The sequence below is a fragment of the Salmo salar genome, chromosome 21, assembly GCF_965601325.2.
Source record: "Salmo salar chromosome 21, fSalSal1, whole genome shotgun sequence".
NCBI classification, from domain to species: Eukaryota; Metazoa; Chordata; class Actinopteri; order Salmoniformes; family Salmonidae; genus Salmo; species Salmo salar.
Genome location: NC_138311.1, coordinates 42,616,220 through 42,760,398, shown reverse-complemented (window position 1 = coordinate 42,760,398; position 144,179 = coordinate 42,616,220). Strand labels below are relative to the sequence as shown.

Sequence of the window (144,179 nt, the reverse complement as noted above, 5' to 3'; positions counted from 1 at the left end):
TTCCCCTTTTCTGCTGAATTTCTTTTGATCTATTCTGTTGCTCTCAGCACAACCCGGCAGTGCTTGCCCTCTGGTAGACATTGGTTATGTTAATGCAATCTCATCCATATCTGACGACTTTGGAAAAGTAATACAATTCCCCTTGAAGTAGCTGTCGTCAATACAGGCAGAAAAATACGGATATTCTTTGGAAAGAGGGTGAGCAAATGGAGAAAAATGTTTTGGGTGATTGAATTGTGTTCCCAGGTGGGTTTTGAGATGCATTGAGCAAGTGGGCATATTAACCTAAAATGAGAATTTGAAATATTCATATTTTTTCTGTGCATTAAACTAGAGCGAAGTCCCATAAATAAGCAACTATGCTGACCTAAGAGTCCTTGAATTTAACTACAACATTTCTTTCAACGTTCACTTTTTATTTTTTTATTGTCGCACCCTAAATTAAATGACAAATCTTAACAGGCATTTTCTACCCTTGAACCACTGCAAGAGTTCTATTACTTGTCCATTGTCTGAGATTTCAACAAAGTTCCTAAGTATTTCCCAATGTTTTACATTTTTTCAGTGGATTGAACAAAATAGGTTTGGTTCCTTTTGAATAAAGACATCAAGATGAGATTTACAGTTTGTGTTGTTCACCCAGTGGAGGCCCAGTTAGTATCCACTTGTTTAATGCTCTCTCTTCTCTCCCTCCACAGCCCAGGTGCCTGATGATGAACAGTTTGTCCCGGATTTTCAGTCGGATAGCTGTGAGTACCTGAGATGTATTATTTAAACCAGGCTGGGATGTAGATGGGTCAAGTTCCCCCAAGCACACAATGTAGCAAGATCTGATCTTGGGACTGCTGCTTGTCTGAAAGACCTAGGCCTTCAGGATTAAACAGAGCTGCACTGAAAGAGCCATTTGCCCATAGAAATGTTATGAACTCAGTTCATTCTTTGTCTTTACTCTGCTCCATTGACTGGGTTCAGAATGTTTAAGGTAACAAACCCTGACGATCACTCTCTCTCATTCTCCTGGTCTCTTTCTCTCTGCTTTATCCAACCATCCTTAGAGGGCTTTTATCCTGCCAGGGCTTGACGCCATTCTTCTTACTCTAAAACATCCTTCTTTACTCTGGAGAGACTTTTCCCTCCTCCTCCCATTTTGGGTTTAATCAGGCGATTGGCGTGGGGCATCACATGAGCCAAGCTCCTAATCTGATTTCACACTTTCATGCACTCAAATCCAGCCTCTGGAGTGGGATGGATTCCAGCGGGTGGGGGTATCCAATAGAGTCCCAGTCCACACAGCCCTTCTCCCTCCCCCTCTCTGACTGTATAGCTTCACCTCCCCCCATTTGTCAGCAGTGCACAGAGCCTTTTATATGGCAGCCAAGGGAAATATTTGAGTTATGTTCAGTGGAGCGTTTTATGATTCTCCCCTTTTACAGTTTGTTTTTGTCTGATGTGGCATCAGACAGGGTGTGGTTGCTGGCATCTGTCTTTGTTGCTGTTTTGGACCACGATCTGCATGGTAGCCTAGCATACTGTAAATGACTGCTGAGGTGCTGCAATATATTATCAAGGTTGCTGCTGTCATGCATGTTTAGACAGTGAGGCCCATGCGGGGGTGTGTAGTAGGGCTTGCTATAGTCTGCTCACAGTGAGGTCTCTGTGCAGTACAGTTCTTGACCTAGCCGTTTGGGTGCATGTGTAAGTGTGCAGGATAGTGTGTGTTTAGCAGCGACCCCATAGCCAAACGGGCCAGGCTCCCTATTCACCAGCCCTGCGTGGCCCCTGCCCTGCCTTCAGTCATCCGGCTGTCACATGGCAGCCAATGTGCTCCACACACACTCCTCCTGTACTGAACCTTGCCCTCCAATCATCTCGACCCCTGTCTAGGAGAGTGGGGACGAAAGACTGCTTATTAGATGTGCCTTCATTTCCCATTCTTCATCCATTTTCTCTCTCATGTGTTCCATCTGAGGCAGTACTGCATGTGGTCCTGCTCTGAGCTTTTATAGGATGCATGAGCAGGGAGCTCTGCTCACATGCCTATTGGTTCCCTGTCACCCTCCCTTCCCTGGCCCATCAGTTAGGGTGATGTATCCAGCTGCTGTTACACCTCTCGCCCGCGGATCCGGTTTCACTGGCCCATTATGTGGTGCGGGAAATGGGAGCTGACTGGAGATCTAATGGTTAGAGAGGAGAATTATTGAATTACGGCCACACTGATTCATGGGTAATGACCAGGGCTCCACCTATTCCATATAGTGCTAACTGTTTGGCCAGAGCCCTATGGGTGCCATTTGGGAGGGAACCTGTGTCTGTAATGGACATCTGACAGGAGAGGATGTTGAGGATAGTATGATACTGATGGGGGAGCGATGGATGGAAGTTTTCTGTTGGGCTGCCAGCCGTGGTTAGGATGCGAAGTGGTTAAGTGGCTCACAGTGCTGATTGATAGTCTGGTCTTCCCCAATGTCCATTCATTGAAAAATAGAGGATATTGAATAACCCCAGCTTCTTGTTTTCTAGGTTGATTTAAGTAGCGCGAACAGTGTTTCTAATGTGTTGCCCCTCTTCTCAGTAATGTTTCATGGCCCCCCACCATCCAAGATTAAACGGGAACTGAGTCCTTCCAAAGAGATTTGTCCTTGTAACCAGGAAAGGAGTCCCATGCCGTATGGAGAGAAGTGCCTTTACAGCGACAGGTATGGACCGTTATATATATATACACACACACACTTTGTTACCTTTCACCACACCAACAAAAGAGCCAAGTATTCTGACCATGCTGACAGGAGCCTTCTGTCTGACCGGCCTGTCTCTCCCTCCACAGTGCCTATGAGAGGAAACCCAGTGGGGCCTATAAGCCATTGACCCCTCCCTCTACACCCGTGTCACCATGCAGCTCTACCAACACCCCAAGGACGCACCCAGTCAGCCAGCAGACTCCTCCCCCTCATCAAATACCCAATCGGAACCAGGCGCAAGGGCCACACCCCCTGCAGCCTGACAACCAAGCAGTTGGCCCAGCCCACAACCAGCAGAGGCCACTCCCCCTCCAGAGCCGCCCCTACGCAGTGCCCTGCCCCCCACCACTCCTCAGTCAGGATGGTAACTACAGCCCTGAGCACAGGTGATTGGTCCTATCCTGCCATGCTGCACTGCAACACCTTTCACCCAGTCACATCAGTCAGACTCCGACTTGGGGTCACTGTAGTCTCGCAATGCCATCCTTTCAAGTCTTGAAGATTCTGTTGAAGGCCAAAACGTCATTCTTTTAAACTTGTCTAATAAAACTGGGTATTTTTATGGTGAGCGAGCGTTGCGCCTTTTCCTGTCCAATGCTCTACACATTTTTAGGTTGCACCTCTACTCATGTTGGTTGAGCACCTTCTACTTATTTCCAAGTCTTGAAGGTGAGAGCCTGAGGCTTACTGGTTTAGGAGTTTATCGTGAGAGAGCCTGAGGCTTACTGGTTTAGGAGTTTATCGTGAGAGAGCCTGAGGCTTACTGGGTTAGGAGTTTATCGTGAGAGAGCCTGAGGCTTACTGGTTTAGGAGTTTATTATGAGAGAGCCTGAGGCTTACTGGGTTAGGAGCTTATCATGAGAGAGCCTGAGGCTTGGCTTACTGGTTTAGGAGTTTATTATGAGAGAGCCTGAGGCTTACTGGGTTAGGAGCTTATCATGAGAGAGCCTGAGGCTTGGCTTACTGGTTTAGGAGTTTATTATGAGAGAGCCTGAGGCTTACTGGTTTAGGAGCTTATCATGAGGGAGCCTGAGGCTTGGCTTACTGGTTTAGGAGTTTATTATGAGAGAGCCTGAGGCTTACTGGGTTAGGAGCTTATCATGAGAGAGCCTGAGGCTTGGCTTACTGGTTTAGGAGTTTATTATGAGAGAGCCTGAGGCTTACTGGGTTAGGAGCTTATCATGAGAGAGCCTGAGGCTTGGCTTACTGGGTTAGGAGTTTATCATGAGAGAGCCTGAGGCTTACTGGGTTAGGAGTTTATTATGAGAGAGCCTGAGGCTTGGCTTACTGGGTTAGGAGTTTATAGAGATTAACATCCAACATTGGTGAACAGGTGAATGACTCCATCCAGGTGTTTACTAACATCCTAACTAATGAGCCTGTCTGTATAGATAACTCCTGACCCTAGGTTGACCTCTCTAAATGTAAACATCCATCTCAATAAAACAGGTGTTCATGTTTCCATTGCACTCTGAGACACACTGTGCAAGTTAACACATTAAGACCAGTGGAGAGGATCAGGCTTTGTGACTAGTGTTGCCTTTTAGGGGGTGGGGAAGGGCCCCTATATTGAGGAGTGAAAGGTGCTGGCAGCGTGGGAACCCCCGTGGGAACAACCCACTGCTCAGTCACCCCCACCCGTGACAGGACTCCTGGTGGGATGTGATAGAATGCATGGCATGTCATCACCAGCCAGTAATATGGAATCTTTGTGTAGCCAGAAGCCGTTAGCCTTGTCTATCTTACTGTCACTGGACGATCTTTTATACCTGCTACTTATTGACACCTGCCCCCAACATCTCATTTACAGCTTGTATTCGCAGGCTTGATTGCACTGAGTACATTTGGCTCCTGAGTGGCATGTGCGTTGCGTTTTGGTCTAAAGCTGGACTCTCAGTAGTTCCTCTAGTTGAAGACTCTAACTCACATTTACTGTAAATGTATACCTCTTATATTAAAAGTTTGTTTCCATTCTCTTTAAATCTGAAATGTTTTTAAGCTACAGTTTTCATAGCCATCAGTAGTATAGTCTAATGAACTTTTAAATTCATCTCTCTGTTCAAACATTTGTTTTATAGCCACAGTTTGTTAATAATAACCTTCCACCCACCCTCTCCCATGTCTTCCTCCACCCCAGGTTCCAGAGGCAAATGTCGGAGCCATGTCTACCCTTTCCTCCCTCTGAGAGCCGGACTCACCCTCAGTTCCTGGCCCAACCGCAGGCCCCCAGTCACAGTGCCCTACCCAGTGACGGGAGGCCCCCCTACCACCGCCAGATGTCTGAACCCCTGGTCCCTGGTCCCGTGCCTCAACACGGCTTCAAGCAGGAGCTGCTGGACCCTCGCTACACAGAGCAGGGTGTCCCCTCCATGGGCCCCCCTCAGGCTACCTTCCACCCCATGGCCATCAAGCAGGAGCCCCAGGACTTCTGCTTCGACTCTGGTGAGTGGCTGGCTACCTTCAGGCTCCTCTGGATCGGTCGGCTGCACTACACAGACTACAGCATTACAGCTGACCCACAGGGTTGTCATAGGGTTTGAGGGGTGTGACTCTTGACATTGGTTCCAAATCTTTACCCTTAAGTGTGCACTCCTTAATGCATTGGATTGGTGTAAACATGAGTCTCCACCATATTTCTTCCACCGTTCCTTTCTTTCCATCAAGTGGAGTGGTCAAGTGCACCCTTAGGACAAAAGGAAAGTGAAACAGGAAACAACCTTGGGGCTCTCTGATGCAGGTCGCTGTCCACATCCAGACAGGCTGCATGTGAGCAGACTGGTTATATGGTGGGGAATGTGTCCGTCCCTGTTGATTTTGCTCGCTGGCACGCGGCTGTTAGTTTTAGTGCAGCAAATCCCAGAAACCATTAACAAACACAACCGTGTAGACCCTCGCCTCACACCGCCTTGCGTCAGCAGTTGTAACGCACACAGACATGACCGTGTCACTTCCAAATACGTCAATCACTCTGCTCTGACAGTCAGGTCAGTAAAAATGGGTCTCTTAGCCTGGCTTGAGCCTCGGCAGGACAGAGGAGATAAGCAAATGGGTCAGTCATTCCCAAGCCCAGGCACAGGGAAACCTACTTCACAAGTATAGGGCTACCTAGAATGGATTTGGGCCACTACGCTGTGTTTACAGAGGGCGTTAGAATGCAAGTATGAACACTACATGGATGCTCATCAACATGGATGCTCATTTCAGATTTACACTGAAATGAATGCAATGGACTTATGCCAATTGACTTATTGCTGCATGTCCTTGTCCCAATAGAAACGCTGTGTACCTAATAAGTAACCCCACGAGAAGTAGAATTCTGTTTTACTTTTCATCTCGATGCCCACGCACCCCAGCTGTTGTCCCTATTCTGCCACCAACACCCACCTTTCCTTCCCTCCTCCGCCCAGGCCAGCTTTGCACTGTCCCTCTCTCATTCTCCCTCTCAGCTTTATGATTGGGGGGCCAGTGATGTAATGCCAAATCCTCTTAGCTTCTTACAACCTATAAATACATACGTCAGCATAAAGGTCCACTGGCCCAGCCTCTGTCTGTCTCTGGATGGATAGATTTATAAGAGCATAGCCAGTAGCCACCATAGTCACATCACACTTTTGGCTCTCCTGGTTGGGACTGCTCACCACAACGGATGCGTCTGAAATTGCACCCTGTTCCCAATACAGTGTACTACTTTTGGTTTCTGGGCAGAATGTGTGCACTATATACTGAATAGGGTGCCATCTAATGCAATTGGATAGAGGATCTATGATGCTTTAACAAGCCCAAACTTGAGAATACTAGTGTAAACGCTTTGTAGATATGGCCCTAAAGTGTGATGAAGATCTTATCCTTAGGAGAGGACAGGAAACAGAGGGGTGGAGTGGGACCTTGGGGGCTTTTCCAACTCAGAAGATTGGGGGGTGGGGCTTGACCCCATGGGGGCCAGCCAGGCATAACTTGATTTGTCATGATTTGATGTGGGATGGCCAGTGGACATCTGCAGCCCAGCTGATTGGTTGCTAGGTCGAAGTCAGTTGTATAATAGAGGAAGTGCTGCAGCAGCAGGTTGATAAGAGGTGAAGAATGTATCGTGTTCATCCTCATGTCACCAACCATGGGAATGGGTTGTTGCACCACACATAGAACAGAGACTGAACGTATCCCAATCACCTGCACTAAATGCATACTGCTTGTATGTACAATCTCTTTTTACTAGCGTGCAAGCAGAGCAGTGTTCTAAATATACTCATGTCAGAGGTTAATGTTGTCTCGTCCTCCCTCTGTTAGAAGTGCCTATCTGTCAGTCTACATTTGGAAGAGCCCGGACCTTCTACCAAAACAACCATGAAAGTAAGTATCCATTTCCTTCTTAGCAGTGGCATGTTTCAAGTTGAATTCCTCTGTAATAAATACATAGGAAACCTCCTCAAAGCTTTCGCAATAAAAATGTTACGAGGGCTTACTGGTAGCTGTTGCCCCTCTAGTAGTGACTTATTGAGCGGTTACAAAGTGCTGCATGGTTGGGGAATAGGACATGTCGCAAGGTAGAAGTCAACATTAGAATGACGTCTCTTGAGATGTTGCATCTATCAATAGGCCTGTTTAGGTTTCCACTGTTTCATCACCGCTCAACAGCACTGCTGTCTGCATAATGTTAGCACATCATTTTCCACTGTTGTGAAGCTGCCTGGCTATATTGCTTTGTGAGCAGTTTAGTCTCCCTGGACACAGTAGCTGGCCTCCACAGCAAAATGTAGTCTGTATTCCCATGCCCTCCCCTGGCTAGCTAATCTCTCTCCCAATCACAGGTTTCTCCTTTGACAGAGAGCCTCACATGTACTATGATGATACCTGCGTGGTTCCTGACAGACTTGAAGGTAAGAAAATACTTTACATTAGGAACAGGCTTGTCCCGTTCTTGGGCCGGCCGGGCGAGAGCTATTGGAGCAGCATGGGGGGGGGGGGCTTTACAAGCATCACAGAGGACTCAGTCTCTGCTCAGCTGCTGGCAGCATTTGAAAGGACAGGATTATTAGTATGCCTGTTGCATCACTGACTAGAGAGAGGAGAACTGTAGAAAGTCTCCTTTGAGCAGCAGAGATGGCAGGCGGGTGCAAAATGAGTAGCCTGCTCCCCTTCACAGTCCACAGCTCATAGGAATGTCTCACCACACTGTAGCTAGCTGTCGGGTGGACTAGCAATTTTAACTCGTTCATTATGACTGAGGCCCCCACACGGCCCATTTCTCCCCTTGAGGCCCCCATGATTAGCCAGATAATTAACATTTTGCACTAAAACCAAAGTTAGACATTGATAGTTGACTATCTTAATATCCTTTTTGTGCTAGTTGGCTGTACCTGCACTAAAACTCCAGTGTTTTTCCTTTTAAAATACAGAGCCAATTTTATTATCTGCTCTTTTATTTCCATGACTGGTCATTTTCTCATGGCTCTCTTGTCCATCTGCAGCACACATATGGTGAGGAATATGGAATGGCAATAAAGTCACATTATTGAATCGTAATACATATTTGTATCGGCACCTAAGTATTGTGGTAATTGATGTCCCTGTAAAAAATATCTTTTTAATTTGCCTGACATGCTAGATGGCCAGGCTTCCCCAGAGTACAGTGCTCACTCTTAACCCCCCCCCCCCCCCCCCCCCCAACCACAGGGAAGGTCAAGCAGGAGCCCTCAGTGTACCGTGATGGCCCGCCCTACCAGCGGCGCGGCTCTCTGCAGCTCTGGCAGTTTCTGGTCACCCTATTGGATGACCCGGCCAACGGTCACTTCATTGCCTGGACAGGCCGGGGCATGGAGTTCAAACTCATTGAGCCAGAAGAGGTCAGTTGGAAATGTTTAAATCATTTTTTTGTTGATGAACTTGACAGATTCTCTTACAATCACCTTTTAGAGGTCAGTTTCTTACCTTGGTCCTAGTAGTAGTTCAGGCCATTAAAAGTCAGTGTACTCATTCAATCCCCTTCTTTAAAAAAAAAAAACTCAATCAGGCATTGACTGATTTTGTATTTTCTGTCTTGTCTCTTCAGGTGGCTCGCCGCTGGGGCATCCAGAAGAACAGGCCAGCCATGAACTATGACAAGCTGAGTCGTTCTCTGCGCTACTACTACGAGAAGGGAATCATGCAGAAGGTAAAGGCAGGTTCACCCTTTCTATCCTTCCCCATTTCTCCTCAGCAACAGCCTGATGCTTCCTTGGCTCATTTGAATACAACCTTGGAGGGTGATGCAGCCATAGAGATCCATATTATATAATGTTAGAACTATTGTGTTCTATTTCATTCTGTGGGTCTAACTAACTTGCTCTTCTCTGATTGGTCCTTTCCAGGTTGCTGGCGAGAGGTACGTGTACAAGTTTGTGTGCGACCCTGAGGCCCTGTTCTCCATGGCCTTCCCTGACAACCAGAGGCCCAACCTGAAGGCTGACCCAGACAGCCTGCCCTGCGTTGGGGTGGATGATGACACCCTGCCCCTCACCCACTACAAGAACACCCCTTACTTGGTGGACTCTGGGGAGCAGTGTGTAGGTCTACCCTACGGGTACTGACTGCCCCACCCCCTCCCCCTGCTGCTCCTAAACCCAACCCAGAGATCAAGCTCCGACTGCTGAGGCTGAGCAAGAAACTGGATCAAACCTGAACCCGAAACCTCCCTCTCTCCGCTAAGTTACTCCTCCAATCCTGCCCACTTACGGATTAACTTAACCCTCCCCCTAAAACGACGGAGGAGAAACCTGCACCAACCACGTTCCTTGGCATCATCTATAGTACCAAGAGAGAGGGGACCGTGGAAGTAAGGCTGTTATGGACTTCAGTGGCTCCGCCATCTCTCAACTCAAGGTGAACTGGCGTCATTGCTATGGAGACGAAGAGGAAGTGATGGACCAGGGTCCGTGTTATTATGGCAGCATGCCGGAGGACTGACCGATAGATCTCTGTGTAGACTGCAAGAATTGTAACAGTTCTGATTTCGGACAATCTGCTTTTTCTAAAATAATTATATTAAAAGTTACTTTTGTCAGAATTATCTATAAATAAAGCACTATTCTGTAGTTGCTTTTTTGGTTCCCAATAATTATGTATTTTTCTGCCACATATTAACAGTAAGATCTGTGTAAGCAAGGGCTTTGATTTGCAAAAATATATGGTAACATTTTAATATTTATAAACAAACCCACAGACCTGTTGGTTTCTGTAGACTTGCTATAGAAATGTATGCTGGGTATTCTACAATTGGTTAAGGAATTAGATCTGTAGTACTCCAGCCTGCTAGGACATTCTATGGTTTCCATGGATGGATTCCTCAGACCAGTGACCTATGTTTTTGTTTTTAATGCTGCCCCAGCTGTGTATTTATCCAGTGTAATGAATGTTTGTGCTGGGCTAGCTGAGGTTACCAGTGAGTAGCCGGTCTAGCTCGGAGTACTGTCGCTGCGTCTGGAATGACCCTATGCACTCCTTTACAAAACCCATGTGGCTCTGGTCAAAAGTAGTGCACTGAATAGGTTGTCATTTAGGATGCAGACTCTGTCTGGTTGTCCATTCTCATTTATACCGACACTCTACAACTTTTTTTTTTCTTCATAAACGACTTATATTTCCTGAAGGTTGTAACTAATCAGCGCTCCACCTCAAACAATAAATCCCCTGCAGGAATCTTTCATTTTCCAAAAGGAACAACTCTGTCAATATTTTTCCCAGAGATATTGAAATTTTTAAACACCTAAGGTTATAGCTTTTTTTCATTTTAGTGGGTGCTTGATGTTTCCTCGGCAGTGAGTGTACTAGATTCTTAAATGCACCAGGATGGCATCTTTCAGGACATTGCATGCGAAGGTGTGGAATTATACACCTTTCCCTGGAGTCCTCGTTCTACCAATTGCAGGTTGTCAACAAGAGACCTCTGCTTCTCTTTGCATGACAGTGTATTGAAACAAACTGTCCACTAACATATGGCTTTACTCTACTTTGGACAAAGAAGACAAATTGTGAAAGTTCTCTGCATTTTGTTTGTTTCTTAAATGGGGGAAAAAAACAAACTTATATAAATATATATTTTTGCTAAGTCTGCATCTGATTTTATTGTATAAGCCTGTATAGTTTTGCCTATAACACATGTATCCCTGTGACGTGATTATTACTGCAGATAGTTTTCGTTTTAGAGGCCATTATTGGTGAGTGAAATGGTAGGATGAAGAGCGAGAAAATAGTATTAGTTATAAAGAAGTAGTGTGGCTTGGGTTCCATTCAGTGTGGTTCACGAGTGGTGCAGCGGTCTAAGGCACTGCATCTCAGTGCAAGGGGTGTCACTACAGTCCCTGGTTTGAATCCAGGCTGTATCACATCTGGCTGTGATTGGAAATTCCCTATGTAGTGAACTACCTTTTGAAAGGAGCCCTATGGGCCCTGGTCAAAAGTAGTGCACTGTGAATAGGGTGCCAATTCATATAGTTAAGAAATGTGAGTATCCACCTCTAGTCTCTACCCTGACCTGACCATGGGTTGTCTGAACTTGTATAGGCTTCACCTTCTCTCTCTCTCTCTCTCTTCACAATGTGTACCGTTACACTGCAAAGTTTATAATGATCTGTACTGGGTACAATAAACTCTTCTTTCTGCTTCACTTCCTGTAGTCTGGTCTGTTTCGTCGTTCCCTGTTCCCGCTCCGCCTCATCCTCACACAGGCTGCGTTACCAAATGGTACCCAAATTCCCTATAGTGCACTACTTTTATCCAGGACCCTGGTCAAAAATAGTGCATGTTATAGGGAATAGGGTGCTAATTACCGACAAGCCGCATGCTTGTTTTTTTTCTCCCGTTTTGATAATTCCTTTGTTAAAGATTACCGTCTACTCTCCTATTGCAAATGGTTTAGCAACACTGACAAAAGAATATGGCAGGACTCCATGGAAATCAGTGGCAATTGTTATATAATGTACAGATGAATCATTGATCATCGTGCTCTCATGAATTGCACCTTTTCTCCAGCTGTATATGTCCTTGTTTATGCTTGATTTGTGTTTTTATGTATGCACAGTGGTGCAACCAAAATTCTCCCACAGAGATTAAGACCTCTAGCAGTAAAATTAATGAAAGCAGTGAGTTTGTTTGGCTCTTTTTTTTTTAGGCTGGCATGACGACATGTCCTAAGGATTCTTGAAAGTTGGATTATTCTTCAAGCAGGCTAGTTTTAACTCTGCGTAGGGGTTGATTATTCCCTGAGCAGGTACAAGGACAAACATTCCCTGAGTCTGTACAAGGACAAACATTCCCTGAGTCTGTACAAGGACAAACATTCCCTGAGCCTACAAGGACAAACATTCCCTGAGCCTACAAGGACAAACATTCCCTGAGCCTACAAGGACAAACATTCCCTGAGCCTGTACAAGGACAAACATTCCCTGAGTCTGTACAAGGACAAACATTCCCTGAGCCTACAAGGACAAACATTCCCTGAGCCTGTACAAGGACAAACATTCCCTGAGTCTACAAGGACAAACATTCCCTGAGTCTACAATGACAAATATTCCCTGAGTCTACAATGACAAATATTCTCTGAGTCTACAAGGACAAACATTCCCTGAGCCTGTACAAGGACAAACATTCCCTGAGTCTGTACAAGGACAAACATTCCCTGAGTCTACAAGGACAAACATTCCCTGAGCCTACAAGGACAAACATTCCCTGAGCCTGTACAAGGACAAACATTCCCTGAGTCTACAAGGACAAACATTCCCTGAGTCTGTACAAGGACAAACATTCCCTGAGTCTGTACAAGGACAAACATTCCCTGAGTCTACAAGGACAAACATTCCCTGAGCCTACAAGGACAAACATTCCCTGAGCCTGTACAAGGACAAACATTCCCTGAGTCTACAAGGACAAACATTCCCTGAGCCTGTACAAGGACAAACATTCCCTGAGCCTGTACAAGGACAAACATTCCCTGAGTCTACAAGGACAAACATTCCCTGAGCCTGTACAAGGACAAACATTCCCTGAGTCTACAAGGACAAACATTCCCTGAGCCTGTACAAGGACAAACATTCCCTGAGCCTGTACAAGGACAAACATTCCCTGAGCCTACAAGGACAAACATTCCCTGAGTCTACAAGGACAAACATTCCCTGAGCCTGTACAAGGACAAACATTCCCTGAGCCTGTACAAGGACAAACATTCCCTGAGCCTGTACAAGGACAAACATTCCCTGAGCCTGTACAAGGACAAACATTCCCTGAGCCTCTACAAGGACAAACATTCCCTGAGCCTGTACAAGTACAAACATTCCCTGAGTCTACAAGGACAAACATTCCCTGAGCCTGTACAAGGACAAACATTCCCTGAGTCTACAAGGACAAACATTCCCTGAGCCTGTACAAGGACAAACATTCCCTGAGCCTGTACAAGGACAAACATTCCCTGAGCCTGTACAAGGACAAACATTCCCTGAGCCTCTACAAGGACAAACATTCCCTGAGCCTGTACAAGTACAAACATTCCCTGAGTCTACAAGGACAAACATTAGTTGCTGTTCAGCTGAATGCATTTTCATGAGTTGGTTTACAATACAGTAGTCTTGAAAATACCATATTTTTACATACAGTACATACAGTTCATGTTATATTTTTATAAAATTATGCAGTAAACAAGTCAACCTGCCAATACGTAACAAGAATGCAACTTGTGTATTAAATATTTCTATGAATTAAAGATTCATGCTTTCCTCAGTCGAGTGTAAAAACTCACTAGGATTACATGGAGCTGTTAAGGACAGAGGAGTGATTTACAAATAGTGGTTCTGTTACTAATACTACCTTTTCAACAGAGACCAACCACAAACTACAGCTGGTCTACTTCAGTAAGGAATACTTCAGAAGGGAGATTACATTTTAAACAAGAGCTACATATCCTTTTGAAGTTTTATTCTGTTGATATGCTCCCTCCACCACCACTGTGCATTCAATGGTGCGGTTGGTGGAATCTTATCCATTTGCCTGTATGTTCACTACCTACTGACTGTTGATGGAGGCCCTCTGAACCGGTCCAGCTCTTTATTCTTCAGTATTCCAGAGCTCTCTAAAAGCTCAAAGTGTGCCAGGGCCAGAGATGGGTAGGCCCTCCATCACTTGTCTGGCTCGCTGCTCTCTTTCTCTCACACACACACTATCTCTTCATCTCTCTCTCTCTCTCGCTGAATCTCCATCGATTGGCAGAGAAAAGAGAGAAGAGTGCTTCTCAATGCTGTTAAAGGCCCCAGTGGGACTCACACAGCCCTGACATCAACTGCATCTGGACAGCTAGTAGGGTTGGCTGGAGAGCCCATTGTGTCAGCATCGCAAATGGCACCCTATTCCCTATTTAGTGCACTGCTTTCAACCAGGGCCCATAGGGTGCCATTTGGGTCGCTGACTGTGAGTCTGCCTACCCTGATGGAATGGAGCATCACTCAGTCATAACTGATGTTATTTAATCAACTCTGCTACACTCTCGGTTCTCATCCTTCTGTTTCAAAATCTAGACACAGATGTTAGGCTATGTATGTCAAGACGTCGAGTTTCAATGATATATTTTCACCTCCGTCTTGAAGGAGAGTACCGACGACCTATATAACATACACTACATACCGTTACACTAGCCTACAACTTTCTTCATAAGTCTATAGTTAAGGAAGAAATGGCAGTTCCGAATACATTTATTATTAATAAGAAGGTTTTGGGTGCACAAAAGTAGACTAGTTCAGCTTACAATTCCATCACTAAAACAATTCCCCAGTTTGAGGTCAAACAATACGAGATAGAAAAATGCATGAAATGTATGTCTCAGATGTATGGGCATGCAAAATACACTCTGAGGTCCTGGACAACAGCACTCTGTGAACTACATTGGAAGAACAGTTGTACTTTTGTATGTAAAATAGATGAATGAGGGGGTAGTTTTTTAAAACTTTCTTGGAAAACCTGCTTGAGAAGGCAGTTGACTATAATCACTGCAGTGGTAAGCCAGGCGTACTCAAAAAATAAGACCACAAATTCAATGGTGAATAAATACAATCTAGTTTATTTTCAGAAATTGATGAGCAAAGTCCTATCAATGTACGTACCTTCCTTCCATGTAAATCTCTCTTTCTAATAATGCAAGTCTTCCCTCCCCCTCACACACCGTCCCCTCACTCTCCCTCTCTCCCCATCATGATATAGCACTGATCCCTACTTGATCCACTTACTGAGGATGCACTGATCAGATTGAGTCTGATCAGATGTCACATCACCGTGGAAACATCCACTCTTAGAAAGCCACTTAACCTTCAGCCCCACTCTCTTCAATCCTCCCTGGAAATCTTAATGCAGGCCAGATAGTAGACCTGGGTTAAAATGGTATTTGAAATAATTTCAAATACTTTATCTGTGCTCGATTGAGCTTGCCTGGCTTAATACACCAACTGAATATCCCTAAAACTCGAAACCCAGCCCATCTGGCACTACAGGTCAGCTAGAGCAAATGCTCAAAGTATTTCAAAGATTTCAAATACTATTTGAACCCAGGTTTGCCAAATAGAACTGGCCCGCTAATCACAATCAGCAGAGTCAGAGTCAAATATCACCCCCTGTTTCTCACACCTCTATACAGTCATATTATGTGGTGAAAAGACGGTCGGAAAAACACTCAGAGAGCAATTTATGACAGTGTGCACAAACTAAATGGACGGTCCATCAACATACATTTGACCATACAGACAGCTAATGACTACATCCAAAGTGACTTATTGATCCCCTCTCTGAAAAACAAGATGTGGGACAGGCAGCTAATGCACATAGAGGTTTTAGTCACAGGGCCAGGACTCACTGCAGTTTGCTGCTTTCAATGCAGTAGGAGCGGTAAGAGACACACCCTAATCTGACTCAGAGTGGTTCCTGGTTTTAGAAGAAGAGGAATGTTTTATTGTAACATTTTAACAATGTAACTTAATTGGGGAGGACGGGCTCGTGGTAATGGCTGGAGAGGAATGGGGTTTGGTATCAAATACATCAAACTCATGGTTTGATGCCATTCCATTGATAAATGATTATGAGCCGTCTTTCCCTCTGAGGGAAGGCTGCTGGGGAGGGACAGGTCATAATAATGGCTGGAACAACGCTAATGGATTGGCATCAAATACATAGAAACCATGTATTTGATACCATTCCACGTGTTCAGCTCCAGCCATAATCACGAACCCGTCCTCCCCAATTAAGGAGCCACCAACCTCCTGTGGATGTCACATTGTAACAGGCGATTCCTCTTTTTGATACTAAAATAGGCTATTTGAAGCCTTGGCGTTTGGGACAACACAAAGTGTTTTCTTTGGGTTATCTGCAGATTTTTTGTATTATTTCATGAAATAAAACGAATAATAAAATGTGGTCTATTAGCTGGATTTAAATACGAGTGAGTAGAATACAGGAACATACGTAGGTAGAGAGAGTGAGATGTTGATCTTCACATGAACCCCTGATTAGACCCAATCCTCATCTCTCTCAAGGAGCTGTCACACTGTACTTAATCCTGTATTGCACAACAGACTTTACCTAGTAGACACACTCACACACACACCAGACTCTTCAACCTCAGGAGGCTGAAGAAATTCATCCTGTCCCTGAGGGCCCTCACAGTGGTCTACAGGAACACCATCGAGAGCATACTGTTGGACTGCATTACAGCCTGGTCCGGCCACTCCACCGCCGCTGACTGCAAGGCTGCTGAATAGCCGCCACTAGGCAGTTACCTGCTCCCCCTCCTGAAAATATGAAATACCTGTCGGTCAAACAAACTAACCTGGCTTTCCTAGAGCTTTCATTTCCAGATGTTGTTCTTATACCGTTTCCATCCATATTTTTGCTGATTAAAATAAAAGCACACTGTACATCAAGGTTCCCCAACTGGCAGCATGGCACCCCCCCAAAAACAGTTCTTAGCAAAAAAAATATATATTAAAACAATTTTTTTTATAAATACAGTTGAAGTCGGAAGTTCACATACACTTCGGTTGGAGTCATTAAAACTCATTTTTCAACCACTCCACAAATTTCTTGTTAACAAACTATAGTTTTGGAAAGTCGGTTAGGACATCTACTTTGTGCATGACACAAGTCATTTTTCCAACAATTGTTTACAGACAGATTATTTCACTTATAATTCACAGTATCACAATTCCAGTGGGTCAGAAGTTTACATACACTAAGTTGACTGTGCCTTTAAACAGCTTGGAAAATTCCAGAAAATTATGTCATGGCTTTAGAAGCTTCTGGTAGGCTAATTGACATAATTTGAGTCAATTGGAGTTGATTGATTTTTTTCACGTATTTCTTTCGTATCTATTATCTTATTTCTTGTTGTTGGGTGGGGGCAATGGTTAAAAAAAATGGTAGAAGACTAGTATTTTGTAGTTGAATTCCTCATTGTACATTATATAAGAATATATCACTATGTTGCCAATAAAGTTCAAGACTGTTATTGTTTCCCTTCAATAAAATGCATTCAAAACTACTTTCTGCACACTTCTGCTACTTTCTTAGGCTATAAAAGTGCTATCTCTTGCTAAAAATGAATGTTTACACCTATGCAGTACCTTCAGCAATAATAATAATAAACCTCTACTTTAGTAAAGAAAACAATTATGACAGGTGTGTAATAAAAACGAGTGGTATCAACTGATTAAATGCAGTCTTTCTGCATTGTGAAGAGGGAAAACCCAGATATTCACAAGGTTTGTGATGAATGACAGGTTGTTTCTTCATGCAAAATAGATTGGGGTTAAAATTCATATAAGCTTCTCTATTTTAGCGGTTTAGTGAAGGTAGGTCATTTTTTACTGTTACGGGTGTCGTAAGGATCCGACCAAAATGCAGCGGGAACGTGTATACTCATCTTTTTAATGTGAAGAAGGAAAAACAAACAAATCACAAAACAAACGACACTAACAGTCCTATCAGGTGCTCAGACACTAAACAGGAGACAACTACCCACAAACCCCCATAGCAAAACATCCCTATACATAGGACCTTCAATTAGAGGCAATGAGGAACATCTGCCTCCAATTGAAGGTCAATCAAAAACCCTAAACATAGAAATATAAAGACCAGAACATAGAAATATATTAACAGAACATAAACCAAAAACCCCGGAACACTCTAAACAAACACCCCTCTATATAAACACATAGCCCAACAAACCCCGAACCACATAAAACAAACACCCCCTGCCACGTCCTGACCAAACTACAATAACCCCTTTACTGGTCAGAACGTGAAATGTACCCTTAAGACAATGGGAGTATACAGAATGTTAAAGACTACACAAGGCTTGAACCACATCAGGAGACCACTTGAGGTCTGGGAAAAATCGAATCATTCTTAATTTTTTTGAGTAGTTACCCTTTGATTCAAGTGTGCAAGCACCTAGCACTTGATTGGCTGCATTTCTGTAGCGTATGCATGAGATGGCATATGCAAAAGAAATAGCCACTGGATTGATGCAAATAATCATGGTTTCATTCTGACAGGTAGGCATAGACTATTTTGTAGTTAGTTAACGTTCAATAGGTTGTTTAACATTTAATAAGCTTTGTAGTTAGTTAACATTTAATAGAGAAGGTTTTTAGGAAAGCCTTTCCATCTACCAGAAGACTGTTAGACCTATCATTAGCGTCGCTATATTTTTCCTGTTCCTTAATGTTCGAAACCTGGACGTTTTACTTCCTGTTATGAGGCATGTCTTACCTTGCTTCAAAGTAGCCTATAGCTGTAACAACTGTCTTCAAAAATGGACCAAGGCGCAGCGGGTATGTGGATACTCATAGTTTTTTAATAAACAAAAGTAAAGCATCCACAGGGAAAAAGCAATCAATGATACTCACGACAGGAACAGTCTTGCAGGCAGAAAAAAAACGCAATGCAAGAACTACCCACAACCCCAAAGAAAAACACTCCTATATAGGACTCCCAATCAAAGGCAACTCAACACACCTGCCTTCAATTGGGAGTCCCAATCACCAACACAACCATTCACACACACACACAAAACCCCTGCCACATCCTGACCAAAACTAACACCATTACGTCCTCTGCTGGTCAGGACGTGACAGTACCCCCCCCCTCAAGGTGCAGACCCCGGAATGCACCTAAAAGAAAAAAACAAACCCCCAAACAACAAAAAATATTCCCCTAAACAATAAGGGAGGGAAGGGAGGGTGGCTGCCGTCAACGACGGCACTGTGCTACACCCTCCCTCCCCAACCCACCTCTCCTGGAGGTGGCTCAGGTGCAGGACGTGGACCTCGCTCCACCTTCGGCGTCGCCCACTTCGGTGGCGCCGATAGCTACGCCGGGCAGACGGGCTACTCGGGCTGACCCTGGCAGACGGACCACTCTGGCTGGGCCGGAGGACAGGCGGGCCACTCGGGCTGGGCCGGAGGACCGGCGGGCCACTCGGGCTGGGCCGGCACGGCGGGCCACTCGGGCAGATCCGGCACGGCGGGCCACTCGGGCAGATCCGGCTCAGGATTCACCAGGCTGGGGAGACATAAAGGAGGCCTGGCTCTGGGCACAGGCCCTGGACTCACCAGTCTGGGAAGACCCGCTGGAGGCCTGGTTTGAGGAGGTGGCACAGGAGAGACCAGGGTGGAGAGACCCACTGGAGAACTGGTCCGTGGAGGAGGCACGGGCTTGACCAGGATAGGGAGACCCACTGGAGGACTGGTCCATGGAGGAGACATGGGCTTGACCAGGATAGGGAGATCCACTGGAGGACTGGTCCGTGGAGAAGGCACGGGCTTGTCCAGGATGGGAAGACATGCAGGAGGCCTGGTTCTGGGCGTAGGCACAGGACGTGCAGGGCTGGGAAAACATGCAGGAGGCCTGTTTCTGGGCGCAGGCACAGTCTTTACCAGACAACCAGCACGCACCTCAGGACGAGTATGAAGAGCTGCCTCAGGTGACATCATTCCCACGACACGCTCATTAGGGCGAATGCCGTACTTTATGCACCACACTAGCAGCTCTCTCATCTCTCTTAATTTCCCCATTAACCCCGTCACAGTCTCTGCCTCGTACCCCTCGCTCACCTCTAATGTCATCCCGACTGGCTCTGGTTCCGACCTCAGCTCCACCGACTGTCCCGGGTGCCCCCCCCCCAAAAAAAATCTTGGGGCTGCCTCTCACGCTCGTTGCACTCTCTCTCCTCGTAATAGCGCCTCTCCGCTTCAATCTCCCACTGCGGGAGGCGATAATCCCCAGCCTGAGTCCATGGTCCCTCTCCGTCCAGGATCTGTTCCCAAGTCCATTGGTCCATCACGCTGTACTCCTGCTGCTCCTTCCTCTTCCGCCGCTTGGTCCTGGTTTGGTGGGTAGTTCTGTAACAACTGGCTTCAAAAATGGACCAAGGCGCAGCGGGTATGTGGATACTCATAGTTTTTTAATAAACAAAAGTAAAGCATCCACAGGGAAAAAGCAATCAATGATACTCACGACAGGAACAGTCTTGCAGGCACACAAAACACAATGCAAGAACAACTACCCACAACCCCAAAGAAAAACACACACTCCTATATAGGACTCCCAATCAAAGGCAACTCAACACACCTGCCTTCAATTGGGAGTCCCAATCACCAACACAACCATTCACACACACAAAACCCCTGCCACATCCTGACCAAAACTAACACCATTACGCCCTCTGCTGGTCAGGACGTGACAATAGCCAAAATCCCACCATAGAAACGTGGAGGCAATTATTTTTATAAGGACTTACTCATGTGTTCTTCTGTTCTATTGGTTTTCTTTCAACTTTTTTTATTGTCTAGCACCTAAAGGCATTATCCTAATCATATTAGCAAACCATAATAGTTGTTGCATCTTTAAATCCCCTCTCTTTTTAACGTATAATTACATCTCTGTCCATGAAACCCGCGTGCACATGTGGTGCACATTTTAGAAAGGTGTTTTCTCGCAAATAGATTTTTGGAATCATGACACATAGACCTACTGCCGTGTGTACATTGCTGTGAGTAAAATGTGAATAAATAAGAGTTTAGCAACATTTTAAGCTAAATGTTCCGATCACTTCCATCAACCCTATTAATTGTTACAGAATATACCCCCACTACACTACTTTGATACATATCAGTGGGGATTAAGAATTGAGTATATGCAATGCCCACAGAAAAATAAATGGGTATAAGGAGTACAGTCGTGGCCAAAAGCTTTGAGAATGACACAAATATTAATTTTCACAAAGTCTGCTGCCTCAGTTTGTATGATGGCAATTTGCATATACTCCAAAATGTTATGAAGAGTGATCAGATGAATTGCAATTAATTGCAAAGTCCCTCTTTGCCATGCAAATGAACTGAATCCCCCCACAAAAATATTTCCACTGCATTTCAGCCCTGCCACAAAAGGACCAGCTGACATCATGTCAGTGATTCTCTCGTTAACACAGGTGTGAGTGTTGACGAGAACAAGGCTGGAGATCACTCTGTCATGCTGATTGAGTTCGAATAACAGACTGGAAGCTTCAAAAGGAGGGTGGTGCTTGGAATTATTGTTCTTCCTCTGTCAAACATGGTCACCTGCAAGGAAACACATGCTGTCATCATTGCTTTGCACAAAAAGGGCTTCACAGGCAAGGATATTGCTGACAGTAAGATTGCACCTAAATCAACCATTTATCGGACCATCAAGAACTTCAAGGAGAGTGGTTCAATTGTTGTGAAGAAGGCTTTAGGGCGCCCAAGAAAGTCCAGCAAGCGCCAGGACCGTCTCCTAAAGTTGATTCAGCTGCGGGATCGGGGCACCACCAGTACAGAGCTTGCTCAGGAATGGTAGCATCTGCACGCACAGTGAGGAGGATGGCCTAGTGTCAAGAAGGGCAGCAAAGAAGCCACTTCTCTCCAGGATAAACATCAGGACAGACTGATATTCTGCAAAAGGTACAGGGATTGGACTGCTGAGGACTGGGGTAAAGTAATTTTCTCTGATAAATCCCCTTTCCGATTGTTTGGGGCATCCGGAAAAAAGCTTGTCCGGAGAAGACAAGGTGAGCGCTACCATCAGTCCTGTGTCATCCCAACAGTAAAGCATCCTGAGACCAGTATCCTTGGTACCAAGAATGGTACCAACACATCCTCCGAGAGCAACTTCTCCCAACCATCCAGGAACAGTTTGGTGATGAACAATGCCTTTTCCAGCATGATGTAGCACCTTGCCATAAGGCAAAAGTGATAACTAAGTGGCTCGGGGAGCAAAACATCGATCTTTTGGGTCCATGGCCAGGAAACTCCCCAGACCTTAATCCCATTGAGAACTTGTGGTCAATCCTCAAGAGGCAGGTGGACAAACAAAAACCCACAAATTCTGACAAACTCCAAGCATTGATTATGCAAGAATGGGCTGCCATCAGTCAGGATTTGGCCCAGAAGTTAATTGACAGCATGTGGGGGCGGATTGCAGAGCTATTGAAAAAGAAGGGTCAACACTGCAAATATTGACTCTTTTCATCAACTTCATGTAATTGTCAATAAAAGCCTTTGACACTTATGAAATGCTTGTAATTATACTTCAGTATTCCATAGTAACATCTGACAAAAATATCTGAAGACACTGAAGCAGCAGACTTTGTGAACATTAATATTTGTGTCATTCTCAAAACTTTTGGCCATGACTGTATACCCCCAACTGTACCACTGCAGTTAGGCCTATGTCACAGATCCCCTATGCATCAGGGATAATCCAGATACATATTGTACCTTATAACCAACGTGGGTTTCAAAATGCAATGAACAACTTGGCTGGTAAGTCAACGGGAATCGCTTCAAAATGTTCAAAACACACTATTCAAAGTAATAAGCACAAGAAGGATGGTTCCTTTTACAACACAAATCTCATAACCAATGGAATGCACGTTCACTTTTTAACTTGAGCTAGGCCATTTTAATACAAAATAAATAATATAATGTCCAACCCATTTATGTAGTCTCCCTCTCATTGCTTTGGTACATGACATGCATTAAGTTCCTTTACCTCAATACAGCCCCTCTGTCTTTGTTGATAGAGGACGGCAGGAAATTCCTTCTCAACAGGTATAGACCATGTCTATCAGTCCCAGCACTTTCTCTGTACTATAATTAGAGAATGATGAACATGAAATAGTCTGTTTGTACGTCCCATTTCTCCACCCTTCTCCAGAAGTGTGCACTTGCAAACTCCCTGTCATGGATTTAACAATGGTGGAAACTCTGTCCAGCCAATACTTACACCATTCCAATCCTTTTAAATCTAAGAAGGGAGTGTTCAAGTGCACATTTTGGGAGAAGTTTGGAGAATCGGGATGCAGCGTAGGCCTAACTCTGTACGTTACAGGTCTGTGTTTGACCTGGTGAAAGTCACCCGTTTCCAGGAGCTGACCCCAAGCTGCTGGGTTGGTACTTATCCCTGCCTGTAGAGGACAGGAAGTTTATACAAAGTACAGCAGGGACCAGGAAATGTATTACAGAGCAACACAAGCACGAAAGCTCCCATTTGTGTCATTATAGTTTGGCAGTCGATTTACAAAACAGTTGTATAGAATCCCTACCCAGTGATACCAAATGACTGTAAAATGTTAAATATATTGACATAGCCTACTTACTATAGACTCAGTAAAAACTGAGCAACTGATTAGTTGTCCTTCCCCTCAACATTCTTCTCCACAGAGGAAGGAGTATTCCATCAGTTTCTGCAGAGGCATCCTGCTCTAAAAGTAGCCAGACAACTGGTTTATGTAAAACATAACGGCTCTGCTTGAGTTATGGCTCTGCTTGACTTTGAACTATTTTGTGTTTTAACCCAGGTTGAATTATCCTTAAGGAAGAATAGCCTACATACCATACTCACATTACTCTGTATATTTTACTCAATTAATCATTTTCTTATACTTTTATAACAGTTTATATTTGATAACATAACATTTGCTTTTTTAGGAGGAGGAGGATTAGTAGGGGGGAGGAGAAGTAATAGTAGGAGGAGGGGGAGGAGTAGGAGGAGTAGTAGTAGGAGGGGAGGGGGAGGAGAAGTAGTAGTGGGAGGGGGAGGAGAAGTAGTAGTAGGAGGGGGAGGAGAAGTAGTAGTAGGAGGGGGAGGAGGAGAAGTAGTAGTAGGAGGGGGAGGAGAAGTAGTAGTAGGAGGGGGAGGAGGAGAAGTAGTAGTAGGAGGGGGAGGAGTAGGAGGAGTAGTAGTAGGAGGGGAAGGGGAGGAGAAGTAGTAGTAGGAGGGGAGGGGGAGGAGAAGTAGTAGTGGGAGGGGGAGGAGAAGTAGTAGTAGGAGGGGGAGGAGAAGTAGTAGTAGGAGGGGGAGGAGTAGGAGGAGTAGTAGTAGGAGGGGAAGGGGAGGAGAAGTAGTAGTAGGAGGGGGAGGAGGAGAAGTAGTAGTAGGAGGGGGAGGAGTAGGAGGAGTAGTAGTAGGAGGGGAAGGGGAGGAGAAGTAGTAGTAGGAGGAGGGGGAGGAGAAGGAGGAGTAGGAGGGGGAGGAGGAGAAGTAGTAGTGGGAGGGGGAGGAGAAGTAGTAGTAGGAGGGGGAGGAGAAGTAGTAGTGGGAGGGGGAGGAGAAGTAGTAGTAGGAGGGGGAGGAGTAGGAGGAGTAGTAGTAGGAGGGGAGGAGGGGGAGGAGAAGTAGTAGTAGGAGGGGAGGGGGAGGAGAAGTAGTAGTAGGAGGGGGAGGAGGAGAAGTAGTAGTAGGAGGGGGAGGAGAAGTAGTAGTAGGAGGGGGAGGAGTAGGAGGAGTAGTAGTAGGAGGGGAAGGGGAGGAGAAGTAGTAGTAGGAGGGGAGGGGGAGGAGAAGTAGTAGTAGGAGGGGGAGGAGGAGAAGTAGTAGTAGGAGGGGGAGGAGGAGAAGTAGTGGGAGGGGGAGGAGAAGTAGTAGTAGGAGGGGAAGGGGAGGAGAAGTAGTAGTAGGAGGGGGAGGAGGAGAAGTAGTAGTAGGAGGGGGAGGAGGAGAAGTAGTAGTAGGAGGGGGAGGAGTAGGAGGAGTAGTAGTAGGAGGGGAGGGGGAGGAGAAGTAGTAGTAGGAGGGGGAGGAGTAGGAGGAGTAGTAGTAGGAGGGGAGGGGGAGGAGAAGTAGTAGTAGGAGGGGGAGGAGGAGTAGTAGTAGGAGGGGGAGGAGAAGTAGTAGTGGGAGGGGGAGGAGTAGGAGGAGTAGGAGGGGGAGGAGTAGGAGGAGTAGTAGTAGGAGGGGAAGGGGAGGAGAAGTAGTAGTGGGAGGGGGAGGAGGAGTAGGAGGAGTAGGAGGGGAAGGGGAGGAGAAGTAGTAGTAGGAGGGGGAGGAGTAGGAGGAGTAGTAGTAGGAGGGGAAGGGGAGGAGAAGTAGTAGTAGGAGGGGGAGGAGAAGTAGTAGTAGGAGGGGAGGGGGAGGAGAAGTAGTAGTAGGAGGGGGAGGAGGAGAAGTAGTAGTGGGAGGGGGAGGAGAAGTAGTAGGAGGGGGAGGAGGAGAAGTAGTAGTGGGAGGGGGAGGAGAAGTAGTAGTAGGAGGGGGAGGAGGAGAAGTAGTAGTAGGAGGGGAGGGGGAGGAGAAGTAGTAGTAGGAGGGGGAGGAGGAGAAGTAGTAGTGGGAGGGGGAGGAGAAGTAGTAGTAGGAGGGGGAGGAGTAGGAGGAGTAGTAGTAGGAGGGGAAGGGGAGGAGAAGTAGTAGTAGGAGGAGGAGGAGGAGAAGTAGTGGGAGGGGGAGGAGGAGTAGGAGGAGTAGGAGGGGAAGGGGAGGAGAAGTAGTAGTAGGAGGGGGAGGAGTAGGAGGAGTAGTAGTAGGAGGGGAAGGGGAGGAGAAGTAGTAGTAGGAGGGGAGGGGGAGGAGAAGTAGTAGTAGGAGGGGAGGAGGGGGAGGAGAAGTAGTAGTAGGAGGGGAGGAGGGGGAGGAGAAGTAGTAGTAGGAGGGGAAGGGGAGGAGAAGTAATAGTAGGAGGGGGAGGAGGAGAAGTAGTAGTGGGAGGGGGAGGAGAAGTAGTAGTGGGAGGGGGAGGAGGAGTAGGAGGAGTAGGAGGGGAAGGGGAGGAGAAGTAGTAGTGGGAGGGGGAGGAGTAGGAGGAGTAGTAGTAGGAGGGGAGGGGGAGGAGAAGTAGTAGTAGGAGGGGAGGAGGGGGAGGAGAAGTAGTAGTAGGAGGGGAGGGGGAGGAGAAGTAGTAGTAGGAGGGGGAGGAGGAGAAGTAGTAGTGGGAGGGGGAGGAGAAGTAGTAGTAGGAGGGGGAGGAGAAGTAGTAGTAGGAGGGGGAGGAGTAGGAGGAGTAGTAGTAGGAGGGGAAGGGGAGGAGAAGTAGTAGTAGGAGGAGGGGGAGGAGAAGGAGGAGTAGGAGGGGGAGGAGGAGAAGTAGTAGTGGGAGGGGGAGGAGAAGTAGTAGTAGGAGGGGGAGGAGAAGTAGTAGTAGGAGGAGGGAGGAGATGTAGTAGGTAGGTGGGGAGGAGTAGTAGTGGAGGGGGAGGAGTAGGAGGAGTAGTAGTAGGAGGGGAAGGGGAGGAGGAGTAGTAGTAGGAGGGGGAGGAGTAGGAGGAGTAGTAGTAGGAGGGGAGGAGGGGGAGGAGGAGAAGTAGTAGTAGGAGGGGAGGGGGAGGAGAAGTAGTAGTAGGAGGGGGAGGAGGAGAAGTAGTAGTGGGAGGGGGAGGAGAAGTAGTAGTAGGAGGGGGAGGAGAAGTAGTAGTGGGAGGGGGAGGAGGAGTAGGAGGAGTAGGAGGGGAAGGGGAGGAGAAGTAGTAGTAGGAGGGGGAGGAGTAGGAGGAGTAGGAGGGGAGGGGGAGGAGTAGGAGGAGTAGTAGTAGGAGGGGAAGGGGAGGAGAAGTAGTAGTAGGAGGAGTGGGGGGGAGGAGTAGGAGGAGTAGTAGTAGCAGTAGTAGTAGTAGTAGTAGTAGTAGACAGTAGTAGAAATAGTAGTAGTAGTAGTAGTAGACAGTAGTAGTAGTAGTAGTAGCGGTAGTAGTAGTAGTAATATACAGTAGTAGTGGTAGGAGGAGAGGAGTGGTAGGAGGAGAAGTGGTAGTAGCAGCAGTAGTAGTAGAAATAGTAATAGTAGTAGTAGACATTAATAGTAGTAGTAGTAGTAGTAGTAGTAGTAGTAGACAGTAGTAGTAGTAGACAGTAGTAGAAGTAGTAGTAGTAGTAGACAGTAGTAGTAGTAGTAGTAGTAGTAATAGATAGTAGTAGTAGTAGAAGTAGTAGTAGTAGTAGTAGACAGTAGTAGACAGTAGTAGAAGTAGTAGTTGTAGTAGCAGTAGTAGTAGTAGTAGTAGTAGTAGTAGTAGTAGTTGTAGCAGTAGTAGTAGTTGTAGTAGCGGTAGTAGTTCTAGTAGTAGGAGTTGGAAGAGGACTTTATTAATCCCACGAAGGGACATTGGTTTCATCACCACAGCTTCAAAGTTGTTTTGCTTCAGCTTCATTGTTTCTTTATTTTGATACAACCATGTTATTTTATTCTTCTTCCTAACAACATGAAAGAGGATCTAAATCTGTTCAACTGTTCAGGGCACGGAGGAGTCCAGTCAGTCCAAGTCTACCACCAGTTGGCAGCAGGAATAATGCTGCAGTTTAGGGCCTGTCAGCCTCAGCAGCCCTCCACTACCCCAGCAGTGGGCTGTCTAGTCAGCCTACAGAACAGCTTCCAGTCAGCCTGTGGTGATACCAGTGGCGGCCATATTGGAGCCACAGAGGATTCTCCAGGCCAACAGGAGGGGCACTGCACCTAGGTCCAGCTGCTGTCTCAGCTGTGGGAGAAAGGAGGGTGGCAGGATGGCAACAGCAGTAGTTTGATGGTGTGTAAGGACCCGTCAGCCCAGGCTGCTTCTCTCTGGATATGGAGCTGGAAATGCAGAGCCTGTCTGCCATCAATGACCAATATGAGTCCATGGTCATCTCCATGTCCATGCACGACCAGATGGCAGACTTCCCCATGTTGGACCAGGAGACTCCTCCAGAGTACTATAGTTTCAACAGCACTAGGATGGACTGCACTGAGTGTAACAACAGGGGTGCAACTTTGGTTTTAGAAGTGGGGAGACATTATTATTATTATTATTATTATAAAAATGTATGTCAGATAAACACTCCAAACAGCCTACCCGATCGCTCGGAGGCGTCCGCATGGTCCTAAAGCACACCATTGCCTCGTTTGTATCACATTCCATTGATAAAACCTGGGGGGGACCCATCCCCAGTGAAAGTTGCGCCACTGTGTAACAACACCACCAACACCAGCATCAACACCAGCCAGTCAGCGGAGCCAGACTGTGGCGACTCACTGTCACTCGTGGTCACCAGGGGAAGCACTGAGCAGCCCAGGGGAGCAGAGGAGGCGGCACCACCTGAAGGCAGTATAGTGTCTTCCTGCACAGGAGACTGCAGCGAGTACTGTGATTGGACTTACGATAACTTCCCCGGGATCCTAGCTAATGAGGAGGAGGCCTCGAGGTACGAGCCAGCGAATAACAATGTTAACTATCACAGTGTTATGGAATAGGATGGGATTGTTCTCATGTATAAAGCAAGTAATGAGGGGACACCTGATTCAAACGAGACACCCCCACTAGGCCAAACCAAGATGGATCAGTCCGGTTGGTTCCGAGAGAGTCTCAGTGCACACCAGACTCTGAAAAAAGAGGTGAAGGTGCTGCAGGTCCTGAAGGTGGATGACAGAGAGATGAGACAGGTCCGGTCGGGTACCCCTGGACCAGCTCAGACCCCTGTCTGTCGACTCCCAGAGGATCACCTCGGGGACCAGCTACATCCACCCAACAGGTGAGCACCCTCTAGTACCCCTCCTTCCTCTCAGTACATTTAGGTTTATACTATGCAGTCAGATAATTGCAGAGTCTTTGGGAAATGCTCTGTCTGGGTAGGTATATTAATGAATTAAAGAAGGAATGGCTGAATAAATAAATCAATAAATGAATCGAGTTGGCTGTTGTTGAAATGTTTTTCTTTCTATCCTCCAGTGCCTCAGATGGAGATCCCAGCAGTTGCAGGTAGGGGATATTCGCGTAGAGGACGTCAGTGTAGGTGGCGAAGAAGAGGGAGAGTTAAACAGACTGGTGTCCCAGTCTCTTTCATCGGTCCTTGGGACAGGATGGAACAGGATGATGGGATGGTTGGCCAGGAGAGTGCTATAGGAGGAAAGGTCCAGTGGTCCACCCGAAGACTGAGGGAAGCAGGTCTGGGAAGGCGGTCATCCTCCTCCCAAAGCAGCCTGTGGACAACCAGGGGGCCAGGTAATGACACCTATTCATTCATCCATCCATGGACATGTTGAATGAATAAACATGCAATGCGTTGCACTATAGTGTTCCACAGTGTTCTCAGAGCAGGTTCAGATCCACCTGGATTGACTAACTCTCACACTCAACAGGTGGAACCAAAGACCACAACTCCAGCGAGGCATGGTACAAGGCAGAGGAGGACCTTGGGCCTGAAGGTGGGGCACTGAAGGAAGGAGGTCTGGCTGTGGTCATGGAGGAGGGTGAAAATGGCAAGTATTGGGTAGTGGAAAAAGCTGCATGACGGACAGAAGATTTTCCATTCACAGATGTTTGAGTTTCAAGTGTTTCAAAGTGCATCGTTTGGGATTGGGTCATAGTTCAGTATTTGACTGAATATAGCTGAATTTGATGTTTCGGTAACACTACCTATTGGTAGGTACATAAGGACTTCATAACACATTCATAACACAAACACAACATGTTCATAAGAAGTGTTTATAAACATGAATTGATATTTTTCTTTAAGAGTCATTAGAGAAAAGGAGAAGGATCAGAGCTCCTTTCTATGCGTCACAGACCTACCCTGTGATGTAACGGAGGTAAGCCTCAGTATGAGACAATGTCTCTTACTCAATTCATCTTTTCTCAATTCCTTGCATCCATTGCATCAACTGTTTTGGAGAAGGTCCAAGGTCCCTCCCCTTTGGCCTTCTTCTCCAATTCTGTTTGAAAGGAAGCAAGGAGATAGGATGTGAGGAATCAAGCAAAGAATGGAATTGGGAAAGTGTGAGTAATGTGGCCACGAGAGAGCAGCAGATCCTAATAAAAGTGAACTGTCTGTCCGATTTTACAGGGAGAAGTAATGCTCTGGTTTGAGAACTATCAGGCATCTGAAGTGAGCAACAACCTCAGGTAAAATAAAACCACAGTGACCCTGTAGACTGAAACTACATAACTGTTGTTACACAAAGATTTCAACATAATTACAACTAGATCAATAGCAGGAAGACTTTTGTATTACAAGGGCTTTATCCCTCCACATGAATGAATGGACTACATGTCAATGTTTTCAAACCCAACAGCAGCAGTCAGGTCCCACAGCCAGCACAAAGACAGGGCTCTCTGGAGACGCCCCAGGCCCCCAAGACTACAAGAGCAACAACACCTAGACTACCACTAGACTGAAGGTTAGGGGGACAGGACTCTTCCTACCAATGGTAGAACGTTTCTCTACAGTTTTGTTATTGTTTTGGTTTGTAATCAGGGATTGTAGATATAAATATTCTTTGTTTTCAATATGTTGCAATGCGTGGATTGCTCCCAATTTGATTTGTCCATAATCCTTGTCTCTCTCCCATGTCTTTGATCTCTGTTCTCATCTGGCGTTTCTCTCTCCAGCCCCTGCAGCTCAGCCTCCAAAAGAGGACCACCATGGGCAGCTTCAATACGCTGATGGCCCGGCTGTCAGAGCGCCACCCCGAGGCGGGGAAGCAGAGGATCATAGATGCCCTGCTGGAGCTGAGGGCCAAGCAGCAGGGGTTCCTCAGCAGCCTGCCCCTCAAGACCATCGTAGACATGACCTCTGACCTGCTGACACGATAAGCACGTCCTTTATTTTTAAACACAGGTTACTATATTTATTGTCAATTTTGATTAATTTGAATGAGGTAAGCAACTCATCCAATATGTTTAGTTTACTATGGTACGCAGGCTATACCACCTGTTTTCAAGTCCATTCCCTAATTTTTCACGCCTCTGACATGCAGCAATGATTAATAATGGTGTAATAGCCTACAGTTTTCTTGACATTTTGTTTTATTTATCATGATAGGCTGTTTTACCAGTATGCCTTACTTTCTCCCCTGCACATCTCTCATCATCGTGTATGTTCTCGCATGTCTCTGTTTGTGGCCAGCTGGTGGCGCAAGCTTCCAGGTTTTTGTTGATCACCGAATACTTGACTAAATATTCGACTGAGCCATTTAGTGAGGTGTGAACCGTTGAGGTATCAATGCATATGTAAAAGGGGTGCTGATTACATGCGCTCCCTGGATAATGAGGATTCACTGTACACACGCTCTATTGTATTACTTAAGAGATCACATCACATGACTGCTGTCTGTGCTCATTAGGCAATTAGGTTATATATTGACTAAGCAGAGACAGTTTTTGTGGAAGACACTATACTGTATAGCTTAATTCTCACTTTATACCATCAATAGACTGGGCCAAGAGCCTAATTCAATATCCTCAATAAGCCTATTTCCTCAAATGGCAGTCACAGCCCTAAATGTAAAATGTATGGTGACCTTACTGCTGTTACAGTAGCATATTGCCTATTCTTTGTTGACTATTGTAGGTCAATATCATGAATTTGTGTGTCAGCTACCAAGGTTTCAATGCAATGTGTTAAAGCAGGGTTGTCAAACTCATTCCATGGAGGGCCAAGAGGCTGCTGGTTTTTGGTTTTTCCTTTCATTTAAGACCTAGACAACCAGGTGAGGGGAGTTCCTTACTAATTAGTGACCTTAATTAATCAATCAAGTACAAGGGATGAGCGAAAACCCAGAGACACTCGGCCCTATGAGTTTGACAGGTGTGTTACATGCTGATCACACCGGCTGCGTTGTGTGCATCAGCCTTGCAAAATAATTTTACACATACATGTTAAAGGCCCTGCATGGTCAACCCGGAGTCTGCATTGGCCGTGCAACATTTACAGTGATACGGCCTCTGCAGAGCATTTATACTTCTTACGTTTCACAGAGCAGCGTGGAAGTTGTCAAGGAAGTGAGTTTGTGTTTATACAGGACCTCCTGCCCTCACCTACCATCAATCAATCATGTCAATGCGGAGCTATATGGAGCCCTCCGCAATGTTACAAAATTTGAGAAGCGCATGGCGATGCGGATTGGAGCTCAATTGGCCTCTGCGTGCCTCCGGAGGCTTCGCTATTGCGTCACACCATCCATATGGAGGCTCCAACCACATTGTCAGATCAAGCATAGATTGGATCTTATACAGTGCATTCTGAAAGTATTCAGACCCCTTGACTTTTTCCACATTGTGTTACTTTACAGCCTTATGCTAAAATGTATTAAATTGTTTTTTTCCCTTGTCAATCTACACACAATACCCCATAATGACAAAGCAAAAACAAGTTTTTAGAATTAAAAATATATATTTTAGAATAAGGCTGTAACGTAACAAAATGTGGAAAAAGTCAAGGGGTCTGAATACTTCTGAATGCACTGTAAACGGAGCCTTCCGCATTGTAACAAATTTGGGTTTTTACACTTACATAAGTATTCAGACCCTTTACTCAGTACTTTATTGAAGCATATTTGGCAGCAATTACAGCCTGGAGTCTTTTGGGTAGGACGCTACAAGCTTGACACACTTGTATTTGGGGAGTTTCTTCCATTCTTCTCTGCAGATCCTCTCAAGCTCTGTCAGGTTGGATGGGGAACATCGCTGCACAGCTATTTTCAGGTCTCTCTAGAGATGTTCGATCAGGTTCAAGTCCTGGCTCTGGCTGGGCCACTCAAGGACATTCAGAGACTTGTCCCGAAGCCACTCCTGTGTTGTCTTGGCTGTGTGCTTAAGGTCGTTGTCCTGTTGGAAGGTGAACCTTTGCCCCAATCTGAGGTCCTGAGTGCTCTGGAGCAGGTTTTCATCAAGGATCTCTCTGTACTTTGCTCCATTAATCTTTTCCTCGATCCTTACTTGTCTCCCAGTCCCTGCCGCTGAAAAATATCCCCACAGCAAGATTCTGCCACCATCATGCATCACTGTAGGGATCATGCCAGGTTTCCTCTAGATATGGCGCTTGGCATTCAGGCCAAAGAGTTCAATCTTGGGTTCGTCAGACCAGAGAATCTTGTTTCTCATGGTCTGAGTCTTTAGGTGCCTTTTGGCAAACTCCAAGCAGGCTGTCAAGTGCCTTTTACTGAGGAGTGGCTTCCTTCCACCATAAAGGCCTGATTGGTGGAGCGGCTGCAGAGATGGTTGTCCTTCTGGAAGATTCTCTCATCTCCACAGAGGAACTCTGGAGCTCTGTTAGAGTGACCATCGGGTTCTTGGTCACCTCCCTGACCAAGGCCCTTCTCCCTCGATTGTTCCGTTTGGCCGGCCAACCAGCTCCTCAAAGAGTCTTGGTGGTTCCAATCTACTTCCATCTAAGAATGATGGAGGCCACTGTGTTCTTGGGGACCTTCAATGCTGCAGAAATGGTTTGGTACCCTTCCCCAGATCTGTGCCTTGACACAATCGTGTCTCGGAGCTCTACGGACAATTCCTTCAACCTCGTGGCTTGGTTTTTGCTCTGACATGCACTGTCAACTGTGGAACCTTATATAGACAGGTGTGTGCCTCTCCAATTCATGCCCAATCAATTGAATTTACCACAGGTGGACGCCAATCATGTTGTAGAAACATCTCATGGATGATTAATGGAAACAGGATGCACCTGAGCTCAATTTTTGTGACAATGCGGAGGGCTCCGTATATAGTGCATTTAGAAGTATTCAGGCCCTTTGACTTTTTCCACATTTTCTTACGTTACAGCCTTATTCTAAAATTATTTAAATTATTAGTCTCATAGCAAAGGGTCTGAATACCTATGTAAATAAGGTATTTCTGTTTAATTGTTTTTATACATTTGCAAAAATTTCTAAAAACCTGTTTTCGCTTTGTCATTATGGGGTATTGTGTGTAGATTGATGAGGGAATTTAAAAAAAAAATGTTTAGAATAAGGCAGTAATGTAACAAAATGTGGAAAAAGTCAAGGGGTCTGAGTACTTTTCAAATGCACTATATACGGAGCCCTCCGCATTGTCACAAAGGACAGGCGCAAGGCAAAGGACAGGCGCAAGGCAAAGGACAGGCGCAAGGCAATGCGGTACGGAGCTGAATTTGACCTCTGCATGCCTCTGGAGGCTATGCAATTGCATTACACCCTCCATACGGAGCGTCCGACCACATTTTCAGATTGAGCATGAATGGGCTTTTATTAAAAAATGTCATCCTAACTGCTCTCGCATGTCAACGAGCGTCTGCATAGCCAGGCACTAAAATAGATCTTGGTTCTATTTGAGACACTTGAAGCACTGTGTTTCCCATCTCCTCATTGTTTTTATGACCATATACCAATGTGGGTGATTGAAAGATGATTGAGATTCACACTCCAGTCCAGTTGGTTGCAGTAATGCAACTTAAAGTTGGTTGCCAACCGCCATATAAAATCCACAGAAGAAGAAGAGGACAACTACAAGAGATTACTAGAAACTAACGAGGTGTGGATTAATTGTAGGAGTAGAGAATTCCCCAAAAATACTTTTTACATTTTAGGTAAAATAACAACCCAATTTGTATATTCAATGAGAAATTAGCAAGCTATCTGGCTAAATGTCCATGAATGTTTCGACCTATCCAAAATAATATAGCTGGTTCAGAGTTCGTTTTGATATTTTAATTAACCTGTGTCCTGAGCGAGTCTGATGGAGATAGACAACAGGGTTAAGATAGTCAAAAGGGTTAACGGATAGCCCCCCCCCCCCCCCCCCCCCCCTTTGGAAATGGGCGGAGACTCAACCCACCAGCGGCAAGTGGGCGGAGACTCCAACTGGCGACGCGTTGAACACAACAGGGGACTGAAGAACAAACTTGTTAGGTAGGGAGAAGTTATTCTAGTGACATGGAATTCTATTCTACATTTAGGCCAAACTTCTACCTACATTTCATTTTATCAAGGGAATTGTTACACACCAAATAAGGGTTTATAACGGATGGAGAAGTATTGGAAAACAAGAACCAAGGATGTCGGCTATGGGTGAACTACGGACAACATGATAGGCTGGCTCTGCATAACTATTTGCAAAAATCACAGCTCTTGACTCTGAACTCAGTATTTAAAAAATATAGTTTTGTTTCTCTTATGTGGAATACTTCTGAGGGACAATGAATTGTAATGTTTGTTTAGAGGGCGCGTAACATTATCGGGTCAATTCGCTTTGCCGGAGTTTAAATGTGACAAAGACTTGTTCACTACTCTGCACCGACGGAGAGGACAACGTGGATCTATCGAAAGGCTCGACTGTACACTTTAGTGCCACAAACGTTCCAGAAAACCTATCGAAACGAGACTTTTGAATAACGGTCCAATACGAGGAAATGATGTGGAACCCGTGGCAGTTGTACCGTACAGCTCTTGGCTGCATGATTCTGGAAATATTTATTCACAATGATGCACAAGGTAAGAACGTTTTTCTTAAATGCTTTGATACACAGTTTTCGCGAAACTTGTCTTGTAATGGCCTATAATGGCAGTATTCAACGGGAAAGTGCTGACTAGTTTTCGTTTTAGAAGGCAATCACACGATAAGTGTATTAACATCTGGCCAGTTGTTACAGTAGCCGCAAATTCCTGCAACAATGTTGCCATTTACACTAGAAGACCACAAAAGGGTAACGTTATTTAGTTATCAGTCTTTCTCTTTGAAATGTTTGAGATTATTGTCATGTTGCATTAATTCAAGACTTAATTGTAATTTGCCATATCCTACCTGCGCGCTTTAGCACGAATCAAACTGAATATAATGTGTCAAATAGTAGGCAATTGCATAACATCGTTTATTAGGCTGTGACTGTATTACATATGTCCTGAGTTTCATTGGCTGGTAATCAAATGTCATGAATGATCAAATAGAATCTCTGGAACAATGTTGGCTACTTTGACTTGTTCTACTTTCAGGTCTGAATGTGTGTATGAGTGGCAGCGCTATGTCTTGTGAAGAATGCCTCATCATCCATCCAAGCTGTGCCTGGTGTGCGCAAGAGGTAGGGCACGTTCCACATTCCTCCAACTTGTTGGGTTTATGATGCACCACGTGGTGACAGTAGTAATCCTCACACTACATTTCTAAATGTGACATACTGAACCCAATAGCTGGCTGAGTGAGGTGAGGACTCTCATATGGTTGTGTAATATTCTATAAACTCAGGAGTGATGATGGCATGTTGTTTCAAAGAGCCAAAACATGTCAGTGTACCAGTGCAGTTCTGGAACCATGGTTGGTCTCTGTTTATAGTGGAGTGTCTCCATACCTCCTGTTATGGAGGACCTAGAACTAAAAGAAGAAGATAAAAGATTCCCCCCTCCTCTATTTTCCCTTACCATACTCAACTGAAGCCAGGGCTGAGTCAGACCCGTGTGTACTAACTCTACACTGGATGACAGGTGCTATTTGTTTTGTTCTTCCGTCAGAAGTTTGGCAGTGTGAGGACCCTGACGTCGCGGTGTGACCTGCGTCAGAACCTGCAGAAGAGGGGCTGTGAAGCCCATCATATGGAGAGTCCCAGTAGCAGCACCACGGTAGTGAAGAGCGAACCCCTCAGCTCCAAAGGCTCCGGGCCTACCCAGTATGATGTCATCCAGATCATGCCCCAGAAGATCTCCCTCAGTCTCCGACCAGGTAATCCTCCAGTCCTAGCCTAGTAGTCCAGTCTGTTTGTTTCATGTATGGCATGAAATCACTTTACATGCAATATAAGGTACGCCTAGTCCACCATCTCAGACCACAATGTGCTGCCAAGGCAATAGAGTTTGAACCTAAGGATTTGGAGAGTCCTGAGCTGTATGTAGAACAAAATATTATATTGAAAACAAAAAAAAAACATTAAAAGACAACCTAGCAGAACAATTTGGGTGCTGATTGATTTATCAGCCTATTAAAGCAATGACACGTTATCCATATCCCCTCCCACAAGGTGACCAGACGTCATTCAAAGTGCAGGTGCGTCAAGTGGAGGACTACCCAGTGGACCTGTACTACCTGATGGACCTGTCTCTGTCCATGAAGGACGACCTGGACACCATCAGGAACCTGGGCACCAAACTGGCCGATGAGATGAGGAAACTCACCAGCAACTTCAGACTGGGCTTTGGATCCTTTGTCGACAAGAACATGTCCCCCTTCTCCTACACGGCCCACAAGTACCAGGACAACCCCTGCAATGGGTGAGGACTCAGAAAGGGCACTACTACTACTGACTTACAGTAGCATGGTTTTGGTGTAGGTTTGAGAATCAAAAATGAGGATTTTGGGTCCATGTTGTGACTTTGTGGTTTTTGCTATGCAAGTGAAGATTTCTATTTTCCTAAGAAACTGTCACCAACAGACACAAAATGGACACTGTCCTCATACTGTAGGGTTAGTGATGCTGAGGCTTGTCGTGGATGATGATGGCAGGCTGAAAGGGACCAGAATAAAACATGAGGTTGAAAAGCAGCCGCCTACACATCACACACACCACATTTTCCCCGGAGGTGAGATAACGCTGCACTAACTTACTGACATCATCACACATCACTTCCCAACTAGGTTATTCCCTGGGTCCTGCGTGTGGACTGTGTGTGTCATAGTCAAAGATCCAGTACTGCTGGAAAATATTAAAGGGGCAGAGGACAGATCATAACATCTGGGCCTCTCGTCCTTAACACAGCCCTGCCCTCTCCCCTTGCAAATACAAGCTATACAAATGACTCAAATTCAGGATCTGTGTTTCCTCCAGGATGAAGGGTGTGTTAGAATGTCCCCGAGGTCTTCCTCTTGGGGAAACTGTTTTATTTACATTACGTACACATCCTCAATGTAGCCAACAGACCTAGGTTGAAACAGTATTTCAAATAGTTTGCCTGAAGGAGAGCCTGTGTGGATGTGCCAGATGGGCAGGGTTGGCACTTTTGGGACCATTTAATTGGTTCCATTTGGGACAGACAAGCTCAATCAAACGCACAAAAACAATGCCAGGTCTGTTACATGCATAGCATCCTCTATGTAGTTAACCATTTTATTTAAAACTTTCTCTCTGCACAGATACAAACTGTTCCCCAGCTGTGTCCCCTCCTTCGGGTTCCGCCACCTCCTCTCCTTGACTGACAAAGTGGATCGCTTCAACGAGGAAGTGCAGAAACAGATGGTGTCTCGCAACAGGGACGCTCCGGAGGGCGGCTTCGATGCCATCCTGCAGGCTGCCGTCTGTAAGGTGAGCTGAGGCCATGGTGCGACTAAAGGGACGTGACTGACTGGCATGTCAACTTATAACCCTGACCCTAACGTTAACCCTGACCTAACCCTAACCAATCAGGACCAGATCTGCTGTAAGTTAAGTCCTTTTAGTTTTTTTCCTGTGAGCTGTCAGTCAGGCAAACATGATGGATTTAGGCCCTGGTAGTGTTCATTAGCACACACAATGGAAAACTAAAATTAGCATTTCTTATTGCACAAGTCTAGGTAGTTCCTTCCTTTTCCCGGCTAGTTTTTTTTCACTGTTGGCCTATTGAACACAAGCCACAAACACTATTGACCAGGGGGTTGAACAGGAATTGTAGTCTGGTGCAGCTGTTTAAATAAGGAGAGAAACAGGCCCAGTCATATCCCAGTGTTGGGCTGTTGTCTGAACAGGAGTTAATGGTTTTTACTGGAAGAGAATTACTCCCTTCCCTCCCAGCTCTACCATGTAATTGGATGTGGCACCTTGGATTGGACAGTTTGGTGGTTGGTCAAAACTTTTTTGATATCTTTGTTTCACTTACTGTGAATGATGAATAATTTGCATTGTTGACCAATTGAATAATATTCAGCTATATGTGCCTCTTTGTTCCCCTGTAAAAAAAAAACCAAGGGGTTCCCTTCAAGGAATGTAAATAGCAAATGGGCATGGTAACATGTCCCACATGCTGAACTACATGCTGAACTACAACTCCATCCAAAACACATTTGAAGTATGGCATAGCTGAATATGACAGGAATGTATCTAGCATGCTACCATGTTATTCAAAAAGACTCAACTGCCAACTCACATCTCTTTCTATTGTATACTGTGGCACATAATGTACTGAGCTGGGCGTCACATGGGTGCCTTTATATGCCTACACACTGGTGAAAGGTCAGGTTTGTTTAGTGTCATGCCATTACTCATCACTGTGTTGAGACTAATGCACTCTCTGCCTCTGTACTCTTTTGTTGGCCTCTGCTTCCCGTTGACAATGGCCTTGTTCTGGATAAAACACTTGTGTTACTCTCCTTGTTTATCTGTGGGTCAGTGGTTGTCAAGCTGGTGGAAAGTGATAGGGTTTTCATTTCCTGGTCTTAATGAAGTGATATTGTTTTATAGGGCCTGGAACTGTTACTCTCTGTATAGCTGAGAGTTTGTGTTGTTGTGCCAAGGTCTTTTACAAACTCTAGAACAGTTACATCTCAAATAAATTCTATAAACAATTTCTCAATAACTATCTAGGATCAGTTGAGGAACACGCCTCTTTTTTGTTATTAAGCCTGCATGTTCACATCTGTTTTGAGCTCATGGACTTATCCCCTGTGCATTTATACATAGCCTACTATGGAGGGGACTACTTTAGACCCCAGTTAGTTGTCTCTAAGACTTTCAGTGATGTGACCATCTCTTTTCCCCTGTGCAGGAAAGGATAGGCTGGAGGAAGGAGGCCTTCCACCTGCTGGTGTTTGCCACAGACGATGTGCCTCACCTGGCCTTGGACGGTAAGCTGGGGGGGCTGGTCCAGCCCCATGATGGGGAGTGCCACATGAATGAGAAGAATGAGTACAGTGGCTCCACCAAGATGGTAAGACAAGAGTCATGGTTACCATAGAGCTATAACATCACTGTCATTATAACATGGTTACTATAGAGCTAGAACATCACTGACATCATTATAACATGGTTACCATAGAGCTATAACATCACTGTCATTATAACATGGTTACTATAGAGCTATAATTTCACTGAAACATTATCATGGTTACTATAGAGCATCACTGACACCATAACATGGTTACTATAGAGCTATAACATCACTGACATCATTATAACATGGTTACTCTAGAGCTATAACATCACTGACATCATTATAACATGGTTACTCTAGAGCTGTAACATCACTGATATCATTATAACATGGTTACTCTAGAGCTGTAACATCACTGATATCATTATAACATGGTTACTCTAGAGCTGTAACATCACTGACATCATTATAACATGGTTACTCTAGAGCTGTAACATCACTGATATCATTATAACATGGTTACTCTAGAGCTGTAACATCACTGACATCATTATAACATGGTTACTCTAGAGCTGTAACATCACTGATATCATTATAACATGGTTACTCTAGAGCTATAGCATCACTGACATCATTATAACATGGTTACTCTAGAGCTGTAACATCACTGATATCATTATAACATGGTTACTCTAGAGCTGTAACATCACTGATATCATTATAACATGGTTACTCTAGAGCTGTAACATCACTGACATCATTATAACATGGTTACTCTAGAGCTGTAACATCACTGATATCATTATACCATGGTTACTATAGAGCTATAGCATCACTGACATCATTATAACATGGTTACTCTAGAGCTAGATCACTGACATCATTATAACATGGTTACTCTATAGCTGTAACGTGACTGACATCATTATAACATGGTTACTCTCGAGCAGGTATTCCCAAACTGGGGTACGCACAATGCCGTCAGGGGTACGCCAAATATTTTGTTTATTCACATTCAAAAAATATATATATATAATTAATAAATATATTATTTTGTCTTTTTTTACCCTTCACAATTTCAAACAGTCCATTTATATTTTCCAACGGGGCTATACATTTGGGTGAGGTTTTTTTATCTTGCCTGAGTAGCCTCGTTTCACTGCCAAAAATACAATTAAACCATCTAGTGTTCAGCGAAATAACAACACAATGTCAAATACAGGTAGCCTAGTCAAATAATTAACATCCAATCACATTAACCGTTACTCTCTCGCGGGAATTCCACTAACGGTCCGTATGGAGCCAAACGTAGCTGCTGCTCATGTTGATATCTGTACTGATGGCGCAAAAGCCATGACAGGGAGACATAGTGGAGTAGTAACGTGCGTGCAAGCAGTTGCTCCCGACGCTACTTGGGTACACTGCAGCATCCACCGAGAGGCTCTTGCTGCCAAGGGAATGCCTGACAGCTTGAAAGATGTTTTGGACACTAGTGAAAATGGTTAACTTTGTTAAAGCAAGGCCCCTGAACTCTCGTGTATTTTCTGCACTATGTAATGATATGGGCAGTGACCATGTAACGCTTTTACAACATACAGAAGTGCGCTGGTTATCAAGGGGCAAAGTATTGACACGTTGTTTTGAATTGAGAGACGAGCTTAAAGTTTTCTTTGCTGACCATCATTTTCACTTGTCTGACCGCTTGCATGATGACAAGTTTCTCACACAACTGGCCTATCTGGGTGATGTTTTTTCTCGCCTGAATGATCTGAATCTAGGATTACAGGGACTCTCCGCAACTATATTCAATATGCGGGACAAAATTGAGGCTATGATTAAGAAGTTGGAGCTCTTCTCTGTCTGCATTAACAAGAACAACACACAGGTCTTTCCATCATTGTATGATTTTTTTGTGTGCAAATGAACTCAATCTAATAGACAATGTCAAATGTGATATATCGAAGCACCTAAGTGAGTTGGGTGCACAATTACGCAGGTACTTTCCCGAAACGGATGACACAAACAACTGGATTCATTATCCCTTTAATGCCCTGCCTCCAGTCCACTTACCAATATCTGAACAAGAGAGCCTCATCGAAATTGCCACAAGCTGTTCTGTGAAAATGTAATTTAATCAGAAGAAAGCTTGGGAACCACTGCTCTAGAGCTATAACATCACTGACATCATTATAACATGGTTACTATAGTGCTATAAAAGCACTGACATCATAACATGGTTACTATAGTGCTAAAACATCACTGACATATTATAACATGGTTACTATAGTGCTATAACATCACTGACATCATTATAACATGGTTACTATAGTGCTATAACATCACTGACATCATTATAACATGGTTACTCTAGTGCTATAACATCACTGACATCATTATAACATGGTTACTATAGTGCTATAACATCACTGACATCATAACATGGTTACTATAGTGCTAGAACATCACTGACATCATCATAACATGGTTACTATAGTGCTATAACATCACTGACATAATAACATGGTTACTCTAGAGCGATATCATCACTGACATCATAACATGGTTACTCTAGAGCTAGAACATCACTGACATCATAACATGGTTACTATAGTGCTATAACATCACTGACATTATAACATGGTTACTCTAGTGCTATAACATCACTGACATCATTATAACATAGTTACTATAGTGCTATAACATCACTGACATTATAACATGGTTACTCTAGAGCTGTAACATCACTGACATAATAACATAGTTACTCTAGAGCTATAACATCACTGACATCATTATAACATGGTTACTATAGTGCTATAACATTACTGACATCATTATAACATGGTTACTATAGTGCTATAACATTACTGACATCATTATAACATGGTTACTCTAGAGCTTTAACATCACTGACATGATTATAACGTGGTTACTCTCAAGCTGTAACATCACTGACCTCATTATAACATGGTTATAATCCACATTGCCGTTGTGATATATTTCTTGGGTTATTCAATAGATATTGAAATTCCCTACTCAAGCGGCACCTCTCAAGAATGGACTTTGGTTTGCTTTGAGGTAAAGATAACTTCTCAGGCGCATTTTCCACCGCTGGTCTGATTCTTTGACGACCAGAGCCGAGCTATGTTTCTAAGAGGAAGAATGCAGTGTATTCTTTGAAGTATACTGGTTTGCTGAGTCTGCCTGGCTCTGCTTCCACTGGAGCTCCTGCTTACTTTATTGGGAACTCACTTCATGTCTTATTGCAGCTGCTTATCTCCTGACAGCCATAGGAAGTGCAAGTTAAAAGCTGTTATTATCTCAGGGAAAGTTCACATAGAAGTTAATTTAGACAACAGTTAGGCTGAGAGCTCAGCAGTGGTCCCATGTGGCTCAGTTGGTCGAGCATGGCACTTGCAATGCCAGGGTTGTGGGTTCGATTCCCACAGGGGACAAGTACGATAATGCATGCACTCACTACTTACTGTAAGTCGCTGTGGATAAGAGCGTCTGCTAAATTACTAAAATGTTAAATGTCTTGAGCGAGGACATAAAGAAATTCTAGAAGCCATGCTAAGCAGATTATTTTTTTCGTTTCGTTTGATTTAAACAAAGATATATTCATGCAGACAGTTTGAGTTTACATAGCTATCGCTATTTGTCCAAAGAGCTAATGCAATGAAAACATAATTAACATCATGTGAATTTCAATCAATCCAACTCAATAATATAAAAATTGGCTAAGTGAATAAAAGTATTCTGGTGGTTTCTCCCGGAATCGCTAAATGTTTCTATAGTTATATGCTCTGTGTCATTGGATGCTCTGGGCATTGTAGTCATATTACATCTGATCACATTAAGTTCAGTGGAGGTACTACAACACAAATCTAAAGAATTCAACATCCTTGGATCCTCAGCAACAGGCTAAGTAGGTTTCTCCTCTCTCATCTGATTGTGGGATGAAAGGAATACGCACTTCCTAGAACAGAGCTCTGTTTTTCAGGGAAACCGTCGAACTGGAGAAGGTGCAGAGGCAAATGTGTCACAGTCCATTTCAAGTGTAAATCTCACTGTTGATTGATTTGGATGTACACAATCATAAAGGCTTACTGAAGCCAAAAATCTCAAATCTGATTGTGAGAAAGTCATTAGTTATTCAATGCTTAAACATTTTCACTCATTCATACCTTGACTATAGCGAACATTTGACTTAAGTGGAAGTTAGCATTCACATTTTAATGCACAACTCTAGGGCAGAGCTGTAAATTCATAGGTCTAAACCACTTCAGTGTTCTTTGACCTTTCTGCTGGTGAGAAAGGAAATGTCAGGGGACTCTAACGTAAACACTACACTGGAATCAGGGGAGCAATCGCTTCTCTTCACTAACTTCCTGACGGGGTGAGATGGAAGCTAAACTAGTGAGAACTTTAAAGAAATGCCTCTAACATAAGATGTTTCTATGTATCCATGTCTCTGTAGGACTACCCCTCTCTGGCTCTACTGGGAGAGAAGCTGGCTGCAAACAACATCTATCTTATCTTCGCTGTGACAAAAAGGCTGTATGTCATTTACAAGGTATATTTTTTTTATTGAATTGTATGTTCAGTATTGAGATTAGCTGTGTGTACAGTTTGGTATGTATAGGGTCCTTTTGTGTAAATTCCTGCAAATATTTGTTTATTTAATAACATCTCTCCAATCTTGTGTTTATGCAGAATTTTACAGCACTCATACCTGGAACCACAGTGGAGATTCTGGATCAGGACTCCAAGAACATCATACAACTCATCGTTAATGCCTACAATGTAAGTAAAGGAGGGTTCTCTTCCATTTGGAGCACAGATTGTGTGTGCTTTAGAAGAAAAGAGAGTCTCAGCTGTCCTCTTTTGAAACGGATGTTGGTTGAAAACATTTTGAAACTAAGGGAAAAAGACAGGTATTCCCTGAACTTGTCATTTTTCCCTTTTGTGCCCTACTGAACATGACCCTGGTCTCTAGAGGAGAAGAGGAAGTGTTGAATGTTCATGTTTTAGCATTAGAGATGGATACCCTCACCCAGCCTTTCAATTTGTTGTGGGGTTGTGGGGGTTTACTTCTGTCACGCTACAGCCCTGTGTCTGTAACTCTGCACTAGTCTAGCACTTTATGGTCACAGAACAAGAAGGAGGTTTATGGCCCAAATCCCGAGACTGAGACCCTCCTGTTACTCCCCAGTCCACCACACAGGAAATAGACTCCAGCATTCCAGTACTTTGAAGGAAGGATTCTGGAAGGGTCTGAAAAGGGTTCTAGAAGTGCTGAAAGGCATCCACATTTTTGTGTATTTTAATCCAAGGAGTCAATTTGAGGGACAGAAGAGAAACTCATTGTGCAGCAGATTTAGTTTTTCATAAGGTTGATAAATATTTGTCCTGGCAACATTGCTGAGATGGTTCTAATTGAGGTCACTGCTATGCTGGAAAAACGGCAACAGACTGGTGTGCTAGGAGATTTGCATCTTGTCCTTGTTTAGAATTGTAATTTCATAGTCCCTTGGTTATATGGAACAAGAAACACCACATTTATAGAAAAAATAAGACCAGAGATTTAAATAGCCACCAGACTAATTGATGGGTCATGCTAAATCTATAATCTCCATTATACCAAAGTTAAGCCGGGCCTCTAATGATCTTGAATTATAATTTGACGTTAATGTTTATGATTGTCATAGCAGACACTCTCATAATCCATTCTCAAAGCATCCATCCATCTCCCGTCTTGTATTATTGTGCTGTGGTCTGTTGACTAAAACCTGACTCTAGGTCACCGTATATCTACTTTGCCACTGTGGTTCCTGTTTGGCCATAGAAGGGATCTTAAAGCCGGTCTGATTTGAGTGGTTAGGCTACATTGCCCCAGCCCCATTTCTCAGCTTACCAAACAAAGTGGCAGTCAGGCTGTTGAAATGACAGATTGTGTCTTTAATGTGCTGCAGGAAGGCAGTTACTGTAAATAATTCACTCTTTTGGACAAGTTGAGAGGAAACAACATTGAAGGGATGAAATAATGTCTTTCTCTGTGTTTTTTGAATATTTTTTTAAACCTAATAATTTTCTTGTTTTAGTCAAGTGTTCCTTAAAAACAATTCCAATCAAGCCGTGTCATTTTTGTCAATCAAGTATTTTACATTTTACATTTTTAGTCATTTAGCAGACGCTCTTATCCAGAGCGACTTACAGTAGTGAATGCATATATTTCATTAAAAAAAAAAAAAAGGTAAAAAATTTTTTTCTTTCTTTTTTTTTCGTACTGGTCCCCCGTGGGAATCGAACCCACAACCCTGGCGTTGCAAACACCATGCTCTACCAACTGAGCCACACGGGACCACTTTCTGTGTTTGAGAGGGAAAACTTGTTTTTGCATAGTTAAGTACACAATAGTTGATTTTAGAACTGGTAATTATGGCAAACAAAGTGTTGAGAATGTCAAATATGGATGACCACCAACGAGCAAAGTGTTGCCTATATTCTGTACATCTATTCACTTGTCAAGATACCACAACATTGGCTTCGTAGCACGGTCTTTATTGAGGGTGGTGCGGTTTCAATGCATAAGCAATTTAGCTATTTCAACACATTTTGTTATCAGAGAAGAAAAAGTTATTCTCAGTTCATTGTGTTCTTTTCCCAATATAGGCCAAAGCAAGTCAGAGCTCAGTCATGGGTATCTGTCTGTCAGTCAGGCATGGTTCAATCAATCATGGGTATCTGTCTGTCAGTCAGGCATGGTTCAATCAATCATGGGTATATGCCAGCCTGGCGTGGTTCTGATAACCCTCCTGTCACAGTTCTGTAGCTGTGATGCGTTGGAGAGAACACATACTCTCGTAAAATACGGACACGGCTGGCATGTAGCAGAAAAGCCACGCTATTGTACACACACTCCGTATCCATGCCAACCGAACCGCTGTGGGGTAGGATCATAAAAGACAGAATAAACCATTATAAACCTTGCTTAACCAAGGCATTTTATTCTCTCTCCAATTCTCCATGTTTCTCTCTTTTCCATCCCAACTGCTAACAGAAACAGATTGGATTACAGGCTCTTACTGGTTTCATTATAAAATGCTGAGTGGTGGTGTTTCTGAGTGGATCCAGTGCCAGGGGTACTGGAAGAATGTATCTAGGGTTGCACATTTTGGGGAATATTCAGAGGCGGAAACTTTCTATGGGAATTAATGGGAATATATGGGAATTAATATTAATACCATTTAAATGTAGATGTTTTTTTGCATTGGATATATTTACCATATCATATGGAGACAGAAACATAAACCTTTTACCTTATCATAAGTAGACATAATTGCAAATGATTAAATCCTTTCAATACAAATAAAAAAAACTATTTAGTTACGAATTGAACTTTAATTAAATGAGTTGACTCTTCACATGGGATAATTTCACTGAACAACAAAAGAAAGGGAATATTGAATGATCCATGTTATCTCCCAAAAACTTTTTCAACATACATCTGTAAAATGATAGTCTAGAAACTAAGGCTTTGGTTGTCTTCCTCTCAGGCTTCCAGTGCTTCTCCTTGGACCTGCTGAATGTCCACCTCTTGAACATCAGACTCTGAGGCCTTATCTTCACTGTCACTTTCCAACCTTGTTGAGGTGGGTCGTTGTCAGGCTCAAAAAGCCTCAAATTTGCCCAAATGGCCACCAATTTTTCAACCCTTGTATTGGTCAGCCTGTTGCGTGCTTTGGTGTGTGTGTTCCCAAACAAGGACGAGTTGCGCTCTGAGGCGGCTGATGTTGGTGGGATTTGGATGATGGAGGCAACAGGGGAAAGAGCCTCAGATCCACAAAGTCCCTTCCACCAGGTGGATGATGAGATATGTTGGCACAACTGCCATATTGCATCTCCATCCCAAAGCCCTTGCTTGGAAGTGTACTTCGCCAGACTGCCAAGAACCTTGACCTCATCCAGGCCAAGGTGGCGAGACACTGTAGTGATGACACCATAGGCCTTGCAGATCTCTGCATCAGACAGAATGCTCTTGCCAGAATACTTTGGGACCAACATGTACGCTGCGTCATGTATGGGCTTCAGGCAGAAGTCTTCACGCTTTTGATGTATTTCAGAACTGCAGTTTCCTCTGCTTGGAGCAGCAGTGAAGTGGGCAGGGCAGTACGGACTTCTTCTCTTACATCGCAAGCAGAGTCTGAACATCAGACAGGATAGCATTTTCTCCATCAATCCGTGCAATAGTTACTGCTATAGGTTTCAGGAGTTTCAGACTGCTTACCACTCTCTCCCAAAATACATCATCCATGAGGATCCTCTTGATGGGGCTGTCCATATCGGCAGACTGTGATATGGCCATTTCTTGGAGACTCCTTCCCCTCCAAGAGACTGTCAAACATGATGACAACACCACCCCAACGGGTGTTACTGGGCAGCTTCAATGTGGTGCTCTTATTCTTCTCACTTTGCTTGGTGAGGTAGAATGTTGCTATTAATTGATGACCCTTCACATACCTAACCATTTCCAATGATCTCTTGTAGAGTGTTACCATTGTTTCCAGTGCCATGATGTCCTTGAGGAGCAGATTCAATGCATGAGCAGCACAGCCAATGGGTGTGGTGTTAGGATAGGACTCCTCTACTTTAGACCAAGCAGCCTTCATGTTTGCAGCATTGTCTGTCACCAGTGCAAATACCTGCTGTGTTCCAAGGTCACTGCAATGTGAGACCGGTGTGTCTGTTGTCCCTTGTGTCTGTGGTCTTGTAGAATACTGGTTGAGGGGTGGAGATGATGTAGTTAATTATTCCTTGCCTACAAACATTCGACTACCCATCAGAGATGTCTGCTTTCTCTATGATTTGCTTGACCTTCACTTGAACTCTGTTGCACTGTGCATCCAGCAAATTAGTAGATAAAGCATGTCTGGTTGGAGGGGTGTATGCTGGGCGAAGAACATTCAGAAATCTCTTCCTATACACATTGCCTGTGAGCATCAGAGGTGAACCAGTTGCATACACAGCTCGAGCAAGACATTCATCAGCATTTCTCTGGCTACGTTCCTCCATTGATTAAAAAAAAACTTCTGATTCCAGGAGGACCATGAGCTGTTAATATCGATAAGGTGTCTGATTCCTAATTTTCACCGCGAATAGAAGTAGAGGGACTTTTGTCAGAGGTTGCTTGTTGTGAGCGCTGAGGGAACTTTATGCACTTGGCCATATGATTCTGCATCTTTATTGCATTCTTCACATATGATTTGGCACAGTATTTGCAAATGTACACAGCTTTTCCTTCTACATTAGCTGCAGTGAAACGTCTCCACATATCAGATAGTGCCCGTGGCGTTTTCCTGTAAAGATTAGAAAAGCATTGGTAAAAAAAAAACAAATACAGTTCCATGTACATGTAACCGATGTGAAATGGCTAGTTAGTTAGCGGTGGTGCGCGCTAATAGCGTTTCAATAGGTGACGTCACTCGCTCTGAGACTTGAAGTAGGGTTTCCCCTTGCGTTGCAAGGGCTGCGGCTTTTGTGGCGCGATGGGTAACGATGCTTCGTTGGTGTCAGTTGTGGATGTGTGCAAGGGTCCCTGGTTCGAGCCCAGGTTGGGGTGAAGAGAGGGACGGAGCCTACACTGTTACATTGATGCTGTTGACCCGGATCATTGGTTGCTGCGGAAAAGGAGGAGGTCAAAAGGGGGGTGAGTGTAACCGATGTGAAATGGCTAGATAGTTAGCGGTGGTGCGCGCTAATAGCGTTTCAATAGGTGACGTCACTCGCTCTGAGACTTGAAGTAGGGTTTCCCCTTGCGTTGCAAGGGCCGCGGCTTTTGTGGTGCGATGGGTAACAATGCTTCGTGGGTGTCAGTTGTTGATGTGTGCAAGGGTCCCTGGTTCGAGCCCAGGTTGGGGCGAAGAGAGGGACGGAACCTACACTGTTACATACAGATAAATAGTTAAGCAGTTAGACAACTCCTTTGTAAGATAAATGTTTTAAAATGAAACATGTATGGAAACAGGTGAATTAACACTCAGTTAGCGGGCTCAAGCAAGCTAAAACCCACATGGTAGCAAAAACTAACGAGTAGAAATTGTTAACAAGTTAGAAATGATTTAAACACACTTTGCTGTAGGCTACTATTTACTAGTTAACAAAAAATAATGTATGTTATAAAAAATATATTCACCCCACCCAGTATTGTAATCAAAACTTACCAGAAAGCATGTAGTCCTTGGCTCCGACAGTGTAGTAGTGGGGACTCAATAGCATCTCATTAGTGTGCAAGATCTTGAGAATCAGCTGTACATGTGATGGAAGAATGCACTGCACATGTGATGGAAGAATGCACTGTGCATGCAGAGGGTTGCAATTCCATTGAATTGGGGATAATTTAACCAAAATATGCCACAAGACTTAGAATTGCCTTCTGTGTATCCCACAAAAAAAAGGTTCACTGTTATAAGCTAACTTTTTTGATGAATTTAAGCAACATTCCCAAAATTCCCGGGCTTAGCTTCCCATGGAACATTTCCTGAAATTCCAGAAATTTACCGGAAAGTTTCCGACCCTTTGCAACCCTAAATGTAACATTCAAATAGTATATAAACCACCAGGGAACCTCTAATATACAGAGAAACTTTAACTCTCATGTGGTCTATTGATTAGTCTTTGATCAGACTTGTGTTTGGATAGTTGACCAGTGGACCATCTGTCTTGTTTTCAAATAAATCAAACATTTACTACTTTGATGTAAAGGTCAAAAATACTTATTCATAAGGGTTGTGTTTTTGTGTTCAAGGCATATGCTTTTGTGAGTTTATTCAAGCCTCTCTCTGTGTCCTCCCTCCAGAACATCCGATCCAAGGTGGAGCTGACCGTGTGGGATCAACCTGAAGACCTCAGTCTGTCCTTCACTGCCACCTGTCAGGACGGACAGCCTCTCCCCGGCCTCAGGAAGTGTGCCGACCTCAAGATTGGAGACACGGTGAGTCTTACATAGGCCTCCCGGCTTTCCTTGGATTTTCGCTATGTGGCCAAGCTGGAAAGTCAAAATTGGCTGTATCTTAAAAATGTATACAGAACAAAAATATAAACGCAACATGTGAAGTGCTGGTCCCATTTTTTATGAGCTGAAATAAAATATCCCAGAAATGTTCCATACGCACAAAAAATGTATTTCTCTAAAATGCTGTGCACAAATTTGTTTACATCCCTGTTGTGAGCATTTCTTCTTTGCCAAGATAATCCATCCACCTGAAAGGTGTGGTATATCAAGAAGCTGATTAAACAGCATGATCATTACACAGGTGCACCTTGTGCTGGGGACAATAAAAGTGTACTTTAAAATGTGCAGTTTTGTCACAACACAATGCCACAGATGTCTCAAATTTTAAGGGAGCATGAAATTGGCATGCTGACTACAGGAATATCCAACAGAGTTGTTGCCAGATAATTTAATGTTAATTTCTCGACCATAAGCCGCCTCCAACTTCGTTTAAGATAATTTGGCAGTACATCCAACCGGCCTCACAACCGCAGACCACGTGTAACCACTTCAGCCCAGGACCTCCACATCCATCTTCTTCACCTGCGGGATTGTCTGAGGAGGGTGGGTGCTGAGAAGTATTTCTGTCTGTAATAATGGCCTTTTGTGGGGAAAAACTCATTCTGATTGGCTGGGCCTGGCTCCCCAGTGCATGGACCTGGCTCCAAAGTGGGTGAGCCTATGTCTTCCCAGGCCCACCCATGGCTGCGCCCCTGCACAGTCATGTGAAATCCATTTCAATTGACTAATTTCCTTCTATGAATTGTAGTTCAGTAAAATATTTGAAATTGTTTTATATTTTTGTTCAGTATACATTACCAGTCAAAAGTTTGGACACACCTACTCATTCAAGGGTTTTTCTTTATTTTTACTATATTCTACATTGTAGAATAGTAGTGAAGACATCAAAACTAGGAAATAACACATATGGAATCATGTAGTAACCAAAAAAGGGTTAAACAAATCCAAATATATTTTATATTCTTCAAAGTAGCCACCCTTTTCCTTGATGACAGCTTTGCACACTCTTGGCATTCTCTTAACCAGCTTCACCTGAAATGCTTTTCCAACCGTCTTCAGTTCCCACATATGCTGAGCACTTGATGGCTGCTTTTCCTTCACTCTGCGGTCCAACTCATCCCAAACCATCTCAATTGGATTGAGGTCGGGTGATTGAGGAGGCCAGGTCATCTGATCCAGCAGTCCATCACTCTCCTTTTTGGTCAAATAGCCCTTACACAGCCTGGAGGTGTGTTGGGTCATTGTCCTGTTGAAAAACAAATGATAGTCCCACTAAGCATAAACCAGATGGAATGGCGTATCGCTGCAGAATGCTGTGGTAGCCATGCTGGTTAAGTGTGCCTTGAATTCTCAATAAATCACAGACAGAGTAACCAGCAAAGCACCATCACACCACCTCCTCCATGCTTCATGGTGGGAACCACACATGCGGAGATCCTCCGTTCACCTAATCTGCGTCTCACAAAGATACGACGGTTGGAATAAAAAATCTCAAATTTGGCCTCATTAGACCAAAGGACAGTTTTCCACCGGTCTAATGTCCATTGCTAGTGTTTCTTGGCCCAAGCAAGTTTCTTCTTATTATTGGTGTCCTTTAGTAGTGGTTTCTTTGCAGCAATTCTACCATGAATGCCTGATTTCACGCAGTGTCCTCTGAACAGTTCATGTTGAGATGTGTCTGTTACTTGAACTCTGTGAAGCATTTATTTGGGCTGCAATTTCTGAGGTTGGTAACTCTAATGAACTTATCCTCTGTTGCAGAGGTAACTCTCTGTCTTCCTTTCCTGTTGTGGTCCTCATGAGAGCCAGTTTCATCATAGGGCTTGATGGTTTTTGCGACTGCACTTGAAGAAACTTTCAAAGTTCTTGAAATGTTCCGTATTGACTGACCTTCATGTCTTAAAGTAATGATGGACTGTCGTTTCTCTTTGCTTATTTGAGCTGTCTATAACTGCACCATCGAGAGCATCCTGACGGGTTGCATCACTGCCTGGTATGGCAACTGTTCGTCATCTGACCGCAAGGCACTACAGAGGGTGGTGAATACGGCCCAGTACATCACCGGGGCCAAGCTTCCTGCCATGGCCCAAAACAGTGACTGGAAATGTTGTTTTATCATTAAAGTAACTACTTCACAAAATAACCTTCATTATCACTGGTGTTGACAATGGAAGGCTGCTGGTTTGTGATCCCATGTATATTATATCTCCTGCCGTTGTGGCCAAGTGTATGGCACTTATCCCCCCACAAAGTAAAATACTGCACTGATGGGCTACTGTATAAAACACATGTGGTCAACCCTCCATCTGGAGAGCTACTGAGTGTACAGGCTTTTTATCCAACCCTTTTTATAAATTTTTGGACAGAAAATTTCTGATTTTTGCAATGTTACGTAGATGGAAAAAAGCTGTCCTTGAAACAGTCTTGATATGTTCTTCAAAAGAGAGATCAGGGTCCAAAGTAACGCCGAGGTCCTTCACAGTTTTATTTGAGACGACTGTACAACCATCCAGATTAATTGTCATATTCAACAGAAGATCTCTTTGTTTCTTGGGACCTAGAACAAGCATCTCTGTTTTGACCGAGTTTAAAAGTAGAAAGGCTGTTAAGACTACACCAACACACTCCTTGTCTATCAGGCTCTGTCTCTCAGGGAGTATGTGTCACGCCCTGACCATAGAGAGCCCTTGGTTCTCTATGGTAAAGTAGGTCAGGGCGTGACTAGGGGGTGTTCTAGGTTTATTATTTCTCTGTTGGTGCTCTTGGTATGGTTCCCAATTAGAGGCAGTTGAGGTTCATTGTCTCTAATTGGGGATCATACTTAAGGGTTCCCTGTTTCCACCTGCTTTGTGGGATTTTGTTTTAAGTTAGTGCATGTAGCACGTCTGATGTCATGGTTCGGTGATTGTTTGTTTCTTTTTGTTTGGAAGTTTCGCTTAAATAAATATGTGGAACTTTAATCACGCTGCGCCTTGGTCCGTCTCTCCACACAGCCGTGACAGTATGTTGTTGAATGCCACAGTGAAGGAGACAAAGTACAGTCTAGAGGCATTTTAATCGCATACTGTAGGACATTTCTCCTTGGTAGCAATGATCTCTCAAATGTGAAGACAACATCTTCAGGGTTAGGAGAATCTAATAGAATTTACCACATATAATTTTGTCTTCAAATTCAAAGAGTACAATCAAATGTCATTGTCAAAGATGAGAATAGTTTTCCCCTGAGTAAAGGAGATTGTCCTGCTGGGCTACCGTTTACAACATCTTCTTAAAATTAGTGTGTTTTGGCAGCCAGCGTATCACAGCTGTATCAACTTTTGCTCATGCACGCAAGCACCCCCCCCCCCCCACTTCATTTCTCTCAACCGCTGAGCTAACAGGCCAACTGTGTTATGCAGTCAACTCTTTCATTGAGACAAACTGTGGTGAATCATCTGCTGCTCCCTCTAGTCCACTTCTCTATTCCAGCCCTCTCTCCCAATCACAGCAGTGATGTCCTGTGATTTGCAGATGGCTCTGAGAGCTATGGCAGCTCTGCTTCTAGCTCCTAAGCAACTTTTCTTAGGAGCCATTTTATTTTTTGTGTGTTATTTCTTACATTATTAGCCCAGATTTTGTTTTGTGTTATTACATACAGCCAGAAAGAACTTTTGGATATCATAGCAGTGGTAACTCACCAGCATTACGACCAGGTGTGCGACTTTCCCGAGTTGGATCCTTTGTTCGTACCCTGCAGGGCAATTGAACTTGTTCCAGAGGCTGCTCCGAAACACCGCCGGCGGGGAAGAGGTATTCGGAGTGGACTTCTAGTCCGACTCGGGAGGCGTGCACACCATCCACCGCTTTCGAGTATATTACTCGCTGGTGTTGAGTCTCTGGATAATAAAGTGGATGAGCTCAGGGCGAGGATCTCTTTCCAGAGAGACATCAGGGATTGTGGCATACTCTGTTAGACGGGAACATGGCTCTCTCGGGATGTACTGTCCCCGTCCATACAGCCATCTGGGTTCTCAGTACATAGCGCAGACAGGAATAAAGAACTCTCCGGGAAGAAGAAAGGAAGGGGTGTATGTTTTATGATTAAGTACTCATGGTGTGATTGTGATAACGTACAGAAACTCAAGTCCTTCTGTTCACCCGCCCTATAATACCTCACAATCAAATGCCGACCGTATTGCCTCCCAAGATAATTCTCTTCGGTTATAGTCACAGCCGTGTATATTCCCCCTCAAGCCGATACCACGACGGCCCTCAAAGAACTACACTGGACTTTATGCAAACTGGTAACCACATATCCTGAGGCTGCATGTATTATAGCTGGGGATTTAAACAAAGCAAATTAGAGGAAAATGCTACCGAAGTTCTACCAACACCTTGACTCAGGCCCTCCCCCACCCTCCCTTCAGCAAATCTGATTATGACTCCATTTTGCTCCTCCCTTCCTATAGGCAGAAACTCAAACAGGAGATACCTGTGCTAAGGTCTATTCAAAGCTGGTCTGACCAATCGGAATCCATGCGTCAATATTGTTTTGATCACACACACTGGGATATGTTCCGGGTAGCCTCTAAGAATAGCATCGACGGATACAGTGACTGAGTTCATCAGGAAATGTGTAGGGGATGTTATACCCACTGTAACTATTAAAACCTACCCTAACCAGAAACCGTGGATAGATGGCGGCATTCGCACAAAACTGAAAGCGCGAACCATTGCATTTAACCATGGCAAGGTGACTGGGAATATGGCCAAATACAAACAGTGTAGTTATTCCCTTCATAAGGCAATCAAACAAGCAAAACGTCAGTACAGAGACACAAAGTGGAGTCACAATTCAACAACACGAGACGTATGTGGCAGGGTCTACAGACAATCACGGACTACAAAGGGAAAACCAGCCACGTTGTGGACAGACGTCTTGCTTCCTGACAAGCTAAACTCCTTCTTCGCCCACTTTGAGGATAACACAGTGGACTGTGGGCTCTCTTTCTCTGTGGCCGACATGAGTGAGACATTTAAGCGTGTTAACCCTTGCAAAGCTGCCGGGCCAGACGGCACCCGTAGCCGGGTCCTCAGAGCATGCGCAGACCAGCTGGCTGGTGTGTTTATGGACATATTCAATCAATCCCTATCCCAGTCGGCTGTCCCCACATGCTTTAAGATAGCCTAGCCATCTGGACAAGAGGAATACGTATGTAAGAATGCTGTTCATTGACTACAGCTCAGCATTCAACACAATAGTAACTCATCATTAAGTTGGAGTTCCTGGGTCTTGACCCCGCCCTGTGCAACTGGGTCCTGGACATCCTGACGGGCCGCCCCCAGGTGGTGAGGGTAGGAAACAACATCTCCACTGCACTGATCCTCAACACTGGGGCCCCACAAGGGTGCGTTCTCAGCCCCCTCCTGTTCACCCATGACTGTGTGGCCATTCACACCTCCAACTCAGTAATCAAGTGTGCAGAGGACACAACAGTGGTAGGCTTGATTACCAACAGCGATGAGACAGCCTACAGGGAGGAAGTGAGGGCCCTCGGAGTGTGGTGTCAGGAAAATAACCTCTCACTCAATGTCAGCAAAACAAAAGAGATCGTGGACTTCAAGAAACAGCAAAGGGAGCACCACCCTATCCACATTGACGTGACAGCAGTGGAGAAGGTGGAACGTTTTTCACACTGTCCTATCCCATCTGGAGAAGAGGAATACCTATGTAAGAATGCTGTTCATTGACTATAGCTCAGCATTCAACACCATATTACCCTCCAAGCTCATCATTAAGCATGGGGCCCTGGGTCTGAACCCCGCCCTATGCAACTGGGTCCTGGACTTCCTGACGGGTCGACCCCCAGGTGGTGAAGGTAGGAAACAACACCTCCACTTCGCTGATCCTCAACACTGGGACCCCACAAGGGTGTGTGCCTAGCCTCCTCTTGTACTCCCTGTTCACCCATGACTGCATGGCCTTGTACATCTCCAACACAACAGTAGTAGGCCTGATTACCAACAATGACGAGACAGCTTACAGGGAATAGGGGAGTGCCCTGGGAAACTGGTGCCAGGAAAATAAATAACCTCTCACTCAACGTCAACAAAACAAAGGAGCTGATCGTGGACTTCAGGAAACAGCAGAGGGAGCATGCCCCTATCCACATCGATGGGACCGCAGTGGAGAAGCTTCCAGTTCCTTGGCGTACACATCACTGACGATCTGAAATGGTCCACCCACACAGACAGTGTGGTGAAGAAGGCGCAACAGTGCCTCTTCAAACTCAGGAGGCTGAAGACATTTGGCTTGGCCCCTAAAACCCTCACAAACATTTAGAGATGCACAATTGAGAGCATCTTGTCGGGCTCTATCACCACCTGGTATGGCAACTGCACTGCCCGCAGCGGCAGGGCTCTCCATAGGGTGGTGTGGTCTGCCAAACGCATCACCGGGGGCAAACTACCTGCCCTCCAGGACTGAAAAACAGTTCTTATCATCAGACCTGTTAAATAGCCATCACTAGCCGGCTTCCACCCGGTTAAGCAATCCTGCACCTCAGAGGCTGATGCCCTATATACAGTTGAAGTCGTAAGTTTCATACACCTTAGCCAAATACATTTAAACTCTGTTTTTCACAATTCCTGACATTTAATCATGGTAAAACATTCCCTGTATTAGGTCAGTTAGGATCACCACTTTATTTTAAGTATGTGAAATGTCAGAATAATAGTAGAGAGAGTGATTTATTTCAGCTTTTATTTCTTTCATCACATTCCCAGTGGGTCAGAAGTTTACATACACTCAATTAGTGTTTGGTAGCATTGCCTTTAAATTGTTTAACTTGGGTCAATTGTTTAACCCCTGTGCGGCCTCGGGACGGACATCCAGCGAAAAATCATATCGCCATTAGCGTAACAAAATGTAAAAAAAAAAAGAAAAATTAACTTTTTTTTTCTCAAATTATATCGTTTTATAGATACACCTCTCCTGAATCGAACCACGTTGTCCGATTTCAAAAAGGCTTTACAGCAAAAGCAAAACATTAGATTATGTTAGAGGAGTATATCGTAAAAGTAGCCACATAGCCTTTTTCCAACCAACCACATGCATCACAAATAACCAAAAAACAGCTAAATGCAGCACTAACCTTTGACAATCTTCATCAGATGACACACCTAGGACATCATGTTACACAATACATGCATTCTTTTGTTCGATAAAGTTGATATTTATATATAAAAACAGCATTTTACGTCGGTGCGTAACGTTGACTAACTATTTTCCCTCAAATGCATCCGATGAAACAGAGCTACAATTTACTAAATTACTATTCGAAAACATTTTTAAAATGTAATATTGTCATTCTAAGATTTATAGATGAATATCTCTTGAAAGCACCTGTAATGCCAGATTTAAAATTAACTTTACTGGGTAATCATACTTTGCGATGAAAGGGGATGCGATACTCTGAAAAATAGGCTAACGTTACAGGTCAGCGCCATCTTGGAACAATCGCATATCACATCTAGTCTTGTATAATATTGTCAATAATCCCTTACCTTTGGTTGTCTTCATCAGAAAGCACTTCCAGGAATCCCAGGTCCACAAGAAATGTATTTTCATTAGAAAAAATTACTCCTTTATGTTCCAAGAGCTTGTTCTTGTTAGCGCGTCTGAAGGCTAATCCAAATGCTCCGTCGGCCACGGGACAGCCATTTCGAGAAAATGCATTTTTTTCCCCATTTAGGTTCGTTCAAACATGTCAAACGTATAACATAAATCTCCAGGGCGTTTTTCAACAAGAGAGCCAATAAGATTCGAGGGGGACGATTGCATTGTGTTTCAAAACGTTTCGAAAGGGGAGGGTAACCAGGGGCGCCGGCGTCATAATGGTGATGGCCCTCTCCGTGTGACCACATTCCACAGCGTCTCATTCATTCAGTTTTAACAGTAGGAGACTCAAACCACTTTGTAAAGACTGGGGACATCTAGTGGAAGCAATAGGAAGTGCTCAATGAACCATAGCTCACGGTGTGATTAATAGGCAACGTGATGAAGTTGAGTCCGCAATTCAGAATTCCACTTCCTGTTTCCATCTGTCTCGGGGTTTTGCCTGCCATATGAGTTCTGTTATACTCACAGACACCATTCAAACAGTTTTAGAAACTTTCGGGTGTTTTCTATCCACAAGTATTAATTATATGCATATCCTAGCTTCTGAGTTTGAGTAGTAGGCCGTTTAAAATGGGCATACATTTTTTTCAAAATGCGCTGTGGCGTCCCCTATCCTAGGCGACCGTCGAGGTTAACTTCCACAAGCTTCCCACAATAAGTTGGGTGAATTTTGGCCCATTCCTCCTGACAGAGCTGGTGTAACTGAGTCAGGTTTGTAGGCCTCCTTGCTCGCACACGCTTTTTCAATTCTGCCCACAAATGTCTATAGGATTGAGGTCAGGGCTTTGTGATGGCCACTCCAATACCTTGACTTTGTTGTTCTTAAGTCATTTTGCCACAACTTTCAAAGTATGCTTGGGGTCATTGTCCATTTGGAAGACCCATTTGCGACCAAGCTTGAACTTCCTGACTGATGTCTTGAGATGTTGCTTCAATATATCCACATCATTTTCCTATCTCATGATGCCATCTATTTTGTGAAGTGCACCAGTCCCTCCTGCAGCAAAGCACCCCCACAGCATGATGCTGCCACCCCCGTGCTTCACGGTTGGGATGGTGTTCTTCGGCTTGCAAGCCTCACCCTTTTTCGTCCAAACATAACGATGGACATTATGGCCAAACAGTTCTATTTTTGTTTCATCAGACCAGAGGACATTTCTCCAAAAGTACGATCTTTGTCCCCATATGCAGTTGCAAACCGTAGTCTGGCTTTTTTATGGTGGTTTTGGAGCAGTGGCTTCTTCCTTGCTGAGTGGCCTTTCAGATTATTTCGATATAGTACTCGTTTTACTGTGGATATAGATACTTTTGTACCAGTTTCCTCCAGCATCTTCACAAGGTCCTTTGCTGTTGTTCTGGGATTGATTTGCACTTTTTGCACCAAAGTACGTTCATCTCTATTAGACAGAACGCGTCTCCTTCCTGAGCGGTATGACGGCTGTGTGGTCCCATGGTGTTTATACTTGCGTACTATTGTTTGTCCAGATGAACGTGGTACCTTCAGGCATTTTGTAAATTGCTCCCAAGGATGAACCAGACTTGTGGAGGTCAAATTTGTTTTTCTGATGTCTTGGCTGATTTCTTTTCATTTTCCCATGATGTCAAGCACAGAGGCACTGAGTTTGAAGGTAGGCCTTGAAATACATCCACAGGTACACCTCCAATTGACTCAAATTATGTCAATTACCCTATCAGAAGCTTCTAAAGCCATGACATAATTTTCTGGAATTTTCCAAGCTGTTTAAAGGCACAGTCAACTTAGTGTATGTAAACTTCGGACCCACTGGAATTGTGATACAGTGAATTATAAGTGAAATAATCTGTCTGTAAACAATTGTTGAAAAAATGTATTGTGTCATGCACAAAGTAGATGTCCTAACCGACTTGCCAAAACTATAGTTTGTTGACAAGAAATTTGTGGAGTGGTTGAAAAACGAGTTTTAATGACTCCAACCTAAGTGTATGTAAACTTCCGACTTCAACTGTACATAGACATGGAATCACTGGCCATTTTAACAATGGAACACTAGCCACTTTAATAATGTTTAAATAATGTTTACATACTGCTTTACTCATCTCATGTGTATATACTGTATTCTATTCTACTGTATTTTAGTCAATGCCATGCCGACATTGCTCAATCTAATATTTATATATTTTCATTCTTTTACTTTTAGGTGTGTGTGTGTGTGTGTGTGTGTGTGTGTGTGTGTGTGTATTGTGAATTGTTTTTAGATATTACTGCACTGTTGGAGCTGGGAACACAAGCATTTCGCTACACCCGTAATAACATCTGCTAAATATGTGTATGTGACCAATAAACTTTGATTTGATTTGGTTCCCCGTCTTTTTACTCCAGCAGCTTTATCTCATGGCTACTAGTTTCCCTAATGAGCCAGAGTTTGAATGAGCTAAGTTACTCGTGACTCACATGTCCCCTAAATCTCATTACCTCGTTAGGAAGAGGACTAGCTGTAGTGGTCGAGGAAGAGAGACGGGCCGACAGGCTTTCCATGTGTTACTCTGTAGTGGACGAGGAAGAGCGACGGTCGGACAGGCTTTCCATGTGTTGCGCTGTAGTGGACGAGGTAGAGAGACTGGCTGACAGGTCTTCCATGTGTTATGCTGCAGTGGACGAGGTAGAGGGACTGCCCAGGAGGAACACCCCACTGTTCTGCAGTCATGTCCGGTTCTTCAGCCATGAATGTTGTGATGCTGGTGCATGTGGAATAAAGTTGTTTTGTCGATTGTCTTTCTTACATGACTCGTGTTTCCTTGGTAGCTTAGAGTACCACCTAGGTTTGGTTTGGAAAGGTGTCGCAGGGTGATGATGTCATGACTGTTTACTCCTCCACAAAGCCACTCCAACACACATTGCTTATTATCATGCAGCAGTTTTGTATTAGTCTTTCCTCCGCCTTCGAAGCGTACAGGATTGTTCAGTCTTTTAGGACACACAGAGGCTCTCTCAGCATGGTCTCTGACCTCTTCATCACTAGGCCTGTTGATGTTCACTTCTTATTGAACGAGAAAGGCTAACCCTGAGATGCGTCTGTAAACTCCTATGGCATCTAATAACGTAGAAGTCAAATTAAAAATGTATTGGTCACATACACATGGTTAGCAGATGTTAATGCGAGTGTAACGAAATGCTTGTGCTTCTAATTCCGACAATGCAGTAAAATCTAACAAGTAATCTAACAATTCCCCAACAACTACCTAATACACACTAATCTAAACTAGTGAATGTGAATATGTACATATAAATATATGGATGAGCGATGGTCTACAGCCAGGTCTCAGGGTTAGAGGAACTGGAGAAAGAAGATATAGCCAAGGAAACACAGGGCTCTGCTCTGTCCCCAAAAGACTCAGATCTGTGCGTTACGTGTGGAGCTAAAGCCAACATCAACACAGCCCTAATGTCCAAGTGTTTGGCTTTGGGGCTGCAATCCAAGAGGCTGTGGGCGTTAGAGTCTTTGCTGGGAGCTGAACCCCTCACATCTTCACATCCCACGACCCCTCAGGCCTCCTGCGGACTGATGTAGTGCTCCTTCCCTTATCTGGAACCACTGGGATGCGGATGAGTGGCTCCCAAAGATGGCGCCGTACTGGATGGCCGCCGTTTTGCAAGCTCCTCTTTCCTCTATTCCTCCATTCTACTAGTCACTCAATAATAAGATGGATGACCTCCGATCGTGGATTTGCTACCAACGGGACTCTCGAAACTGCATTATTCTTTGCTTTTAAAAAACATGGGTGTCGGACAAAATACTCCCCCATGGCTATACAACTCAATGGATTCTCAATTCATCGGGCGGACAGGACAGTGGAGTCGGGGAAATTGGGGGGGGGGGGGGGGGGGGTCCTCTACATATCACCAACTGGTGTGATAACTCCAGCATGGTGGAAGTGTCGACCCACTGTTCACCTGTCTTGGAATACCTGATGGTCAAATGGTAGAGGGAGTTTTCAGTTGTTATCATGACTTGCATACATTCCACCTCAGGACAAGAAAAATAACAAGCTGGCACTTACTGAACTGTTCAAGGCTATAAACAAGCAAGAAACTCTACATCCAGAGGCTGCCTTTCTGGTTGCCGGCGATTTTAATTCCGCATCACTGAGACACGTGATGCCCAACTTCCATCAATACATCTCCAACGCCACTAGGGGTGATAAAGTCCTAGACCACTGTTATTCTACCCATAAGCAAGCATACAAGGCCCTCCCTCGTCCGGCATTCGGCAATTCAGATCATGACTCCTGCTTGCTATTTACAAGCAGAAACTCAAACAGGAAGTACCCGTGACTCCCTCCGTTGAGAAATGATCACCAGAATCTGAGATTATTCTAAAGGACTGCTTTAGAATCCTTTAGATTCTAAAGCTGATTGGAATATGTTTAGAGACTCTGCCGATAACATTGACAAGCTAACCACCTCTGTCACCAGCTTCATTAGAAAGTGTATTGGCGACGTTGTCCCCATGGTGAGGGTTCGCTGCTTCCCCCATCAAAAGCCCTGGATTAATCCAGAGGTTTGCGGTAAACTAAAGGACAGGGCTGCCAGACACAGAGCTATCATAGACAACCCTGAGGCTACGGCCGAGGACAGGAATAAGTACAAGAAGTCCCATTATGACCTCCGCAAAGTCATCAAACGTGAAAAAGGACAATATGGGAATAAGGTGGAATCATACTACACAGCCTCCGACCCCCACCGCATGTGGCAGGGGCTACAGTCCATTATGGATTACAAAGGAAGACGACTGTATTCACGCGTTGACAACAACAACATCGTGCCGGGTGTGAGGGCCGTCACCGATTTAGAGGATTGGGTGATCTCGCTCTCTGTGGCTGACGTGAGGAAGGTCTTTAATCAGGTCAACACTCGCAAGGCCGCGGGGCCCGATGGTATTCCAGGGCGCATTCTCAGAGCTTGTGCATAACTGCTGGCAAGCATATTCATGGTGATTTTCAACCTGTTTATCTTATATCCTGTTGCCTAGTCACCTTACCCTTATAGATATCTACCTCCATCACCCCTGAACATTGTAAATATGGTATTGGAACTGGCCCTGTATATAGTATGATTACCCCTATACATATCTACCTCCATCACTCCAGTATTCCTGAACATTGTAAATATGGTATTGGAACTGACCCTGTATATAATATGCTTACTTACTTACTGTGTTCTTCTTATTTCTTGTTTTTTTCCGGTCTTACATTGTTATTGATTTATTGCATTGTTAGGTTTTGAGTTTGCAAGAAAGGCTTTTCACTGTACTTAAACGTTGAGTGAACCTTCTCAGACAAGTCATTGGACTTCTTCTAGTGCTGCATGTGTTACTCTCATATTGTTGGCCATATTGTGTAGATTAGTTTTCCTCGTTGCTGAATTTTGGTGATTAAAGGAACCATACTTATCCAGAGGTATGTTTGGTTGAACATATTGAAAAGTCAACCACATTTCTTATGAGTTCTATTAGATGTTATTGAAGTCGATCCTTATGTTTTCTTTGGGCTGTATTTCCCCATTTTTTAGTTTTGTCTGTTTGTTTCGTTTTGCCTCTGGCACTTTAGAATACACTCCAAGGTTTCATGGAAGGTGATGATATGAAACTGACATGTATTCTGTTGTTTTGTAGATTTATGGTACTATTTAACTGGGGGGATTCACGCCAGTATCCCATCTAAATGGAGTGAAACCACAAAGATTAACATTCTGCCTCATCTACGACAGGCAGTGTGTGGATGGTTGCTGTGCAGTTCAGCTACACATTCACGGACACACACACACACTGGAGATGTTTGCTGTGCAGTTCAGCTACACACACACACACACACACACACACACACACACACACACACACACACACACACACACACACACTGGAGATGGTTGCTGTGGCTGTTGAGGTACAGAGAGACAAACACTAACCCTACACAGTAACAGTTCATGTTGAGACAGGCCATGCTAAAGGGAGGGTGGTGTTTCTCTGTTGTTCAGACTTCCTTCCTAAGAGCAATCAAATGGGTGGAGGTCCTGTTCTGTGTCATCTGCTCAAATTGGCTGATTAATCAACTGACTCAGCCACATCAACTCTTCTCTGAACTCTATCCGCCCTCTCTTCCCTCTCTTATCTTTTTGTCTTGCTCTTCCCCTTTCCCTCTGAACTTGCTGTCTCTGTCTCGGTGTGTGTCTCTGTCTCGGTGTGTGTCTGAGTTATATAATCCCCATGTATAAAAAACAGCTTGCAGGTCATATGTAATATACAGTCCTGTCCCAGCCAAGCCTAATGAAAGCAGAATAGGTTCTGAGTCATATGGAGGAAGATAGTGTAAATGTAATGGTTCCAGGTCAAGGAGGCCATTTAAAAATCCACTTATGAATAATAGTCACTATGACATTGTTTTTTGTAAAGCCCAACTCCTTGATTGAGAAGTGTTCTCAAATTTTGGCACATTTGTTTTTTCTAGTCCAGTCCATATACTGACCCTGTTGTACTGTTCTTCTTTCTTCCAGGTGTCCTTCAACGTGAGTGTAGACGCCAGAGGCTGCCCCGCCCCAGGTACCCAGCAGAGCTTCACCATCAAGCCTGTGGGCTTCAAGGATCGTCTGGAGGTGTCTGTGGACTACCGCTGTGACTGTGGCTGCACCGACCAGACCCAGGCTAACAGTACCCACTGCAGCTCCATTGGACAGTACACCTGTGGTATCTGCCGCTGTGACCCGGGCTACCTGGGTGCCCGCTGTGAGTGCCAGGAGGGCGAGGCTGGCAGCATGTACCTGAGCGCCTGCAGGCAGGCTGAGGGGATGCAGATCTGTGGTGGGAGAGGGGAGTGCAGCTGTAACCAGTGCTTCTGCTATGAGTCAGAGTTCGGGAAGATCTACGGGACCTTCTGCGAGTGTGATGACTTCTCCTGCGCCCGACACAAGGGCATCCTCTGCTCGGGTATGTGTGCATGTATTACAAAGGAAATTAGTATCCTGACGAACAGTAGTGCTTCATACAGTACTTGATATATGTGCAGAAAGAAACCCTGAACAAACCTTCCAAGAGCCTGTGTGGTTATTCAGGGTGTGTCTAAGTTGGCTTGTGCTTTCATGTTGATGCAAAGTTAATGTTTTACTATCTTATCTTTCTCTGAGCTGTGTTTTCTTGGCTTTAACACGGAGTGCTCTAGAACCCAGGAGAGTTGTGGTGGGTGTGAGCAGGATTCAGGAATACTTTCTAGTACCAGAACCAGAGCTGAAAGATCCATTTTGTGTTCCGTTCTTAACAGAACTATTCTCCTCCAACCACCAACATTCTCCTCATCTTTCTTTCATTTGTTTTGTTCCCCAGAGCATACATTTACTCTTTTGATTTAAAGATGCATGCGCTGATGTCAACCACAAATGATGTCAAATTTTCTCCATCCTGAAGGTCCTGCTTTATGCCCATGCATTAGATGTCTGTTACGCTGGTCAGCAGGCAGGGTTGCTAGCTGGGCGTATAACTGACTGAGTGACACACTAAACAGGCTGTCCTATTAGATTCCCAGGACATCAGGCCCAGTCCAAGCAGCCTCTGTGCATTTTGGGTCGAGACCTGCTGGATGTTGGCCCAGGCCCCCTGGTTCATACCCAAGCTAACAACTGTTCCACCAAATCACAGAGAGAGCTTTGTAACAGAGGCCTTGCTCAGTGCTTTGTGTATTCCCAAATATTGTGGGGGTTATACCCAGTTAAAGTGCCTTGTTTAATTTATTCAGCAGAGGCGAATACACAATGGCCATTTGTTGTTTGTCGGTTGGACCATAAGCCCACTGGGTAGCATGTTAACTGGGATGGGAGGGGGTCATTTAAATGTTAACAGTCCAGTACGCTCTGTGGCCCCCCACACTCTCTCTGTCACACACACACACACACACACACACACACACACACACACACACACACACACACACACACACACACACACACACACACACACTTCTCCGCCTCTCTGTTCATGGTTCCTAATGATTCAGAATGATAGTCCTCTCCCACACTTCTCTGGCATGGTTACTTAATTGCTGAGGAGTATAAACACTAAACAATGTTGTAAAAATATTCTGTGTACCAGCACTGGTCTCCTAAACCCACAGATGGTTATGGGAAGGTTCTGCCTGCTCTGTAGCGAGTCCCATTCCCCTCCTGTTAAATGCTTTAAAACAGCATTGTACACGGTTTAGATTTGTTACGCTGCGCTGATAAAAGCTAATTTGCTAAGCTGTGCTGTGTTGTGTTGAGAAGAGCACGCTGGTTTGGATTGAACTGCAGTAGGATCCAGACTGATTAACTGCTGAAAGGCATTTGGCTTGAGGAAATAAATTGGTGCGGTGTCCTGGATGGGTTCTCTTTTCTAGCTCAAAGCATTTTAATTCTGCCAGCCTTTTCATCATTACAGTGAGGTCTGGAAGTCATCTGGAAGGGAATCTTGTTGTTTTTGAAACAGTACTGCACCACCATATCAGTATAATGGAGCAGTAGGTACCAGCCTTATCGATCTGACAACGCTATTTGGGCAGAACTCACCCGTGTCGGTATTGAACATTAAATAGATATTTGTAGGAACCACTGTTAGTATTAAAAGAAAAAAGTGGCAGGTAGCCTAGTGGTTAGAGCGTTGTGCCGGTAACCGAAAGGTTGCTAGATCGAATCCCCGAGCTGACAAGGTAAAAATCTGTCGTTCTGCCCCTGAACAAGGCAGTTAACCCACTGTTCCTAGGCCATCATTGTAAATAAGAATTTGTTCTTAACTGACTTGCCTAGTTAAACAAAAGGTTGAAATAGTATTGATGAATGAGCGTTCGCAGGTGAGACGGGCTCTTTCTTAAAATCTCTCAAATCAAATTTTATTTGTCACATGTGCCAAATACAACAGATGTAGATCTTAACGTGAAATGCTTATTTACAAGCCCTTAACCTACAATGCAGTTCAAGAAATAGAGTTATATATTTACTAAATAAACAAAAGTTTAAAAAAATCGTAAAATCAAAAAGTAACACAAGAAAATTACATGACAATAACGAGGCTAAATGCAGGGGGTACCGAGTTAATGTGTGGGAGTACAGGTTAGTAGAGGTCATTTGTAAAGTGACTATGCATAGATAATAAACAGCGAGTAGCAGCAGTGTAAAAACAAAACGGGGTGGGGGGGGTGGTTGTCAATGTAAATAGTCCGGGTGGCCATTTGATTAATTGTACAGCAGTCTTATGGCTTGGAGGTAGAAGCTGTTAAGGAGTCTTTTGGTCCTAGACTTGGTGCACCGGTAGCAGAGAGAACAGTCTATGACTTGGGTGACTGGAGTCTTTGACAATTTTTTGGGCCTTCCTCTGACCCTACCTAGTATATAGGTCCTGGATGTCAGGAAGCTTGGCCACAGTGATGCACTGGGCCGTACGCACTACCCTCTGTAGCGCCTTACGGTCAGATGCCGAGCAGCTGCCATACCAGGCGGTGATGCAAGTGATCAGGATGCTCTCGATGGTGCAGCTGTAGGATCTGGGGACCCATGCCAAATCTTCTCAGTCTCCTGAAGGGGAAAAAGTGTTGTCGTGCCCTATTCACAACTGTCTTGGTGTGTTTGGACCATGATAGTTTGTTGGTGACGTGAACACCAAGGAACTTCAAACTCTCGCCACGCTCCACTTCAGCCCCGTCGATGTTAATGGGGGCCTGTTCAGCCCTCCTTTTCCTGTAGTCCACGATCAGCTCATTTTTCTTGCTCACATTGAGGGAGAGGTTGTTGTCCTGGCACCACACTGCCAGGCCTCTGACAACCTCCCTATAGGCTGTCTCATCGTTGTCGGTGATCAGGCCTACAACTGTTGTCGTCAGCAAACTTAATGATGGTGTTGGAGTTGTGCTCGTCCACACAGTCGTGGGTGAACAGGGAGTTCAGGAGGGGCCTAAGCACGCACCCCTGAGGGGCCCCAGTGTTGAGACACAGCGTGGCAGATGTGTTGTTGCCTACCATTCAAGCAATCAATCAAATGTATTTATAAAGCCCTTCTTACATCAGCTGATGTAACAAAGTGCTGTACAGAAACCCAGCCTGAAACCCCAAACAGCAAGCAATGCAGGTGTAGAAGCACGGTGGCTAGGGAAAAACTCCCAAGAAAGGCCGGAACCTAGGAAGAAACCCAGAGAGGAACCAGGCTATGAAGGGTGGCCTCTTCTGGCTGTGCCGGGTGGAGATAACAGAACATGGCCAGGATGTTCAAATGTTCATAGATGACCAGCAGGGTCAAATAATAATAATCACAGTGGTTGTAGAGGGTGCAACAGGTCAGCACCTCAGGAGTAAATGTCAGTTGGCTTTTCATAGCCGATCATTCAGAGTATCTCTACCGCTCCTGCTATCTCTAGAAAGTTGAAAAAGACAAATCTGGAACATGGTAGCACGTCCGGTGAACAGGTCAGGGTTCCACAGCTGCAGGCAGAACAGTTGAAACTGGAGCAGCAGCACAACCAGGTGGGCTGGGGACAGAAAGGAGTCATCAGGCCAGGTAGCCCTGAGGCATGGTCCTAGGGCTGAGAGAAAGAGAGAAGACAGGGCCAAACAGACAGGATATAAAAGACAGGGCCAAACAGACAGGATATAACCCCACTCACTTTACCAAAGCACAACCCCCACACCACTAGATGGTATCTTCAACCACCAACTTACTATCCTGAGACAAGGCTGAGTATAGCCCACAAAGATCTCCCCCACAGCACGAACCCAAGGGGGGGCGCAAACATGGACAGGAAGATCACGTCTGACTCAACCCACTCAAGTGACGTACCCTTCCTAGGGACGGCATGGAAGAGCACCAGTAAGCCAGTGACTCAGCCCCTGCATTAGGGTTTCTCCATTGCCGATGTGAGGCGGACCATTTTTTTACCACCTGGAGGCGGCCAGCACCCAGTTGCAGAGGGAGGTGTTTAGTCACAGTGTCCTTAGCTTAGTGATGAGCTATGGTGTTGAACGCTGAGCTGTAGTCAATGAACAGCATTCTCACATAGGTGTTCCTTTTGTCCAGGTGGGAAAGGGCAGTGTGGAGTGCGATTGAGATTGCATCATCTGTGGATCTGTTGGGGCGGTATGCGAATTGGAGTGGGTCTATGGTTTCCGGCATGATGGTGTTGATGTGAGCCATGACCAGCCTTTCAAAGCACTTCATGGCTACCGACGTGACTGCTACGTGGCGGTAATCATATAAGCAGGTTACCTTTGCTTTCTTGGGCACAAGGACTATGATGGTCTGTTTGAAACATGTAGGTATTACAGACTCGGTCAGGGAGAGGTTGAAAATGTCAGTGAAGACACTTGCCAGTTTGTCCGCGCATGCTCTGATTACACCTTCTGGTAAATCGTCTGGCCCAGCGGCTTTGTGAATGTTGACCTGTTTAACCTCTCTGGGCTAGGCGGGACGAATTCGTCCCACCTACGTAACAGCCACTTGCAGCCTGTGGCGCGATTTTCAAAACCTTAAAAATCCTATTACTTCAATTTCTCAAACATATGACTATTTTACAGCTATTTAAAGACAAGACTCTCGTTAATCTAACCACACTGTCCGATTTCAAAAAGGCTTTACAACGAAAGCAAAACATTAGATTATGTCAGCAGAGTACCAAGCCAGAAATAATCAGACACCCATTTTTCAAGCCAGCATATAATGTCACCAAAACCCAGAAGACAGCTAAATGCAGCACTCACCTTTGATGATCTTCATCAGATGACAACCCTAGGACATTATGTTATACAATACATGCATGTTTTGTTCAATCAAGTTCATATTTATATCAAAAACCAGCTTTTTACATTAGCATGTGACGTTCAGAACTAGCATACCCCCCGCAAACTTCCGGGGAATTTACTAACAGTTTGCTAAATTACTCACGATAAACGTTCACAAAAAGCATAAAAATTATTTTAAGAATTATAGATACATTACTCCTCTATGCACTCGATATGTCCGATTTTAAAATAGCTTTTCGGATGAAGCACATTTTGCAATATTCTAAATACATAGCCCGGCATCACAGGGCTAGTTATTTAGACACCCACGCAGTTCAGCCTTCACCAAAATCACATTTCCTATAAGAAAAATGTTCTTACCTTTCTTGTTCTTCGTCAGAATGCAGTCCCAGGACTTCTTCTTCAATAACAAATGTAGGTTTGGTCCCAAATAATCCATCATTATATCCAAACAGCGACGTTTTGTTCGTGAGTTCTAGACACTATCAGAATGGTAATCCACGGTCACGAGCATAGCGCATGGCGTGACAAAAAATGTCTAAATATTCCATTACCGTACTTCGAAGCATGTCAACCGCTGTTTAAAACCAATTTTTATGCCATTTATCTCGTAGAAAAGCGATAATATTCCGACCGGGAATCTGCAATAAACTAAACAGCCGAATTAAAATACTCCACGGGGGCTAATCGCGCACGCGCCTCACTCCATTGTCACCTAATGGGACACTTGAATAAGATGATAATCTGTTTCAGCCTGAGGCTGCCTCGTCAACCTTCATGATTTTCCCGCGTCCTGAGAGCCTATTGGAGCCCTGGGAATTGTCACGTTACAGCTAAGATCCTTACTTTTCAATAAACAGATGCAAGACGCACGACTCCTTGTCAGACAGGCCACTTCTTGCATGAAACCTTGTCAGGTTTTTGCCTGCCATAGGAGTTCTGTTATACTCAGACACCATTCAAACAGTTTTAGAAACTTTAGGGTGTTTTCTATCCAAACCTGAACAATAATATGCATATTCTAGCTTCTGAGTTGGTGTAGGAGGCAGTTAAAAATGGGCACATATTTTTTCCAAAATTCTCAATACTGCCCCCTAGCCCAAACAGGTTAACCTGTTAGGGCTAGGGGGCAGTATTTACACGGCCGGATAAAAAACGTACCCGATTTAATCTGGTTATTACTACTGCCCAGAAACTAGAATATGCATATAATGTTTGGCTTTGGATAGAAAACACCCTAAAGTTTCTAAAACTGTTTGAATGGTGTCTGTGATTATAACAGAACTCATATGGCAGGCAAAAACCTGAGAAGATTCTGTACAGGAAGTGCCCTCTCTGACCAGTCCTTGGGCTTCTTGACTCTTTTTATTGAAAACGTAGGATCTTTGCTGTAACGGGACACTTCCTACGGCTCCCATAGGCTCTCAGAACCTGGGAAAAAGCTGAATGATGTCGAGGCAGCCCCTGGCTGAAAAACATTAGCGCCTTTGGTAAGTGGTCTATCAGAGGACAATGAGACTGAGGCGTGTGCACGAGGCGACCCCTTGTTTTTATTTTCTCTCTCTATGGCAGCCGTCTTTGTACTAAAACACAGATTCCCGGTCGGAATATTATCGCTTTTTTACGAGAAAAATTGCATAAAAATTGATTTTAAACAGCGGTTGACATGCTTCGAAGTACGGTAATGGAATATTTAGAATTATTTTGTCACGAAACGCGTCGGGCGCGTCACCCTTCTTTACACTTCGGATAGTGTCTTGAACGCACGAACAAAACAGAGGATATTTGAACATAACTATGGATTGTTTTGAACCAAACCAACATTTGTTATTGAAGTAGAAGTCCTGGGAGTGCATTCTGACGAAGAACAGCAAAGGTAATAACATTTTTCTTATAGTAAATCTGACTTTGGTGAGGGCTAAACTTGGTGGGTGTCTAAATAGCCCGGCATCACAGGGCTAGCTATCTACTTAGAATATTGCAAAATGTGCTTTCACCGAAAAGCTATTTTAACCTCTCTGGGCTAGGCGGGACGAATTCGTCCCACCTACGTAACAGCCAGTTGAATCCTGTGGCGCGATTTTCAAAACCTTTGAAATGCTATTACTTCAATTTCTCAAACATATGACTATTTTACAGCTATTTAAAGACAAGACTCTCGTTAATCTAACCACACTGTCCGATTTCAAAAAGGCTTTACAACGAAAGCAAAACATTAGATTATGTCAGCAGAGTACCAAGCCAGAAATAATCAGACACCCATTTTTCAAGCTAGCATATAATGTCACAAAAACCCAGAAGACAGCTAAATGCAGCACTAACCATTGATGATCTTCATCAGATGACACACCTAGGACATTATGTTATACAATACATGCATGTTTTGTTCAATCAAGTTCATATTTATATCAAAAAACAACTTTTTACATTAGCATGTGACGTTCAGAACTAGCATACCCCCCGCAAACTTCCGGAGGAATTTGCTAACAATTTACTAAATTACTCACGATAAACGTTCACAAAAAGCATAACAATTATTTTAAGAATTATAGATACAGAACTCCTCTATGCACTCGATATGTCCGATTTTAAAATAGCTTTTTGGTGAAAGCACATTTTGCAATATTCTAAGTACATAGCCCAGGCATCACGGGCTAGCTATTTAGACACCCGGCAAGTTTAGCACTCACCAATATCAGGTTTACTATTATAAAAGTTTGATTACCTTTTGTTGTCTTCGTCAGAATGCACTCCCAGGACTGCTACTTCAATAACAAATGTTGGTTTGGTCCAAAATAATCCATCGTTATATCCGAATAGCGGCGTTTTGTTCGTGCGTCCCAGACACTATCTGAAATGGTAAATCAGGGTCCCGCGCATGGCGCAATTCGTGACAAAAAAAATCTAAATATTCCATTACCGTACTTCGAAGCATGTCAACCGCTGTTTAAAATCCATTTTTATGCCATTTTTCTCGTAAAAAAGCGATAATATTCTGACCGAGAATGTCCATTTAGCTAAACAGAGGAAAGTAAACAAAGCTTTCGGTCGACGCGGGCACGAGCCTGAGTCTCACAGTACTGTAACCAGCCACTACCCAAACGCGCTACTTTTTTTCAGCCAGAGCCTGCAAAGCCACGATTCAGCTTTTTACCGCCTTCTGAGACCCTATGGCAGCCGTAGGAAGTGTCACGGGACAGCTAAGATCCTCACTCTTCAATAAACAGAGACAAGAAGAACGACACCTTGTCAGACAGGCCACTTCCTGCATGAAACCTTCTCAGTTTTTTGCCTGCCAAATGAGTTCTGTTATACTCACAGACACCATTCAAACAGTTTTAGAAACTTTAGGGTGTTTTCTATCCATATGTAATAAGTATATGCATATTCTAGTTACTGGGTAGGAGTGGTAAACAGATTAAATCGGGTACGTTTTTTTATCCGGCGGTGTAAATACTGCCCCCTAGCCCTAACAGGTTAAAATCGGACATAGCGAGTGCATAGAGGAGTTCTGTATCTATAATTCTTAAAATAATTGTTATGTTTTTTGTGAACGTTTATCATGAGTAATTTAGTAAATTCACCGGAAGTTTGCGGGGGGTATGCTAGTTCTGAACGTCACATGCTAATGTAAAAAGCTGGTTTTTGATATAAATATGAACTTGATTGAACAAAACATGCATGTATTGTATAACATAATGTCCTAGGCGTGTCATCTGATGAAGATCATCAAAGGTTAGTGCTGCATTTAGCTGTGGTTTGGGTTTATGTGACATTATATGCTAGATTGAAAAATGGGTGTCTGATTATTTCTGGCTGGGTACTCTGCTGACATAATCTAATGTTTTGCTTTCGTTGTAAAGCCTTTTTGAAATCGGACAGTGTGGTTAGATTAACGAGAGTCTTGTCTTTAAAATGGTGTAAAATAGTAATATGTTTGAGAAATTGAAGTAATAGCATTTCTAAGGTATTTGAATAACGCGCCACAGGATTCCACTGGCTGGGTTTCGCTTTGTAGTCCGTAATTGTTTTCAAGCCCTGCCACATCCAATGAGCATCAGAGCCGGTGTAGTGGGATTCAATCTTAGTCCTCTATTGACGCTTTGTCTGTTTGATCTTTCATCTGAGGGCATAGCGGGATTTCTTATAAGCGTCCGAATTAGTGTCCCACTCCTTGAAAGCAACAGCTTTAGCCTTTAGCTCGGTGCGGATGTTGCCTGTAATCCATGGCTTATGGTTGGGATATGTACGTACTGTCACAGAGGGCATGATGTCATCGATGCACTTATTGATGAAGCCGGTGACTGAGGTGGTATACTCCTCAGTGGCATTGTATGAATCCCGGGAACATATTCCGGTCTGTGCTAGCAAAACAGTCCTGTAGCGTAGCATCCGCATCATCTGACCATTTCCGTATTGAGCGAGTCACTGGTATGTCCGGCTTTAGTTTTTGCTTGTAAGAGGAATCAGGAGGATAGAATTATGGTCAGATTTGCCAAATGGAGGGCGAGAGAAAGCTTTGTATGTATCTCTGTGTGTGGAGTAAAGGTGGTCTAGTTTTGTTTTTTCCTCTGGTTGCATGTGACATGCTGGTAGAAAATTAGATAAAACGGATTTAAGTTTGCCTGCAATAACGTCCCCGGCCACTAGGAGAGCTACTTCTGGATGAGCATTTTCTTGTTTGCTTATGGCCTTATACAGCTCGGTGAATGCTGTCTTAGTGCCAGCACCGGTTTGTGGTGGTAAATAGATGGCTACGAATAATACAAATGAGAACTCTCTTGGTAGATAGTGTGGTCTTCAGCTTATCATAAGGTACTCTACCTCAAGCGAGCAATACCTCAATACTTCTTTAATATTAGGCATTGTGCACCAGCAGTTATTAACAAATAGACACACACCCCCACCCCTCATCTTATCAGATTTAGCTGCTCTGCCCTGCCGATGCACGAAGAAGCCAGCCAGCTTCATTTAGCCATGTCTCGGTGAAACATAAGATATTACAGTTTTTAATGTCCCGTTGGTAGGATAGTCTTAATCGTAGATCGTCCAGTTTAGAGAGCAGACTTACAGGAGGATGTGGGGTCAGGGTTTAGAGAGCAGACTTACAGGAGGATGTGGGGGTCAGGGTTTAGAGAGCAGACTTACAGGTGGCCAAGCGGATCGTGTTAGCAGCCAGGACTACATTAGGAAGGGGAAGCAGCTCCTCCTCTCTAAGGCCTAGACCATCTTCCCTCTCTTTGACTCTTCCCTCCTACACTCCCTCCGTTTGATGTGACTATTGTGTCACTGGGCCAAAAGGCATGCCAGGACCAGGCCAGAACTGGTTCCTGCTTCCTCAATAAAAAACAGCTGTGGAGTGAGTCAGGAGTGGGCCCAGCTCTGAGGTTGTACCGTAGTAGTTTTTTAAACAGAAATGTTTTACTGCAATTTTAAAAACAAAGATACTTGACTCTGCCAACCTGTACCATCTTCTCTTTGTGTTTCTGGAATGTTGTTATAAACAGTAATTGAGCTTTTACCTACACTACTTCATTATCTATTGTCACTGTAAAGTGACTTTTCATGATCCTGGTTTATGTTTTTGGATATGGCGTTTCCTTCTGCTCCTGGATAGCCTCTTGATCTTGTTTTCCCTGGCCGTCTCCGAGTAGAGTGTGAGTGAGGATGACAGACTGGCGGAGGCCAGGCACGCTCCACACCCAGTGGTTGCTGTTGTCATGTCAGTGCTGCCTGGTGCTGGTGCTCTGATGCAAGGTAGTGCCAAGCCAAACCTCCATAGTGCCTAGCCGCCTACACAGTTGTGCTTTCTGGCCAGTGACTGTCAGCTCTAATCCCCTGAACCAATTACACCCACATCAAACAATCAACTGGTGTATGTAATGTAGTTGGCAATGGTTCAATGCAATATTTCAAGGACTTTGCATGAATGGAAGATTTGAGTTGGTAGGGGTGGTTCAGGTGAGGTGTGTGGAGATATTTATACACAAAGTTCCACCTCTCTGATAGGATAGAGGAAATTTTCACAATATTTATGTACGGAACTAACGGTAAGTTCCTAGAGTGTAAGAGGCTAGGGGTTGGACAAGGTTGACCTTGTGATACAGGGCACACATTGAAAGAATATCTTACGACTGTGCAAGGACAGCCTTGTTCTTTGTGACTTTGTGAGTGGCCTGTAGAACGGGGTCAGGTCAGGGGCATTCATCTGCCTCTAAAGTTAGTTTGACTGACAGGAGCAATGATGGGGCAGGGGTGGTGTCAGTACCCTCTTATGGGGCCACGCTGTGGTGTGTGTGTGTGTGTTGGTTCTGCTGATCTGTGCTCTCCAGACTAACGGTCTATGTATTTCTCTGTATTCACATGCAATCTAACCTTGGTGTCTTCTGAGGCCTGTGCTGAGTCTGTCAGGATAATGAAGTGTAGACAGATGGGTAAGGTATGGATATAATTAGTCTCTGTACTGTATCACTTACAGTAAAGCATGAAATGGCGATAACCAACAGGGAGGGTGTGTGTGTGTGTGTGTGTGTGTGTGTGTGTGTGTGTGTGTGTGTGTGTGTGTGTGTGTGTGTGTGTGTGTGTGTGTGTGTGTGTGTGTGTGTGTGTGTGTGTGTGTGTGTGTGTGTGTGTGTGTGTGAAAATAGACGCCGAGAGAGAGTTAAAAGATGTTCATTGAGGCAATGGTAAACTTTCTTTGCTTCTTTCTGTGCATGCATGGATCAGCTAAGTCTGTGTGTGAAAGCTATCGGCAGTCTTTGACAAGGCCTGTCTCAGTAAACCTAGACGTTGTAGTCTTCTGCTCTGTCACGTCTACAGCAGGTTCTCAGTAACAATCTAACTGCTCAATAGCACCAAATGCCCGGAATAGCTTGGCTTCATTTCCAGACTTTCCAGACCGCAAACCCTTTCTCTCCATAAATCGTCAGCCTCGGATTCTTGTAGAAGCTGGGTAGAAATGGAGGACAAACAGTAAATGGGAACATGTGTTTGTGTGTGTGCACGCGAGTGTGCCCGTGTGTGACCCTGTGTGTGGCACGACCGTGACTGTACCTTATTGAAATGAGAACATCTGGCCAACTTCCAATCCCTCTCTGACATGGTTAGCCTATTTTAAAAAATAGTTATCCTAGCCTGTAACTAGTCCAATGTTTGCATAACATTTAGCACACACAAGCACTTTGGTTTTATTGCTTGACGTGTCAAAATGTTGTAGAGCCATCCGTTATCCTACAGCTTCTCCTATTCTCCTCCTCAGCCAGACACTACCAGAGCTTTGTTCTAAGGAACTATCTGCAAAAACAGGATTCTGAGATCAAATTGTATTTGTCACATGCGCTGAATAGAACAGGTGTAGACCTTACCGTGAAATGCTTACTTACAAGCCCTTAACCAACAATGCCGTTTTAAGAAATTATTTACAAAATAAACTAAAGTAAGTCAAATGCTTTAAAGTTTCGAATCCTCTTTGTTTTGAATAGTGTCAACAATTTGTATGTTGTATTGTTTTGAAGTTAACAACATGAATTTGGGTATTTAGAGTACTATAAAAGTAGAGAACATTGAACTGAACAACATGAATTTGGGTATTTAGAGTACTATAAAAGTAGAGAACATTGAACTGAACAACATGAATTTGGGTATTTAGAGTACTATAAAAGTAGAGAACATTGAACTGAACAACATGAATTTGGGTATTTAGAGTACTATAAAAGTAGAGAACATTGAACTTAACAACATGAATTTGGGTATTTAGAGTACTATAAAAGTAGAGAACATTGAACTGAACAACATGAATTTGGGTATTTAGAGTACTATAAAAGTAGAGAACATTGAACTGAACAACATGAATTTGGGTATTTAGAGTACTATAAAAGTAGAGAACATTGAAGTTAACAACATGAATTTGGGTATTTAGAGTACTATAAAAGTAGAGAACATTGAACTGAACAACATGAATTTGGGTATTTAGAGTACTATAAAAGTAGAGAACATTGAACTGAACAACATGAATTTGGGTATTTAGAGTACTATAAAAGTAGAGAACATTGAACTTAACAACATGAATTTGGTTATCTAGAGTACTATAAAAGTAGAGAACATCGAAGTGAACAAGATTATGTCAGTAACTACATTCAACAAAAATGCAGATAGAACCTGCCTAGTTAAATAAAGGTTAAATAAAAAATAAAGGAACCTTAGTCCCAAGCTCTATTAAAAAGACTACAGACATTTACATTTTACATTTACGTCATTTAGCAGACGCTCTTATCCAGAGCGACTTACAGTAGTGAATGCATACATTTCATACATTTTTTTTCTTTTTTTTTTTTCTTCTCCGTACTGGCCCCCCGTGGGAATCGAACCCACAACCCTGGCGTTGCAAACACCATGCTCTATCAACTGAGCCACAGGGAAGCACAGACATGCTAAACACCATCTGGGGGTGGTGCCAGAGGCATAAGGGGTACAGTAAGATCCAGTAACCCATAGGCAGAGAGGTAGCAGTTTGGCTTTTATCTACCTGCCTAGGGACTACTGTTGAAAATTAGCTGGCTGGCTACATCCGGCACATTCACAGAAAGTATTAATATGTATTGTCAGGTTGCAGTAATGCTGTCTGATCTAGTCTTATGAAAAGCCTTCAGCGATATATAGTGGGGTTAGTGTGGTAGTCCAAAAAGAACAGGCCTAACTGGAACAAAGGTAATACCAGTGCTCAAGTTGTCCCAATCACCATCATGATTTGTAACTCCTGCTAGTACCGACTGTAGCACCTACTCTTTGTGTAGTAGGAGTCGTCTGATTTCATTCAATCCCTTTTGTTTTGGATTGGAACATAGTTTGAGCAGGATCTGAGGTTCTACAAGGCTGAAGCAGAAGTTCATTCAACATGTTGGCACAGCTGTGGAGTCAATTAGTGCTTTATTTGTTGTAAATTGAACACACAGCAATTAGTAGTCAATGTGTTCTGGGTTAATGCTTGACAACATGTAAACCACAGAGCTCAGCAAAGAGCTGTGAGCACAAACGTGCCTAACATATTGCTGTACTTATGTGTGTGTGTGTTTGATCGTTTTGTCCCTTACCCAGTGTCTCCCTCCCCTCTCCCTTGCTAGGCCCCTGAAACTCCCTCATCCCCTCCCAACCCCCCTCAAACCTGACTGAACCTGACCAGGATAAAGACCCATACTCCCTCAGGATTGTTGTTTATCCACTCTCTCCTTTAACTATAGATACAATAGAAGCCACTCTCCTCCCGTGCCTGCTGTGTTTGGGGCTGGTCATGCCTCTTACTTCAAATACAAGGATCTCCCTCTCAACCCCCCATTCCTGTCATGTAATAAAGAACCCCAAAAGCACTGCAGGTGTTGCTGCTGGAAACCTACAGCTCTCTCTCTCTCTCTCTCTCTCTGCACCATCTGGGTGTATTTGATGGGTGGTACTCCAAGACTTGCATCCCAAATGACACTCTATTCCCTATGTAGTGCACTACTTTTGACCTGTGCCCAGACGCACCCCAAGACTCGTGTGCTGCTTAGAGGAGAGTCTCTCTGAAATATGCAGTGAAATATGCAGTGAAATGTGACACAGGAACAGGGGCCAGATCTCTTCTCAGAGCTTCCATTGTTCTGCTTTAGTAGGTAGCGGGTTAACCGCTGCTGCTGCTGCAGGCCCTCTCTGTACACATCAAACACTGTGGCCCACAGGACATGTAGGCTACTTCCACATCACAGCAAAGATCAGAGGTTACTGCCACTAGGGCAGACAGGAGCAGAATAGTGGTTTTAGGACAGACAGGAAGCAGAATAGAGTAGTTTTAGGACTGACAGGCAGCAGAATAGTGTAGTTTTAGGACAGAAAGGCAGCAAAATAGTGCAGTTTTAGGACAGACAGGCAGCAGAATAGTGTAGTTTTAGGACAGAAAGGCAGCAGAATAGTGTAGTTTTAGGACAGAAAGGCAGCAGAATAGTGTAGTTTTAGGACAGAAAGGCAGCAAAATAGTGCAGTTTTAGGACAGACAGGCAGCAGAATAGTGTAGTTTTAGGACAGAAAGGCAGCAGAATAGTGAAGTTTTAGGACAGAAAGGCGGCAGAATAGTGTAGTTTTAGGACAGACGGGCAGCAGAATAGTGTAGTTTTAGGACAGAAAGGCAGCAGAATAGTGCAGTTTTTGGACCGACAGGTAGCAGAATAGTGTATTTATATCAATCCACACCATCACACTCCCCCTTTTCTCTGGATATATGTAATTGTACTACAAATGGCTGTTACCTCTTTGTAGATACATGTATGCATCTGTGATTACCTTGGCTATCAAAGGGCATTGTTATTATCATATTCATGATATCAGCTATTCCTACTGTACATTATTTGTTTGATAGAGCTCTGGGCAGGTTGCCAATAACTTTTAATAAGTGTGTACACTGAGTGTACAAAACATTAGGAACACCTTCCTATTATTGAGTAGCACTCCCTTTTGCCTTCATAACAGCCTCAATTTGTCGGGGCATGGACTCTACAGTGACATCAATAAGGGATCATATCTTTCACCTGGATTCACCTGGTCAGTCAGTCATGGAAAGAGCAGGTGTTCCTAATGTTTTGTACGCTCAGTGTATACGTCATCTGAGGGATTTTTGTGGTGATTCTAGTTGCTTGTGGTGGACTTCAAATTATGATTTCAGCCCTTTCTTAGACAAGGTTATTTCACAAGAGGAATTATCTCCTATGGCATGTCATTAAACTGTAATACAGTATAACAGGTATAACAGTATAACGTCAGATTCACAAAATATTTGCACCTGAGCAAAGTCAGTAACTTTACGTTCTCTCCGAACCTCAGGAGGGAAGAGTTCACAGTATTTGCATTTCATTTTGTGGGCTCAACACGTTTTGAAAACATATTCTAAACTCTGCTGTCTTTATGACGTGGCAGTATTCTGGGTGGTGCCTCAGCCCTCATAAGTCGTCGCAGGTCACAGGTTCAACCCATGGATCTGGACTCTTAAATAAAACTCTATTGCTTGGAAGAAGATGAAAAACCACAGCTGTGTAAATGGTACTCTTGGAGTTCTATGGCACCTCAGATCCACAGACCCTCAGATCCATAGACCCTCAGATCCACAGACCCTCAGATCCATAGACCCTCAGATCCACAGACCCTCAGATCCACAGACCCTCAGATCCACAGACCCTCAGATCAGGGTGCTAGAGAAAGAAGTAAATAGAGGAATGGGAAGGAAAGCCTGCTTTCAGTCTCTATTATTTATCCAGATACTAGTCACTTTCTCCTAATCCCCGCCTATGTGTACATATCTAAGTCAAATACTCCAGTATCCCTGCACATTGGAAATGTGGAATTGGCACTGACCCAGTATATAGCTTTCTCTTATTTATTGTGTTTGATGTGTTGGAACTGCCCGTTCATGATCCTTCTGTGTTTCGGTAGATAGGGGTTCATATTGGGAGTGATGTGTTGGAACTGCCCGTTCATGATCCTTCTGTGTTTCGGTAGATAGGGGTTCATATTGGGAGTGATGTGTTGGAACTGCCCGTTCATGATCCTTCTGTGTTTCGGTAGATTGGGGTTCATATTGGGAGTGATGTGTTGGAACTGCCCGTTCATGATCCTTCTGTGTTTCGGTAGATAGGGGTTCATATTGGGAGTGATGTGTTGGAACTGCCCGTTCATGATCCTTCTGTGTTTCGGTAGATAGGGGTTCATATTGGGAGTGATGTGTTGGAACTGCCCGTTCATGATCCTTCTGTGTTTCGGTACATTGGGGTTCATATTGGGAGTGATGTGTTGGAACTGCCCGTTCATGATCCTTCTGTGTTTCGGTAGATAGGGGTTCATATTGGGAGTGATGTGTTGGAACTGCCCGTTCATGATCCTTCTGTGTTTCGGTAGATAGGGGTTCATATTGGGAGTGATGTGTTGGAACTGCCCGTTCATGATCCTTCTGTGTTTCGGTAGATTGGGGTTCATATTGGGAGTGATGTGTTGGAACTGCCCGTTCATGATCCTTCTGTGTTTCGGTAGATTGGGGTTCATATTGGGAGTGATGTGTTGGAACTGCCCGTTCATGATCCTTCTGTGTTTCGGTAGATAGGGGTTCATATTGGGAGTGATGTGTTGTACCTGCCCGTTCATGATCCTTCTGTGTTTCGGTAGATAGGGGTTCATATTGGGAGTGATGTGTTGGAACTGCACAATTAATCAAATTCACATCGAAATCACAATATTGACAATATGCAATATTCATATCGCAAGAGATCCATATCGCATGCAAAATTGTGAAAGGCATCTCAGCCACTTGTAACGTCAGCTTTTATAGTTTGTAATTGTTTTTCTTCTTCTTGCGGCTGCTTCCCTCATACACCAATCCCCGCCCCCTGTGACTCAGCAGCGCAGTTCCTCCTCTTCGCTGTTAGATTCACAGTTTGCATGCTTTTCTGTTAGGTCAAATGCAGTCAACCAATTGTTCCAAATAGGGTTGTGACTGTCATGGAATTTTGGATGACAGTAATTGGCCAGTCAAATGACCGCGATCTCCGTAATTAACCATTTCGAATAGCATATATTTTTTTACATTATTAGAAAAAATAAATGCAAAATGTACGCACATTTTCTCCTCTTCTTCGCTGACTGCATGTGTTCCCATAGAAATAGAAGGAATAGAACGTGCGTCCAGAGGTGTGGACTCGAGTCACATGACTTGATCTGTAACGTTTTGTCACTCATTTTGTGGCACAGTCTCCATGGATAATGCTACTCTCCACGCAGCCAGAGACACTATTGCACTTGCAAAAAAAACTGATTGGTTCCTGAAAAACACACTTGGCCCTCTGATTGGACCAACTTTCAATCAACACAGGTCAGGTGAGCTACCACAATGAGACGGTTTTGGGAGGTGGGGGCAAGTGTGAAACTGAATGGGGAAAAAAGTTTTCATACATATTTTAATAGGCTACATACATATACAGTGCCTTCAGAAAGTGTTCACACCCTTGTGTCTTGAGTCAATAAGTGTTCAACCCCTTTGTTAGGCAAGTCTAAATAAGTTCAGGAGTAAAAATGTGCATAACAGGTCACATAATAAGTTGCATGTGTGCAATAATAGTGTTTAACATGATTTGTGAATCATTACCTCAGCTCTGTACCCCACACATACAATTATCTAACTCAGTTTCTGGAGAGGAAGGAAACCGCTCAGGGATTTCACCATGAGGCCAGTGGTAACTTTAAAACAGTTACAGTTAATGGCTGTGATGGGACAAAACTGAGGATGGATAAACAACATTGTAGTTAATCCACAATACTTACCTAACTGACAGATTTGAAAAGAAGGAAGCCTCTACAGAATAAAATATTCCAAAACATGCATCCTGTTTGCAACAAGGCACTAAAGTAAAAAATAAATTAACTTTATGTCCAGAATACAAAGTGTTACATTTGGGGCAAATCCAACAAAACACATCACTGAGTACCACTTCATATTATCAAGCATGGTGTGGTGGCTGCACAATGTTATGGGTATGCTTGTCATCGGCAAGGACTAGGGAGTTTAGGATAAAAAATAAACAGAACGAAGCTAAACAAAAGCAAAATCCTAGAGGAAAACCTGGTTCAGTATGGTTCAACAGACTCAGGGAGACGATCACCTTTCAGTTGGACAATAACCTAAAACACATGGCCAAATATACACTGGAGTAGTTTACCAACACAAGGCTATAGTTAGAGTTTTGACACAAATCGTCTTGAAAGTCTATGGCAAGAATTGAAAATGGCTGTCTAGCAATGATCAACAACAAACTTGACAGAGCTTGACGAATCTTTTAAAGAATAATGTGCAAATATTGTACAATCCAGGTGTGCAAAGCTATTACAGACTTACCCAGAAAGACTCATAGCTGTAATCGCTGCAAAAGGTGATTCTAACATGGGGTGTGAATACTTATGTAAATGAGATTTCTGCATTTCATTTTCAATACTAACATTTCTAGAAACATGTTTTCACTTTGTCATCGTGGGGTATTGTGCGAAATCCTTTTTGAATTCAGGATGTAACACAACAAAATGTGGAATAAGTCAAGGGGTATGAATACTTTCGGAAGGCACTGTAGCCTACCATTTTATTTAGAACTTTGCTTATTTGATATGGTCACTAACATAGGCCTACGGCATTGCACCAAATTCTTGTTTCAGAAACATCTAATCTGTGCTTCAGAGGAAAAAAATTGCGTGGCTTGACTGTTGACCAATGACCAGTCATCAGCATTTGCGTGCAAAGGCAGACTCACATATCCAGATGAGGGACCAGAAAGAGTTAATTTCCTCCGGTTTTGCCTGGCAAAAAGAGAGTAGCCTACCTACGTTAATATTATCCATATAAAATGAAGTTTAGCAATGTGCTTCAGACACATCTTTGCCAGAACATTTCGATTTTGGTTCTGTTCCTCAAATTTAGTTATTTTCCGGTTCTGTTCCCTGTATCGGCCGTACGATCATGCAACCCCCTAGCATACAGGTAGGCCGTACGATCCTGCAACCCCCTAGCATACAGGTAGACTGTACGATCCTGCAACCCCCTAGCATACAGGTAGGCCGTACGATCCTGCAACCCCCTAGCATACAGGTAGGCTGTACGATCCTGCAACCCCCAAGCATACAGGTAGGCCGTACGATCCTGCAACCCCCTAGCATACAGGTAGGCCGTACGATCCTGCAACCCTCTAGCATACAGGTAGGCCGTACGATCCTGCAACCCCCTAGCATACAGGTAGGCCGTACGATCCTGCAACCCCCTAGCATACAGGTAGGCCGTACGATCCTGCAACCCTCTAGCATACAGGTAGGCCGTACGATCATGCAACCCCCTAGCATACAGGTAGGCCGTACGATCATGCAACCCCCTAGCATACAGGTAGGCCGTACGATCCTGCAACCCCCTAGCATACAGGTAGGCCGTACGATCCTGCAACCCTCTAGCATACAGGTAGGCCGTACGATCATGCAACCCTCTAGCATACAGGTAGGCCGTACGATCCTGCAACCCCCTAGCATACAGGTAGGCCGTACGATCATGCAACCCCCTAGCATACAGGTAGGCCGTACGATCCTGCAACCCCCTAGCATACAGGTAGGCCGTACGATCCTGCAACCCTCTAGCATACAGGTAGGCCGTACGATCCTCCATGATCTGAACTCCAGAGAAGTGACAGTGTGACATGATATCCCTAGTTGATATTGACTACTAAAATGAATGACTTTCAGCTCAAAATGCAGGTCTAAAACGCAATTTATTTCTCTATCTTGCATTTTTGAAAATGCATCACAATTTATGGCTGTAATGACATGCTACATTTGTGCAGATTGTAGACGCATATTCGTCCTGTGCGCGTGTTCATGCAAGCTTTGAACCACACCTTTTTTGATGTCGTGTGTTAAAATGTTTGTGAACCACTGCGCTTGCATACAGATTGCTGATTTGCTGTACAGCTATAACATCGGGTGCAGTGCAAACGTCAAGTTGTAGAGAGAAAGGATTGCCATCAATAAATATATAATTCATAAATATTCACACATATTACAGAAATCTAGTGACTATTTTCAGATTTTTTTGCTGATGAGCACCAAAGCTTGGCTCAGCATACAAGAGGCAGCTTGTCGTGGCCTGCATACTTGCTTAACACACATTTTTCTGTTGAGAACTGTGTTAGTGTTATCCTCTCAGAGAGAGAAGAGGAATGCAGATGGGCCAGTTGTCTTAATTTATCTCTGGAAGTCCAATAACTCATTTTACTGGTGTAGCAGGTAGTCTAGCGGTTAAGAGCGTTGTGCCAGTAACCGAAAAGTCTCTTGTTCTCCGAGCCGACAAGGTGAAAAATCTGTCGGTGCCCTTGAGCAAGGCATTTAACCCAAATTGCTCTGGATAAGAGCGTCTGCTACATGACTGAAATGTAAAAAATGCAATGGTACTGAACAAACTTCGGAGCAGAGTCAAATACATCATACTGTACAGCAGCACGAGTCAGAGTGGACTGAAATACATTGGAGCTCAGTCTGCAGCATATGGGAGCAATTTGGAAGGTAGCTAGGCTATATAAAACAGGTGAATTGAGCCAACTGTGTGGTAGGGAACAGTCCCTAACCACCACCACAGTACTCTGCCTCTAGTCTAGTGTGTCACAGCTGGATCAACACACAGTGTCCTTGGTAACTGAGAAGGTTAGGTCCCCCTATAGCTCCTTCCTGGGCCCTTGATTAGGGATATTTCAGACATTGTTTACATTTGAGCCAGTGTGTGTTTCTATGAGGATCATCGGTCGACCTTGGCAGTGTCTCTTCTGCCTCTTCTGGTTTCAGACAGTGAGCTTTTGAAGAAGCGTTGCCCTATGTTGCGCAGTTGTAGAAGCGTTGCGCTGTTGTAGAAGCGTTGTGCTGTTGTAGAAGCGTTGTGCTGTTGAAGAAGCGTTGTGCTGTTGAAGAAGCGTTGTGCTGTTGTAGAAGCGTTGTGCTGTTGTAGAAGCGTTGTGCTGTTGAAGAAGCATTGTGCTGTTGTAGAAGCATTGCGCTGTTGTAGAAGCGTTGCGCTGTTGTAGAAGCGTTGCGCTGTTGTAGAAGCGTTGCGCTGTTGAAGAAGCGTTGTGCTGTTGTAGAAGCGTTGCGCTGTTGTAGAAGCGTTGCGCTGTTGTAGAAGCGTTGTGCTATGTTGTGCTGTTGAAGAAGCGTTGCGCTGTTGTAGAAGCGTTGTGCTGTTGTAGAAGCGTTGTGCTGTTGTAGAAGCGTTGCCCTATGTTGCGCTGTTGAAGAAGCGTTGTGCTGTTGTAGAAGCGTTGCGCTGTTGTAGAAGCATTGCGCTGTTGTAGAAGCGTTGCGCTGTTGTAGAAGCGTTGTGCTGTTTTAGAAGCGTTGTGCTGTTGTAGAAGCGTTGTGCTGTTTTAGAAGCGTTGTGCTGTTGTAGAAGAGTTGTGCTATGTTGCGCTGTTGAAGAAGCGTTGCGCTGTTGTAGAAGCGTTGCGCTGTTGTAGAAGCGTTGTGCTATGTTGTGCTGTTGAAGAAGCGTTGCGCTGTTGTAGAAGCGTTGTGCTGTTGTAGAAGCGTTGTGCTGTTGTAGAAGCGTTGCCCTATGTTGCGCTGTTGAAGAAGCGTTGTGCTGTTGTAGAAGCGTTGCGCTGATGTAGAAGCGTTGCGCTGTTGTAGAAGCGTTGCGCTGTTGTAGAAGCGTTGCGCTGTTTTAGAAGCGTTGTGCTGTTGTAGAAGCGTTGTGCTGTTTTAGAAGCGTTGTGCTGTTGTAGAAGCGTTGTGCTGTTGTAGAAGCGTTGTGCTATGTTGCGCTGTTGAAGAAGCGTTGTGCTGTTGTAGAAGCGTTGCGCTGTTGTAGAAGCGTTGCGCTGTTGTAGAAGCGTTGCGCTGTTGTAGAAGCGTTGCGCTGTTGTAGAAGCGTTGCGCTGTTGTAGAAGCGTTGCGCTGTTGTAGAAGCGTTGTGCTGTTGTAGAAGCGTTGTGCTATGTTGCGCTGTTGAAGAAGCGTTGTGCTGTTGTAGAAGCGTTGTGCTGTTGTAGAAGCGTTGCGCTGTTGTAGAAGCGTTGTGCTGTTGAAGAAGCGTTGCGCTGTTGTAGAAGCGTTGTGCTGTTTTAGAAGCGTTGTGCTGTTGTAGAAGCGTTGTGCTGTTTTAGAAGCGTTGTGCTGTTGTAGAAGAGTTGTGCTGTTGTAGAAGAGTTGTGCTGTTTTAGAAGCGTTGTGCTGTTGTAGAAGCGTTGTGCTGTTGTAGAAGCGTTGTGCTGTTGTAGAAGAGTTGTGCTGTTGTAGAAGAGTTGTGCTGTTTTAGAAGCGTTGTGCTGTTGTAGAAGCGTTGTGCTGTTTTAGAAGAGTTGTGCTGTTTTAGAAGCGTTGTGCTGTTGTAGAAGCGTTGTGCTGTTTTAGAAGCGTTGTGCTGTTGTAGAAGCGTTGTGCTGTTTTAGAAGAGTTGTGCTGTTTTAGAAGCGTTGTGCTGTTGTAGAAGCGTTGTGCTGTTGTAGAAGAGTTGTGCTGTTGTAGAAGAGTTGTGCTGTTTTAGAAGCGTTGTGCTGTTGTAGAAGCGTTGTGCTATGTTGTGCTGTTGAAGAAGCGTTGCGTTGTGCTGTTGTAGAAGCGTTGCGCTGTTGTAGAAACGGATGCTGACAGAAGAGCAGATGTTGTGCTGTTGACCATACCTGGCTGACCATCTCACAGACACACACACACACACACACACAGTCTTGTACAGCTAACCTTGTGGGGACACACAATTCAGTCCCATTCAAAATCCTATTTTCCCTAACCCCTAAATTGTACCCTAACCCAAAAACCTAACCCTAAAACTAGCCCTAGCTCCTAACCCTAAAAGTAGCCCTAGCTCCTAACCCGAAAACTAGCCCTAGCTATAGTCCATTCTCTGTTAAAATAGGCTATAGCAACACGCTGGATCACCCACTCACAGCCCTGTCATAACACAGTGGACATCACACATTCCTCTCAACTCGGTCTGTGTTTTCCTTTGTCTCCAAGTCACACCATCCACAAATTCTACTTATCTCCCACAGCTGTCTGTCTCAGAGCATGACCATAAGTATTTTTTTTATTTCTGTGATGTTTTAAGATGTTCCACTTCATGTCATAGGACACAGCAAGGAGGATTGGACCTCAAAAACAGTTCATCTCATTTGGTATTTTCCCTATGCTAAAACTGGATATAATTTATTACCATTCCCCCTCTGCCCTCTCCCCAAGTTAGCTTTTTTCTCTCTCAATGTAGCAACATCAAATATGAGCAGCACTGACCTTGAGGCGTTGGGAGGCAGACGGTACAAAGACTCCCTGTGTGTTATCTCTGACTGCGTAATCTTGGGCACTGCTGCCTGCCTGCTGCACTGCTGCCTGCTACACTGCTGCCTGCCTGCTACACTGCTGCCTGCCTGCTGCACTGCTGCCTGCCTGCTACACTGCTGCCTGCTGCACTGCTGCCTGCCTGCTACACTGCTGCCTGCTACACTGCTGCCTGCCTGCTACACTGCTGCCTGCTACACTGCTGCCTGCCTGCTGCACTGCTGCCTGCTACACTGCTGCCTGCTACACTGCTGCCTGCTACACTGCTGCCTGCCTGCTGCACTGCTGCCTGCTACACTGCTGCCTGCCTGCTACACTGCTGCCTGCCTGCTACACTGCTGCCTGCCTGCTACACTGCTGCCTGCCTGCTACACTGCTGCCTGCCTGCTACACTGCTGCCTGCCTGCTACACTGCTGCCGGGGGGGGGGGGTTAGCAACTGGCTACTCAGAAGGAGCCTTATTCAGACCAGACTCACTTTCTAGTAAAATGTTAACATTTCTGTCTGTCTTTGACTTCTAATTAAACTGAAGGCAGAGGAGCCGTAGCTGGAGCCGTAGCAGAGACTCCACTCTATAAAATATGGTAGTGATGCCACTATAACCCCCTTCTTGGGGAACAAAGTGTACTGAGTTTCGTTATCTATCTGGGTTTTTTATCTTGTCCAACTGAAACCTTTGGGAATTGACGTATGATGTGAATATTTATTGGCTTGATTGCATAGGCCTGTCTTGACTTGCAAAAGCCCTTACAGGCTTTAGTTGAGATTGCCAAGTCTCACAGTTCAGTTTCCTTCACTGAAGCGGAAAAGAGCTGGCTGATATGTTTACAGAAGCCACTGTCACGTTGTTGAGACTTTGCAGTGCTCAATGCTTACAGTCTGTCTGCTTCTCAGTTTTTTTGTGTGACTTTTCTACCTCATCTTGAAACCATCTCGGTACTCTTTGGTAGCGTGCTGACTGTCCGGGAGTGCAGTGTTTCGATGTGGTGTCATAATGGGGAATTGAGAATGTCCATACAGATCAGCCTCATGGTAAATCTAAATTCTCTTTTGATGGCTTTTGTATGGTGCGTGTGTAGAGCAGCCAGAACCACAAAGCCTGCAGACAGTAAAAATAAGCTATCTCCTCCCATTGCTCTAAACAAGATTTGTAGAAAGGCAGATTGTTTGTGTATCCACAGCAGGGTCCTTATAAATGAACACAGACGCAATGCATTCTGCGTTTGAAGCCTTGTTTACCTTTGTTCTACTTCGCTATTGGATAACAAAATGAATCACTTACTCATCACAAGCCAGCTCTTTATTATTTTTATGGGAATAGCCAGCTCTTTGTACTGTAGAGACCTAAATACTCTGCGACTGCGAGACATATCTAATTTGAAAACATATAATTAAGTTGTGTGGTTATGGCGGTATTGTTCGGCTGTCAAAGCCTTCATTAGAGGCAGTATTTTGAAAAGACTTCCCATGCAAAGGGAGTGGCCCAGTGCAATAATAGATGTATCTAGCCCTTTGAAGATAGTTTTAAAGCATGCTACGACAGTAGTTCTCATTTTGTCTTTCAACATTGTAAAATAGCATGATTGACTCGGACTCCATACGTACTTTAAATACATTTCAGAATAAATGTTTTCTGTACATCAAAAATGCTCCTCCATTAGACTCCCAATAATATCAATGACAAGGCCTTTTCCCATATCTAGTAAACGGATCATAAAGGAGGCGTGTCTTTAAACAGGCGCTTATGTCTCCAGTCTGTGACACTGTGGAGCGCAGCAAGGCCCCGTTCTTACATCTCCTCTCTCCATCTCCACTCCATCAGTCAAATCACATTTTATTTGTCACATGCGCCGAATACAACAGGTATAGACATTACCGTGAAACGTTTACTTACAAGCCTTTAACTCTATTTTATTAAAACTGCATTGTTGGTTAAGAAAATATTTACTAAATAAAGTAAATAATTAAAAAAAAAAATTTAAGTAACACAATAAAATAACAATAATGAGGCTATATACAGGGGGTACCGGTACCGAGTCAATGTGCGTGGGTACAGGTTAGTCGAGGTAATTTGTACATGTAGGTAGGGGTAAAGTGACTATACATAGATAATAAACAGCGAGTAGCAGAAGTGTAAAACAGGGGGGGGGTCAATGCAAATAGTCAGCCCTACTACTGGAGTGCAGCAGGGCCCAGCTTCCATCCTTACCTATTGACTTACTTGATATTATGTTACTTACCTACTTCCTCTACACAATCGCTCCCCATCTCATCCCTACCATGAATCAGCCCTACTACATCCAAAGATGTTTATTTTTCTCCCTTAGTGACTATCCTGGTTCCTCACACCACTGTGCTCAACTGAGAGCAGGAACTTCAGGAAGTGTATTTCCTGCTGCTACACACGGGTCGTGGTAGGGGCACTGCGGTATATAGGAACTAGAGACGGCATCCAGGATGGACGGCCGTTGTTTTCAATGTAATCTACTCACGTTCACGTATGCCGTTTCGTGGTCGTCTAGATCCGGTTTTAAAGAGCCCATAACGCCTGCATACTAGCACTCGGTGCGCACTGGAGATGTCATGATGTCATCCACAAAAATGACACACATTGGATGAATATAAAATGCTAAAATAGTCTGTGAGTGATGGAAAAAAATTGTCCTCAAAGACAATTACTGGATGTTTTGTATACAAAGGTGATGACTAATGTGTCTTACTGGGCCGAAGAACATGGCTGACGTTTTACATTCTCCCAACCAATTGTACTATTTTATCATTTTTTTTGTGTAATGTTGCTGCTACTGTCTCTTATGACCAAAAAGAACTTCTGGACATCAGAAAAGGGATTACTCACCGCTGTCACGTTCGTTGTAATAATTGGACCAAGATGCAGCGCGATATGGTTTCCACATATTTAATATTAGAAACGCACAAAACAACAAAGAAAGAACGAAACAAACAACGAACCGTAACTAAGAGGTGCTACGTGCACTAACTCAAAACAATATCCCATAAACACAGGTGGAAAAAATGCGTCTTAAATATGAACCCCAATTAGAGACAACGATAACCAGCTGCCTCTAATTGGGAACCATATCAAGCACACCAACCTAGAAATATGAAAACTAGAATACCCACATAGAAATAATAAACTAGAATACAACATAGACTTCCATATACTAAATCACCCCCTAGTCACGTCCTGACCTACTATACCATAGAGAAACAATGGTTTTCTATGGTCAGGGCATGACAACCGCAGACTGGAATAAACTTTTTCCTTTAACGAGTCTGACGAGAAGGATATCCTGCTTTCACTGGAACATGCCCAGATCCACACCTTTTGCGTGAAGAAAAGATGCTTGAAAAGGGGCCGCAGATCGGGCATCCTTCTGAGAATCCGGATGCGAGCAAGTAAACTCCCACTGCCTTCCATTCTTCTGGCTAACGTGCAATCATTGGAAAATAAAATTGATGACCTACGTTTAAGATTATCCTACCAACGGGACATTAAAAACTGTAACATCTTATGCTTCACCGAGACGTGGCTGAACGAAGATACGGACAATATAGAGCTAGCGGTGTTTTTCCATGCACTGGCAGAACAGAGACGCAACCTCTGGTAAGACGAGGGGTGGGGGTGTGTGTCTTTTTGTCAATAACAGCTGGTGCGCAATGTCTAATATTAAAGAAGTCTCGAGGTATTGCTCGCCTGAGGTAGAGTACCTTATGATAAGCTGTAGACCACACTATCTACCAAGAGAGTTCTCATCTGTATTATTCGTAGCCGTCTATTTTCCACCACAAAACAAAGCTGGCACTAAGACCGCTCTCAACCAACTCTATAAGGCCATAAGCAAAGAAAAAAATGCTCACCCAGAAGCTGCTCTCCTAGTGGCCGGGGACTTTAATGCAGGCAAACTTAAATCAGTTATACCAGCAAGTCACATGTGCAACCAGGGGGAAAAATCCTAGATCACCTTTTCTCCACACACAGAGATGCATACAAAGCTCTCCCCCGCCCTCCATTTGGCAAATCTGACCGTAATTCTATCCTCCCGATTCCTGCTTACAAGCAAAAACTAAAGCAGGAAGTACCAGTGACTCGCTCAATACCGAAGTGGTCAGATGATGCAGATGCTACACAACAGGACTGTTTTAGTAGCACAGACTGGAATGTGTTCCGGGATTCATCCAATGGCATTGAGGAATACACCCCCTCAGTCATCGTCTTCATCAATAAGTGCATCGATCCCCACAGTGACTGTACGTGCATATCCCAACCAGAAGCCAAGGATTACAGGCTACATCCACATCGAGCTAAAGGCTAGAGCTGCCGCTTTCAAGGAGCGGGAGACTAATCCGGATGCTTATAGGAAATCCCGCTATGCCCTCAGACGAACCATCAAACAAGCAAAGCGTCAATACAGGATTAAGATTGAATCCTACTACACCGGCTCAGACACTCGTCGGATGTGGCAGGGATGGAAAACGATTATGGACTACAAAGGGAAACCCAGACGTGAGCTGCCCAGTGACGCAGGCCTACCAGACAAGCTAAATGCCTTTTATGCTCGCTTCGAGGCAAGCAACACTGAAGCATGCACGAGAGCACCAGCTGTTCTGGATGACTGTGTGATAACATTCTCAGTAGCCGATGTGAACAAAACCTTTAAACAGGTCAACATTCACAAAGCCGCTGGGCCAGAAGATTACCAGGACGTGTACTCAAAGCATGCGTGGACCAACTGTCACATGTCTTCACTGAATTTTCAACCTCTCCCTGACTGAGTCTGTAATACCTACATGTTTCAAGCAGACCATCATAGTCCCTGTGCCCAAGGAAGCGAAGGTAACCTGCCTAAATGATTACCGCCCCATGGCACTCACGTCGGTAGCCATGAAGTGCTTTGAACGGCTGGTCATGGCTCACATCAAATCAAAGTGTATTTGTCACGTGTGCCGAATACAACAGGTGTAAACCTTACAGTGAAATGCTTACTTACAGGCTCTAACCAATAGTGCAAAAAAGGTATTAGGTGAACAATAGGTAAGTAAAGAGATAAAACAACAGTAAAAAGACAGGCTATATACAGTAGTGAGGCTATAAAAGTAGCGAGGCTACATACAGACACCGGTTAGTCAGGCTGATTGAGGTAGTATGTACATGTAGATATGGTTATAGTGACTATGCATACACAGTGAGGGAAAAAATTATTTGATCCCCTGCTGATTTTGTACGTTTGCCCACTGACAAAGAAATGATCAGTCTATAATTTTAATGGTAGGTTTATTTGAACAGTGAGAGACAGAATAACAATTTTAAAAATCCAGAAAAACGCATGTCAAAAATTTTATAAAATGACTTGCATTTTAATGAGGGAAGTATGTATTTGATCCCCTCTCAATCAGAAAGATTTCTGGCTCCCAGGTGTCTTTTATACAGGTAACTAGCTGAGATTAGGAGCACACTCTTAAAGGGAGTGCTCCTAATCTCAGTTTGTTACCTGTATAAAAGACACCTGTCCACAGAAGCAATCAATCAATCAGATTCCAAACTATCCACCATGGCCAAGACCAAAGAGCTCTCCAAGGATGTCAGGGACAAGATTGTAGACCTACACGAGGCTGGGATGGGCTACAAGACCATCGCCAAGCAGCTTGGTGAGAAGGTGACAACAGTTGGTGTGATTATTCGCAAATGGAAGAAACACAAAAGAACTGTCAATCTCCCTCGGCCTGGGCCTCCATGCAAGATCTCACCTCGTGGAGTTGCAATGGTCATGAGAACGGTGAGGAATCAGCTACACGGGAGAACTACACGGGAGGATCTTGTCAGTGATCTCAAGGCAGCTGGGACCATAGTCACCAAGAAAACAATTGGTAACACACTACGCCGTGAAGCACTGAAATCCTGCAGCGCCCGCAAGGTCTCCCTGCTCAAGAAAGCACATATACATGCCCGTCTGAAGTTTGCCAATGAACATCTGAATGATTCAGAGGACAACTGGGTGAAAGTGTTGTGGTCAGATGAGACCAAAATGGAGCTCTTTGGCATCAACTCAACTCGCCGTGTTTGGAGGAGGAGGAATGCTGCCTATGACCCCAAGAACACCATCCCCACCATCAAACATGGGGGTGGAAACATTATGCTTTGGGGGTGTTTTTCTGCTAAGGGGACAGGACAACTTCACCGCATCAAAGGGACGATGGATGGGGCCATGTACCGTCAAATCTTGGGTGAGAACCTCCTTCCCTCAGCCAGGGCATTGAAAATGGGTTGTGGATGGGTATTCCAGCATGACAATAACCCAAAACGCACGGCCAAGGCAACAAAGGAGTGGCTCAAGAAGAAGCACATTAAGGTCCTGGAGTGGCCTAGCCAGTCTCCAGACCTTAATCCCATAGAAAATCTGTGGAGGGAGCTGAAGGTTCGAGTTGTCAAACGTCAGCCTCGAAACCTTAATGACTTGGAGAAGATCTGCAAAGAGGAGTGGGACAAAATCCCTCCTGAGATGTGTGCAAACCTGGTGGCCAACTACAAGAAACGTCTGACCTCTGTGATTGCCAACAAGGGTTTTTCCTCCAAGTACTAAGTCATGTTTTGCAGAGGGATCAAATACTTATTTCCCTCATTAAAATGCAAATCATTTTCCATCATTTTTGACATGCGGTTTTCTGGATTTTTTGTTGTTATTCTGTCTCTCACTGTTCTAATAAACCTACCATTAAAATTATAGACTGATCATTTCTTTGTCAGTGAGCAAATGTACAAAATCAGCAGGGGATCAAATACTTTTTTCCCTCACTGTATGATGAACAGAGAGTAGCAGTAGCGTAAAAGAGGGGTTGGCGGGTGGTGGGTGGCGGGTGGCGGGACACAATTGCAGTTGGCCGGTTAGCCAATGTGCGGGAGAACTGGTTGGTCGGCCCAATTGAGGTAGTATGTACATGAATGTATAGTTAAAGTGACTATGCATATATGATAAACAGAGAGTAGCAACAGCATCCTCCCAGACACCCTAGACCCACTCCAATTCGCATACCGCCCCAACATATCCATAGATGACGCAATCTCAATCGCACTCCACACTGCCCTTTCTCACCTGGACAAAAGGAACACCAATGTGAGAATGCTGTTCATTGACTGCTGCTCAGCGTTCAACACCATAGTGCCCATGAAGCTCATCACTAAGCTAAGGACTCTGGGACTAAACACCTCCCTCTGCAACTGGATCCTGGACATCCTGACAGGCCGCCCCCAGGTGGAAAGAGTAGGCAACAACACGTCTGCCACGCTGATCCTTAACACTGTGGGCCCCTCAGGGGTGTGTACTTAGTCCCCTCCTGTGTTCCCTGTTCACCCACGACTGCGTGGCCAAACACGACTCCAACACCATCATTAAGTTTGCTGACGGCACAACAGTGGTAGGCCTGATCACTGGCAACGATGAGATGGCCTATAGGGAGGAGGTCAGAGATCTGGCAGTGTTGTGCCAGGACAAGAACCTCTCCCTCAATGTGAGCAAGACAAAGGAGCTGATCGTGGACTACAGGAAAAGGCGGGCCGAACAGGCCCCCATTAACATCGACGGGGCTGTAGTGGAGAGGGCACGAAGAAACATTTTCCCCCTCAGGAGACTGAAAAGATTTGGCAGGAGTTCCCAGATCCTCAAAAGGTTCTATAGCTGCACCATCGAGAGCATCCTGACGGGTTGTATCACCGCCTGGTATGGCAACTGCTCGGCCGGTGACCGCAAGGCACTACAGAGGGTAGTGCGTACGGCCCAGTACATTCCCGGGGCCAAGCTTCCTGCCATCCAGGACCTCTATACGAGGCGGTGTCAGAGGAAGGCCCTAAAATTGTCAGACTCCAGCCACCCAAGTCAGACTGTTCTCTCTGCTACCACACGTCAAGCGGTACCGGAGCGCCAAGTCTAGGTCCAAGAGGCTTCTAAACAGCTTCTACCCCCAAGCCATAAGAACAGCAAATCAAATGGCTACCCAGACTATTTGCATTGCCCCCCCCTCTCCCCTTCTAGACTGCTGCTACTCTCTGTTATCATCTATGCATAGTCACTTTAATAACTCTACCTACATGTACATATTACCTCTACACCGGTGCCCCCCGCACATTGACTCTGTACCGGTACCCCCTGTATATAGCCCCTGTATATAGCCCCGGTATTATTATTTACTGCTGCTCTTTAATTATTTGTTATTCATATCTCATACCTTTTTTTGTTGGTATTTTCTTAAAACTGCATTGCTGGTTAAGGGCTTGTAAGTAAGCATTTCACTGTAAGGTCTACACCTGTTGTATTCGGCGCATGTGACAAATAAGATTTGATTTGAAGTCACTGCCTCTGGAGGAAGTCTGGCTGACTATCAGCATGGAGAGCTGCTAGTAGCCCTGTATGGCCACGGCAACACCACGTAGGGGATATGTATTCTGGGTTATAATCAGGGGTGAAAGTAAGCCGGTCCGGTACTGGCAAAATAAATATAGGGGGTACAACGTACTGGTAAAACATGAGACTATCACAATAATTAAAACAAAAGTTTCCAAGACAACTGTAGGCTATTACACCATGTATCATTACCGCATGTCAGACTTGTGAAAAATGAGCGAATAGACTCAAATACAGTGTGGTTCTATGAGAGCACTGAAATTTTGCCAAGGCAGAGATGAATGACCAAGAGGCACGCGCGCAGCAGTGTATGCATCAATTCAGGTTACGAGACTTGTGTAGGCCTAATGAAGGACAATCACGGAATGTCATTCATAAAACTGTTTGGTGTTTTGTAAGTGATGTCTCTTTGCATTTATCAAATGGCACTGTATTGGTGCCGGCATTATTTTAGAGTGGAGTAGCCTACAAGTTGGACACTGAATGTGGGTCTCACATATAGCCTATTATAATGTTAACTACTGCAGAATGACGTGTTCCTCACAGTAAAATGATAGACCGAATGTTAATTTCTCAGAAACAGGAGTGTACAAATATGATTTCTTTCTTTCAGCCGTTTGAGAGAATGCGAATGCGCTCTTAGGGATATGTTGTGTAGCCTAAACGTGCAATTTCTTTCAGCAACATAACAGCTGACAGTATTTCATTTTTAACCACATAACATATGCATCCAAGATGAACTGAAATACTATCAAAAACATGTTCTATCTTTTTCACAGCTTTTCATTTTCTTCAAACTGGTCGAACTGCCTGGTCCCTAAACGTCCTCGCTCTGTGAGAGAAGCAGAAATGAAAGAAAACTTTACCGATGTCAATTTTTTATATTATTCTGGTGAGCAAGGCTTTTAGTATTTTAGACAAGCATCAAGCTATGACGAGAAGCTGCATGTATCTAATTATAGACAATTGACTAATGAATAGCCTACCAAATGTTGTAAAATATAAGCAGAAAAAATATCTAAATGGGGCTATACTTTTATTCCTGCAACATCTGTCTTTCCGCTGTTCCTGAGTAACGTAGCCTACATTGCCAAACATTTACTTCAAAATGGCCATCAGATGAAAACATTATGACTGGTTGTGTTTTTTGCCACATTATAAGGTAGGCTAATACATTTTAAAAGTTACACGACAAATCTTTACTATTAGGCCCATAGAGATCCTATTAAATTAATATAGATTCTATATGTCATTCTATGATTAGGCCCATAGAGATCCTATTAAATTAATAGAGATTCTATATGTCATTCTATGTTTAGGCCCATAACAAAGAACATGTGTACACATAGGAGGTCCCCGTACCAGGAAGACATTACATCTACTTTCACTCATGGTTATAATTGGAGTTACTAAGTTCTTTAGGGTCATCCTACTGTCATGACGTTGGCCTGTTGGGGGAGGTTTATGACCCCCATAAATACCTTTCCCCTTTTTCCTCTTTCTACTCTCCCGATGTGACTATTGAAAATCCCTTTGTTAACATAGAGAGCCTGGGAACATCAAAAGGTGGGAAACGGAACTCTATTTCGGTAATCCAACCAGTTGAAAATATCCATTGGTCCTTAATGAATATGATGTCAGATCAGTTGGCGTCTGAGACATTATTACTAATGACAAGATGGCATAAACTGTATCTTGGAAAGTCGACACATTCTAGTTATCAGATTCACATGGAATTGTTGTGCAATTTAAATGTTTAAATATGAAACTATTTGTGAAAAGATTAAATGTAATTTTAGCTTCTTAAATGAGAGAACGGTTTGTCATAGAGAAACTCTGCTCACTCAGAGGCCCCGCCCAAGTGAACAGACTTTGGTTGTAAACTATGAAAGACGCCCTTCTTTCACCACTATATAAACCCGTTGACGAAAATTCAACTTCCTGTTCCAAGGATGTGAGGACTTGCGGTCCCTGCGTTAAAAAGGACAAGGTCACCTACAGAACTAAGCCAACCTCAGCGTGAGCTCTGGTTGAACGACAGGAACCTAACGAAATTAGCATCGAATCTCAACGTGAAGGTGACGACCTACACGCCGGAAGAATGTATTTCGACTATACCAGCCAGAATATAGCATGAGCTTAAAGTATGGCAACTTGGTATGAACTTTGAACTCTTATTCACTAAAGAAGTGATACCTCCTAGCCGTTGCGTTAGCGCAGCAACTGTAGACGTGGGCTAGGAGAGGACGGACAGAGTACCTGTTCTACCACACGATGACGGTAATACCAAGTAACCGTTTTACCACCAGATATTCTTCAAAGGACAACCCGGCCTTCCATCTACGACCAACCGATCGAAGCGCAGCTCAGAGTAAATATTTATTGCATTTTCCTTTTCCAAATGGGCGGTTATTTAGAATGTATAAGATTCTGTATTTACGATAGAGTAGCTGCCTACGGCCCGATAGAGACACAAAATCTTTTTGTTCCTCAGTCTTCCCGCTCTTTCATTCAAAACCCAACCCCCTTTCTTTGTGTAACCAGCCGTCATGTATGTTCCAACCGAGGGACTTTTTCCTTTATGACATAATTTGTAATCAATGTATGATCCATTCTGTGTGGATGTAATTCTGTGTGATTATTTAGGTATTTAGTAAATAAATAATTAAACCAAATTTTGTATTGCTGATTCAACTTGTTAACCAGGGTTTGTGAAGATAACCAAGAATGTGCAACTTTCAGATGAGACTAAATAAGGTGACGATTAAATATTGACTGCTACTGATGTAAAAGATCACTAGGGCTTTAAGAGTTTATTCAGAAGATAACAGCTCTATAAACATTATTTCGTGGTGCCCTGACTTTCTAGTTAATTACATTTACCTGATTAGCTTAATCAGGTAATATTAATTACAGAGAAATGATTTTATAGAATAGCATGTCATATCACTTAATCCGGCATAGCCAAAGATGCGACTCTACAGAGCAGGCTTTCTACAGGGTAGGTCTTAAAGCTGATGATACTCTAACATTTTTGGAGGGCAATATTGCTGAACAGTGTTGCTGGCAACGGATTGGGGTATGAGACACTAGAGCAATGATGAGCAATGATGAGCAATGAGCAAAATGGACATGAATAATACATTTCATATGAAGCATATTTCAACTTAACTTGATTTCAGGTGTGCCTTGTTAAAAGTTCATTTGTGGAATTTATTTCCTTATGCGTTTGAGCCAATCAGTTGTGTTGTGACAAGATAGGGGCGTTATACAGAAGATTGCCCTATTTGGTAAACGACCAAGTCCGTTAAGAACAAATTCTAATTTACAATGACGGCCTTCCCCTGCCAAACCCTAACCTGGACAACGCTGGGCCAACAGATGATGTTTGATTTCTTTCTACCCTTTTAAAAGCTAGAATCCTTATTGGTGAAACAGCTACGTCCGTTTGCGATATTACAACAACAAGGAAGTTACTGCAAACAACAAACACAGTTTTTTCCCCTCGGACATCATTGCATGAATGATAGAAGAGCACCAAATGTACCTTATTTATTATTATATTCTGTATTTATTTGTATGTACCATGCTGCGCAACGCTCCTCAATAACAGTGGTGGTGGTGAGGCCAGTGGCACTGTTTCCCACTACTGCAGATTACATATTTAATGGACGGCTTAACATTTCAGTGACACGTTATTATTTTTAGCTGTAATGTTTTCATTAAAATAATATTTAGGTCCATAAATGAGAAACAGATTGAAATGCACCAGAGAGGGCTAAAGTTGATGCTGTCAACTAGGCTCACACCAGTTCTAAAGCAGCTGTTAACTGATCTGGGTCTTCTGACAGAAAAGTCAGCTGAGCACAATCGATTGAATCACTGCTGCCCTCCCATTTATGATTTCTCATTCTTTCTCTCTCTCTCTCTCTCTCTCTCTTAATCCCCCACTCTCTCTCTCTCTCTCTCTCTCTCTTAGACATCTCTCTTTTTCCCCTCCTCTCTCTCGCCCTTTCTCTTTCTTTCCCTCTGTGTCATGAGATATACACCAGAGCAGTGTCAAGCAGGAGTATGGACACTCAGGCAGCAGACAGTAAATATTTGGAAAAGCACAGCCGTTGGTCCAGAAACAGCCTGCAAAATGTTTCTAATATTTGTTTTAAAGCAGAATCTCTCCACTCTTTCAAACTTAGACATCGATAGGCTCTCTCTCTTGCATCGACCATTCTCTACCCCACACTTACCAGCCTCTCTAACATTTCTTAGAAATCAGCCAACCTAATACTCAACGCATTCAAACCATATACTTCATCCTACACTACATGATCAAAAGTATGTAGACACCCCTTCAAATTAGTGGATTCGGCTATTTCAGCCTCACCTGTTGCTGACAGGTGTATAAAATTGAGCACACAGTCATGCATTGACAGTAGAATGGCCTTACTGAAGAGCTCAGTGACTTTGAACGTGGCAGCGTCATAGGGACCGCCGAGTGCTGGAGCTCGTAGCACATTATAATCATATGTCCTCGGTTGCAACATTAACTACTGAGTTCCAAACTGGCTCAGAAAGCCACGTCAGGACAACAACCGTTTGTGGGGAGCTTCAGGAAATGGGTTTCCGTGGCCGAGCAGCCGCACACAAGCCTAAGATCATGCGCAATGCCAAGCATTGTGGTGTAAAGCTCGCCGCCACTGGGCTCTGGAGCAGTGCAAACACGTTCTCTGGAGTGATGAAACATGCTTCACCCTCTGGCAGTCCAACGCTACCTACCCCATTGCATAGTGCCAACTGTAAAGGAGGAGGAATAATGGTCTGGGACTGTTTTTCATGGTTTCGGCTAGGCTCCTTAGATCCTGCAAAGGGAAATCTTAACGCTACAGCATACAATGGCATTCTAGACAATTCTGTGCTTCCATTCTTTGTGGCAACAGTTTGGGGAAGCCCCGTTCCTGTTTCAGCCTGACAATGCCCCCGTGCACAAAGCAAGGTGCATACGGAAATGGTTTGTCGGGATCGGTGTGGAAGAACTTGACTGGCCTACAGAGAATCCTGACCTCAACCCCATCGAACACCTTTGGGATGAATTGGAACGCTGACTGCAAGCCAGGCCTAATCGCCCAACATCAGTGCCCGAACTCACTAATGGTCTTGTGGCTGAATGGAAGCAAATCCCCGCTGCAATGTTCCAACATCTAGTGGAAAGCTTTCTCAGAAGAGTGGAGGCTGTTATAGCAGCAAAGGGGGCACTAACTCCATATTAATGCCCATGATTTTGGAATGAAATGTTCGACGAGCAGGTGTCCACATACTTTTGTGTATGTAATATCCTATATTCCAGCCCTATATTTTCAGTGCTATTAAACCCCAGCAATGAGGGGAGCAACACTCTCCTCTCAGCCCAACCTGCCACTTTACTTATGTTTTAATTACTCTCTTGTTGTCTCTCCCTCTCTCTCTCCCTCTCTGTGGGTGGATCTGCACTCCCCCATGTGTGATTTGGTTGCTTTGCCTTGCCCTAGGGCCCTGGACTGAACTAAGCTGAGCTGGCCTTTGGCTGTGAAAGGGATAGGCTGCTAGATGTTAGTTGATCCTTTCATGCCTGTCCCTTCTCTGTCATGAGAGGTTGTTGCTGGGCTTTGGCTGTGAAAGGGATAGACAACACGTTGGTTGGTACTTTTCTGCCCTTCTCTCTCCGTGGCGCTCAGTCAGAGAGGGCATTGATGCGAGGTGTGCATTAAGTTAATGAACTCACTGACCTGCATCCTGCCGGGGAGAGAGAGCATGCAGAGCTGGGATAGAAGGAGAAAAAATGACTGCGGATAGCTGCTGCAGCGTGCCAAGCTTGTCCGCCTGAGATGAAGTGGGTCGGCGCTCCCCTCACTATGGCTCTGTTTATCTGGGGCTATGTCCGATTTCTCAGCCACATTATACTGGCCTGGTGTCAGGATGACCAGGTCATTAGTTAGGGGAAAAATATATATATAATGCTGATGAATAACAACAACACAAGACTATTGCTGAAGTCCCAAATGGCACCCTATTCCCTGTATAGTGCACTACTTCTGACCAGAGCCCCATGGTCTCTGGTCAAAAGTGGTGCACTAAATAGGGAATTGGGTGCCACTTGAGACATAATACTAAGATGATTAACAGCACCAGAGCAGTACCTATGCATTACGCCAAACATGCATCTGGTTCAGGATGTGAGAAGAATTTATTGATGATTTTAGAATGTGTGCTAGTTGTTACGTACAGTTGGGTGTTTCTATTCTTTATTTCTACCCCAGTAACCCCACACTACACTATGCTTTTCAATGCATGTCTGTTGGTGACCCATGCCCAATGGAGAATCTCCAATATCCATTGTAAGTGGGGATTTTTGTCCAGAAATCCAGAAAATGACCCATAGTATTGTAGCACCTGATGTTATACCTATAGTAATCTCGGAGACCGAGAACTAAAATCTTACTTAATTGCGTCAGATGCTCGATTAAATTCTGGGGGGAGTTGTGTTAGAAAAGATACTAGAATGAGAAGCGGAAGCAGGGCGGTACACTCTCAGGGGAAAAAAGCTATGTAGAGCCATTTGTCCCTGTAGGAGAACCCTCCTTAAAAAGGTTCCAGGTGGAACCCTTTCGGGTCAGATAAAACCCTTTTTGGTTACAAATAGCACCCTTTGAATAGTTCTGTTTGGAACCAGAGGTTCTATGTGGAACTAAAAGGGATTCAAAATGATTTGGGCTATTTGGAAATAGCCACGGGAGGTTTTTCAATAATGCTTTGCTTGGTAACAGCAAAGAATCCCCTCCTGGACCAAGAGCCTTGCTGTCTAATATTTATTTGTTTTGTGCATGTAGCAAACTGCGAGTAGCAGCTTTTAGTCACTTGTGTAACTGTATGAGCTGGGATGTCTCTCCTACAAATAGTTTTGGTCAGAGACTGTATAAAATGTTCGCAATGCGCTCATTAGCATATAATTTGGGATATGGGATTTTACATAATTTTGTTAGCATTGCTTCCCTTCGGATTAGAGGCTCAGCGGGGTTTGAAAATATTGGCCCTTGATTTGAGTGCCGGTATTACCGAATATCCCAGGATGGCACAAGGTCGGTATGAAGGTATGACAATCTGGAAACCGTCCAAGCCTAGTAAAGGTGCGAACACCTATGAAATCGTGATTTGTCGAAATTATCAGTGACAGAAAAAGAAAAGTTCCTTGTTAGTGGTCACATCCCACAGTCTGTTGACAAACACTACCATACCATTTATGTTACATGTGTCTATCAACAAAATAATATACAGTACTAGTCAAAAGTTTGGATACACCTACTCATTCAAGGGTTTTTCTTTATTTGTACTATTTTCTACAGTGTAGAATAATAGTGAAGACATCAAAACTATGAAATAATACATATGGAATCATGTAGTAACCAAAAGGGTGTTAAACAAAAAAAGATATATTTAGATTTTAGATTCTTCAAAGTAGCCACCCTTTTCCTTGATGACAGCTTTGCACACTCCTGGCGTTCTCTCAACCAGCTTCACCTGGAATGCTTTCCCAAAAGTCTTCAGTTCCCACATATGCTGAAAACCTGATGGCTGTATTTTCTTAACTCTGCGGTCCAACTCATCCTAAACCATCTCAATTGGGTTGAGGTCGGATGATTGTGGAGGCCAGGTCATCTGATGCAGCACTCCATCACTCTCCTTGGTCAAATAGCCCTTACACATCCTGGAGGTGTGTTGGGTCATTGTCCTGTTGAAAAACAAATGATAGTCTCACTAAGCGCAAACCAGGTGGGATGGCGTATAGCTGCAGAATGCTGTGGTAGCCATGCTGGTTAAGTGTGCCTTGAATTCAAAATAAATCACAGACAGTGTCACCAGCAAAGCACCATCGCTCCACCTCCTCCATGCTTCACGGTGGGAACCACATATGCAGAGATCATCCGTTCACGTACTCTGCGTCTCACAAAGACATGGCAGTTGGAACCAAAAATCTCAAATTTGGACTCATCAGACCAAAGGGCAGATTTCTACCCGTCTAATGTCCATTGCTCGTGTTTCTTGGCCCAAGCAAGTCTCTTCTTCTTATTGGTGTCCTTTAGTAGTGGTTTCTTTGCAGCAATTCGACCATGAAGACCTGATTCACGCAGTCTCCTCTGAAAAGTTGATGTTGAGATGTGTCTGTTACTGTCATAGATATCATGCTAACCAACTTGCCCTCTAAATACACCTCTGCTGTTTTCAACCAAGATCTCAGCGATCACTGCCTCATTGCCTGCATCCGTAATGGGTCAGCAGTCAAACGACCTCCACTCATCACTGTCAAACGCTCCCTGAAACACTTCAGCGAGCAGGCGTTTCTAATCGACCTGGCCCGGGTATCCTGGAAGGATATTGACCTCATCTCTTCAGTAGAGGATGCCTGGTTATTTAAAAAAAATGCCTTCCTCACCATCTTAAATAAGCATGCCCCATTCAAGAAATGTAGAACCAGGAACAGGTATAGCCCTTGGTTCTCTCCAGACCTGACTGCCCTTAACCAACACAAAAACATCCTGAGGCGTTCTGCATTAGCATCGAACAGCCTCCGTGATATGCAACTTTTCAGGGAAGTTAGAAACCAATATACACAGGCAGTTAGAAAAGCCAAGGCTAGCTTTTTCAAGTAAAAATTTGCTTCCTGCAACACAAACTCAAAATAGTTCTGGGACACTGTAAAGTCCTTGGAGAATAAGAGCTCCTCCTCCCAGCTGCCCACTGCACTGAGGATAGGAAACTCTGTCACCACCGATAAATCCACTATAATTGAGAATTTCAATAAGCATTTTTCTACGGCTGGCCATGCTTTCCACCTGGCTACCCCTACCCTGGTCAACAGTACTGCACCCCCACAGCAACTCGCCCAAGCCTTCCCCATTTCTCCTTCTCCCAAATCCAGTCAGCTGATGTTCTGAAAGAGCTGCAAAATCTGGACCCCAACAAATCAGCCGGGCTAGACAATCTGGACCCTTTCTTTCTAAAATTATCTGCCGAAATTGTTGCAACCCCTATTACTAGCCTGTTCAACCTCTCTTTTGTGTCATCTGAGATTCCCAAAGATTGGAAAGCAGCTGCAGTCATCCCCCTCTTCAAAGGGGGGGACACTCTTGACCCAAACTGCTACAGACCTATAGCTATCCTACCCTGCCTCTCTAAAGTCTTCGAAAGCCAAGTCAACAAACAGATTACCGACCATTTCGAATCCCACCGCACCTTCTCCGCTATGCAATCTGGTTTCAGAGCTGGTCATGGGTGCACCTCAGCCATGCTCAAGGTCCTAAACGATATCTTAACCGCCATCGATAAGAAACAATACTGTGCAGCCATATTCATTGACCTGGCCAAGGCTTTCGACTCTGTCAATCACCACATCCTCATCGGCAGACTCAACAGCCTTGGTTTCTCAAATGATTGCCTCGCCTGGTTCACCAACAATTTCTCTGATAGGTTTTAGTATGTTAAATCGGAGGGCCTGTTGTCCGGGCCTCAGGCAGTCTCTATGGGGGTGCCACAGGGTTCAATTCTCGGGCTGACTCTTTTCTCTGTATACATCAATGATCTCGCTCTTGCTGCTGGTGATTCTCTGATCCACCTCTACGCAGACGGCACCATTCTGTATACTTCTCGCCCTTCTTTGGACACTGTGTTAACTACCCTCCAGACGAGCTTCAATGCCATACAACTCTCCTTCCGTGGCCTCCAACTGCTCTTAAAATGAAATGCATGCTCTTAAACTGATCGCTGCCTGCACCTACCCACCCGTCCAGCATCATTACTCTGGATGGTTTTGACTTAGAATATGTGGACAACTACAAATACCTAGGTGTCTGGTTAGACTGTAAACTCTCCTTCCAGACTCACATCAAACATCTCCAGTCCAAAGTTAAATCTAGAATTGGCTTCCTATTTCGCAACAAAGCATCCTTCACTCATGCTGCCAAACATACCCTCGTAAAACTGACCATCCTACCGATTCTCGACTTTGGCGATGTCATTTACAAAATAGCCTCCAATACCCTACTCAATAAATTGGATGCAGTCTATCACAGTGCCATCCGTTTTGTCACCAAAGCCCCATATACTACCCACCACTGCGACCTGTACGCCCCTTTATGGCTGGCCCTCGCTTCATACTCGTCGCCAAACCCACTGGCTCCAGGTCATCTACAAGACCCTGCTAGGTAAAGTTCCCCCTTATCTCAGCTCGCTGGTCACCATAGCAGCACCCACCTGTAGCACACGCTCCAGCAGGTATATCTCTCTGGTCACCCCCAAAGCCAATTCCTCCTTTGGCTGCCTCTCCTTCCAGTTCTCTGCTGCCAATGACTGGAACGAACTACAAAAATCTCTGAAACTGGAAACACTTATCTCCCTCACTAGCTTTAAGCACCAGCTGTCAGAGCAGCTCACAGATTACTGCACCTGTACATTGCCCATCTATAATTTAGCCCAAACAACTACCTCTTCCCCTACTGTATTTATTTATTTATTTATTTATTTTGCTCCTTTGCACCCCATTATTTCTATTTCTACTTTGCACTATCTTCCACTGCAAATCTACCATTCCAGTGTTTTACTTGCTATATTGTATTTACTTTGCCAGCATGGCCTTTTTTGCCTTTACCTCCCTTATCTCACCTCATTTGCTGACTTTGTGTATAGACTTATTTTTCTACTATATTATTGACTGTATGTTTGTTTTACTCCATGTGTAACTCTGTGTTGTTGTATGTGTCAAACTGCTTGCTTTATCTTGGCCAGGTCGCAATTGTAAATGGGAACTTGTTATCAACTTGCCTACCTGGTTAAATAAAGGTGAAATAAAATAAATAAAACTTGAACTCTGTAAAGCATTTAATTGGGCTGCAATTTCTGAGGCTGGTTACTCTAATGAACTTATCCTCTCCAGCACAGGTAACTCTGGCTCTTCCTTTCCTGTGGCGGTCCTCATGAGAGCCAGTTTCATCATAGCGCTTGATTGTTTTTGCGACTGCACTTGAAGAATCGTTAAAAGTTTTTGACATTTTCCAGGTTGACTGACCTTCATGTCTTAAAGTAATGATGGACTGTCATTTCTCTTTGCATATTTGAACTGTTCTTGCCATTTGGTAAAATACTTGGTCTTTTATCAAATGGGGCTATCTTCTGTATACCACCCCTACCTTGTCACAACACAACTGATTGGCTCAAACGCATTAAGAAGGATAAAAATTCCACAAATTAACTTTTAACAGGGCACACCTGTTAATTGAAATGCATTCCAGGTGACTACCTCATGAAGCTGGTTGGGAGAATGCCTTGTTGACAGCTTTGCACACTTTTGGCAAAGGGTGGCTGGCTACTTTGAAGAATCTCAAATATAAAATATACTTTGAGTAGTGTAACACTTTTTTGCTTACTACATGATTCCATATGTGTGATTTTATAGTTTTGATGTCTTTACTATTATTCTACAATGTAGAAAATAGTAAAAATAAAGGGACTGGTACTGTACCTACAGTACCCAAGTACATTGTGAGGTAGAGGATTAATGTTCCTCTCTATCTACATTCTGTAGCTAGCTGGTCCTATGATGTACAGTAAATGGTCACAAAGGGACAAGAGTTAGTCTGTGAGCATGAGTCAACCAGTGCTGAAGTCCTCAAGGAAGTCCTCAAATGGTATCAAAGATCCTGATGCTATCAGATGAAGTACTTGATATCCCTGACTGGGGCATTAAATACAGGATTACACAACATTAAACCAGCTCTACTGATCCTCATCTAGACGTTCTGGGAACCACACACACACATTTAATAATGAGCAGCAGAGCAGAGAGCGATGGAAGAAACAGCTGTGATGGCAGCGCGTCAGGACTTGCCTCTTACCGTAGAAGCCGTAACATTGAGACAGCAGTGTGCCAGGTAGACAGTCAAGTGAGCATTACCTCCAAGATTAATCTACTGTAATCTGTCTGTGTCCTAAATGGTACACTATTCCCTTTAAAGTGCGCTACGTTTCTACCATAGACCTGGGTCCAGGTCAAAAGTAGTGCACTATAAAGGGAGATTCAGTCTCTACCTATGAACTTTCCAGAGGTGCAGTGCTCTCTCCTATGGACATGTTCCCAGGCCTCAGCCTCCAGACTCAGGAGGCACCCATACCTCATGATTGTGTGCACACACACACACAGTTTTGTATTGCTATCCTTGTGGGAACCAAATAATTGATTCCCATCCAAAATCCTATTTTCCCTAATCCTAAATCTAAATCTAACCCTTAACCTAACCATTACCCCAATCAACCGTAAGCCTAACCCCTAACCCTAAAACTATACCTAACCCTAACTCCAAACCTAACTTTAACCTCTAACCCCAACCTTAATACTAACTGTAACCCTAAACCTAACCCCTGAGCCCAAAATAGCATTTTTTCACGTGGGACCGAGAAAATGTTCCATGTTTTACTATCCTTGTGAGGACTTATGGTACCCACAAGGATAGTAAAACAAAAACACACACACCCATCATGGTTCTGCTACTGGCCACCACCAGTGACCAACAGTCATTGAGCGCGGCGATGTGACCGTAAACCATAGGAACAATTTAATTTGACCAGACTCAACTATTCCACCTCTTAAAATATGGTCCTTATTAACAACAGTACACGCCCTTTAAACAGGCCCTGGTGTAAATGTCTTCAGTTACTACTCACCCAGGGCAATTTGGGGCAAATATGAATAAAGAAAAGCAAGTTCCACTTACTAGAAACTTCTTACACACATCATACAGTGCCTTCAGAAATTATTCACCCCCTTGACTTTTTCCATATTGTTGTGTTACAGCCTGAATTTAAAATGGACTAAATTGAGATTCTGTGTCACTGGTTTACATACAATACCCCATCATTTCAAAGTGGAATTATGTTGTTGTTTTTTTATATAACAAATTCATTAAAAATGTAAAGCTGAAATGTCTTATGTATTCAACCCCTTTGTTATGGCAAGCCTAAATACATTCAGGAGTAAAAATGTGCTTAACAAGTCACTTAAGTTGCATTCGCTCTGTGTGCAATAATAGTGTTTAACATGATTTTTAAATTACTACCTTATCTCTGCACCCCACACAATTATCTGTAAAGTCCCTCAGTTGAGTAGTGATTTTCAAACACATATTCAACCACAAAGATCAGGGAGGTTTTCCAATGCCTCGCAAAGAAGGGTACCTATTGGTAAATGGGTAAAACAATCAACTAAGCAGACATTGAATATCCCTTTGAGCATGGTGAAGTTATTAATTACACTTTGGATGGTGTATCAATACACCCAGTCACTACAAAGATACAGGCGTCCTTTCTAACTCAGTTGCCGGAGAGGAATAAAACCGATCAGGGATTTCACCATGAGGCCAATGGTGACTTTAAAACAGTTAACGAGTTTATTGGCTGTGATAGGAGAAAACTGAGGATGGATCAACAACATTGTAGTTACTCCGCAATACTAACCTAATTGACAGAGTAAAACGAAGGAAGCCTATACAGAATACAAATATTTCAAAACATTCGGTCTGTTTGCAACAAGGCACTAAGGTAATACTGTAAAAAATGTTGCAAAGCAATTCACTTTTTGTCCTGAATACAAAGTGTTATGTTTGGGGCAAATCCAATACAACACATTACTGAGTAATTTTGAAGCATAGTGGTGGCTGCATCAAGTTATGGGTATGCTTTTAATCGTTAAGAACTGGGGAGTTTTTCAGGATAAAAAAACAAAAAACAAAATGAAACTAAGCATAGGAAAAATCCTAGAGGAAAGCCCGGTTGTCTGCTGTCCACCAGATACTGGGAGATTAATTCAACTTTCAGCAGTACAATAACCTTAAACAAAAGGCCACATCTACACTGGAGTTGCTTACCAAGAAGTCAGTGAATGTTCTCGAGTGGCTGAGTTACAGTTTTGACTTAAATCTACTTGAAAATCTGTGGCCAGACCTGAATATGGTTGTCTAACAATGATCAACAACTAATTTGACAGAGCTTGAAGAATTTTGACAAGAATAATGGGAACATTTTGCACAATGCAGTTGTGGAAATCTCTTGAAGACTTACCCAGAAAGACTCACAGCTGTAATCGCTGCCAAATGTGTGTTTCATTTTCAATACATTTGCTACAATTTCTAAAAACATGTTTTCACTTTGTCATTATGGGGTATTGTGTGGAGATGGGTAAGAAAAAAATGATTTTATCCATTTTGAATTCAGGCTGTAACACATCAAATATGGAATAAGTCAAGGGGTATGAATACTTTCTGAAGGCACTGTATATGTTTATGATCAAATTGAAAGGGCTTTACCGACTGTCCTCTTTCATTTTGAAAAGCGAATTTTAGGCTTTGTCTTTTTATTGCTTTTAGGCACATCTTTCCGAGGGGCACTTCAAGCTGGAACTCATTACCCATGATTGAGATGTATGCCCTTAAAACAAAGTATCCTACTCCAATAGACAGCACAAATTAAATGAGTTAGGCGGCCTACATTCTCTGGGCCCTGTCTGTCAGTCTGCATACATCTCTACCAACCCACAACAGAATGGAATCCTTCTATAGATTCTAGAACAACTTTAACAAAATAACCCTAATAGGTGTTCTATAGATGAGGCACCACTCTGTGTGCTAGCAGTGCAGTGCTGTTGTTCTGCTGTAATGTTCAGACTGGTTAGTTTGCCCCCTGTTGTCCCGTCTGTAAAGTTTATTATAAGCCAAATGAGGTAAGGCTCTTCTAATACCTAATCTCAGTGGAATTATCCTGCTATTAGAGGACAGGGAGAACTAGGCTAAAACACATGGATTGCATTAGGAGAGCTTTCTTGGAAGATCAGACTTGGCTTTTTCTCTGTTAGAAAGGGCCTGAGAAAGTTCTGTCTCACGCAATTGAGGCCTATGTCCAAGTGTCCCCTTACTTCCCAGGTCTAAATAGATGAGTATTGCAGGTGGAGATTCTAAAGAACCTTAGAGGTCACTCTGTTCCATAAAGAAGACAGCCTGCTTTTTACTAGAGCTCACAGGGTTGAGGTCTGTAGGAACAGATCCTGGAGCAGATCAGTTCAACCTCCTGTACTCTCCTACAGCAGTAGACTCCCACCTCAGACATTAACCTCCAGCTACCAGCTGTGGTGTGGTGGGGCTCAGTTCAACAGCAGTGCTGTTAGACTTCCTGGTCAGACTAACCCCCCAGGCTAGTGCCTCTGTCCCGAACAGGGCCTCTTTTAAGTTGCTTTATTTCAGATTTGCCAAGTTGATCGTTTTTTTTTTTAATTGCAAGGCCTTTGGTCATCAGATGTAGACTAATTGTGTAACATTGAGGCTTGCCATCTCTTTGCTTCTGTGCTGGTTGTCTTTTGCTTTTTTCAACTGCCTAATATGAATGCTCTCGTTGTGGGGCCTTGTGGGAACAACTGGCTTAAAGTCAGCGTTGAAGCACAGCCGTTAGGACTTAATTACAGCTGTTCTTGTCTGAAGAACCCAGCCTTCCCATCTCACACACACACACATACACACACACTGACTGACACAGGGCCGCTACTAAAACAAGTCAGTGTTTGAACAGGGATTATTTCCACTGTGACATCACACCCTTGGGCTGCCTCTTGGTTGACCTCTGGTCCCTAGCTCCCGATGTCGATAATGTTTGTTCCGTTAAAGGCCCAATGCAGCCATTTTTATATCAATATCAAATCATTTCTGGGTAACAATTAAGTACCTTACTGTGATTGAGTTCCATTCAAATTGGCAAAAAACTTTCTCAAGCAAGAATTTTGCTAGGACTGTCAGGGAGTGTTCTGAGTGTGGAGGGGAAAACTGAAAACTAGCTGTTTTTGGCAGAGAGGTTTGGAACTCTCATTTTTTATTGGTCTTTTACCCAATTTACGCATGGTAATGTCACCATGGAAAGCCGAAACTCCCGTCCATGCAAACTTGCTGATTAGATGGTCCTATGTAGATTGTATTTTCAACCAGCAACTACAATGTCAGGAAATAGCACTGATCAAATGTTTTCACACTTTTACAGTGTTAGTTTCATCAGCTGTTGTACAGTATGATATAAAACGGGAAAAAATGCATTTGGACTCCACTGGGCCTTTTTAAAGACTGTTAGTGTTTCATGGCTTGTTGCCGGCATTAGATGCCCAAGCTCTCCCCCGACTGAAATAACTGTGATCCAGTCTAGTTGTTCATCACTGGAGACACATTTCTGGCCAGAAAACAGCTTTTCACAGATTTTGTGATCAATAACAGATGATGAAGTGTGTGTGATTGGCTGTATTGTCTATAAATGCTTTGTTAATGTTTGGAAATCATTCCTCGCTAGATAATGGCCTATTATAGGAATTTGAACGTGGATGTGTATTTTTTTCAAATCACTTTGTCTCAGAAATGATTTTATCTGTGTTTTTTGTTTTCTTGTGTAAAGCTAATTGGCGCTAACATATTGACTTGTTTTTATACCATTTGAAACTCTGTTTGAAGAACTGTCCTCACAATCTTCCTCATCTGTCCTCTCTTCCTCAGGTCACGGAGAGTGCCACTGTGGAGAGTGTAAGTGCCATGCGGGCTACATCGGGGACAACTGTAACTGTTCCACTGACACCTCATCCTGTGTGTCTGATGACGGGCAGATCTGCAGCGGGCGGGGCAGCTGTGCGTGTGGGCGCTGCCAGTGCACTGAACCAGGGGCCTTCGGGGACACCTGCGAGAAATGCCCCACCTGCCCTGATGCCTGTGGCACCAAGAGGTATGGGACAGGGAGGGAGAGAGGGATGGGAGAGGGGCAGAGGAGAGGGGGAGAGAGAGAAGGGAGAGAAGGGGAGGGACAGAGAGATGGAGGGAGAGATACGAGGCAAGAAGAGGGAAGGAGAGGGAGAGGGAAGGAGGGAGAGATACGGGGCAAGAAGAGAGGGAAGGAGAGCGAGGGAAGGGAGACATATGGGGCAAGAAGAGAGGGAAGGAGAGAGAGGGGGAGGAAGAGATATGGGGCAAGAAGAGAGAGAGGAGGAGGGAGAGATACGGGGCGGAGAGAGGGAGGGAGAGAGAGAGAGATGGGGCAAGAAGAGAGGGCGAAAGGGAGAGCAGGGTCAGCCATGCCCTAAGTGTCCAGGGGTTTCTAATGTGCACCTGATGGTGATATTTGACTCATCATGATAGGACCCATATCATCGATGACCATGCATTAAGATACAAATAGGATTTAAGACGGATATAACTCACACAAGATTAGTTCTAAATTAGTTCTGTAAAACAAGACACATAATAAATATGTTAAGATCCCTTTCCATTGGTGACCCCCAAAGAAACTAACGGTTCTGACCCAAACTCCTCCTGTATCAGGCTCCGTGTGTATAAGCAGGCTATCCCGGGGATGATGGCCCCAACAGACACGGTCGCCCTGTTTCTAGCTCCAAGCCGACTTAGCATTTATTTATTTATTGTTCAGTGTGTGGCAGACGGCAGGGAGAGGTGAGGGGAGTGGTTATTGAGGGGAGATATCTTGCCGCCTGCTGGCTCCATCCCTAAGCCTTATATGGACTTCCTGCCTCAACGAGGAGAGGCTGTGGTTCATTAAGCCAAGGAAAGCTTGGGGATAAAGGAGTAAGCGACCTGCATAAAGGGGCAGGGAATGGAGAGAAAAACGTGCGTTATGAAGAGTGGGAGAAGAGAGAACAATACCTGTGTGATTATCCGTTGTGACCTGGACTGTCTGATTACCCCTCTTGTTTACTGAACTGGATTCGCTGAGGACCCACGTTTTAGGATTACCCCTGGTGAATGGAACAGACAATGAGAACGGCTTGTGGACTGTGAGGTAATTGGTGAATTCCCCCTTCTTCCCCAGTATACAAAAATCCCTAATAAACTCCCCATTTGCATTCTAGTTGTGCTACTGGTGCATGTTTTGTTATTGAACTTGGTGAATTGGAAACCCCACACCCTTGGGCCTTCTACATATGGTGGAGAATGCGGGCACCCCAAACCAAGCTCAATAACAAAAAGACACGGAGCACAATGGAAGCATTGGTGAAACAGCTGGTGGAGGTGAACATAGCACAGCAGGCTATGCATCGGGAGCTGCTGGAGGAACAGCGTCAGCAGACTGCTCTCCTGCGAGCTGAACTGAGTCAACTGACAGCCGTCCAGGCCAGCATAGCGGCAGGCGAAGAAGTCTCTTGTCCCAAACCCAGTAGGTTTATACTGAAGCTGACAGAGGCTGATGACATCGAGGCTTACCTCAAAGCCTTCGACAGGACGTCGGCTAGGGAGAAATGGCCCCATGAGCAATGGGCCAGCCTGCTAGCACCTTTCCTGTCAGGCGTGGCACAAAAGACCTATCAGGATCTGTCGGTTGACCAGGTGACGCATTACGAGGTGCTGAAAAAGGAAATCCTGCGCCGGTATGGTTACACCCTGATTAGCAGGTCAAAAAGATTCCATGATTGGGCGTATGATCCTACAGCGTCCCCCCCGATTGCAAATGCTTGATCTTATTAGGCTGGCCAAGAGCTGGCTAACTGCTGAACCCCTGACGCTCACGCCCATGGAGAAAGTGGGCGTAGATCAATTTATACACTCTCTTCCATTCGAAGTTAAAAAGTTAGCCAGCCAAGCTAACGTGCAGGGCGCAGATCAGCTGGTGGAACTGGTGTAAGGACAACAGGTGGCTTTGGAGGTCCTGCGCAGAGGACAGCCATGGAAGGCGGACCCTCCACTCGCCCAAAGGAGCGAAAAAGGGAGGAGGACCACACCGGAACCCCGGCTAAGGATAGGGGGACACCCACAGTCAGCTCCCCGAGACGACACCCCTTCCTGAACCTGGACAGCAGGAAATGTGTGTCGCGAGCCGGGACACATCGCCTGGAACTGTTCAAACCGTGATGTCCCGATGCCTTTGGCTTCAGCCAGTGAGGTAGCCAATGGGCGGCCCTGCGGCTTGCTGATGGCATGCTGGCCTAGGGACAGTGGTCCTTCCCCTGTCACCCCGGTAAGAGCCAATGGAAAGGACACCACGGCACTTGTGGACTCTGGGATTATGGTGACGCTGGTCCGACCTGATGTCGCCCAGTCCTCAAACCTGGTGGAGACCGTGGCCATTATGTGCATACACGGTGAGACCAAGGACTACCCTACTACACTCTTCCACCTACAGACCACAAAGGGACAGCACATAGGACCAGTGGGAGTTGTCCCAAACCTGCCTATGCCGGTCCTTATCAGGAGGGATTTCCCGATGTTCCGCCAATTGTGAACCAGTATGTCCGGAGACGTGGGGAACCGAGGGAACCAGAAGGGAGGAGGAAGGCGGAGAGGTGGGAGGGACACCAGGAGGAGGGATGCCCGGATGTGTGGATTCCAGGAAGTGGACCCCCAGGCGTCAACCGACCCCCTCTCAGAGGGGGACTCTGTTGAAGCCAGACTGGAGGGGGAGGTGGCGAGTCTGGACGACATGTTCCCGATTGACCATGAGGTGGCGCCAGACCCCGCGGGCCGGTTTGGCACGACCCAACTGGAGGATCCCTACTTGGCCAGTGCTCTCCAGCAGGTGACCATGGTGGACGGAAAGCCCGTGGAGGGGTAAGTCAAATTACCTACCCCCATTTTTCTATAAAGAAGAAGTTGCTATATAAGGTCGTGAAGAAGAATGACGAATGTATGGAGTTGTTGTTGGTGCCCCATCCCTTTGTACCATCTGTCTTGCATTTGGCGCACTCCCACCTTCTTGGGGCTCACCTAGGGGTGAAGAACACCTTAGACAGGATCAAGGCACGGTTTTACTGACCGGGGGTGAAGAGAGCAGTGGAAGAATACTGCTGCAGTTGCCCGGAGTGCCAGCAGGTGGCGCCAAAACCCACTTTTGCAGTCCCTTAATTCCCCTACCCATTATTTCAGTCCCTTTCAGCAGGATTGCGATGGACCTGGAGGGACCTCTACCAAAGAGCAACCGAGGGCACCAATACATTCTGGTGATTCTGGATTATGCCACCAGCTACCCAGAAGCCATTCCCCTGTGCACCATGGCCACCAAGGGAATCACACATGAGTTGGTCATCCTGTTCTCCCTAGTAGGCATCCCCGACTAGATATTGACTGACCAGGGCACGCCGTTCATGTCGCGAATCATGAAGGATCTATGCAAGCTAATGAAAATATCCCAGTTGCACACCTCAGTGTTTTGCCCACAGACCGATGGGTTGGTGGAAAGGTTTAATCAAACCCTGAAGCAGATGATAAAGAAGGTGATGGAGGCTGACGGAATTAATTGGGACCAGCTGCTACCCTACCTGATGTTCTCGATCCGAGAAGTGCCCCAAGCTTCAACAGGATTCTCTCCCTTCAAACTCCTGTATGGGAGACGACCCCGAGGACTGCTGGACGTGGATAAAGAAGCCTGGGAACAAAAAACGTCTTGGCGGCATACATCGACGATATTGTGGTCCATGGGAGCGAGTGGGAGACACATCGAAACCAGGTGAGCGCGGTACTGCAGGCTTTACGGGAGGCGGGGCTAACAGCGAACCCAAAGAAATGTCGGCTTGGCCTGCAGGAGGCTGAGTACCTGGGGTACACGATCGGGAAGGGATGTGTCAAACCCCAGGTGAAGAAAGTGGAGGCGATTTGGGACTGGCCCCGCCCCTTCACCAAGAAGCAGGTACGCACATTTGGGGGGTTGACTAGTTACTACCGGAAATGTATTCCCCATTTTGCCTACCTAGCTAGCCACCTGACAGATTTGACCAGGAGCCGTCTGCCCACCCAGGTGACATTGACCGAGGAGACAGAGAAAGCCTTCCAGGACCTAAAGGGAGCACTGTGTTCTGGACCTGTGCTGGTGACCCCGGACATCTCCAAACCACTGGTGGTACAGACCGATGCATCCGAAACCGGGATGAATGCCGTCCTATCACAGCTACAAGAAGTTGAGGAACACCCAGTCATGTACATTAGCCAGAAGCTGTTGCCACGGGAACGAAGATATTCCCCTGTGGAGAAAGAATGTCTAGAGATAAAGTGGGCGCTGGAAACGCTGAAGTATTACTTATTGGGACTGCACTTCACCCTTGTAACAGACCATGCACCACTGGTTTGGATGTCACGGAATAAGGACAGGGTCACCCGCTGGTTCCTATCCTTACAGCCCTTTGCTTTCTCTGTCGTCTACAGATTAGGTGCAGCCCATGGAAATGCCGATGCTCTCTCCAGGAGGGATGCTCTAGGGAGCTGGACTGCACCCCTCCCTCCCGGTCGGAGCTGAAGACGGGGGGGTGTGTGGCAGACGGCAGGGAGAGGTGAGGGGAGTGGTTATTGAGGGGAGATATTTTGCAACCCGCTGGCTCAAGCCCCAAGCCTTATATGGACTTCCTGCCCCAACGAGGAGAGGCTGTGGTTCATACAGCCAGGGAGTGCTTGGAGATAAAAGAGCAAACGGCCTGCACAAAGAGGCAGAGAATGGACAGAAAAACATGCGTTATGAAGAGTGGGAGAAGAGAAAACAATATCTGTGTGATTACCCGTTGTGACCTGGACTGTCTGATTACCCCCCTTGTGTACCAGATTGGCTGAGGACCCGAGTTTTAGGATTACCCCTGGAGAATGGAACGGACAATGAGAACGGCTTGTGGACTGTGAGGTAATTGGTGAATTCCCCCTTCTTCCCCAGTATACAAAAATCCCTAATAAACTCCCCATTTGCATTCTAGTTGTGCTACTGGTGCATGTTTTGTTATTGAACTTGGTGACGTGGAAACCCCACACCCTTGAGCCTGCTACAAGTGTTATTTCTTACATTATTTGCTCAGAACGTTTCTTGTATTATCTACAGCCAGAAATAACTTTTGGATATTAGATCGGCGGTTACTCACCAGAAATTCGACTTCCCTGACCTGGATCCTTTGTTTGAACTTCCCGAGGCAACTCTGTTCATCCCGGGAGCGGCACCAAAACGCAGATGCCGAAGAAGATGTAGAAGGAGTGAGGCCCTAGTCAGACTCAGACGGCATACCATCCACCGCTTCCGAGTATATTACTTGCTAATGTTCAGTCCTTGGACAATAAAGTAGACAAGCTCAGGGCAAGGATCTCCTTCCAGAGAGACATCAGGGACTGTAATATACACTGTTTTACGGAATCATGGCTTTCTCTGGATACATTGCCCCCATCAATTCAGCCACCGGATTTCTCCGCCCATCTCGCAGACAGGAAGAAAGAACTCTCCTCGAAAAAGATAGCGGAAGGGTTTGTTTCATGATTAACAACTCATGGTGTGATTGTGGTAATGTATAGGAACTCAAGTTCATTTGTTCTTCCGATCTGGAATATCTCACCATCAGAAGCAGACCGCATTACCACCCGAGATAATTTTCTTCAGTCATCGTCACCGTCGTGCGTATATTCCCCCCAAAGCAGACACCGCTACGGCTTTCAAGGAACTAAACTGGACTATGTGCAAACTGGAAACCACATATCCTGAGGCCGCATTTATTGAAGCTGGGGACTTAAATAGTAGCACAAACTCAAAGGTCTGTGACACTGTAAAGTCCAGGGAGAATGAGAGCACCTCCTCCCAGCTGCCCACTGCACTGTGGCTAGGAAACACTGTCACCACAGATAAATCCACGATAATTGAGAATTTCAATAAGCATTTTTGTACGGCTGGCCATGCTTTCCACCTGGCTACCCCTACCCCGATCAACAGCACTGCGTACCCCCACAGCAACTTGCCAAGCCTCCCCCATTTCTCCCTCACCCAAATCCAGATAGCTGATATTCTGAAAGAGCTGCAAAATCTGGACCCCTACAAATTAGCCGGGCTAGACAATCTGGATCCTCTCTTTCTAAAATTATTCTGCCGAAATTGTTGCAACCCCTATTACTAGCCTGTTCAACCTCTCTTTCGTATCGTCTGAGATCCCCAAAGATTGGAAAGCTGCCGCGGTCATCCTCCTCTTCGATAGCCAAGTTAACAAACAGATCACCGACCATTTTGAATCCCACCGTAACTTCTCCGCTATGCAATCTGGTTCCTGAGCTGGTCATTGGTGCACCTCAGCCACGCTCAAGGTCCTAAACGATATCATAACCGCCATCGATAAAACCATACTGTGCAGCTGTATTCATCAACCTGGCCAAGGCTTTCGACTCTGTCAATCACCACATTCTTATCGGCAGACTCAACAGCCTTTTTTTCTCAAATGACTGCCTCGCCTGGTTCACTAACTACTTCTCAGACAGAGTTCAGTGTGTCAAATCGGAGGGCCTGTTGTCCGGACCTCTGGCAGTCTCTATGGGGGTGCCACAGGGTTCAATTCTCGGGCTGACTCTTTTCTCTGTATACATTAATGATGTCGCTCTTGCTGCTGGTGATTCTCTGATCCACCTCTACGCAGACGACACCATTCTGTATACTTCTGGTCCTTCTTTGGACACTGTGTTAACTACCCTCCAGGCAAGCTTCAATGCCATACAACTCTCCTTCAATGGCCTCCAAATGCTCTTAAATGCAAGTAAAACTAAATGCATGCTCTTCAATCGATCGCTGCCCGCCCGTACCTGCCTGCCCGTCCAGCATCACTACTCTGGACGGTTCTGACTTAGAATATGTGGACAACTACAAATACCTAGGTGTCTGGTTAGACTGTAAACTCTCCTTCCAGACTCACATCAAGCATCTCCAATCCAAAATTAAATCTAGAATCGGCTTCCTATTTCGCAAAAAAGCATCCTTCACTCATGCTGCCAAACATACCCTCGTAAAACTGACTATCCTGCCGATCCTTGACTTCGGCGATGCCATTTACAAAATAGCCTCCAACACGCTAGTCATCAAATTGAATGTAGTCTATCACAGTGCCATCCGTTTTGTCGCCACTGCCCCATATACTACCCACCACTGCGACCTATATGCTCTCGTTGGCTGGCCCTCGCTTCATATTCATCGCGAAACCCACTGGCTCTAGGTCATCTATACGTTTTTGCTAGGTAAAGCCCCACCTTATCTCGGCTCGCTGGTCACCATAACAGCACCCACCCGTAGTATGCGCTCCAACAGGTATATTTCACTGGTCACCCCCAAAGCCAATTCCTACTTTGGCCGCCTTTCCTTCCAGTCCTCTGCTGCCAATGACTGGAACGAATTGCAAAAATCACTGAAGCTGGAGACTCATATCTCCCTCACTAGCTTTAAGCACCAGCTGTCAGAGCAGCTCACAGATCACTGCACCTGTACATAGCCCATCTGTAAATAGCCCATCCAACTACCTCATCCCCATATTGTTATTTCTTTTATATATATATTTTTTTTTGCTCCTTTGCACCCCAGTATCTCAACTTGAACATACATCTTCTGCACATCTCACTCCAGTGTTTAATTGCTAAATTGTAATTATTTCACCACTATGGCCTATTTTTTGCCTTACCTCCCTTATCTTACCTCATTTGCACTCACTGTATATAGACTTTTTCTATTGTGTTATTGTTTGTTTATTCCATGTGTAACTCTGTGTTGTTGTTGTTTGTGTCGCACTGCTTTGCATTATCTTGGCCAGGTCGCAGTTGTAAATGAGAACTTGATCTCAACTAGCCTACCTGGTTAAATAAAGGTGAAATAAAAAAAAGATAACTGCGTTGGTCTGACCAATCGGAATCTATACTTCAAGATTGTTTTGATCACTTTGACTGGGAAATCAAATCAGAATGTAGTTGTCACGTGCCGAATACAACAGGTGTAGACCTTACCGTGAAATGCTTACTTACCAGCCCTTAACCAACAATGCAGATTTAAGAAAATAGAGTTAAGAAAATATTTGTAAACATTTTTTTTATAACAGTAATAATGTTCAGGGTCGCCTCTGAGAATAGTATCAACATATACACTGACTCTGTGACTGAGTTCATCAGGAAGTGCATAGAGGATGTTGTTCCCACTGTGACGATTGCAACTTATCCAAACCAAAAAATGTGGATAGATGGCAGCATTCACGCAAAACTGAAAGCGCAAGCCACAGCATTTAACCATGGTAAGGTGACCGGGAACATAAACGTGTACAAATAGACCAGCTACAACCTCTGTAAGGCAATCAAAGAGGCAAAACAACAGTACAGGGACAAAGTTTCTGAGCCGTTGAATTGCAACTCCACTATGTGGCAGGGACTCCAGACAATCATGTATTATAAAGGGAAAGCCTTCGCCTAATTCGATGAAAACAATTTTGAGACGCCGACGTGGTCCCCGATGCACACATGGATTGTGTGCTCTCGTTCTCCATGGCCGACGTGAGGAAGTCATTTAACCCTCGCAAGGCTGCGTCATCGGAGCATGTGCAGACCAGCTGTCTGGACTGTTTACGGACATATTCAATCTCTATATATCCCAGTCTGTTGTCCCCACTTTCAAGTTGTCCATTGTTCCTGTACCCAAGAAAGCGAAGGTAACTTAACTAAATGACTATCGCCTCATAGCACTCATCATATCATCATGAAGTGCTTTGAGAGGCTAGTTAACCTCTCTAGGGGGTGTGGGACGCTATAAAAATTCATAAAACATACAAGCGTTATACATCGGTTTAAAGATTAACTTCTTGTTAATCCAACCACGGTGTCAGATTTCAAAAAGGCTTTACGGCGAAAGCATACCACGCGATTATCTGAGAACAGCGCCCAGCAGACCAATCATTACAGTTACCAGCCAAGTAGAGAAGTTACACAAGTCAGAAATAGCGATAAAATTAATCACTTAACTTTGATGATCTTCATATGGTTGCACTCACAAGACTCCCATTTACTCAATAAATGTTTGTTTTGTTCGATAAAGTCCCTCTTTATATCCAAAAACCTCAGTTTTGTTTGCGCGTTTTGTTCAGTAATCCACAGGCTCAAAGGTAGTCACAACAGGCAGATGAAAAATCCGAAAAGTATCAGTAAAGTTCGTAGAAACATGTCAAACGATATTTATAATCAATCCTCAGGTTGTTTTTAGTCACAATAATCAATAATATTTCAACCAGACAAAAGCTTCGTCAATATAAAAGGAAAACAAAGGCGCGCTCTCGGTCGTGTGCATGAAAAACCTCAGGGACACTACAGTGTCCACTCATTCAAAGTGGTCAAAGTGGTCTTGCTCCCTCATTTTTCAGAATACAAGTGAAATTTGAGTCCTAAGTCAATGGAATCTGTATTGGCAGTCAATGGAAAACTACAAACATTAAAAAAATCCCACTTCCTGGATGGATTTTTCTCAGGTTTTCGCCTGCCATATCAGTTCTGTTATACTCACAGACATTATTTTAACAGTTTTGGAAACTCTAGAGTGTTTTATATCCTAGCATATCCTAGCTTCTGGGCCTGAGTAACAGGCCGTTTACTTTGGGCACGCTTTTCATCCAGATGTCAAAATACTGTCCCCTACCCTAGAGAAGTTAAGGACCATAACACCTCCACCTTACCTGTCACCCTAGACCCACTACAATTGGCATATTACCCTCAACCGATCCACGGACAACGCAATTGCCATTGCACTGCACACTGCCCTATTCCATCTGAACAAGATAAATACCTATGTAAGAATGTTGTTCATTGACAACACCTCAGCCTTCAACACCATAGTGCCCTCCAAACTCATTACTAAGCTCAGGGCCCTGGGTCTGAACCCCTCCCTGTGCAACTGGGTCCTGGACTTCCTGACGAGCAGAATCCAAGTGGTGAAGGTACTCAACACGGGGCCCCACAAGGGTGTGTGTTAAGTCCCCTCCTGTACTCCCTGTTCACCCATAACTGCTTGGCCAAACACGTCTCCAACTCAATTATCAAGTTTGCAGATGTCACAACAGTGGTAGGCTTGATTACCAACAACGACGAGACAGCTTACAGGGAGGAGGTGAGAGCCCTGGCAGAGTGGTGCCAGGAAAATAATCCCTCAACGTCAGAAAAACGAAGGAGCTGATGGTGGACTACAGGAGACAGTAGAGAGTGCACACCCCCATCCACATCGAAGGGGCCGCAGTGGAGAGGGTCAAAGCTTCAAGTTCCTCTGCGTATACATCATTGACAACCTGAAATGGTCCCTTTACACAGACAGTGTGGTGAAGAAGGCTCAACAGCGCCTCTTCAACCTCAGGAGACTGAAGAAGTACGGCTTGGCCCTTAAGACCCTCACAAACGTCTACAGATGCACCATGGAGAGCATCTTGTCAGGCTGTAGCACCGCCTGGTGTGGCAACTGCACCGCCAGCAACCGCAGGGTTCTCCAAAGGGTGGTGCGGTCAGTCCAGTGCATCACCAGGGGCACGCTACCATCCAGAAGGCGTACAAGTGCGTCAAAGCTTGGACTGAGAGACTGAGAAAAAACTTCTCTCTCAAGGCCATCAGTCTGTTAAACAGTCACCACTAGCCGGCCTCCGCCCAGTACCCTGCCCTGAACCTTAATCACTGTTCTAGCCGGCTACCACCCGGTACTCTACCCAGCACCTTAGAGACTGCTGCCCTATGTACAGCGTCATTGAACACTGGGGTGGCAGGTAGCCTAGTGGTAGAGAGTTGGACTAGTAACCAAAATGTTGCAAGATCGAATCCCCGAACTGACAAGGTAAACATCTGTCGTTCTGCCCCTGAACAAGGCAGTTGTTCCTAGGCCGTCATTGAAAATAAGAATTTGTTCTTAACTGACTTGCCTAGTTAAATAAAGGTCAAATAAAAAATGTTTACATACTGTTTTTCATACTGTATATGTATATACAGTATTCTAGTCATGGCTCTACCTATATAACTGCTATGCTCTACACATTTTTTCTATATACTGTCCATGCTGTCTTTGCACACCCATTTATATATTTATATATGTGTGTGTGTGTGTGTGTGTGTGTGTGTGTGTGTGTGTGTGTGTGTGTGTGTGTGTGTGTGTGTGTGTGTGTGTTGTGTGTGATTATTTATATATATATATATATATATATATATATATATATATATACACACACACAGTTGAAGTCGGAAGTTTACATACACCTTAGCCAAATACATTTAAACTCAGATTTTCACAATTCCTGACATTTAATCCTAGTAACAATTCCCTGTCTTAGGTCAGTTAGGATACGTTGCTCAATTGGTATCAAGAGACCTAATGTGTGCCAGGAAAACATTCCTCCCACCACCGCCAGCAGCCTGTACCGTTGACACCAGTCAGAATGGGGCCATGGACTCAAATCAAATTTTATTTGTACATGCGCCGAATACAACAGTGAAATGCTTACTTACAAGCCCTTAACTCGTACTGCTTACGCAAAATCCTGACTCTGCCTTCAGTATGACGCAACAGGAACCAGGATTCGGCAATAGCCCATCCGTGACAAGGACCAAGATGCCGTTCTGCACACCTCTGTTGTACTGCGTCATTATTTACCTGTTTGTGGCCTGCCTGTTAGCTTGCACTATCCTTGCCATCCTTGCCCTTTTTTACCCACAGGACTGCCGCTGTCTGAATGTTTTTTGTTTGTAGCACCATTCTGGGTTAACCCTAGACACTGTCATGCGTGAAAAGCCCAGGAGGCCGGCCATTTCTGAGATACTGGAACAGGCGAGCCTGGCACCAACGATCATACCATGCTCACTTAGGTCACTTATTTTGCCCATTCTTACGTTCAATCAAACAGTAACTGGATGCCTGTCTGCCTGATTTATATAGCATGCCACGGCAACGTGACTCACTGTCTGTAGGACAGTGGCCACTGTGTATATTTATATACCGGTTTCTGACATTGCTCATTATGATATTTCTATTTATTTTTGGGGGGTGTTATGTGTGTATCTTTTAGTATTTTGTTGCTAGGTATTACTGCACAAGCATTTCGCTGCACCTGCGATACCATATGCAAATCTGTGTACTCGACCAATAAACTTTGATTTGAATTTGTTGCTATCAGTCAGGACTGGGGTACCCTCACAACATGCTCCTATCGTCACACATGGATCTTATTTAAGACAGGTAAAAGGTGACCTTTTAGTGTGTGACTATTGACCCTAACCTGACCTTAACCTCAAGGCCTGTTCACACACAGTCTGTTCACCTCTGTGCTCCTGTGAACACGACACGTGTATGATGTATGTCATTATGCCACGCTCACAGTCTCTCTCTCTCTCTCTCTCTCTCTGTCTCTCTCTATCCATCCCTCCCTCTCTCCCTCCCGACATCTCTTTCCCTCTCCGCTCCAGGGAATGCATCGAATGCCGGCTTTTCAGCTCTGGAAGACTGTCCGACAATCAGACCTGCCAGCGGCTATGCAAGGATGAGATCATCACCGTGGAAACGCTTAGTGAGTAAACAACACACTGACTTGTTCCTTTCTTTAACATCAGCTGGCCTGCAGACACACATAGAGAGGAGTATCAACGTCTGTGGTTAGCGTCTGCAACACTTTCAGTTGTGTCGATGCATTACATACTGTACCTCTTCCCTTGTCCTTGTCTATTAGCTGTCCCCTATTCTTACTGGGCACAGCCTCGCCAAAACATGCCATACATACAGCTGTTTTAGATAATGTGACATGACCCAGCTGCTCTGACAGGGTAGCTTCAGACCAAAGTTAGGCACACTCATGAACACACACAGTGTCTAGCCATCTCTGTGCTAATACAGCCCCCACGTCACATGTATGTATTTATGAAATAAATATACCCTCTCCAGTCCGAGTGGGCGTCTGATTATGTTATTATCTGGCGAGTGTCAGTCTGGGTCTGTAGTGGCAGAGCAGACAGATATCTTCTGTTCTGTCCTCCTGATAGCAGCTTATAATAACAGCCATGCAGCCAAACCCATCATTTTGTTCAAAGACACGCAGTCCCATTTAAAATATAACACCCTAAAGGTGTCCGAATACATAGGTTTGGTTTGCTTCTAGCAGAACTCGGCTAGGCAACGCGAATGTCTGTGCTTGCATACTCCCTAAAGATCTTTGCTTGAAAAACTAGAAAAAAGTGGCAAAATATGAATGTTTGTCCCTCTTGAGCCACCGTAGCAACAACGTGCCCAGTAACACTTCTTCATAATAGTCAGAATTAATCTAAGATAAATCAAGAAATCTGTCATTCATTTTGACGTTTTTTGCAGGGGTCTTAATCGAGCAATTTTACATCTATCTAAGATGTTTGGTGCACTACATCTCAAGAGAAAAAATGTAGGGCCTAGCTGTTGCTGCACTTTGTCGTTGAATGACCGCAAACACTTCATGGAAGTGTCCCGTCCATAGTCCCATAGTTGACACTGCATGCATGTCAGAGCAAAAACCAAGCCATGAGGTCGAAGGAATTGTCTATAGAGCTCCGAGAAAGGATTGTGTCGATGCACAGATCTGGGGAAGGGTACCAAAACATTTCTGCAGCATTGAAGGTCCACAAGATCACAGTGGCTTCCATCTTTCTTAAATGGAAGAAGTTTGGAAACACCAATACTCTTCCTAGAGCTGGCGGCCTGGCCAAACTGGGGAGAAGGGCCTTGGTCAGGGAGGTGACCAAGAACATGATGGTCACTCTGACAGAGCTCCAAAGTTCCTCTGTGGAGATGGGAGAACCTTCCAGAAGGACAACCATCTCTGTAGCACTCTACCAATCAGGCCTTTATGGTAGAGTGGCCAGACTGAAGCTGCTCCTCAGTAAAAGGCACATGACAGCCCGCTTGGGGTTTTCCAAAAGACACCTAAAGGACTCTCTGACCATGAGAAACAAGATTCTCTGGACTGATGAAAGATTGAACTCTTTGGCCTGAATGCTAAACGACATGTCTGGAGGAAACCCAGCACCATCTCTACAGCAAAGCATGGTGGTGGCAGTATCATGCTGTGGGAATGTTTTTCAGCGACAGGGACTGGGATACTAGTCAGGAATAGAGCAAAGTACAGAGAGATCCTTGAAGAAAACCTGCTCTCAGGACCTCAGACTGGGGCCAAGGTTCACCTTCCAACAGGACTACGACCCTAAGCACACAGCCAAGACAACACAGGAGTGGCTTCAGGACAAGTCTCTGGATGTCCTTGAGTGGCCCAATCAGAGCCCGGACTTGAACCCGATTGAACATTTCTGGAAAGACCTGGAAATAGCTGTGCAGCTCCCCATCCAACCTGACAGAGCTTGAGAGGATCTGCAGAGAAGAATGGGAGAAACTCCCCACATACAGGTGTGCCAAGCTTGTCGCGTCATACCCAAGAAGACTCGAGGCTGTAATCACTGCCAAAGGTGCTTCAACAAAGTACTGAGTAAAGGGTCTGAATACTTATGTAAATATGATATTTCCGTTTTTTAAATAAATAAAAAAATGTGCATGTATTTCTGAACCTGTTTTTGCTTTGTCATTATGGGGTATTGTGTGTAGATTGATGAGGGGGGAAAACAATTTAATCCATTTTAGAATAAAGCTGTAACATAACAAAATGTGGAAAAATCAAGGGGACTGAATACTTTCCGAATGCACTGTATGCGCAAACTGTTTCGACTGGGAAGCATGCCACAGGTTTAGATACACTACCTCCTCCCTACCGCGCCCTCAAAACAAACATGTAACTCTACCTGCAACCATAAAGCTAAACTGTCATCGCGTGATGGCTTTTAAAATCATGGCCCGTAAGTGGAACAGAGTCGCAGGGCTTTTGACTGTAAAAAAAAAGCTTTTCACTCCACCTCAGCATTGCGGGATATATTTAACTTGTGCCTAGGAATGTATTAATAAGTTAATGTTAGTTGTCTGGGAATTATAATGATGGCAGGCCTGGCGGAGACGTAGACTCTTTGGCTCATGATTTGAAGGGCTTGTTAAACTATTTTAAGGCCCTTCCCTCTGTGTCGCCCAGCCCAGCTCTGCCCTCCCTGTCCCAGGGCTGCTCTGTTTTACTGCATTCTCTCTCAGCTATTCCAACCATCTGACTTCCCCTATTGGATTCCTCATGTACATTCCAGAAACGTATCTTTCGCCAAAAGCAAAGGGGAGAAGGAAGGGCTGGAGGTGGCTATGGGGGAAAGGCTGGAGGTAGTCTGGCTCCTCAGTCAATCCCCAAGGCAGTTAGAATATTTGAATAATAAAGAGTTCGCAAGGACAAGAAAGCAAAGAAAATCTCTGTCCTTACCGTGGAGTGCAATCATTCACTATCCAAGAGTGCTTTCCCAATAAAATAATACATGTTGATCTGTTTTTGCACAGTGTTGTGCTGTTGGATCTCTCCCCATTCTCTTGTTTTCTTTCTTCTCTCTTTCTCTCCTCCCTCTCCCTGAAGCAGTATGTTTAGCCAGCTGTTTTATTGCATGTGTCTCAGCAGCACCTCTCTCTCTCCTCCCTCTCTCCCTGAAGCTGTAGTTTAGCCAGCTGTTTTATTGCATGTGTCTCAGCAGCGCCTCTCTCTCTCTCTTTTCTCCCCTCTCACAGAAACAGACGACCCCAACGCTGTCCTCTGCCTGTACAAGACGGAGAACGAATGTGTGATGAAGTTCACGTACTCTGAACACGCCAACGGCATGTCAGTCCTCACAGCTCTCAAAGAGCCAGGTCAGTACTGGTCAAAGACTATCCTCTGCTGCAGAAAACATGGACATAAACCATCAGCCAACTGCTTCTCCTCATACATTCATTTTCACAGAAATGGAGGAAGAAAACACCAGGCCATGTGTTGCTGATGTACGAAAATAGACCCTATCTGTTTACTGTTATGAGTCTGTGCTGGGCCTCTTGTGCACATGCATTCTATTGGACAGTGTGGGGATGATATTAGATTTATGTCATCGTGTAAACAAAGGCCTGTTTTTTAAGAGCCATTGTTTATATTTGTTCGTTTGTGACTTTCCTGTGTATATCTCCCTTCCTGTCTTTGTATCCTGTCCATGCCTTTTTCTATGTTTCTGGTCTGTCTCTTGTCTATATCAGTCTATTTCTATGTTCCGGTCTATATATATATATATATATATATATATCTCTCTTTCTATATTTGTCCTGTCTATTTCTATGTTCCTATCTATATGATTGTGGACTGACTACAGGAAAAGGAGGACCGAGCACGCCCCCATTCTCATCGACTGGGCTGTAGTGGAGCAGGTTGAGAGCTTCAAGTTCCTTGGTGTCCACATCACCAACAAACTGTCATGGTCCAAACACACCAAGACAGTCGTGAAGAGGGCCCGACAAAACCTATTCCCCCCCAGGAGACTGAAAAGATTTGACATGGGTCCTCAGATACTCCAAAAATTATACAGCTGCACCATCGAGAGCATCCTGACTGGTTGCATCACTGCCTGGTATGACAACTGCTCGGCCTCCGACTGCAAGGCTCTACAGAGGGTAGTGCGTACGGCCCAGTACATCAATGGTGCCAAGCTTCCTGCCATCCAGGACCTCTGTATACCAGGCGGTGTCAGAGGAAGGCCCTAAAAATTGTCAAAGACTCCAGCCACCCTAGTCATAGACTGTTCTCTCTGCTACCGCACGGCAAGCAGTACCGGAGTTCCAAGTCTAGGTCCAAAAGGCTTCTTAGCAACTTCTACCCCCAAGCCATAAGACTCCTGAACAGCTAATCAAATGGCTACCCAGACTATTTGCATTGCCCCCCCCCCCCCCCCCCCCCCCACTTTTACACTGCTGCTACTCTGTTTATTATCTATGCATAGTCATTTTAACTCTACCTACATGTACATACAGTGGGGAGAACAAGTATTTGATACACTGCCGATTTTGCAGGTTTTCCTACTTACAAAGCATGTAGAGGTCTGTAATTTTTATCATAGGTACACTTCAACTGTGAGAGACGGAATCTAAAACAAAAATCCAGAAAATCACATTGTATGATTTTAAAGTAATTCATTTGCATTTTATTGCATGACATAAATATTTGATACATCAGAAAAGCAGAACTTAATATTTGGTACAGAAACCTTTGTTTGCAATTACAGAGGTCATACGTTTCCTGTAGTTCTTGACCAGGTTTGCACACACTGCAGCAAGGATTTTGGCCCACTCCTCCATACAGACCTTCTCCAGATCCTTCAGGTTTCGGGGCTGTCGCTGGGCAATACGGACTTTCAGCTCCCTGCAAAGATTTTCTATTGGGTTCAGGTCTGGAGACTGGCTAGGCCACTCCAGGACCTTGAGATGCTTCTTACGGAGCCACTCCTTAGTTGCCCTGGCTGTGTGTTTCGGGTTGTTGTCATGCTGGAAGACCCAGCCATGACCCATCTTCAATGCTCTTACTGAGGGAAGGAGGTTGTTGGCCAAGATCTCGCGATACATGGCCCCATCCATCCTCCCCTCAATACGGTGCAGTTGTCCTGTCCCCTTTGCAGAAAAGCATCCCCAAAGAATGATGTTTCCACCTCCATGCTTCACGGTTGGGATGGTGTTCTTGGGGTTGTACTCATCCTTCTTCTTCCTCCAAACACGGCGAGTGGCGTTTAGACCAAAAAGCTCTATTTTTGTCTCATCAGACCACATGACCTTCTCCCATTCCTCCTCTGGATCATCCAGATGGTCATTGGCAAACTTCAGACGGGCCTGGACATGCGCTGGCTTGAGCAGGGGGACCTTGCGTGCGCTGCAGGATTTTAATCCATGACGGCGTAGTGTGTTACTAATGGTTTTCTTTGAGACTGTGGTCCCAGCTCTCTTCAGGTCATTGACCAGGTCCTGCCGTGTAGTTCTGGGCTGATCCCTCACCTTCCTCATGATCATTGATGCCCCACGAGGTGAGATCTTGCATGGAGCCCCAGACCGAGGGTGATTGACCGTCATCTTGAACTTCTTCCAATTTCTAATAATTGTGCCAACAGTTGTTGCCTTCTCACCAAGCTGCTTGCCTATTGTCCTGTAGCCCATCCCAGCCTTGTGCAGGTCTACAATTTTATCCCTGTTGTCCTTACACAGCTCTCTGGTCTTGGCCATTGTGGAGAGGTTGGAGTCTGTTTGATTGAGTGTGTGGACAGGTGTCTTTTATACAGGTAACGAGTTCAAACAGGTGCAGTTAATACAGGTAATGAGTGGAGAACAGGAGGGCTACTTAAAGAAAAACTAACAGGTCTGTGAGAGCCGGAAATCTTACTGGTTGGTAGGTGATCAAATACTTATGTCATGCAATAAAATGCATATGAATTACTTAAAAATCATACAATGTGATTTTCTGGATTTTTGTTTTAGATTCCGTCTCTCACAGTTGAAGTGTACCTATGATACAAATTACAGACCTCTACATGCTTTGTAAGTAGGAAAACCTGCAAAATCGGCAGTGTATCAAATACTTGTTCTCCCCACTGTATTACCTCGACTAACCGGTGCCCCCGCACATTGACTCTGTACCGGTACCTCCAGTATATAGCCTCGCTACTGTTATTTTACTGCTGCTCTTTAATTCTTTGTTACTTTCATTTTTTACATACCTATTTTTTTACTTAACACTTATTTTTCTTAATACTGCATTGTTGGTTAAGGGCTTGTAAGTAAGCATTTCACTGTAAAGTCTATACCTGTTGTATTCGGCGCATGTGACAAATAACATTTAATTTGATATCTCTTTATTTATCCTGTCTGTCTGTCTATTTCAATGTTCCTGTCTATATCTCTCGTTCTATATTTGTCTTAATCTTTGAGTATTTTCTTTGTTCCTGTGTATATCAGATTTTTTATAACCTTTGTTTTATGTTTGTTTATTTGTTTGCCTCTCCTCCCGTCCCCAGAGTGTGGCGCAGCGCCGGACGCCATGACGGTCCTCCTGGCGGTGGTGGGCAGTATCCTACTGGTGGGCATCGTGCTGCTAGCCATCTGGAAGCTGGTCATCACCGTGCACGACCGCAGAGAGTTCGCCCGCTTCCAAAGCGCACGCTCCCGCGCACGATATGAGATGGTGAGGAAGGGAACTAACCTGCCTACCTCACTGACTTACATATGAAAGGTTGAATTTATGAGACTGACAGTTTTTTGCCAAATACTGTAAGTTATGGGAATCAATGAGAAGGATAACTGTCCTATCTATTACACTGACTACAGTATCTATCAAATGAAAGGCTGTGAATTACTGTTACTGACTGTTTTGGGCCAGAGTAGATCTATAGAAGTAATGAGACTCTTGCATGTCTGAGAAGGATAGAATATATGCACATTCCATTTTAAATGTTGAGACGTAATGTAGACGTCTAACAGTTGTGGAATTTCAAGGTCATTGAATCTTATTGTGGTGTACCTTTGGAACAGTTTCCATATATCATAACACTCCAGCTAACTGAAGACATATGTAGGATCTGGGATGGGAACATAGTTGTGTATGATACGATCGGTATGACCACTTAAATGTGATCAGTGTGAACAGCCTAAGTTGAAGCATCCGCAGGAGAATAAAACATCTGTTGATTGAAACCATCAGATGTCTTCTTGGACAACAGCTGTCAGTTAGGTAGATAGTTGTTTTGAAAACTGACTGTTCCAAAGTTCAGAGGCTGCACCTCAAATGTCCACCCTGCCTCGACATGTGCATTTTAATCAACTGACTGACCCATTTTTCTCCCCCCCCCCCAGGCCTCCAACCCCCTGTACAAGCAGCCCATCTCCAACGACTATGTAGAAACCGATTTCAGTATGTACAGCAAGTCTTACAACGGAGCAGCCCACTGACCTCCTCCTCACGGGGTGTTGGTGTGGCGGGGGGCACGGCAGGACCGGTCCAAGTAGAGAACCAAGAGGGTTGGGAAATGAAGAAATTAACTCAACCATCTATCTGATCTGCCGAAGACTTATGACGGACTGAAACAGAAGTGAAAATAGTAGTCTGGATTGTTTCTGGGGAACCTGTGGCCTTTTTTCTCTCCCTGACTGAGAAGGGAAATTACCCACTGCCATGACGTGATGAGATGTGACTGAAAGCTCTGGTCTGCCCTGTGTGCTTTACTGAGCTCTGGTCTGCCCTGTGTGCTTTACTGAGCTCTGGTCTGCCCTGTGTGCTTTACTGAGCTCTGGTCTGCCCTGTGTGATTTACTGATGTCAGTAGAATACAGCCCAGAGGACGAGCAACAACATTCATGGACTCTTGGTCTGGAACTTGTTTAAAGAGGACAGAGATAAAAAATATGTGCTCCTCCGAGTCTTTTCTCCAACTAACAAGCAGATGTTATATAAACAAAATGGACTTCATAGACAGAACAATGAAACCATGTCTGTCACTGACAATTTGAGTGAATTTACCAACTTTATAGTACATAAACCTTAACTCCCCCTTCACATAAGCAGCAATATATATATATATACATTGTACAGACAGACAGACAAGGCATCAACTTATATTTTTGTTTTTTTTACTCTGAAAAATGCCTTTCCTGACAGTCAACTATGCATCATTCTTCATAACAAGTGGAAATATTCAATAATGTAACGTTACATCTGCAGGAGTCGTTCAGGTTCATGACATAAAAAGAGCACATATTTTTGGGTGACGATGACGTTGACATCATGGTACTAAACATTAAAAGAGCACTAGTTTTCTTACCCTTGTTTTACACGACAGATGATGATGTTATTAGGAGAGTCTCATAAAGTGACTAAGAATCTCTCTATTCTCCTTGTGTTGTTGTTACACGTCATTTGCACTCTAGTCTTGATCTGTTTAGTTAGCCTGGATCCAGATCTGTTTGTGCTGTATCCAACCCCTATGGTCATTTCATTGCCAAACAAATAGATACATTTGGATACAGCACTAAGAGATCTGGCCCCAGGCTACTATTAAGTATGGCTGCAATAACCCTGCTGTCATGCTGTGAGGGTGGGTGGGTGGAGAGGCTGGGAAGGCCTCTAAGCTGTGTTGACATAGGACATAACTCTCCCTCACCCATTCCCACAGGAAGAGGCAGGACTTTAACATGGCACTGGAGTAATGAAAGTGCTTCAGTATGAGTTGGGAGGGATGACTGCTCGTCAAATGTGTTCTGTGACCTTTTTTTGTGATGGTGAGCAGTGTGTGTGTGTGTGTGTGTGAGAGAGAGAGAGAGAGAGAGACAGACAAAGGGCGGAGAGAAGGAGTGTGTGCGTGCCAGCGTGCGTGCGTGTGAGAGTGTTTGAGACAAAGGGGGGAGAGAGAGAGAGAGCGTTTGAGACGGGGAGAGAGAGAGTGAGTTTGAGACGGGGAGAGCGAGAGAGTGTGTGTGTGTGTGTGTGTGTGTTTGAGACAAAGTGAGAGAGTGTGTGTGTTTGAGACAAAGGGAGAGAGAAAGAGAGAGAGTGTGTTTGAGACAAAGGGAGAGAGTGTGTGGATGTAATAAGAGTCACATAATAACTGTCTCACAGTTGCGTTGTGCTTACTTGTGTCTTGGCACCATGTGGGGAAATGCAGTAGCCCAGACCTTTGTGAGTTCAACAGTAAAATGTACATTCACCAGCATGCTTCCTGTACAGCAATGATAATTCACCAATAGAGACCAGTAGATTTACAACACTACTACATGTACACGTCATTCTGCACACAAAGCAGGAATACAGAAAACAGCAATAAATGGATGACATAAAAGCAAACATATAGCCCACTTATTTGATGTTTACTCCCTGTGGTGACCCTCTTGCAATTTTTTACCTGTGCAGTTTCACCTGTGTAGCAATCGTGAAATTATACATTTTGAAATAACAAAAATTAACATCTGGTCTGTAGTTGTTTTTGAAGGAAATGAACTGTAAGTGGTGGAGGGTGACACCGAACGTTAACTAAGAAAGGCATAAATGAATTGGGGGGGTGGCTCTGGACCTCAGGTGCCAGGGAAGCTGTGTCTGTGTGTGGCTCTGGACCTCAGGGGCCAGGGCAGCTGTGTCTGGCTCTGGACCTCAGGTACCAGGGCAGCTGTGTCTATGTGTGGCTCTGGACCTCAGGTGCCAGGGCAGCTGTGTCTATGTGTGGCTCTGGACCTCAGGGGCCAGGGCAGCTGTGTCTGGCTCTGGACCTCAGGTACCAGGGCAGCTGTGTCTATGTGTGGCTCTGGACCTCAGGTGCCAGGGCAGCTGTGTCTATGTGTGGCTCTGGACCTCAGGTACCAGGGCAGCTGTGTCTATGTGTGGCTCTGGACCTCAGGTACCAGGGCAGCTGTGACTATGTGTGGCTCTGGACCTCAGGTACCAGGGCAGCTGTGTCTATGTGTGGCTCTGGACCTCAGGGGCCAGGGCAGCTGTGTCTATGTGTGGCTCTGGACCTCAGGTGCCAGGGCAGCTGTGTCTATGTGTGGCTCTGAACCTCAGGTGCCAGGGCAGCTGTGTCTGTGTGTGGCTCTGGACCTCAGGGGCCAGGGCAGCTGTGTCTGTGTGTAGCTCTGGACCTCAGGAGCCAGGGCAGCTGTGTCTGTGTGTGGCTCTGGACCTCAGGGGCCAGGGCAGCTGTGTCTGTGTGTGGCTCTGAACCTCAGGTACCAGGGCAGCTGTTCTGTGTGTGCGTGTGTTCAAACATCTGTTCTCCCTCTTAACCAATAAGCAGAAGTCCATCATCCTCATGTATGGTCCTCTGATCATATAGAACGTAGCAGGCGTAAAAGAAACACCTCCCTAACGTAGCAGGCGTAAAAGAAACACCTTCCTAATGTAGCAGGCGTAAAATAAACACCTTCCTAACGTAGTAGGCGTAAAAGAAACACCTTCCTAACGTAGCAGGCGTAAAAGAAACACCTCCCTAACGTAGCAGGCGTAAAAGAAACACCTTCCTAACGTAGCAGGCGTAAAAGAAACACCTCCCTAACGTAGCAGGCGTAAAAGAAACACCTCCCTAACATAGTAGGCTCAAAATAAACATCTTCCTAACATAGCAGACGTAACAGAAACGCCTACATAACCTAACGTAGCAGACGTAAAAGAAACACCTCCCTAACCTAACTTAGCAGGCGTAAAAGAAACACCTCCCTAACCTAACTTAGCAGGCGTAAAAGAAACACCTCCCTAACCTAACTTAGCAGGCGTAAAAGAAACACCTCCCTAACCTAACTTAGCAGGCGTAAAAGAAACACCTCCCTAACGTAGCAGGCGTAAAAGAAACACCTCCCTAGCCTAACGTAGCAGACGTAAAAGAAACACCTTCCTAACCTAACGTAGCAGGCGTAAAAGAAACACCTCCCTAACGTAGCAGACGTAAAAGAAACACCTCCCTAACGTAGCAGGCGTAAAAGAAACACCTCCCTAACGTAGCAGGCGTAAAAGAAACACCTCCCTAACTTAGCAGGAGTAAAAGAAACACCTACCTAACGTAGCAGGAATAAAATAAACACCTCCCTAACGTAGCAGACGTAAAAGAAACACCTCCCTAACCTAACTTAGCAGACGTAAAAGAAACACCTCCCTAACTTAGCAGGAGTAAAAGAAACATCTTCCTAACGTAGCAGGCGTTAGTAACACCTCCCTGTTTTCCCAGCACTCTGCTGTCGACCATGACGACCCTCACCATGTGCTTCTCTCCTCAGCTAAACCAGTTATGTATTAGTTGCATAAAATCAGCATATTTTTCCGAGTTCAAATGACCTGCAAATAAGACTCATAGAAGAAGTAACAACCCTAATGAATGTCAATAAACACATAGAAATATTTGTTTGAGCTGGAAAATGCATACTATTTTCTTGCTGCTAACTGCATAGTTTTGGAAGACACCAAGTATAGAGGGAAGGGAAACGGAACATGTCTATGGGACTGGATGTGCTGTTAATTCAGCCTGAAGTGAGGTCATAAATCTCCTCCAATCCCCCGCCAACGTATACAGACACACACACATCCATCCAGTAAGCCAGAACACTCCAATGTGAAGTCATTCTCCCAGAGCAGTCGGGGCCCAACCTCAGTCCAGGTTTCAGTTGTGGGGGGAAAAGTAGGTTAGCTTGTTAGTTTAGAGTATCTGCAGGAAGAACAGGGACATACAGAGAGGACTGTTAAAATAGAGTCTATAGGGACTTCCAGTAAGGTCAGTGAAACATTTACTATGGGCTAACTCTGCAAATAGCACTGCTGGGTGATTTGAAAAGTCAATCGATCAATACTATAATAATGGTGTTCTTGGGGTCATAGGCAGCATTCCTCCTCCTCCAAACACGGCGAGTTGAGTTGATGCCAAAGAGCTCCATTTTGGTCTCATCTGACCACACCACTTTCACCCAGTTGTCCTCTGAATCATTCAGATGTTCATTGGCAAACTTCAGACGGGCATGTATATGTGCTTTCTTGAGCAGGGGGACCTTGTGGGCGCTGCAGGATTTCAGTCCTTTACGGCGTAGTGTGTTACCAATTTGTTTTCTTGGTGACTATGGTCCCAGCTGCCTTCAGATCATTGACAAGATCCTCCCGTGTAGTTCTGGGCTGATTCCTCACCGTTCTCATGATCATTGCAACTCCACGAGGTGAGATCTTGCATGGATCCCCAGGCCGAGGGAGATTGACAGTTCTTTTGTGTTTCTTCCATTTGCAAATAATCACACCAACTGTTGTCACCTTCTCACCAAGCTGCTTGGCGATGGTCTTGTAGCCCATTCCAGCCTTGTGTAGGTCTACAATCTTGTCCCTGACATCCTTGGAGAGCTCTTTGGTCTTGGCCATGGTTTAGAGTTTGGAATCTGATTGATTGATTGCTTCTGTGGACAGGTGTCTTTTATACAGGTAACAAGCTGAGATAAAGGGAGTGCTCCTAATCTCAGCTTGTTACCTGTATAAAAGACACCTGGGAGCCAGAAATCTTTCTGATTGAGAGGGGGTCAAATACTTATTTCCCTCATTAAAATGCAAATCAATTTATAACATTTTTGACATGCATTTTTCTGGATTTATTTGTTGTTATTCTGTCTCTCACTGTTCAAATAAACCTACCATTAAAATTATAGACTGATCATTTCTTTGTCAGTGGGCAAACGTACAAAATCAGCAGGGGATCAAATACTTTTTTCCCTCACTGTAGTATGTTTAAGCTGGAAGTAGAAGCCTAAGTATTATTGTCCATTAAGTTTACTACAATTAGGGGAGGAGTGGTAAGGTTAGGAGAAAATAATAAAGAAGGAAAATATATTTTAAAAATCTATATTTCAAATAATATATCTATTTACAAAACAATATACAGTGTCTTCGGAAAGTTTTCAGACCCCTTGACTTTTTCCACATTTTGTTACGTTACAGCCTAATTCTAAAATTGATTGAGAATATATATATCCTCATCAAGCTACACACAATACCCCATAATGCCAAAGAAAAAACTGTTATAAAAACTCTGAAATATCATATTTACATTACACTCAGTACTTGGCTGAAGCACTTTTGGCAGCGATTACAACCACGAGTCTTCTTGACTATGCTGCTACAAGTTTGGCACACCTGTATTTGGGGAGTTTCTCCCATTCTTCTCTGCAGATCCTCTCAAGCTCTGTCAGGTTGGATGGGGAACGTTGCTGCACAGCTATATTCAGGTCTCTCCAGAGATGTTCGATTGGGTTCAAGTCCGGGCTCTGGCTGGGCCACTCAAGGACATTCAGAGACTTGTCCCAAAGCCACTCCTGCGTTGTCTTGCCTTAGGGTGTGCTTAGGGTTGTAGTCCTGTTGGAAGGTGAACCTTCGCCCCAGTCTGAGGTCCTGAGTGCTCTGGAGCAGGTTTTCATCAAGGATCTCTCTGTACTTTGCGCCATTCATCTTTCCCTCGATCCTGACTAGTCTCCCAATGCCTGCCGCTGAAAAACATTCCCACGGCATGATGCTGCCACCACCATGCTTCACCGTAGGGATGATGCCAGATTTCCTCCAGACGTGACGATTGGCAGTCAGGCCAAAGAGTTCAATCTTGGTTTCATCAGACCACAACATCTTGTTTCTCATGGTCTGAGAGTCTTTAGGTGCATTTTGGCAAACTCCAAGCGAGCTGTCATGTGCTTTTTACTGAGGAGCGGCTTCCATCTGGCCATTCTCCAATAAAGGCCTGATTGGTGGAGTGCTGCAGAGATGGTTGTCTTTCTGGAAGTTTCTCCCATCTCCACAGGGGAACTCTGGAGCTCTGTCAGAGTGACCATTGGGTTCTTGGTCACCTCCCTGATCATGGCCCTTCTCACCCGATTGCTCAGTTTGGCCGGGCAGCTAGCTCTAGGAAGAGTCTCGGTGGTTCCAAACTTCTTCCATTTAAGAATGACGGAGGCCACTGTGTTCTTGGGGACCTTCAATGCTGCAGAAATAAAAACCTGTTCTCGCTTTGTCATTATGGGGTATTTTGGGTAATTTATTAGGATTCCCATTAGCTGTTGCAAAAGCAGCAGCTACTCTTCCTGGGATCCACACAAAACATGAAACATGACATTAAACAGAACGTTAATAGACAAGAACAGCTCAAGGACAGAACTACACAAAAAAAAATGTAAAGGCACACTTAACCTACATTGCAATACGTACACACAAACGAACTAGGTTAAATACGGGAGAGGCGTTGTGCCGTGAGGTGTTGCTTTATCTGTTTTTTGAAACCAGGTTTGTTGTTTATTTGAGAAAAATGAGATGGAACAGAGTTCCTTGCAATAATGACTCTACAGTTGAAGTCGGCTTTTTTATGGTGGTTTGGAGCAGTGGCTTCTTCCTTGCTGAGCGGCCTTTCAGGTTATGTCGATATAGGACTCGTTTGACTGTGGATATAGATACTTTTGTACCTGTTTCCTCCAGCATCTTCACAGGGTTCATTGCTGTTGTTCTGGGATTGATTTGCACTTTACGCACCAAAGTACGTTCATCTCTAGGAGACAGAACGCTTCTCCTTCCTGAGCGGTATGACGGCTGCGTTGTCCCATGGTGTTTATACTTGCGTACTATTGTTTGTACAGATGAATGTGGTACCTTCAGGCATTTGGAAATTGCTCCCAAGGATGAACCAGACTTGGCTGATTTCTTTTGATTTTCCCATGATGTCAAGCAAAGAGGCACTGAGTTTGAAGGTAGTCCTTGAAATACATCCACAGGTACACCTCCAATTGACCCAAATGATGTCAATTCGCCTATCAGTAGCTTCTAAAGCCATTACCTAATTTTCTGGAATTTTCCAAGCTGGTTAAAGGCACAGTCAACTTAGTATATGTTAACTTCTGACCCACTGGAATTGTGATACAGTAAGTTATAAGTGAAATAATCTGTCTGTAAACAATTGTTGGAAAAATTACTTGTGTCATGCACAAAGTAGATGTCCTAACCGACTTGCCCAAACTATAGTTTGTTAACAAGAAATTTGTGGAGTGGTTGAAAAACGAGTTTTAATGACTCCAACCTAAGTTTATGCAATCTTCCGACTTCAACTCTATATAATACTGTACGCTTTCTTGAATTTGTTCTGGATTTGGGGACTGTGAAAAGACCCCTGGTGGCATGTCTGGTGGGGTAAGTGTGTGTGTCAGAGCTGTGTGTAAGTTGACTATGCAAACAATTTGGGATTTTCAACACATGAATGTTTCTTATTAGAGGAAGTGATCCAGTCATTCTCTCCTTAACTCTTAGCCAAGACAGACTGACATGCATAGTATTTATATCTGCCCTCTGATTACTATGAAGAGTAAGACATGCAGCTCTGTTCTGGGCCAGCTGCAGCTTAACTAGGTCTTTCCTTGCAGCACTCGACCACGTGACTGGACAATTATCTGGTCCCTGCAGGACTTGCTTTTTGGAATATGGTGTCAAAAAAGCAGAGCATCTCTTTATTACGGACAGACCTCTCCCCATCTTCACAACCATTGAATCTATATGTTTTGACCATGACAGTTTACAATCTAAGGTAACAGTAAGTAATTTAGTCTCCTCAAATGTTTCAACAGCCACACCATTCATTACCAGATTCAGCTGATGTCTAGAACTTAGGGAATGATTTTAACCAAATACAATGCTCTTTGTTTTAGATATGTTCAGCACCAGTTTATTACTGGCCACCCATTCCAAAACAGACTGCAACTCTTTGTTAAGAGTTTTAGTGACTTCATTAGCTGTGGTTGCTGATGTATATATGGTTGTCATCAGCATACAGTACATGGACACACATACTTTGTTGAAATACAGTGGTAGGTTATTGGTAACAAATTTAAAGAGTAGAGGGCCTAGAGAGCTGCCCTGCGGTACACCACACTACATGTTTGACATTAGAGAAGCTTCCATTAAAGAAAACCCTTTACGTTCTATTAGATAGCTCTGAATCCATGATGTGGCAGATATTGAAAAGCCATAACACATAAATGTTTTCAACAACAGGTTATGGTCAATAATATCAAACGCTGTGCTGAAATCTAACAGTACAGCTCCCACAATCTTTTTATTATACATTTTTTTCAACCAATTATCAGTAGTTTTTGTCAGTGTAGTACATGTTGAGTGCCCTTCTCTATAAGCATGCTGAAAGTCTGTTGTTAATTTGTTTACAGAGAAAAAACATTGTATTTGGTGAAACACAATTATTTCCAATAGTTTGCTAAGAGCTGACAGCAAGCTTATAGGTCTGGTGTTAGAACCAGTAAAGGCCGCTTTACCACTCTTGGGTAGCATAATTACTTTGGCTTCCCTCCAGGCCTGAGGCAAATACTTTCCTCTAGGCTCAGATTAAAGATATGACATATAGGAGTGGCTATGGAGTCAGCTACCATCCTCAGTAGCTTGCCGTCTAAGTTGTCAATGCCAGGAGGTGTGTCATTTGTTGATCGTTAACAATCATTTTTTCACCTCTCCCACACTAACTTTACAAAATTCTAACTTGCAATGCTTTTCTTTCATTATTCGTTCTTTTTATGCCTGAATACGATGGCTCACTGTTCCTGCCTAAGTTTGCCCACTTTGCAAATGCAGTAATCATTAAAATAATTGGCAACATCAATGGTTTTGTGATGAATTAGCCATCTGATTCGATAAAAGATGGAGCTGAATTTGTCTTCCTGACATAATTTAATTTAAAGTACTTTTTTAAATCATTCTTTATATCATTGATCTTGGCTTCATTTTTTTTTGTTTAGTCACATAATTACTCAATTTGCAGTAAGTCAGCCAGTCAGATGTGCGACCAGACTTATTAGTTTCTTAACAGGTGCATGTTTATCAATAATTGGAAGAAGCAATTTCATAAATTCATCAAGTGCAGTGCCTGGATGCTCCTTATTAATCACATCAGACCAACAAATATTTTTTACGTCATCCACATATGAGTCACAGCAAAATATTTTGTATGATCCTTATACACTATTTTAGGCCCAGCTTTTGGAACTTTGGCCTTCCTGGTGATAGCCACAATATTGTGATCACTGTGTCCAATGGATACGGATACAGCTTTAGAACAAAGTTCTACAGTATTAGTAAAAATGTTATCGATACATGTAGATTATCTTGTTCCTGTAGTGTTTGTAAACACCCTGGTAGGTTGATTAATAACCTGAACCAGATTACAGGCACTGGTTACAGTGAGAAGTTTCCTCTTGAGCAGACAGCTTGATGAAAACCAGTCAATATTCAGGTCCCAGAGAAAGTAGACCTCTCTGTTTACATCACACACTATCAAGCATTTCACACATTATTTAGATACTGACAGTTAGCACTTGCAACACCCCAAAAGAAAAGGCTTTAGATGTGCCAAGTGAATCTGCAACCACAACACTTCAATTACACATGACATAAGATATTTTCTTAGCATTACAGGGATATGGCTCTGAATATATACAACAACACCTCCCCCATAAGTGTTTCTGTCTCTTCTATAGATGTTATATCCTTGTATTGCTACTGCTGTATCATCAAATTAATTATCTAAGTGAGTCTCAGAAATGGCTAATATAT

At 44.4% G+C, this 144,179-nt stretch overlaps 2 protein-coding genes across 4 annotated transcripts in view; both read left to right on the top strand.

Annotated features, from left to right (window-relative positions):
- LOC106582336 (ETS translocation variant 5) overlaps positions 1-11,376 on the top strand; it is a 14,626-nt gene extending 3,250 nt beyond the window's left edge. The window contains exons 5-13 of one of the 2 annotated variants that reach the window (XM_014165321.3): positions 699-749; positions 2,573-2,696; positions 2,825-3,124; positions 4,876-5,180; positions 7,023-7,085; positions 7,544-7,612; positions 8,409-8,578; positions 8,785-8,892; positions 9,083-11,376. In XM_014165321.3, coding sequence (XP_014020796.1) covers positions 699-749; positions 2,573-2,696; positions 2,825-3,124; positions 4,876-5,180; positions 7,023-7,085; positions 7,544-7,612; positions 8,409-8,578; positions 8,785-8,892; positions 9,083-9,301 — 1,409 coding nt within the window. In that variant the 3' untranslated portion in view covers positions 9,302-11,376. The remainder of the gene's footprint in view (positions 1-698; positions 750-2,572; positions 2,697-2,824; positions 3,125-4,875; positions 5,181-7,022; positions 7,086-7,543; positions 7,613-8,408; positions 8,579-8,784; positions 8,893-9,082) is intronic. The other variant, XM_014165322.3, reaches the window with a different exon arrangement.
- Positions 11,377-34,603: 23,227 nt separating this feature from the next.
- On the top strand, positions 34,604-136,041 carry LOC106582337 (integrin beta-5). 2 transcript variants are annotated; one of them, XM_045704805.2, is made up of 15 exons: positions 34,604-35,244; positions 35,743-35,828; positions 36,259-36,463; positions 36,759-37,008; positions 37,868-38,036; positions 39,472-39,633; positions 44,057-44,152; positions 44,293-44,382; positions 50,435-50,569; positions 64,840-65,269; positions 113,951-114,173; positions 126,626-126,726; positions 129,822-129,941; positions 133,109-133,275; positions 133,944-136,041. In XM_045704805.2, exons 1-15 carry the CDS (start codon positions 35,163-35,165, stop codon positions 134,037-134,039), a joined length of 2,412 nt encoding a protein of 803 aa, XP_045560761.1. In that variant the 5' UTR covers positions 34,604-35,162; the 3' UTR covers positions 134,040-136,041. The 2 variants fall into 2 exon arrangements, with proteins under 2 accessions (XP_045560761.1, XP_014020798.1); XM_014165323.3 differs by having other exon boundaries at positions 36,256-36,463.
- The last annotated feature ends 8,138 nt before the right edge of the window (positions 136,042-144,179 follow it).

Coding starts and splice junctions, on each gene's coding strand:
- LOC106582337 (XM_014165323.3), top strand. CDS start 35,163: ATGATGTGGAACCCGTGGCAGTTGTACCGTACAGCTCTTGGCTGCATG. Junction 38,037..39,471: donor TGCAGGCTGCCGTCTGTAAG/GTGAGCTGAGGC, acceptor TCCCCTGTGCAG/GAAAGGATAGGCTGGAGGAA. Junction 126,727..129,821: donor CATCACCGTGGAAACGCTTA/GTGAGTAAACAA, acceptor CCCCTCTCACAG/AAACAGACGACCCCAACGCT.